This window comes from Arachis stenosperma, chromosome 4, assembly GCF_014773155.1.
Source record: "Arachis stenosperma cultivar V10309 chromosome 4, arast.V10309.gnm1.PFL2, whole genome shotgun sequence".
Taxonomy (NCBI): domain Eukaryota; kingdom Viridiplantae; phylum Streptophyta; class Magnoliopsida; order Fabales; family Fabaceae; genus Arachis; species Arachis stenosperma.
In genome coordinates this window covers 20,434,383-20,578,561 of record NC_080380.1, presented here as the reverse complement: position 1 = coordinate 20,578,561, position 144,179 = coordinate 20,434,383, and the positions used below count along the sequence as shown (strand labels likewise).

Below are 144,179 nucleotides of genomic sequence, written 5' to 3'. Positions count from 1 at the left end.
GATTATTTTAAATAATAATAAGAAATGAACATTAAAGTTGGACCAAAATGAGCAACAGCTAAAAGTAACAATAATAGTAACAATAATATGAGCTATAGTAATAACTCATAACACACATGTTCAAATGCAGATTGGGAACGGCATGACATTCGAATAAAAATGATTGTGATGAAAGGAAATGAGAAATACCCTATAAAAGGTGGCATAACCCCCTTTTGTTTTGAGAATGTTGGATGCGATCTGCGCACCTGATCCTTGACCTAGTTGCATCCTCACCTACACCATAATAAGAGGATCATACATTAAATCAACCCAAAAAAAAAGAAGAAAGGCAAAAGAAATTTAGATTAGAACCTTGATCATATCCATTGGTTGAAGGAGGAAAACGCAGAGCAAGTTGAGGGCGATTTTAACAGGGTCCATATAATTTATCTTCGTCTCAATCTCCATTGATGGGCGAGGTAGTACTGAGAGAGTTCAGACTTCAGAGGAGTAACAGATCAATGGAAAAAAAGTACAACTACTACTCACTGAACTAAATTGAACCCAAAAACATTCACAGCCATAACCTGAATTCAATACTCCAATTGAAACACTAAAACATCATCAAACTTAATCCAAATTTCACAATCTCAAACCAAGCTTATTTCTATCAATTAGTCTCTCATAACAACAAAATCAATTACATTCACAGCAACAATCCAAACTCAATTCATCAATTATCCATACGAGAGCTTTTCAATAATTAACTCGGCATATTTCAATTTAATAAATTAAACAAAATCATTGTTCACAACAGCATCTAAATTCAATCAAAGCTCAGAATAATCACAACAACTAACTAATTTCAAATGCATTTCAAGTCATTCATGTCAATTAAGAAATTCTTAACCATTGTTAACCATTTGCACTTATCCAAATAACTTTGTGGACATTCTAAATTAAAAATGTTTAACTTTAAAAATAAATTTCCTACCTCGATGTCTCAATCCGAGGAAATCAAACGCCGCAAACCTCTTTTTATTTTTAGCTCGCATCAACAACAGTAGCTTCAATATCCATCGGCGTTGATAGCAGCAGCGGCACCAACCAAACAACAGCTCTGATGGTGGCAAAGGCTCCGGCAACTCACAGAACCCAGAGGCAGAACAGAGTATAAAGATGAGCTCTGATGGCGGCAAAGGCTCCAGCAAGCTACAACAACCTTCCTGGCCACAGCTACGGTGGCGCGGTGGTTCGGCGACGGCCAAGCCTCCTTCCCAGCGGTGGCGTTCGGGCTCCCTTCATCAGCGACGGCTCTGATGGCGATAGCAAGGCACAGCGGCGGCGGTAAACCCTAGTGGCAGCAGCGATGGTCAGCAGTGGTGGCAGGACACCGCGGCGGTGAAACCCTTTTCCCATCCCTTCGTCGATCGCGTCTTCCCTCTCTCACGCGCCTCTGGTTCTCGCGGCTGAGCCTTTCTCAGCTTCTCCCTCTCACCCACACGACGGCAGCGGCGGTGGCTGAACGAAACGGACACGGTCTGGGCGGCGATGGCGCAGCGCAGGATGCGACGGAACTGGCAGCGGCCGAGCGCGACGGCTCCTCTCCTTCCTCGCGATGTCCCTGGCTCGCAGCACTCTCTCCTCTCCGATCGCAACCTTCTTTCTCTCGTCTCCCTTAATCCCCGTTTTCTTTTCTTTCCTTTTTGGTTTGCTGAGGTCGTGTTGTGTGTATATGGGGAGAGGGGCTGGCAGTGGGTGAATGAGTAAGAGGGCTAGGGTTAGATGAGTGGGGTTAGGGTTTAATTTGGTTAAATTTAAGGTTTGTATTTAATTTGAAAATTAGAGTTTAATTTGGGAGAAAACATAAAATTAAGAATTTTGGATAAATTGAGTTTTAAGATTTATCTGAAAACTAATTAAATTTCTAAAATTATTCTAAAATATTATTTATTATATTAAAATATTAATTGATTTGAAATCAAATACTCTAATTGAAATTATAAGATAATATAATTAATTTTCTTTATTTATAAAAATATTAGTATTAAATTTTGAAATCTCGATTATTTAAATCGAATCGTATAAAATTCTTATTATTTTACATTTATTAAATTTTATAATTTAAATATAGAAAATAATTCAATAATTATAAAATCAGATAAAATTTTAAATGATTTTAAACTCAATTAATCAAAATTTGATTTAATCATCTTTAATAAAATAATTTCAGGGATTAAAATACTTAATGATAAATAAATCTAAATGAGCTCTTAATAAGATCTTCTAAAATTTCTAGATCTTACACAAAGTCTTACATTTAGTATGTTGAAACAAAATTTTTTATTAGTTACAAAAAATCTTTGAATTTTGTGACAAATAAATAACTTGTTACAAAAATATTATATTTTGTGACAAATTAATTTGTTGTTACAAAATATTTAGAGCTTTTGAAACAAATAGATATTTTGTTACAAAATATTTTGAATTTTTGCAACAATATAATTTTTTGTTACAAAACATTATAATATTTTGTAACAAAACAACAATTCGATACGAAAGCCAACATAATTTGTAACAAAATAAATCAAGTTGTTACAAAATATTGAAATGTTTTGTAACAAATTTTTTTATTGTTACAAAATATTCTTATTTTGTAACAATAAGTAATTATTGTTACAAAAAAACTATAATTTGTAACAATTTTAAATTTGATACAAATTTTTTGTTACAAATGTTCCATTTTCTTGTAGTGCATAGATAAACACAATATTAAAAAAAAAAACAAAAAACAGAAAAAAATAAAGAACAAGGAATGAATCCACCTCTAGTGGCGTCTTCTTCTTGAAGGACCAATGGTGTTCTTTAGCTCTTCTATGTCCCTTCCTTGCCTTTGTTGCTCCTCCCTCATTGCTCTTTGATCTTCTCTTATTTCTTGGAGAATGATGGAGTGCTCATGATGTTCCACCCTTCGTTGTTCCACATTGTGGCTCAAACCTTCTAAGGAAGTGTTGAGTTGCTCCCAATAGTTGGTTGGAGGAAAGTGCATCCCTTGAGGCATCTCAGGGATTTCTTGATGGTGAGCTTCCTCATGCACCTCTTGAGAACCGTGAGGGGCTTCTCTTGCTTGCTCCATCCTCTTCTTGGTGATGGGCTTATCCTCCTCAATGGAGATGTCTCCTTCTATGATAACTCCAGCTGAGTAACATAGATGGCAAATAAGGTGAGGAAAAGCTAGCCGTGCCATAGGTGAAGGCTTGTCGGCTATTTTGTAGATTTCATTGGAGATGACCTCATGAACTTCTACTTCCTCTCCAATCATGATGCCATGAATCATGATGGCCCGATCCACAGTAACTTCAGATCGGTTGCTAGTAGGAATGATAGAGCGTTGAATGAACTCCAACCATCCTCTAGCTATAGGCTTGAGGTCCAGTCTTCTTAGTTGGACTGGCTTGCCTTTGGAGTCTCTCTTCCATTGAGCTCCTTCCACACAAATGTCCATAAGGACTTGGTCCAACCTTTGATCAAAGTTGACCCTTCTAGTGTAGGGGCGTTCATTACCTTGCATCATGGGCAAGTGGAATGCCAACCTTACATTTTCCGGACTGAAATCCAAGTATTTCCCCCGAACCATTGTGAGATAATTCTTTGGACTCGGGTTCATACCTTGATCATGGTTCCTAGCAATCCATGCATTGGCATAGAACTCTTGAACCATTAAGATTCCGACTTGTTGCATGGGGTTGGTTAAGACTTCCCAACCTCTTCTTCGGACTTCATGTCGGATCTCCGGATACTCATTTTTCTTGAGCTTGAAAGGGACCTCAGGGATCACTTTCTTCTTTGCCACAACATCATAGAAGTGGTCTTGATGGCTCTTGGAGATGAATCTTTCCGTCTCCCATGACTCGGAGGTGGAAGCTTTTGTCTTCCCTTTTCCTTTTCTAGAGGATACTCCGGCCTTAGGTGCCATTGGTAATGGAAAAACAAAAAAAAGCTTATGCTTTTACCACACCAAACTTAAAATATTGCTCGCCCTCGAGCAATAAAAGAAAGAAGAGAAGAAGAAGAAGAAGAAAATATGGTAGAGAGGGAAAGGGGTAGGTTCGGCTTAGGTGAAGAAGAAGGGGTTTGTATTGTGTGAAAATGAAGTAGAAGGGAAGGGTATTTATAGGGAGAGGGAGGAGGTATGTTCGGCCATTTGGGTGGGAATGGGAGGGAAATTGGTTTGAATTTTTGAAGGTAGGTGGGGTTTATGGGGAAGAGTGGATGGATGTGAGTGGTGAATGGGGTAATTGGGAAGAGGAATTGAGGTGATTGGTGAAAGGTGTTGGGAAGTGTGACATGGGGAAGAGTGAATTTGGATTAGGAGAGTGTGATTAGGATTAAAAGGTAAGGTGGGAATATGTTAGGTGGGGATCTTGTGGGGTCCACAGATCCTGAGGTGATCCTGTGGGGTCCACAGATCCTGAGGTGTCAAGGAATTCCATCCCTGCACCAAATAGGCATGTAAAACGCCTTCGTGCATCATTCTGGCGTTTAAACGCCCATTGGTGCACGTTCTGGGCGTTCAACGCCCATGTAAAGCATGTTTCTGGCGTTGAACGCCAGTTTCATGCTTGTTACTGGCGTTCAGCGCCAGTTTTTCCTCTCTGGGCACATTCCAGGCGTTCAGCGCCAGAATGTTGCTTGTTTCTGGCGTTCAGCGCCAGAATGGTGCTCTGTTCTGGCGTTGAACGCCAGCCAGATGCACCTTACTGGCGTTGAACGCCAGCCAGATGCACCTTACTGGCGTTGAACGCCAGCCTGTGCGTCCTCCAGGGTGAAAATTTTTTTCTTCTGCTGTTTTTGATTCTGTTTTTAATTTTTATGATTTTTTCGTGACTCCTCATGATCATGTACCTAATAAAACACAAAATAACAATAAAATAGTATAAAATAGAAATTAGATAAATAAAATTGGGTTGCCTCCCAACAAGCGCTTCTTTAATGTCAATAGCTTGACAGTGGCTCTCATGGAGCCACAAGGTGATCAGGTCAATGTTGTATAGTTGTCCACACCAAACTTAGAGTTTGGATATGGGATCTTAACACCAAACTTAGAGTTTGGTTGTGGCCTCACAACACCAAACTTAGAGTTTGAATGTGAAGGCTCTTCTTGACCCTGAAATGAGAGAAGCTCTTCATGCTTACTCTCTTCTGTCACAGAGGGATGGCCATGTGCCTTAAACACAAGGTATTCCCCATTCAATTAAAGGACTAATTCGCCTCTGTTGACATCTATCACAGCTCCTGCGGTGGCTTGGAAAGGTCTTCCAAGGATGATGCAATCATCCCCTTCCTTCCTAGTGTCTAAGATTATGAAATCAGCAGGGATGTAAAGGCCTTCAACCTTTACTAACACATCCTCTACTATTCCATAAGCTTGTCTCAATGACTTGTCTGCCAGTTGTAATGAGAACAAGGCAGGTTGTACCTCTATGATCCCCAGCTTCTCCATTACAGAGAGTGGCATTAGATTTATCCCTGACCCTAGATCACACAGAGCCTTTTCAAAGATCATGGTGCTTATGGTACAGGGTATTAAGAACTTGCCAGGATCTTGTTTCTTTTGAGGTAGAATTTTCTGAATCCAAGTATCCAGTTCATTAATGAGCAAGGGAGGTTCACTTTCCCAAGTCTCATTACCAAATAACTTGGCATTCAGCTTCATGATAGCTCCTATGTATTGAGCAACTTGCTCTCCAGTCACATCTTCATCCTCATCAGAGGATGAATAGTCTTCAGAGCTCATGAATGGCAGAAGGAGATTCAATGGAATCTCTATGGTCTCTGTATGAGCCTCAGATTCCTTTGGATCCTTAATAGGAAACTCCTTCTTGCTTGAGGGACGTTCTAGGAGGTCTTCCTCACTAGGATTTTCGTCCTCCTCCTCCCTTGTGCATTCGGCCATATTGACTATGTCAATGGCTTTGCACTCTCCTTTTGGATTCTCTTCTGTATTGCTTGGGAGAATACTGGGAGGAGTTTCAATGACTTTCTTACTCAGCTGGCCCACTTGTGCCTCCAGATTTCTGATGGAGGATCTTGTTTCACTCATGAAACTGAAAGTGGCTTTTGACAGATCAGAGACTACATTGGCTAAATTAGAAGTGTTTTGTTCAGAATTCTCTGTCTGTTGCTGAGAAGATGATGGATATGGCTTGCTATTGCCCAGCCTGTTGCGTCCACCATTGTTAAAGCCTTGTTGAGGCTTTTGTTGATCCTTCCATGAGAAATTTGGATGATTTCTCCATGATGAGTTATAGGTGTTTCCATAAGGTTCACCCATGTAATTAACCTCTGCCATGGCAGGGTTCTCAGGATCATAAGCTTCTTCAGAAGCCGCCTCTCTAGTACTGTTGGATGCATGTTGCCATCCATTCAGATTTTGAGAGATCATGTTGACTTGTTGAGTCAACACCTTGTTCTGAGCCAATATGGCATTCAGAGTATCAATTTCAAGAACTTCTTTCTTTTGAGGTATCCCATTATTCATAGAATTCCTCTCAGAAGTGTACATGAACTGGTTATTTGCAACCATGTCAATGAGTTCTTGAGCCTCTTCAGGCGTTTTCTTCAGGTGAATAGATCCACCTGCAGAATGGTCCAATGACATTTTCGAAAATTCAGAGAGACCGTAATAGAATATATCTAATATGGTCCATTCTGAAAACATGTTAGATGGACATCTTTTGGTTAGCTGCTTGTATCTTTCCCAAGCTTCATAGAGTGATTCACCATCTTTTTGTTTGAAGGTTTGAACATCCACTCTCAGCTTGCTCAGCTTTTGAGGAGGAAAGAATTTATCCAAGAAGGCAGTGACCAGCTTATTCCATGAGTCCAGGCTATCCTTGGGTTGTGAATCCAACCATATTCTAGCTCTGTCTCTTATAGCAAAAGGGAAAAGCATGAGTCTGTAGACTTCAGGATCAACTCCATTCGTCTTTACAGTCTCACAGATCTGCAAGAACTCAGTTAAAAACTGATAAGGATCTTCAGATGGAAGTCCATAAAACTTACAGTTTTGTTGCATTAAAGCAACTAGTTGAGGCTTAAGCTCAAAGTTATTGGCTCCAATGGCAGGAATGGAGATGCTTCTTCCATCAAACTTGGACGTTGGCTTTGTGAAGTCACCAAGCATTCTCCTTGCATTATTATTATTTTCGGCTGCCATCTTCTTCTCTTGTTCTAATGTTTCTGAAAGGTTACCTTTAGAATAATTTAATTTAGCTTCTCTTAATTTTCTCTTAAGAGTCTTTTCAGGTTCTGGATCAATTTCAACAAGAGTGCCTTTATCCTTGTTCCTGCTCATATGAAAGAGAAGAAAACAAGAAAAGAAAAAGGAATCTTCTATGTCACTGTATAGAGATTCCTTTATGTTAGTAGAAGAAGAAGGGGATAGAAGAATGAAGAAGGATGGACTCGGATTTTTGAATGAAGAGAGGTGAAGAGAAGTGTTAGTAATTAAATAATTAAATAGAAGAAGAAAAGAGGAGAGAGATTTCGAAAATAATTTTTGAAAAAGGGTTAGTGATTTTCGAAAATTAGAGATAAAATGTAATTAAAATTAAAACATGAAACAATTAATTAATTAAAAAGAATGTTTGAAAAAGGGGTGAGATATTTTCGAAAATTAGAGAGGGAAAAGTAGTTAGGTGGTTTTGAAAAAGATAAGAAACAAACAAAAAGTTAGTTAGTTGATTGAAAAAGATTTGAAATCAAAATTGAAAAAGATATGAAGATAGTGAGTTAGATAAGATATTTTTGAAATCAAATTTTGAAAAAGATAAAATTTTTGAAAAAGATCAAATAAAAGATAAAAAGATTTAATTCAAAATTTTTTTGAAATTATTTACTTCACTAACAAGAAACTACAAGATAAGATTCTAGAACTTAAAGATTGAACCTTTCTTAACAAGAAAGTAACAAACTTCAAATTTTTGAACCAATCACATTAATTATTAGTGAATTTTCGAAAATTATGATGTAAAGATAAGGAAAAGATTTTGAAAATAATTTAAAAAATGTTTTTGAAATTTTTTTGAAAGATAGAAAAATGAAAAAGATATGATTTTTGAAAAAGATTTAAAAAAGATAAGATTTTTAAAATTGAAATTTTGACTTTGACTTGTAAGAAACAACTAATTTTTAAAAATTTTTTGACCAAGTCAACCCAAAATTTCGAAAATTTGGAGGGAAATAAGGAAAAGATATTTTTTTGAATTTTTTGAATTTTTAATGATGAGAGAGAAAAACATAAAAATGACCCAAAACATGAAAATTTTGGATCAAAACACATGATGCATGCAAGAATAATATGAATGTCAAGATGAACACCAAGAACACTTTGAAGATCATGATGAACATCAAGAATATATTTTTGAAAAATTTTTGATGCAAAGAAAACATGCAAGATGATGAGCGGATAATTTATACGCTTTTTGGCATTGTTTTTAGGTAGTTTTTAATAAGATCAAGCTACTTTTAGGGATGTTTTCATTAGTTTTTATGTTAAATTCACATTTCTGGACTTTACTATGAGTTTGTGTGTTTTTCTGTGATTTTAGGTAAATTCTGACTGAAATTGAGGGATTTGAGCAAAACTCTGAAAAAGGCTGACAAAAGGACTGCTGATGCTGTTGGAATCTGACCTCCCTGCACTCAAAATGGATTTTCTGGAGCTACAGAACTCCAATTGGCGCGCTCTCAACGGCGTTGGAAAGTAGACATCCAGGGCTTTCCAGCAATATATAATAGTCCATACTTTATTCGGAAATTGACGACGTAACTTGGCGTTGAACGCCAAGTTCATGCTGTTGTCTGGAGTTAAACGCCAGAAAAACGTCATGATCCGGAGTTGAACGCCCAAAACACGTCATAACTCGGAGTTCAACTCCAAGAGAAGCCTCAACTCGTGGATTGATCAAGCTCAGCCCAATCATACACCAAGTGGGCCCCGGAAGTGGATTTATGCATCAATTACTTACTCATGTAAACCCTAGGAGCTAGTTTATTATAAATAGGATGATTTACTACTGTATTAGACATCTTTGGTCTCAGTTTTGTTTTATTCTTCATCCTAAGAGGCTATTGATCACGTTTTAGGGGGGCTGGCCATTCGGCCATGCCTGAACCTTTTTCTTATGTATTTTCAACGGTGGAGTTTCTGCACACCATAGATTAAGGGTGTGGAGCTCTGCTGTACCTCAAGTTTCAATGCAATTCTATTTTCTTTTATTCAAATCTCTCTTATTCCTATTCCAAGATATTCATTCGCACCCAAGAACATGATGAATGTGATGATTAGATAACCCTCATTATCATTCTCACGTATGAACGCACGTGATTGACAACCACTTCCGTTCTACATGCAATCGAGCTTGAATGTGTATCTCTTAGATTCCCCAACAGAATCTTCGTGGTATAAGCTAGATAGATGGCGGCATTTATGAGGATCCGAAAAGTCTCACCTTGTCTGTGGTATTCCGAGTAGGATCCTGGGAGTCCGGAAAGTCTAACCTTGTCTGTGGTATTCCGAGTAGGATTCCGGTAATGAATGACTGTGACGTGCTTCAGACTTGCAAGTGCTGGGCGTGATGACAAACGCAAAAGAATCAAGGGATTCTATTCCAGTAGGCGCGGGAACCAACCAGTGATTAGCCGTGCTGTGACAGAGCGCGTGAGCGTAGTTTTCACTGCGAGGATGGGATGTAGCCTTCGGCCAGGTGATGCCTCCAGACGATTAGCCATGCGAGTGACAGCCGCAGAGGACCATTTTCCCGAGAGGATTAAAAGTAGCCATCGTCGAACGGTGAACCCCTATACACAGCTTGCCATGGAAAGGAGTAAGAAGGATTGAGTTGAAGCAATAGGAGAGCAAGCGTCCTTGGGCCATACAGCATCTCCATGCGCTTATCTGAAATTCCCACCAATGAATCTGCATAAGTATTCTATCCCTTTTATTATATATCATCTATTTTCTTATTATTAATTTCCAAAACCATAAACCAATTTATATCTGCCTAACTGAGATTTACAAGGTGACCATAGCTTGCTTCATACCAACAATCTCTGTGGGATCGACCCTTACTCACGTAAGGTTTATTACTTGGACGACTGACGAATGGATTTTTGACGGTTTAGAATTTCACAAATGAATTCTCGTTGCAAGTATAGTTTCTAAACCAATCACTAATCCTTTCATACAAAAATTTGTTTGTCACAAGTACAAACCCCTAAAATTTATAAACCAAAGTATTGGACCTCGGGTCGTTCTCCCTAGGATTTACAATAAAGTGTCTTGTTATTGGTTGTGAGTTATTTTGGGGTTTTTGAGATTATAGACAAGAATTATAAATGGCAAAGGAAATAAACTAGCAACTAACAAAGCTCTTGGCAAGATATGAGAACTAGAAGTCCTATCCTGGTTATCCTTCTCAATTGTGATGAGAATTGTGTATTGCTCCCACTTAGTTAACCTCTAACCATGGAGGAAAATCAAGTGGATGAATCAATTTGATTCCTCAAGTCCTAATCAACTCCTAAAGGAAAGACTAGCTTTAGAGGCATTCAAATCAATTAGCAACTTCTAATTATCAACCAACAAAAGAATTAGATAACTCAAGAGTCACTAATTACTCTACCTAGGCCAAGAGGAACAAAACCTATACTAAAATCCAACCAAGCATTTCATCAAACACTTGGAAGGCACAAAAGGAAAGCAAAGCAAATTGACAACAAGAAGAGAATCTAACAACAATTATTGAAAGAAAATAACAACAACAATCAAAAGAAACACAATTATTATGAATTACCTTGAATTGAATTGAAAGAAAGTAGAAGGAACAATACTAGATCTACAACAAAATATAAGAACAACATAAAAGAGATTACACCAAAAGAATAGGAGAAGAATGAATGTAACTACAAGGAATTGAGAAGATAGAAGTAGAAGAAGATGAATCTAAATCTAGATCTAAGAACTAAACCTAATCCTAATCCTAATCCTAGAGAGAAGTGAGAGCTTCTCTCTCTAGAAACTACTTCTAACTACTAAACTAAACTAATGGTAACTAACATGTGTTTCCCTCTTCACTCTTTGGGTTAAATAGCATCAGAAATGAGTTGGATTGGGCCCACAAGGCTTCTAAAATCACTGGCCACGTGTTGCATTAAGTGGGTCATGTGCCACCATCGGCGCGTCCGCGTACCGTGCGCGTGCGCGCCCCTATGCGCGATGCAACTATGGAAAATCTTATATCGTTTCGAAGCCCCGGATGTTAGCTTTCTAACCCAACTGGAACCGCATCATTTGGACCTCTGTAGCTCAAGTTATGGTCGTTTAAGTGCGAAGAGGTCGGCTTGACAGCTTTCCGGTTCTTTCATTTCTTCATGAGTTCTCCAACTTTTCATGCTTCTTTCTTCATTCCCTTGATCCAATCTTTGCCTCCTAAACCTTAAATCACTTAACAAACATATCAAGGCATCTAATGGAATCAAGGAGAATTAGATTTAGCTATTTTAAGACCTAAAAAGCATGTTTTCACTCTTAAGCACAATTAAAGGAGAAGTTATAAAACCATGCTATTTCAATGGATAAATGTGGGTAAAAGGTTATAAAATCCCCTAAAATCAATACAAGATAAACCGTCAAAACGGGGTTTGTCAACGACCCAGTACACTTGCTGGTTAGTTGAACGGAGTTGTGAATTCAACCAGTGCCATAAGAAGCCTTCATCTCAAAATAGTTAGAACATGGATCAAAATTTCGTCCACCACAAGACACCAAACTTAGAAATCTTTAATGCATGGACTCTAACAAACGAAAAATGCATATGAAAAACAACAAACAACACAAAATAAGAAAACATCAAGATCAAACAAGAAGACTTATTAAGAACAACTTGAAGATCATGAAGAACACTATGAATGCATGGAATTTTCGAAAAATGCAAGAAAAATTTTTAAAGCATGCAATTGACACCAAACTTAAAAATTGACTCAAGACTCAAACAAGAAACACAAAATATTTTTGGTTTTTTATGATTTTATGATTTTTTTTGTATTTTTTTATTTTTTTTTCGAAAATTATATTAAAAAAACGAAAATAATAAAAAAAATATTTTTGAAAGATTTTAGAAAACTTTTTGAAAAGAAAATTACCTAATCTGAGCAACAAGATGAACCGTCAGTTGTCCATACTCGAACAATCCCCGGCAACGGCGCCAAAAACTTGGTGGACGAAATTGTGATCCATGTTCTAACTATTTGTATGAAATCATTATTATGGCACTGGTTGAATTCACAACTCCGTTCAACTAACCAGCAAGTGTACTGGGTCGTCCAAGTAATAAACCTTACGCGAGTAAGGGTCGATCCCACAGAGATTGTTGGTATGAAGCAAGCTATGGCCACCTTGTAAATCTTAGTCAGGCAGATTAAATTTATTTATGGTTTCGAAAATTAATAATAAGAAGAAATAATAAAAGGGATAGAATACTTATGCAGATTCATTGGTGGGAATTTCAGATAAGCATATGGAGATACTGTATGGCCCAAGGACGCCTGCTCTCCTACTGCTTCAACTCAATCCTTCTTACTCCTTTCCATGGCAAGCTGTGTATAGGGGTTCACCGTTCGACGATGGCTACTTTCAATCCTCTCGGGAAAATGGTCCTCTGCGGCTGTCACTCGCATGGCTAATCGTCTGGAGGCATCACCTGGCCGAAGGCTACATCCCATCCTCGCAGTGAAAACTACGCTCACGCGCTCTGTCACAGCACGGCTAATCACTGGTTGGTTCCCGCGCCTACTGGAATAGAATCCTTGATTCTTTTGCGTTTGTCATCACGCCCAGCACTTGCAAGTCTGAAGCACGTCACAGTCATTCATTACCGGAATCCTACTCGGAATACCACAGACAAGGTTAGACTTTCCGGATTCCCAGGATCCTACTCGGAATACCACAGACAAGGTGAGACTTTCCGGATCCTCATAAATGCCGCCATCTATCTAGCTTATACCACGAAGATTCTGTTGGGGAATCTAAGAGATACACATTCAAGCTCGGTTGCATGTAGAACGAAGGTGGTTGTCAATCACGCGCGTTCATAAGTGAGAATGATAATGAGGGTCATATAATCATCACATTCATCATGTTCTTGGGTGCGAATGAATATCTTGGAATAAGAATAAGAGAGATTTGAATAAAAGAAAATAGAATTGCATTAATACTTGAGGTACAGCAGAGCTCCACACCCTTAATCTATGGTGTGCAGAAACTCCACCGTTGAAAATACATAAGTGAAAGGTTCAGGCATGGCCAAATGGCCAGCCCCCTAAAACGTGATCAATAGCCTCTTAGGATGAAGAATAAAACAAAACTGAGACCAAAGATATCTAATACATTAGTAATTCATCCTATTTATAATAAACTAACTCCTAGGGTTTACATGAGTAAGTAATTGATGCATAAATCCACTTCCGGGGCCCACTTGGTGTATGCTTGGGCTGAGCTTGATCAATCCACGAGCTGAGGCTCCTCTTGGAGTTGAACTCCGAGTTATGACGTGTTTTGGGCGTTCAACTCCGGATCATGACGTTTTTCTGGCGTTTAACTCGAGACAGCAGCATGAACTTGGCGTTCAACGCCAAGTTACGTCATCAAATTCCGAATAAAGTATAAACTATTATATATTGCTGGAAAGCCCTGGATGTCTACTTTCCAACGCCGTTGAGAGCGCGCCAATTGGAGTTCTGTAGCTCCAGAAAATCCATTTCGAGTGCAGGGAGGTCAGATTCCAACAACATCAGCAGTCCTTTTGTCAGCCTTTTTCAGAGTTTTGCTCAAATCCCTCAATTTCAGCCAGAATTTACCTGAAATCACAGAAAAACACACAAACTCATAGTAAAGTCCAGAAATGTGAATTTAACATAAAAACTAATGAAAACATCCCTAAAAGTAGCTTAAACTTACTAAAAACTACCTAAAAACAATGCCAAAAAGCGTATAAATTATCCGCTCATCACCCTGGACCAAGTTATAAGGGTCCGGGCTGCACGAAGACAAAAGACTGACCTCTTTAAAGGTTGGCCCAGTCCAACAAACTTTTCACAAAGAGCTCGGAATATCACCACAGAGGCCCAACAAGGCCCAGAATGAAAGAACCACCGCCTATTGAAAGGATAGTTGGCCCAAGATACAATCTCACCCACAAAAGATAAGATAAGATAAACAAACTTTTCTCAAGGGAGGTCGTTCAACACTACTATAAAAACGCTTGAGCACCCAGGTATAACTCATACTCCAATTCTATAAAAACCTGCTTAAAGCCCGTACTGACTTAAGCATCGGAGTCTCTTGCAGGTACCACCACCACCCGGTGAATCGAGAACCAGCAGCACATTCTGCTCCAACAAGTCAGACGCGGCAGCCTTCATCAAACCAGAAGATCTCATTCGAGATTGACCTCCCAGTTTCAGGTATCCCTTGGAATATTGGCGTCGTTGCCGGGAAACCTGGAAGTCATCCCATCATCATGGTAAACAACTCTCCTCACAACGACCACACCTCTGGACTAGAAGACGGTACACCGACAAAAAACACGGATGCCACCCCCACCGTCTCCAAAGGAGGCAAACCACTCCAAGGGAGACAAGCAACCCCAGAGCGCAGAAATTTTAGATGCCATCCGTGAACAACAGGATCGCCTCAAACAGCTCGAACAAGAAGTCGAACAAGACAGCGTCGGGAACTCGAAGAAAAACTCCTCAAACTCGAAGCCGACCTGAAAGCTAAAACCACTTGATCCAACCACGAAACTAGCCCCCACAAGGACCAAGACCCGTTCACGTAGGAAATCATGAAAGTTAAAGTCCCAAAAGACTTTAAAGCTCCCGACATGACCCCATATGATGGCACGTCCGACCCAAGTCATCACCTCACAGATGCCTCGGACGCAACTCGTTGCAAGGCCTTCCCGACCACCCTAACCAAAACGGCAATAAAGTGGTTTGATAGCTTGCCCCCGAGATCAATCACAAGCTTCGACGACCTCGCCAAAATATTCCTAGCCAGATTCTCCATACAAAAGGACAAAGCCAAACATGCTCCCAGCCTGCTAGGGATCAAACAGGGAGACCGGAAAAACTGCCGCAGCTACATGGAAAGATTCAATAAAGCATGTCTCGACATACAAAATCTCCCCACAGAAGCAGTCATCATGGGACTCATCAACGGTCTACGTAAGGGGCCCTTCAGCCACTCCATATCTAAGAAACACCCCACATTCCTGAATGAAGTGCAAGAACGGGCTGAGAAATACATCAACATGGAGAAAAACTCCCGATTAGGAGAAACCTCCAAAGCCGGGTTCTCCTACCCATCTCGGGACAAAAATAAGCATTCAAAGAAAAAGGAAGACCAATCCACAGAGAAGCCCAGGAAATAGCATAACTATACCCCTCTTCGGGTATCCTTAATGGACGTCTACCGGGAAATATGCAACACAGAAAAGATCCCACCTCCTCGCCCAATTAAACACAAAAGGAGAGGAAGTCAGACCGAGTATTGCGAATACCACAGGATCTATGGACACCCCACTAATGAGTGCTACGACTTGAAGAATGTCACAGAAAAACTGGCCAGAAAAGGAAGACTAGAAAGATTCCTAGCCAACAGGACGGATGAGCCAAAAAAGAGAAGAAGGGACGAAGAGGGCGGACGAGCCAAACGTCCCCTCACACCCCGGAAAAGCACGTTCATATGATCAACGAAGGATTCGCAGGAGGGAGAATCTGTAAATCATTTCGCAAAAGACAACTTAAAGAAGTGTACCATGTTGGAGAAGGGGATAAGTCACCCGACCTCCCCACTATCGCCTTCACCAAAGAAGACGCCGCGGACATCATCCCGGGGCACGATGACCCTGTGGTCATCACCATCATACTGGCTAATGCCAACCTCCACGGAACACTAGTTGATCAGGGAAGCTCCGCGGACATCCTATTCAAATCTGCCTTCGACAAGCTTGGATTACAAGAAAAGGAACTCAGAGCATATCCCAACAGCCTGTTCAGGCTAGGAGACGCTCTAATCTAGCCCCTCGGGTACATCCCACTGCACACAACCTTCGGAAAAGGAACCCGGTCCAGAACACTGAGCATAGATTACATCGTCGTTGACGTGAACTCCGCGTACAACGCCCTTATAAGCTGGACGACCTTAAACTGGCTCCCCGCAGTAGTCTCCACTCCCCATCTATGCATGAAGTTCCCAACCCTAGAAGGCATAGCCACCATAAAAGGAAACCAAAAGCTCACGCGACGCTATTATAACGAAAGCCTGAACCTAAAGGGCGACCCCAGAGGAAAGGAAGCCAACGCCATTGAACTCGGGGGAGCTCGGTCTCACGAAGAATTTTGTCCTCAACCAGAAGGCAAAACTGAAAAAGTCCAAATCGGAGATACCAGAGATAAAACAATGAACATAGGTGCAAACCTAAAAGAAGACCTAAAACAACGTCGATTTTATTAAATTATTATCGACGGCCATGAAAGCCGTCGATTTTATTAGCATTTTGAAAAATCGCCAAGCTTTATAGCGACCAACTGCACCGTCTATTTTGCCGTCGAATTTCAATATTATCGACGGCTTAGCCGTCGATTTGGCCGTCGATTTTAACGACGTTTCTTGTAGTGATTTATTAACTGCTTCGACCACAAACAATTTTAATTATTGATCACTACTTATTTATTATTACTAAAGATTTACTAAATTATAACAATTAAATACTATTTAATTTAAATTGATATGAACAATTCTAAATATAAATAGTTAAAGCATCATAATTAATAATCATAAATGTATTTAAATTCCAAATATCAGTCTTTTTAATTTTTCAACTAATTTTATTTTAAAAAATTCATTAAATTTAAATGATTGAATAAAAAAATTTAGAATTTAGATTACTCATTATTAGTTGTAACTATTAATACAATAAAAACTTTTAAATTTTATAAAAATATTTATAATAATGATAAATACACAACAAAATCTTGATTATCAATAAAATTAAAATAATAATTACAACTGAATATTTATTAATTTGTTTATAAAGTTAAAAAAATTTTCTTGTACTCTTTAATTATTTTCAATCTTAATTGTTATTTTAGTTGTATCCATTGTAAAATATAACAAATGTAATACAAAATTTCAAACTTTATACAAATAAGTACAATAGTTAGGGAAAAAAAATCTTATAGCAAAAAATTTTAAATTTTATAAAAATATTTATGGTGATCGTTCTTTACAATTTTTTAACTCGTGTTAACTTAAACAAAGTTTTATTCATCTATGATATTAAATTAGGCTAAATCTAATACCACCTATTTGAAATTTATCATACATATAGGGCCAAATTTTTAATTACTATAATTATGGTATGGACTCATATAAGCCACTAATATAGAATTTGAAACGTTAGTTTATAAATGCTACTTTTTCTACCAAAGACAAAACTAATTTTAAAATTATTACATGAAGAATATTTTTGTATTTTTATGTTTAATATGAAAAAATATTTACTTTTTAAAAATAAATATGGAGTTTCAATATTTTAAAATTAAAAATTAAATTTTAATTTGTAATACAATTAAACAATTTTATAGGTAAAAGGGTATTTTTTAATTTTTTATATTTTATAATATTAAATATTATTTATTTATGATTAACAAATTAAATTACTAACTATTTAACTTATTTAAGTTACAAAAAAAATTACTAACTTGATGGCACTAAGTATTTATATGTAAAAAAGAAATTTTAAATTTAAATCTTTATTTTTCATCATATGTATATGTATTTTTACGAAAATACAAATTTTATATTAAGAGTGTAGATTTTGTTAATATATTACTTTTTTATTAATTTTAAAAGAATTAAAATTAGACAAAATCAATATATGTGTAACTTCTTTGTCTTTAATTATTATATTAATTTAAAATTAAAGAAAGATTAAAATTTTTTCATTTTAAATATATAAAAAATAATTAAAAGATTGACTATATTTACTTAATTAATAGAATTATATGAAGAATAAATTAAATAATATCATCGTATTATTAATAATTGTATTATTCATAACGTATGTAGTTACCAATAGTTATCTACTAATCATTTTGAATATATTATATAGTTTGTAAATAACAATTTTAAATTTAATATTTACTTTTGGTGATAATTTTGTTAAAAGATATAAATTAATTATATATTTTTTGGTAACAACAAAACAAAGTAAACAAACTTAATACCATTTTCTTTTCTTTTTATCAATATAAAAAATAAAGAGATAACTAATATGTTTAGTTAGAATTGATATTTACTTATATATATATATATATATATATATATATATATATGTTACGGCCTGGCCCAGGTCATTTGCGGGTCAATCCGACCCACTGATGACCCGACTCGAATGGTTGGGTACGTGCAACTCACTACGCAACCCGGACACGCATCCTTGACAGTTCTCCACTGCAGCTGTGAGGAAGCTTCGAGGAAGGTGGGCCTGTCCTTGCAGGGCCCACCTCTGACACGGTATAAATGGGGAAGGACCTGCCCTTCCCCCAAGGTACGTCACACACTGTCTTACCCCTTTTTTTGCCTGCACATTCGACTGACTTGAGCGTCGGAGTGTCATTGCAGGTGGCACCCCCCTCCTCAAGAGCTCGGAACGTCGGCTCCCCGTCTCGCCCATACGACCCACTCCAGATCACGCACCATCTATCCACACGAGGACCACCCCGAACCGTCCGGTACCCGACCTACTAAACATTGGCGCCGTCTATGGAGAATTCTCGTGAATGGATATCGTACCGGGTCCAGGGAATTACGGTCGCGCAGCGGCCCCCGAGGGGGGGGACCTCCGTTGCCTCCCCCCGCGAACGTTTAAGGTCCCCTCCATGACGAACCGAGCTACATTCGAGAGCTCAAGAGAGGCGCCTGACGTTGGGATTTTTGCTAGTAAAGAATTTTATAAAAATAGTCGCGTTGTAGATATAGATTCTAAACTAACAGAAATCCCTTCGTGCAAACGTTTTGGTTGTCACAAGTAACAAACCCCTTTAAAATTGATAACCGAGTATTTAAACCTTGAGTCGTCTTCTCAAGGAATTGCAGGGAGGTATGTTCTTATTATTGGTTATGAAGATTGTAAATCGGGGTTTTGAAGTTTGAGCAATGGGCACAGGTATATTTAAATGACAAGTAAAATAAATTAACAATAATAAAATCTCTTGGCAAGGTATAAGAACTGGAAATTCTATCCTAGTTATCATTATCAATTGTGATGAGAATTAGATTTTTCTCCCACTTTGTTAACCTCTAACTATGAAGGTAAGTTAAGTGGATGAATTAATTTGAATCCTCAAGTCCCAGTCTTTCCTTGGGAAAAGTTAGAGTTATTGGATCTCGAATCAATTCTTGAAGAATTCCAATTTTCAATCAACAATGAGTTTGATAACTCAAGAGTCACCAATTAATCAACCAAAGCCAAAAGGAAAAATATCTAAATTAAATTAAAAGCATTCATGTAAATAAAGCAATCAAACTACGTCTAAATATAAATTCAAGTCATAACATGGAAATGTTCATAAGCCAATTGGGCAACATAAATCAAATACAAATAAAAGTATTAGAGTAAATAAAAGTAAAAAATAAATATTGAAGGAATATAGAACCTGGAATGAAGATGAATTGAACTAAACTAATAGAAATCCTAAAATCATAAATCTTAAGAGAGAGGAGAGAACCTCTCTCTCTAAAAACTACATCTAATCCTAAAATCGTGAATTATGAGAGCATGATCATGAATGGATGCATTCCCCCACTTTATAGCCTCTAATCTGTGTTTTCCGGGTCGAAAATTAGGTCAAAAATAGTCCAGAAATCGCCCCCTGCGTATTCTGGTACGTTCAGGTCGTGGGCAAGTGACGTGGAGGCGTCGCCCATGCGGCCGCGCGGATTGAAGTTCGCAGATGCGACGCGTCCGCGTAGATCACGCGTTCGCATCGCCTAGCTTCAGAGCAACTTTGGCATATTATATATGAAATCGAAGCCCCGAACGTTAGCTTTCCAACGCAACTAAAACCGCGTCGTTTGGATTTCTGTAGCTAAAGTTATAGCCATTTGAGTGCGAAGAGGTTAGGCTGGACAGCTTAGCAGTTTCTCCAACTTCTTGTATTCCTTCCATTTTTGCATTCTTCCTTTCCATCCTCTGAGCCATTCCTGCCCTATAATATCTGAAAACACTTAACACACATATCAAGGCATCTAATGGTAATAAGAGAGGATTAAACATAGGGAACTTAAGGCCAAAGAAGCATGTTTTCAATCAAAGCACATAATTAGGAAGGCAAATGTAAAACCATGCAAATAGTATGAATAAGTGGGTAAAGAGTTGATAAAATCCACTCAATTAAGCACAAGATAAACCATAAAATATTGGTTTATCAACCTCCCCACACTTAAACAATAGTATGTCTTCATGCTAAGCTCAAGAGAAACTATAAAGATGAAGAGGAATGGTAGGATGTATGAAATGCAACCTATCTATATGAATGTAACTACATGCAAAAATGTTTCTACCTACTTGGTTAAAAATAAATAAGTTCTCCAAGACAAACATAAATCAGATTTCACTAATTCAAATCATATAAAATAAAGACAAGTAAACTTGTAAGAAGATAGCTCATGAAAGCGGAGAACATAGAATTAAGCACTGAACTCTCACTGGTAGTGTATATCACTCTAATCTCTCTAGTGTATAGGGTAATCACTCTACTCTTCTCTAGTCATGCTTTCTAAAACTTTGTTCTTCATCTAATCAATCAACAAATATTTAGCATACCAATACAAACATCATGAGGTCTTTTCAGGATTGTAATGGGGCTGAGGTAAAGGTAAGGGTATATATAAGGCTAAGTGAGCTAGTAAAGTGAATCCTTGAGTAGTCTAAGATCTCACCTAACATATATATACTCTATAAAAATTTTAAAATTATACTTAGCTTCCCATAATTTTCCCACTTTTTATCACATACTCATGTACCAATTTTATTTTGATTTTACTTCCATGTGCATTGATTTCTCTACTAAACTTATTATTGGGGTAATTTTGTCCCCTTATTCATAAATTTTTTTTTGAATCATAAAAGCAAACATAACTTATCAATGCACATGGATTTTCCATTATTTTTTCTATTTTAGTTTTTTCATGAGTAGGTTCCCAAATTCCCAATATTCAAATAAATTAGAAACATGATACATTCCCTTATTAACCCATGTTTCCACAGTTTCTCCACACTTAAATTATACACAATATCTATCTTAAGCTAACCAAGGATTCAACTTGGGATTTTTATTTTGTTTTTCTGCTTAAGGCTAGTAATGTGGTTATGAAATAGAAGGGGGTTAAAAAGTTCAAAGTGGCTAACAAGGGTGATGTAAAAGGTAGGCTTATTTGGGATAAGTGAGCTAATAACAAATAATAGCCTCAATCATATGCAAGCATGTAAATACACTAAATAATGGACATATAGAATGGAACAAAGCAGAGATTGCAATTATAGAGAAAGAAACACACAAGAATAAAAATTTATGGTTAAATAATGTAACCATATAAATAAGCTCAAAATCTCACAGGTTGTGTTCTTTGGCTCAAAAACCATGTTCCAAATACAACTTCAAACAAGTGTAACAAAAAATTTTATTCAAATTAGTGAAATGTTATAAAAAGTTTCTTGCAAAAGAAATTATTACTTTAACCAAGTGGTAAAATATACAAAAATCAAATAAATATGCAAATACAACAATGAACTATCAAATAAAATAAAATATTGGTGTTGAAATAGGAAATAACTAACCCATGGAGATTGGTATCGACCTCCCCACACTTAAAGATTGCACCGTCCTCGGTGCATGCTAAGATGTGCAGGTGGACGGGTTGTTCCAACTGATGCTTTTTTCCAAATATTGTGCAGATGGACTTGTCTTCTCTCCCCATGTAAACGTCTTCCGCTTCCCTTCCGGGTTGCCATCCTGAAAGAAAATAGGGAAGAAAAGTAACCCAGAAATAAAGATAAGAAAATAAATGAAGTATAGTTGGGTTAATGCAAAATGATAAGGGTCTCATTTACATGGAAGCTTCAACATGTACGTGAGAAAACAATAGAAGCCATGGCATGCCAGTGGTACAAAATGTACAACAATGAGGAAGAGAGTGGGTAATGAAAGATAATGTAAGTTCATGCCAATGCAAAAGGAATACAGGTATAAAAGATTGATATTGACAGAAAATTAACATTACCCAACATTGTAAAACAAGTCACTAAGCATCAAAATGACACCAGAAAAGATACAACAGTTAAATAAGAAAATCAACACCAAAGGAAAAATAATAAATTTAGAAAAGAAAAGAAAAATATGCACGAAATTAAAATGCAATGAATGAAATATGCAAATAAATTAAGTAAAATAAAATGAAAGATAAGAAGAATGAGAAGGGAAAGAAGTGAGTAAGAAAGGAGGGAGGGAAAAATTAGGATTGGGGAAGAAAAGATAAGATATTTGGCAAATTAGGATAAGTTGTGCGGTGCAAGCGACCCGGACGCGTGGGGCACACGGTCGCGTGACTTGCGCTTTAAGTTAATCGACGCGGTCGCGTGAAACATGTTATGCTTCTGGCGCGAGTGCAGCCTCGCGCCTGCACAACTCTCTGTTCGAATTATTTTATTTGCCAAATTTGGGGTGACGCGATCGCGTGGGGCATGCGATCGCGTGAGTGGGCTTTAGAAGGGAATGACACGGACGCGTGAGCCATGCGTCCGCGTGGGTAGAATTGTGCGTTCAGCACCAATTCAGCACCACTCTCGCACAATAATTCGTTGTGCACCCTTTTACGTCGAAAATCAAGGCATGCGGCCGCGTGGGTCACGCGGTCGCGTGGGAGGCCATTATTCTCATGTGACGCGGACGCGTCGGCAACGCGGTCGCGTGGGTCGATTTGTGCCACTGGCACGCCTTCAGCCACGCTCCAGCGTGACTCTCTGTTCATTTTTATTTTCTCCCCTCTCCTTGCGACGCGGATGCGTCGCTGATGCGGTCGCGTCGCGTGGCATTTTTTTTAATTAAAAGTATGCAAATGCAGATGCACGAAATGTGCTGATAAAGAGAAGAGTTATTGAATAGAAAAACTAAAAATAAAGAAAAGAACGACCATACCATGGTGGGTCGTCTCCCACCTAGCACTTTTAGTTAAAGTCCTTAAGTTGGACATTTGGTCAGCTCCTTGTTATGGTGGCTTGTGTTTGAACTCATCCAGGAATCTCCACCAGTGTTTGTATCTCCAGTAACCTCCGGGGTCCCAAACTAAGCATGTAAAGCCCTTAAGAAGCTTCAAACAGATTCTTAGGCTCCCAGATTAACAAGTGTCAGAGCAGATTCCAGGATCCCAAATCTTGCTTTTACACCCATCTTTGTCGGGATCTGTATTTTTCCAACTGGGTGATAAGTAATTTGAATTCTCACTGCAGCTACCAAACAGCTTCCTAGACCCATTCAATTGAGCTTTACACCAACCTTTGCGTTTAAACTTAAAGCTTCCAACCATGATGAACCTTGCAGGACAATTCTTACCACTGGCCATCTTCCTTTTACTCTTAATGTTACAAAGAGCTCTAAGTTGACCATCCGTCTCCAGTAGCCCATATTCAAGTGGAATTAGAAAGCTAGGGGATATGAATTTTACCCACTTGAATGTTGTGAAAGATGATGGCAACTTAGGGGGAGGTATTTTTAATGAAATTGCAAGCTCCACTCCCTTGTGCTCTTCTCTGATAATTACCACCTCTTTGCAAGCTTCTTCAATTTCAACCTCTTCCTCTTGGTAACTTTCTTCCAATTCAATCTCCTCCTCATTGCTTTCCAAGGGCATGGGAGGTTGTGCTTCTTCTTCTTGAATCTCCATCTCTTGATCGACCTCTTCCAAGTCTTCAACTGTGATATGCCTTGGAGGTTGTACACCCTCCTCAGCATCAATTTCGAACGTCTTGGAAGGGGGTTCTATGACTGGACTTTCCCATGGAGGTTCTGCATCTCCTAAGTCTTCAACCACTTCTTCTTCTTCAATAATTCCGGCTTCCTCCACTTGTTCCAGAATAAAGTCATGCTCCGTACTGTTCATTGGAGTTTCTAGTATCTCCTTCATACTACGTTCTTCATTAGATTGTCCACATGAAGCCATGGGGGTTCCTTGAGTGTTCGAACGTCGGGAAGCTAATTGATTTATCGCTTGCTCCAATTGATGAAGGGTTGCCTGAAATCGATCCACTGTTTCCTTGAAATGATCCTTTGTCTCTTGATGCGCTCGGCTGTCATAAATAGGATCATAGTGCTCTTAGATTGATGGATATGGAGATGGTGAATATTGAAGTGGTGGTTCTTGTGAGTAATTGGGTTGGAATTGGGGTGGTTCTATATATGGTTCATATAGCTCATAAGGTGGTTGGTATGGTGGTTGAGGGTTAGGGTCATATAGAGGTGAATGGCGGAAAGGGGCTTGTGAGTATGGTGGTCCAAAGTCATGTTGAGGAGAGGGTTCATAGGCATATGGTGGTGGTTGTTGATAGTCCATTGGAGGTGGTTGTTGCCATGAGGGTTGATCAAATCCTTGTGGCTCTTCCCATCTTTGATTGTTCCAACCTTGATGCCTGTTCTCATTGTAATTTCTTCTTCCTGCAACTTTATTATAACCAGACTCATAGCCAAAGGGGTGAGAGTTCATAGTAGTGAGAGAAAATAAAAACAAAAAGTAACAAAAAGAAAATATTTTGAAAAAGAGATGATTTTAAAAAAAAAAATTGAATTTTGAAAAATAAGATAAGATAAGATAAAAATTTTAAAATAAAAATCTGAATTTTTTTTTAAATATTTACAATAACCAATAATAAGGCACACGTTTGCAATTCCCCGGCAACGACGCCATTTTGACGTTGGGATTTTTGCTAGTAAAGAATTTTATAAAAATAGTCGCGTTGTAGATATAGATTCTAAACCAACAAAAATCCCTTCGTGCAAACGTTTTGGTTGTCACAAGTAACAAACCCCTTTAAAATTGATAACCGAGTATTTAAACCTCCGGTCGTCTTCTCAAGGAATTGCAGGGAGGTATGTTCTTATTATTGGTTATGAAGATTGTAAATCGGGGTTTTGAAGTTTGGGCAATGGGCACAGGTATATTTAAATGACAAGTAAAATAAATTAACAATAATAAAATCTCTTGGCAAGGTATAAGAACTGGAAGTCCTATCCTAGTTATCCTTATCAATTGTGATGAGAATTGGATTTTTCTCCCACTTTATTAACCTCTAACTATGAAGGTAAGTTAAGTGGATGAATTAATTCGAATCCTCAAGTCCCAGTCTCTCCTTGGAAAAAGTTAGAGTTATTGGATCTCGAATCAACTCTTGAAGAATTCCAATTTTCAGTCAACAATGAGTTTGATAACTCAAGAGTCACCAATTAATCAACCAAAGCCAAAAGGGAAAATATCTAAATTAAATTAAAAGCATTCATGTAAATAAAGCAATCAAACTACATCTAAATATAAATTCAAGTCATAATATGGAAAGGTTCATAAGCCAATTGGGCAACATAAATCAAATACAAATAAAAGTATTAGAGTAAATAAAAGTAGAAAATAAATATTGAAGGAATATAGAACCTGGAATGAAGATGAATTGAACTAAACTAATAGAAATCCTAAACTCCAAAATCCTAAGAGAGAGGAGAGAACCTCTCTCTAAAAACTACATCTAATCCTAAAATCGTGAATTATGAGAGCATGATCATGAATGGATGCATTCCCCCACTTTATAGCCTCTAATCTGTAATTTTTGGGCCAAAAATTGGGTCAAAAATACCCAGAAATCGCCCCCTGCGTATTCTGGTACGTTCAGGTCGCGGGCAAGTGACGCGGAGGCGTCGCCCACGCGGCTGCGCGGATTGAAGTTCGCAGATGCGACGCGTCCGCGTGGATCATGCGTTCGCGTCACCTAGCGTCAGAACAACTATGACATATTATATATCAAATCGAAGCCCCGGACGTTAGCTTTCCAACGCAACTGAAACCGTGTTGTTTGGACTTCTGTAGCTAAAGTTATAGGCGTTTGAGTGCGAAGAGGTCAGGCTAGACAGCTTAGCAGTTTCTCCAACTTCTTGTATTCCTTCCATTTTTGCATTCTTCCTTTCCATCCTCTGAGCCCATTCCTGCCCTATAATATCTGAAAACACTTAACACACATATCAAGGCATCTAATGGTAATAAGAGAGGATTAAACATAGGGAACTTAAGGCCAAAGAAGCATGTTTTCAATCAAAGCACATAATTAGGAAGGCAAATGTAAAACCATGCAAATAGTATGAATAAGTGGGTAAAGAGTTGATAAAATCCACTCAATTAAGCACAAAATAACCCATAAAATAGTGGTTTATCAATGCCCCTTCAGAGGAACTGGTAGCGACATCGCTAGGATAATGCAGGAACTACGCCATAGGGTGCAGAACCTGGAGCGACAACTAGCGGATCAGGATCACCACAAACGAAATATCAACCCCACCTACTCCCCGTCTCCCAAAAGTCGAGAGAGAGCCTCCCACCAAAGTCATTCCCGGCACACCTCCGCCTCCCAAACGGAAGCAGAAAGTAGTTGAGAAGACACGCCTATCTCGAGAAGACGAAATGACACAGTTATCTAAGCCCGAGGTAAGGAAACGTGTACCGCGGGGTGAGATCGGGAAGGCGCAGAAGGGAGGTCCGAGAGGACATGACGGCCTGTGATAATGGGCACCACCCCATTCCATCTATCCATCCTCGAAGTCCGGTTGCCGAAACACTTCGACATACCAACGGACATGAGGTACGATGGAACCCAGGACCCACTGGAACACCTCACGGCCTTTGAGGCCAGGATGAATATGGAGGGAGTAGGAGACGAAGTAAGGTGCCGCGCCTTCCCGGTCACCCTGGCAGGACCTGCGATACGGTGGTTTAATAGCCTCCCGCAGGGCTCGGTGACCGGCTTCTCCGACATCAACCGCACCTTCCTAGCACAATTCACCACCAGAATTGTGAAGGCAAAACACCCAATCAATCTCCTCAGCGTGACTCAACGCACCGGGGAGACGACCAGGAAGTATCTAGACCGGTTCAACGACGAATGCTTGGAAATTGAAGGATTAACTGATTCGGTGGCCAGCCTTTGTCTGATGAACGGCCTCCTAAATGAGGACTTCCGAAAACACCTCACCACAAAGCCGATCTGTACAATGCACGAGATCCAAACCGTAGCCAAGGAGTACATAAATAATGAGGAAGTTAGCCAAGTTGTGGCTGCCAACAAACGGCAGCCCTCCTACAATCAACCCAGGCAACACGGTAATGGAGAAAGGGAGAAGGAGCAAGCCAGAGATGGGGGGCAAAGCAAGGAACCCAAATCATTTCCCCGGGTCAGAAAATTCACCAACTACACCCCACTCACCCTCCCCATCATGGAAGTTTACCAGCAAATTGTCGAAAAGGGAATATTGACGAAACCCCGACCTCTGAAAGACCGTACAGGGGGAACAAGAGCCTCTACTGTGATTACCATAAAGGCTATGGGCACCAAACATAGGACTGCTTCGACCTGAAAGATGCGCTAGAACAAGCGATCAGGGACGGTAAACTGACCAAATTCTCCCACCTTATCAGGGAACCGAGGAGACGACATTACGATCACGATGAAGATGGCAAGACCCGATCGGAGAAACGACGATAAGAGCCAGAGGACAGTGACCGCGGCCTTACCATAATAAATGTGGTGATCGCCAAAAACACAGCGCCAAAGTCGAGATCAGCGCACAGGAAAGACGCCAGAGTCCTGGCAGTCGCCTCCTCGTCGGCGCGAAATTCCAAGAGGCCGTCAGTCATCTCTTTCGGCCCGGAAGATCAATGGTTCGACGAGGTCCCTGAGTGCCCACCCATGGTCATCACGGCCAGGGTGGGAACCGGCCTGGTCAAACGAATCCTTGTGGATACTGGGGCAGACTCGAACATTATGTTCTACAACGTGTTTGATGCACTGGGATTACGGGACGCCGACCTAATGACTCACCAGCACGGTGTCATAGGACTAGGTGACCACTTCATCAAGCCAGACGGGATAATATCTCTGCCGGTCTCCCTGGGGCAGGGCCAAGGGCGAAGGTCAATAATGGCCGAGTTCGTGGTTCTACGGGACTCCACTGCCTATAACATCATCTTGGGGAGAAAAACGATTAACGACGTTGAGGCGGTAATCAACACGAGGTTGCTGGTAATGAAGTTCGTTGCTGATGACGGATCCGTAGGATCCATAAGAGGAGATTTAGAAACTGCAGTTGCTTGCGATAACGCCAGCCTCTCTGTGAGGAAGAAATCTAAGGAAGCCTCTAGAGTGTTCCTTGCCGACCTAGATGCCAGAGTTGACAAAAAGCTGAGACCAGAACTAGAAGGGGACCTGGAAAAGTTTAGGGTAGGCGACACAGAGGAAAAATTCATGTTCGTTAATAGAAACCTCCCACATGAATTGAAGGAGCCTCTAGTAGAAATGATCAGAACTAATGGAGATCTATTCGCTTGGACACCGGCCGACATGCCCAAGTCATGTCGCATCACTTGGTTGTCAAGCCGGATACCCGTCCAGTGGCCCAAAGAAGAAGAAAGATGTCGCAAGAAAGAGCAGAGGAGGTGGCCAGGCAGACGGCCAGCCTCCTAGAAACAGGTTTCATACGGGAACTAGACTACTCGACCTAGCTGTCAAACGTAGTTCTCGTGAAAAAGCACAGTGGTAAATGGAGAATGTGTGTGGACTATTCCGACCTCAACAAGGTGTGTCCTAAGGACTATTCCCGCCTTCCCAACATAGATGCACTCGTCGATGCGGCGGCAGGGTATCGATATCTGAGTTTCATGGATGCCTATTCCGGCTACAATCAGATACCGATGCATCGACCCAACGAGAAAAAGACAGCTTTCATAACACCAAGAGGAACCTATTGCTACAAAGTAATGCCATTCGGCCTAAAAAACGCGGGGGCAACATATCAGAGGCTGATGAACAAAATATTTGGCAACCTCGTAGGCAAGACGGTGGAAGTCTACGTCGACGACATCCTTACAAAGACTACACAGCCTGACGACCTCCTAGGCGACCTAGAAAGCGTGTTCACATCCCTCCGACAACACGGCATCAGGCTCAACCCTCTCAAGTGCGCCTTTGCCATGGAGGCCGGAAAGTTCTTAGGATTCATGATAACCCAAAGGGGAGTAGAAGCCAACCCCGAGAAATGCCAAGAAATACTCCAAATGAAGAGCTCCGGCTGCGTCAAAGATGTCCAGAGACTGGCAGGTCGACTCACCTCGTTGTCCCGCTTCCTCGGAGCATCAGCAGCAAAGGCCTTGCCCTTCTTCAATCTAATGAGGAAAGGAATAGTATTTGAATAGACTCCCGCATGCGAGGAAGTGTTCAACCACTTCAAGGAAATTCTAGCAACACCCCCTGTGCTCGGAAAGCCCAAGACCGGAGAGCCGCTATACCTATACCTAGCCATAACGGGGGAAGCCCTTGCAGCGGTCCTGGTACGAGAAGAGGCAAAGGCTCAACAACCAGTCTACTTCGTGAGTAGAGCAATAAAATGGGCAGAACTGAGGTACAACAAATTGGAGAAGTTAGCTCTGGCGCTCCTGACCTCTTCTCGAAGATTAAGGCAGTACTTCCAATGCCACCAGATTGTCGTGAAAACGGACCAAGGAATCCGACAAGTGCTCCAAAAACCCGATTTAGCGGGAAGAATGATGACTTGGTCCATTGAACTTTTCCAGTATGATATACGATACGAACCCCGGCATGCGATCAAGGCGCAAGCAATGGCAGATTTCCTGGTAGAAGTGACAGGGGACCCAACCAAAGAGACGGGCACACGATGGATGCTCCATGTTGACGGGGCCTCCAACCAAACGTTTGGGGGTGCCGGGATCATCCTAGAGAGCCCAGCTGGGGTCGTGTATGAGGAGTCGATCAAATTCGAGTTCCCCATTTCAAACAACCAAGCGGAGTACGAAGCCCTCCTAGGAGGCTTAGCCCTGGCAAAGGAAGTCGGGGCGACGAGGCTAGAAGTGTGCAGCGATTCACAGGTCGTTACCTCGCAAGTAAATGGAAGCTACCAAGCCAGAGACTCGCTATTACAAAAGTACTTAGAGAAAGTCAAGGAATCGAGCAAGCCATTCGAGGAGGTCACGATCCAACACGTTCCGAGGGAAAAGAACACACGGGCAGACCTCCTATCCAAGTTGGCCAGCACAAAACCAGGAGAAGGGAACCGATCTCTCATTTAGGGTATGATAAAGGAGCTAGCAGTTACCCTACACCTGTCGAGACTGAGCCCCTCTTGGATGGATCCCATCTCTAGCTTCCTGGAAAGCGGCAAACTCCCCGACGACGAAAAAGATGCTAAGGTGCTGAGAAGGGAGGCAGCCAAGTACGCGATCATTCAAGGACAATTGTTTAAAAAGGGGCTCAGCCAGCCCTTACTGAAGTGCCTACATCCCGACCAGACGGACTACGTGCTCAGGGAAGTCCACGAAGGGTGTTGCGGCCATCATATAGGGGGCAAAGCCCTAGCAAGGAAATTAATCCGAGCAGGATATTACTGGCCATCGATGATGGCAGACTCCAAAGAATTCGTGAGAAAATGCGTCAAATGTCAAGAGAACGCCAACTTCCACAAAGCACCAGCCTCCGAACTAAGCCTGCTAATGTCCTCCCGACCATTCTCACAATGGGGAGTCGATCTCTTGGGACCCTTCCCGGTTGGCCCAGGGCAAGTCAAGTACCTCATAGTCGCCATCGACTACTACACCAAATGGATAGAGGCCGAACCACTGGCCAGCATATCCTCGTCTAATTGCAGAAAGTTCATGTGGAGACAAGTGATAACCCGGTTCGGCATCCCGGAAGCTGTCATCTCAGACAACGGGACACAGTTTACAAATAAAAAGTTTACAGAGTTCCTCGCAGGCCTGGGGATAAAATAAAAATTCTCCTCGGTAGAACATCCTTAGACAAACGGCCAGGTCGAGTCTGCAAACAAGGTCATCCTGCTAGGACTCAAGAAGCGGCTGGATAATAAAAAAGGTGCTTGGGCCGATGAACTCGCCTCGGTCCTTTGGTCCTACCGAACAACTAAGCAGTCATCCACGGGAGAAACCCTTCCGACTAACATACGGGCTAGACGCCGTAATACCCGTGGAAATAGGCGAACCGAGCCCACGACTACTCCTGAAGGGGGTAGAGAAAGCTATAGAAAATGACCTCATGGATGAGGCCAGGGAGATGACCCACTTGTCAGAAACGGCACTCAAGCAAAGAATGGCCCTACGCTACAACGCCAAAGTGCTCAAAAGAGAATTTGAACAAAACGACCTCGTCCTAAGACGCAACGACATCGGTTTACCGACCCCAGGGGAAGGAAAACTGGCGACAAACTAGGAAGGTCCCTACAGAGTTAAAGAGGTGATTGGCAAGGGCGCCTACAAGTTAGAAAAGCTCAATGGCAAGGAGATCCTGAGAACTTGGAATGCGGGTAACTTGAGAAGATTCTACTCCTAGCCCATACATGACGACCAAACAAGCTAAGTGGTTTATTTTGTAATAGTACCTTTGCCGTGGATATAGACTTGTTTAATTACCGGTTGAATAGTACTTGTCAAAATCTTATTTTGCTTTTAGTTACCTTTCTTAACCCACTCCTCGTGCGAACGAATTCCTTGCAAGGCACGTCAAATGAACAGTACGCGGCCCCGGGACTGATCACCCCGGGAGCCCCTTAAGCTAAGGCCATAACAAACGGCCACAACAAAGAAGTCGGCTATGACGAAATACCAACATAACGGTAAAACAAGTAAACGAGCAAACGGACAAATGAAAGCAACATAATAAGCAAAAAAATGTATCCACAAACTGACCAAACGGCTAACAAAGTCAAGTGCGACAAAGTTTCAAAGTTTCAAAAAGTTCTACAGCAAACCCACAAAAACACAAGGTACAGGAAATCACTTCTTCGGAATATCGACAACCTTGCCGTCCTTGATAGTCATGAAAACGCCAATTGCCGACATGTCAAAATCAGGAGCAATAATCTTCACCTGAGCCTTGAGAGCATCTTCGGTCATGAAGATCGCGTTCTTTCCTTGCTCTCTCACCTCCTTATGCTTCTTCTTGAACTCCTCTGCCTCTTCCCGAGCAGTCTTAGCAGCTGCAGTGGCGGTATCCCGTTCCTTCTCTAAGGCGACCACTCGACCTTGCGCGGCATTCAACTGGCTTTCCAGAGTCATCTCCCGCTCGATCAAACGAGAAACGGAGGCGTCAGCAGTCTTTAACTTTTCCTCAGCAGACGCGGCCTTCTCCTCGGCAGTCTTGAGCTTCTCCTTCGCCTCGGACAGCTGTCCTTGAAGTGTTTGAACTTGAACCTTAAAATTATTGTTAGCTGTGACGGCAGACTCGAGCTTCCGGCGCAACGAGGCCATACCCGACAACTTGAACTCTGCCTTCCGAGCTATAGCTGCGCTGCGGAGGAGAGTGCGATACATCCAGTGTGCCTGCCCCGAAAGGTCGGTGCCATGGAAATGTTCCTCCGTACGAGGAAGAAATTGGGTATCTATAAATGACCCGGTATCGAAGTTCCTTTCCATCACGGTAAGGTCACCCTCGAGGCTAGATTGCGACCTTTGCATTTTAGGAGTTGGAATGACCCTCAACTCCTCATCCTCAGCCTGACGAACGGAAGACGAGTGCCTGGTACCCACTGATGAGTGGATAATTTATACGCTTTTTGGCATTGTTTTTAGGTAGTTTTTAGTAAATTCAAGCTACTTTTAGGGATGTTTTCATTAGTTTTTATGTTAAATTCACATTTCTGGACTTTACTATGAGTTTGTGTGTTTTTCTGTGATTTCAGGTAATTTCTGGCTGAAATTGAGGGACTTGAGCAAAACTCTGAAAAAGGCTGACAAAAGGACTGCTGATGCTGTTGGAATCTGACCTCCCTACACTCAAAATGGATTTTCTGGAGCTACAAAACTCCAAATGGCACGCTCTCAACGGCGTTAGAAAGTGGACATCCAGAGCTTTCCAGCAATATATAATAATCCATACTTTATACGGAAATTGATGACGTAACTTGGCATTGAACGCCAAGTACATGTTGCTGTCTGGAGTTAAACGCCAGAAAAACGTCATGATCCGGAGTTGAACGCCCAAAACACGTCATAACTCGGAGTTCAACTCCAAGAGAAGCCTCAGCTCGTGGATTGATCAAGCTCAGCCCAAGCATACACCAAGTGGGCCCCGGAAGTGGATTTATGCATCAATTACTTACTCATGTAAACCCTAGGAGCTAGTTTATTATAAATAGAACATTTAACTATTGTATTAGACATCTTTTGACAGTTTAATCTCTTGACTGTTTAGCCTTTGATTATTCGGTCTCTTGATCACTCAGGGGGCTGGCCATTCGGCCATGCCTGAACCTTTTACTTATGTATTTTCAACGGTGGAGTTTCTGCACACCATAGATTAAGGGTGTGGAGCTCTGCTGTACCTCAAGTTTTAATACAATTACTATTACTTTTTATTCAATTCTCTCTTATTCTTATTCCAAGATATACGTTGCACAACACTTTGATGAATGTGATTATCCGTGACACTCATCATCATTCTCACTTATGAACGCGCATGATTGACAACCACTTCCGTTCTACCTTAGGCCGGGTGCATATCTCTTAGATTCCCCAACAGAATCTTCGTGGTATAAGCTAGATAGATGGCGGCATTCATGAGGATCCGGAAAGTCTAACCTTGTCTGTGGTATTCCGAGTAGGATCCTGGGAATCCGGAAAGTCTAACCTTGTCTGTGGTATTCCGAGTAGGATTCCGGTATTGAATGACTGTGACGAGCTTCAAACTCCTGAAGGCTGGACGTTAGTGACAAACGCAAAAGAATCAATGGATTCTATTCCAACCTGATTGAGAACCGACAGATGATTAGCCGTGATGTGACAGAGCATTTGGACCATTTTCACTGAGAGGATGGGATGTAGCTATCAACCAAGGGTGATGCCTCCAGACGATTAGCCGTGCAGTGACAGCGCATACGACCATTTTTCCGAGAGGATCAAAAGTAGCCATTGATGATAGTGATGCCCTACATACAGCTTGCCATGGAAAGGAGTAAGAAGAATTGAAGGAAGAGCGAGTAGTGAAGTAGAGTTTCAAGAGGAACACAGCATCTCCATACACCTATCTGAAAATTCCCACTATTGATTTACATAAGTATTTCTATCCCTTTTATTTTATTTTTATTATTAATTTTCGAATCCATAAACCAATTTAATCTGCCTAACTGAGATTTACAAGGTGACTATAGCTTGCTTCATACCAACAATCTTTGTGGGATCGACCCTTACTCACGTAAGGTTTATTACTTGGACGACCCAGTACACTTGCTGGTTAGTTGAACGGGAGTTGTGAATTCAACCGGTGCCATAATAATGATTTCATACAAGTACAAAAGAATATGGATCATAATTTCGTCCACCAAGTTTTTGGCGCCGTTGCCGGGGATTGTTCGAGTATGGATAACTGACGGTTCATCTTGTTGCTCAGATTAGGTAATTTTCTTTTCAAAAATCTTTTTCAAAATCTTTCTTTTCTTTTTTGTTTTTCTAAAATATATTTTCGAAAAAAAATTAATAAAAATTCAAAAAAATTCATAAAATCATAAAAATAAAAAAAATATTTTGTGTTTCTTGTTTGAGTCTTGAGTCAATTTTTAAGTTTGGTGTCAATTGCATGCTTTAAAAATTTTTCTTGCATTTTTTCGAAAATTTCATGCATTCATAGTGTTCTTCATGATCTTCAAGTTGTTCTTGATAAGTCCTCTTGTTTGATCTTGATGTTTTCTTGTTTTGTGTTGTTTGTTGTTTTTCATATGCAATTTTTGTTTGTTAGAGTCCATGCATTAAAAATTTCTAAGTTTGGTGTCATGCATGTTTTCTTTGCATCAAAAATTTTTCAAAATTATGTTCTTGATGTTCATCATGATCTTCAAAGTGTTCTTGGTGTTCATTTTGACATTCATAGCATTCTTGCATGCATTCATTGTTTTGATCTAAAAATTTCATGCATTGAGTATTTTTGTTGTTTTTCTCTCTCATAATAAAAAAATTCAAAAATAAAAAAAATATCTTTTCCTTATTTCCCTCCAAATTTTCGAAATTTTGGGTTGACTTGGTCAAAAATTTTTAAAATTAGTTGTTTCTTACAAGTCAAGTCAAAATTTCAATTTTAAAAATCTTATCTTTTCAAAATCTTTTTCAAAAATTATATCTTTTTCATTTTTTTTCTATTTTTCGAAAATTTCAAAAATCTTTTTCAAAATATTTTCAAAATCTTTTTCTTATCTTTATATCAAAATTTTCGAAAATTAGCTAACAATCAATGTGATTGGTTCAAAAATTTGAAGTTTGTTACTTTCTTGTTAAGAAAGGTTCAATCTTTAAATTCTAGAATCTTATCTTGTAGTTTCTTGTTAGTTAAGTCATTTTAAAAATTAAATCTTTTTCAAAATATCTTTTTCTTAAAACTTTTATCTTATCTTTTTATCTTATCCCTTCCAAAATTTTATATTTTTCAAAATTTGATTTCAAAATATTTTATCTAACTTCTTATCTTCTTATCTTTTTAAAATTTGATTTCAAATCTTTTTCAATCAACTAACTAACTTTTTGTTTGTTTCTTATCTTTTTCAAAACCACCTAACTACTTTTCCCTCTTCAATTTTCGAAAATATCTCTCTCTCTTTTCAAAAATTCTTTTTAATTAACTAATTGTTTCATGTTTTAATTTTAATTACATCTTATCTCTAAATTTTCGAAAATTACTAACCCTTTTTCAAAATTATTTTCGAAATTCTCTTTCTCTTTTCTTATTCTATTTAATTATTTATTTACTAACACTTCTCTTCACCTCTCTTCATCTAAAAATCCGAATTCTTCTTCATTCTTCTACTCCCTTCTTTTTCTACTAACATAAAGGAATCTCTATACTGTGACATAGAGGATTCCTCTTTCTTTTCTTGTTTTCTTCTCTTTCATATGAGCAGGAACAGGGATAAGGGCACTCTTGTTGAAATTGATCCAGAACCTAAAAGGACTTTGAAGAGAAAATTAAGATAAGCTAAATTACAACAATCCAGAAACAACCTTTCAGAAATTTTTGAACAAGAGAAGGAGATGGCAGCCGAAAATAATAATAATGCAAGGAGAATGCTTGGTGACTTCACAAAGCCAACGTCCAAGTTTGATGGAAGAAGCATCTCCATTCCTGCCATTGGAGCCAACAACTTTGAGCTGAAACCTCAGCTAGTTGGCTTAATGCAACAAAACTGCAAGTTTTATGGACTTCCATCTGAAGATCTTTAATAGTTTTTAACTGAGTTCTTGCAGATCTGTGAGACTGTAAAGACGAATGGAGTTGATCCTGAAGTCTACAGACTCATGCTTTTCCCTTTTGCTGTAAGAGACAGAGCTAGAATATGGTTGAATTCACAACCCAAGGATAGCCTGGACTCATGGGATAAGCTGGTCACTGCCTTCTTGGATAAATTCTTTCCTCCTCAAAAGCTGAGCAAGCTGAGAGTGGATGTTCAAACCTTCAAACAAAAAGATGGTGAATCCCTCTATGAAGCTTGGGAAAGATATAAGCAGCTGACCAAAAGATGTCCATCTGACTTGTTTTCAGAATGGACCATATTAGATATATTCTATTATGGTCTATCTGAATTTTCGAAAATGTCATTGGACCATTCTGCAGGTGGATCTATTCACCTGAAGAAAACGCCTGAAGAGGCTCAAGAACTCATTGATATGGTTGCAAACAACCAATTCATGTACACTTCTGAGAGGAATTCCGTGAATAATGGGATGCCTCAGAAGAAAGGAGTTCTTGAAATTGATACTCTAAATGCCATACTGGCTCAGAACAAAGTGTTGACTCAACAAGTCAACATGATCTCTCAAAATCTGAATGGATGGCAACATGCATCCAGCAGCACTAGAGAGGCAGCTTCTGAAGAAGCTTATGATCCTGAGAACCCTGCCATGGCAGAGGTTAATTACATGGGTGAACCTTATAGAAACACCTATAACCCATCATGGAGAAATCACCCAAATTTCTCATGGAAGGATCAACAAAAGCCTCAACAAGGCTTAAACAATGGTGGACGTAATAGGCTGGGCAATAGCAAGCCATATCCATCATCTTCTCAGCAACAGACAGAGAATTCTGAACAAAACACTTCTAATTTAGCCAATGTAGTCTCTGATCTGTCAAAGGCCACTTTCAGTTTCATGAGTGAAACAAGATCCTCCATTAGAAATCTGGAGGCCCAAGTGGGCCAGCTGAGTAAGAAAGTCATTGAAACTCCTCCCAGTATTCTCCCAAGCAATACAGAAGAGAATCCAAAAGGAGAGTGCAAGGCCATTGATTTAGTCAATATGGCCGAATGCACAAGGGAGGAGGAGGACGACAATCCTAGTGAGAAAGACCTCCTGGGACGTCCCTCAAGCAAGAAGGAGTTTTCTATTAAGGATCCAAAGGAATCTGAGGCTCATACAGAGACCATAGAGATTCCATTAAATCTCCTTCTGCCATTCATGAGCTCTGAAGACTATTCATCCTCTGAAGAGGATGAAGATGTGATTGGAGAGCAAGTTGCTCAATATTTAGGAGCTATCATGAAGCTGAATGCCAAGTTATTTGGTAATGAGACTTGGGAAAGTGAACCTCCCTTGCTCATTAATGAACTGGATACCTGGATTCAGAAAATTCTACCTCAAAAGAAACAAGATCCTGGCAGGTTCTTAATACCTTGTACCATAGGCACCATGACCTTTGCAAAAGCTCTGTGTGATCTGGGGTCAGGGATAAATCTTATGCCACTCTCTGTAATGGAGAAGTTAGGGATCATTGAGGTACAACCTGCCTTGTTCTCATTACAACTGGCAGACAAGTCATTGAGACAAGCTTATGGAATAGTAGAGGACGTGTTAGTAAAGATTGAAGGCCTTTACATCCCTACTGATTTCATAATCTTAGACACTAGGAAGGAAGAGGATGATTGCATCATCCTTGGAAGACCTTTCCTAGCCACAGCAGGAGCTGTGATAGATGTCAACAGAGGTGAATTAGTCCTTCAATTGAATGGGGACTACCTTGTGTTTAAGGCACATGGCTATCCCTCTGTGACAGAAGAGAGTAAGCATGAAGAGCTTCTCTCAGTTCAGAGTCAACAAGAGCCCCCACAGTCAAACTCTAAGTTTGGTGTTGGGAGGCCACAACCAAACTCTAAGTTTGATATTAAGACCCCATATCCAAACTCTAAATTTGGTGTTGGCAATTATACAACATTGACCTGATCACCTTGTGGCTCCATGAGAGCCACTGTCAAGCTATTGACATTAAAGAAGCGCTTGTTGGGATGCAACCCAATTTTATTTATCTAATTTTTATTTTATTTTATTTTATTGTTATTTTGTGTTTTATTAGGTACATGATCATGAGGAGTCACGAAAAAATCATAAAAATTAAAAACAGAGTAAAAAACAGCAGAAGAAAAAATTTACACCCTGGAGGACGCACAGACTGGCGTTCAACGCCAGTAAGATGCATCTGGCTGGCGTTCAACGTCAGAACAGAGCATCATTCTAGCACTGAACGCCAGAAACAAGCAACATTCTGCCGCTGAACGCCAGGAATGTGCCCAGAGAGGAAAAACTGGCGCTGAACGCCAGTAACAAGCATGAAACTGGCGTTCAACGCCAGAAACATGCTTTACATGGGCGTTGAACGCCCAGAATGTGCACCAATGGGCGTTTAAATGCCAGAATGGTGCACGAAGGCATTTTACATGCCTATTTGGTGCAGGGATGGAATTCCTTGACACCTCAGGATCTGTGGACCCCACAGGATCCCCACCTACCATATTCCCACCTTACCTCCTAATCCTAGTTTTTGTGATTACTCTTCCCCATGTCACACTTCCCAACAACTTTCACCAATCACCTCAATTCCTCTTCCCAATCAACCCATTCACTACTCACATCTATCCATTCTTCCCCATAAGCCCCACCTACCTTCAAAAATTCAAAACCAATTTCTCACCCATTCCCACCCAAAATGGCCGAACATAGACCCCCCTCTCCCTATAAATACCCTTCCATTCTCCTTCATTTTCACACAACACAAACCCCTCTTCTCCCACTTAGCCGAACCTACCTCTCTCCCTCTCTAACATATTTTCTTCTTCTTCTTCTTCTCTTCGTTCTTCTCTTGCTCGAGGGCGAGCAATATTTTAAGTTTGGTGTGGTAAAAGCATAAGCTTTTTGTTTTTCCATTACCATCAATGGCACCTAAGGCCGGAGTATCCTCTAGAAAAGGAAAAGGGAAGACAAAAGCTTCCACCTCCGAGTCATGGGAGATGGAAAGATTCATCTCCAAGAGCCATCAAGACCACTTCTATGATGTTGTGGCAAAGAAGAAGGTGATCCCTGAGGTCCCTTTCAAGCTCAAGAAAAATGAGTATCCGGAGATCCGACATGAAGTCCGAAGAAGAGGTTGGGAAGTTCTAACCAACCCCATGCAACAAGTCGGAATCTTAATGGTTCAAGAGTTATATGCCAATGCATGGATCACTAGGAACCATGATCAAAGTATGAACCCGAGTCCAAAGAACTATCTTACAATGGTTCGGGGGAAATACTTAGATTTTAGTCCGGAAAATGTGAGGTTGGCATTCCACTTGCCCATGATGCAAGGAGATGAACGCCCCTACACTAGAAGGGTCAACTTTGATCAAAGGTTGGACCAAGTCCTTATGGACATTTGTGTGGAAGGAGCTCAATGGAAGAGAGACTCCAAAGGCAAGCCAGTCCAACTAAGAAGACTGGACCTCAAGCCTATAGCTAGAGGATGGTTGGAGTTCATTCAACGCTCCATCATTCCTACTAGCAACCGATCTGAAGTTACTGTGGATCGGGCCATCATGATTCATGGCATCATGATTGGAGAAAAAGTAGAAGTTCATGAGGTCATCTCTAATGAAATCTACAAAATAGCCGACAAGCCTTCACCCATGGCACGGCTAGCTTTCCCTCACCTTATTTGCCATCTATGTTACTCAGATGGAGTTATCATAGAAGGAGACATCCTCATTGAAGAGGATAAGCCCATCACCAAGAAGAGAATGGAGCAAGCAAGAGAGACCCCTCACGGTTCTCAAGAGATGCATGAGGAAGCTCATCATCAAGAAATCCCTGAGATGCCTCAAGGGATGCACTTTCCTCCCAACAACTATTGGGAACAACTCAACACTTCCTTAGAAGATTTGAGCCATAATGTGGAACAATTAAGGGTGGAACATCATGAGCACTCCATCATTCTCCAAGAAATAAGAGAAGATCAAAGAGCAATGAGGGAGGAGCAACAAAGGCAAGGAAGGGACATAGAAGAGCTAAGGAACATCATTGGTCCTTCAAGAAGAAGACGCCACTAAAGGTGGATTCATTCCTTGTTCTTTATTTCTTTCTATTTTCGGTTTTTAATGTTGTGTTTATATATGTTTTGTGTCTTTACTTCATGATCATTAGTATGTAACCATGCCTTAAAGCTATGAATAAAAATCCATTAATCCTTCACCTCTCTTAAATGAAAAATGTTTTAATTCAAAAGAACAAGAAGTACATGAATTTCGAATTTATCCTTGAATTTAGTTTAATTATATTGATGTGGTGACAATACTTTTGTTTTCTGAATGAATGATTGAACAGTGCATAATTTTGATCTTGTTGTTCATGAATGTTAAAATTGTTGGCTCTTGAAAGAATGATGAACAAAGAGAAATGTTATTGATGATCTGAAAAATTATGAAATTGATTCTTGAAGCAAGAAAAAGCAGTGAAAAAAGAAAGCTTGCGAAAAAAAATGGCGAAAAAAATTAGAAAGAAAAAGAAAAAGCAAGCAGAAAAAGCCAATAGCCCTTAAAACCGAAAGGCAAGGGTAAAAAGGATCCAAGGCTTTGAGCATCAATGGATAGGAGGGCCCAAGGAAACAAAATCCAGGCCTAAGCGGCTAAATCAAGCTATCCCTAACCATGTGCTTGTGTCATGAAGGTCCAAGTAAAAAGCTTGAGACTAAGTGGTTAAAGTCGTGATCCAAAGCAAAAAGAGTGTGCTTAAGAGCTCTGGACACCTCTAACTGGGGACTCTAGCAAAGCTGAGTCACAATCTGAAAAGGTTCACCCAGTTATGTGTCCGTGGCATTTATGTATCCGGTGGTAATACTGGAAAACAAAGTGCTTAGGGCCACGGCCAAGACTCATTAGTAGCTGTGTTCAAGAATCAACATGCTTAACTAGGAAAGTCAATAACACTATCCAAAATTCTAAGTTCCTAGAGAAGCCAATCATTCTAAACTTCAAAGGAAAAAGTGAGATGCCAAAACTGTTCAGAAGCAAAAAGCTACAAGTCCCGCTCACTTAATTAAAATTATATTCATTGATATTCTGAATTTATAGTATATTCTCTTCTTTTTATCCTATTTGATCTTCAGTTGCTTGGGGACAAGCAACAATTTAAGTTTGGTGTTGTGATGAGCGGATAATTTATACGCCTTTTGGCATTGTTTTTAGGTAGTTTTTAGTAAATTCAAGCTACTTTTAGGGATGTTTTCATTAGTTTTTATGTTAAATTCACATTTCTGGACTTTACTATGAGTTTGTGTGTTTTTCTGTGATTTCAGGTAATTTCTGGCTGAAATTGAGGGACTTGAGCAAAACTCTGAAAAAGGCTGACAAAAGGACTGCTGATGCTGTTGGAATCTGACCTCCCTGCACTCAAAATGGATTTTCTGGAGCTACAAAACTCCAAATGGCGCGCTCTTAACGGCGTTGGAAAGTGGACATCCAGAGCTTTCCAGCAATATATAATATTCCATACTTTATTCGGAAATTGATGACGTAACTTGGCATTGAACGCCAAGTACATGTTGCTATCTGGAGTTAAACGCCAGAAAAATGTCATGATCCGGAGTTGAACGCCCAAAACACGTCATAACTCGGAGTTCAACTCCAAGAGAAGCCTCAGCTCGTGGATTGATCAAGCTCAGCCCAAGCATACACCAAGTGGGCCCCGGAAGTGGATTTATGCATCAATTACTTACTCATGTAAACCCTAGGAGCTAGTTTATTATAAATAGAACATTTAACTATTGTATTAGACATCTTTTGACAGTTTAATCTCTTGACTGTTTAGCCTTTGATTATTCGGTCTCTTGATCACTCAGGGGGCTGGCCATTCGGCCATGCCTGAACCTTTTACTTATGTATTTTCAACGGTGGAGTTTCTGCACACCATAGATTAAGGGTGTGGAGCTCTGCTGTACCTCAAGTTTCAATACAATTACTATTACTTTTTATTCAATTCTCTCTTATTCTTATTCCAAGATATACGTTGCACAACACTTTGATGAATGTGATGATCCGTGACACTCATCATCATTCTCACTTATGAACGCGCGTGATTGACAACCACTTCCGTTCTACCTTAGGCCGGGTGCATATCTCTTAGATTCTCCAACAGAATCTTCGTGGTATAAGCTAGATAGATGGCGGCATTCATGAGGATCCGGAAAGTCTAACCTTGTCTGTGGTATTCCGAGTAGGATCCTGGGAATCCGGAAAGTCTAACCTTGTCTGTGGTATTCCGAGTAGGATCCTGGGAATCCGGAAAGTCTAACCTTGTCTGTGGTATTCCGAGTAGGATTCCGGTATTGAATGACTGTGACGAGCTTCAAACTCCTGAAGGCTGGGCGTTAGTGACAAACGCAAAAGAATCAATGGATTCTATTCCAACCTGATTGAGAACCGACAGATGATTAGCCGTGCTGTGACAGAGCATTTGGACCATTTTCACTGAGAGGATGGGATGTAGCTATCAACCAAGGGTGATGCCTCCAGACGATTAGCCGTGCAGTGACAGCGCATACGACCATTTTCCCGAGAGGATCAAAAGTAGCCATTGATGATAGTGATGCCCTACATACAGCTTGCCATGGAAAGGAGTAAGAAGAATTGAAGGAAGAGCGAGTAGTGAAGTAGAGTTTCAAGAGGAACACAGCATCTCCATACACCTATCTGAAATTCCCACTATTGATTTACATAAGTATTTCTATCCCTTTTATTTTCTTTTTATTATTAATTTTCGAACCCATAAACCAATTTAATCTGCCTAACTGAGATTTACAAGGTGACTATAGCTTGCTTCATACCAACAATCTCTGTGGGATCGACCCTTACTCACGTAAGGTTTATTACTTGGACGACCCAGTACACTTGCTGGTTAGTTGAACGGAGTTGTGAATTCAACCGGTGCCATAATAATGATTTCATACAAGTACAAAAGAATATGGATCACAATTTCGTCCACCACCCACCACTTCCTCGAGAATGGGAGAATCACGTGCCGCACTGACAAGTGTATCCGACATAACGATGTCGGGAGGTGTGGGTGCCGTTTGTCCCCCATCATTCTCGGGAGGCGCCACCGATTGCTCCCCAGCCTTCTCGCCATCATCCTCCTCCAGGAAAGTCTTATACAAGTTCGCAAAGCCGGTCACTTCGGCAGACATCCCCACTGCAAACAAGAAATGAACAAATTAGTAGTCGGCATATCAAGGCAAAACAAGCAACTATGCAAATAATAATAACACGACGTAGACGACTCACGAATATAATCCCGGGCGACTTCCCGGCTACCCATAAGAAGGTGGAGATTCACATGATTTTTCCCAAAAATAGCCCATAATACGTCGGCTATCTTTCGATCCACAGCCGACATCCCCTTGTAAGTAACCTTGATAAAAGTATTGGACCCCACCCCGAAACTCCAATACGTCGGGATGAGGCGTGCTCCCTCCAACGATAACCAAAAAGGGTGACGACCCTTAACCGGACGAACCTTAAAATACTTGTCCTTGAACCCATGGTAAGAGTCCTCGAACAAACAAAATATCCTCCGACCCTGGGCAGATCGGAAGGACATGAACCATTTCCTTGTTTTCCCCTCCTTAGAAGGATTTGTAAGATTGAAGAAAAAGAGAAAGACATCAACAGACACCGGCAGTTCGAGATATTCACACACCATCTCAAAACAGCGGATAGAAGCCCAACTGTTCGGATGCAGCTGCGACGATGACACAGATATCCGACCAAGAAGCGCTATCTGGAAGGCAGAAAACGAGATGCGAACACCCACCTGAGTAAACATGGCCTTATAGAACCAGATCCAATCAGGAACTCGGGGGGAACGAAAATTAATTTCATACAGTCGTTCGTTGGGGGCGGGGACGAAGATGTCGTAGTTAGCTTCCTCGTCTGTCCCTCCACACAAGTATTCGGCTTGTCGAAACTCCGTCAACTCCCCCTCGTCCATCAAATTCGGCGAATCCTTCACATCGGAAGTCACCCAGGAGTAGGGGTCGTAATTCGAAGTGGACGGAAAAGCCCGAGAAACGACGCGAGGCATACCTACAGTGGGGGTACCACTCCGTTAGTCTATGGGGTCGGGAGTCCGGGAAAAACCCAGAAAGTATATTTGTCCTACCCACCAAATAAGATCAAGCACGGCTAAAAGATAAACCCCAAATAGCCTATCCTGGAATGGTAACCCCCCTAACACGCCCTACTTGACATTAAAAAAGTATCTATCCTACGAAAATCAAACAAAAAGCAGCAATCACATACAGTAGACATGCAAGAAAGCATTGAAGCAGAAGAGAGAAGGGGTCGATGATTACCTGGATTGATTGCGAAAAACTTGAAAAAGAAAGGGACGCGCAGGAATGCTGGAATAAGTCTCTGGATAATAGAGAATGCAGAAGGAGGAGATTGGAGAAGCAAGAGTTGGAAAAGGAAAACTAATGCAAAACTGTTTAAAACTGCCGTAAAGGGAGCGCGAAAGGCTTGGGGGCAAAATGGTCTTTGCGTACAGGATTTTCCAACCCATTATGAGCATTTAATGCTCTGCGCGAGGAACGAGGCGACGGATGATCGTCCCAACAACGAACGAGCACGCACACAAGAGGCGCGTTCCCTCCACGGACCACCGACCTGGCGACAATGAACGAGTAGATAACACGCCACCAACAGCCTGTGTGGCTAATTGCTGGCGCGTTGGGGGCACTGTTACGGCCTGGCCCAGGCCACTTGCGGGTCAACCCGACCCACTGATGACCCGAACCGAACGGTCGGGCACGTGCAACTCACTACGCAACCCGAACACGCGTCCTTAACAGCTCTCCACTGCAGCTGTGATGAAGCTTCGAGGAAGGTGGGCCTGTCCTTGCAGGGCCCACATCTGACACGGTATAAATGGGGAAGGAACTGCCCTTCCCCCAAGATACGTCACACACTGCCTTACCCCTTTTTTTGCCTGCACATTCGACTAACTTGAGCGTCAGAATGTCATTGCAAGTGGCACCCCCTCCTCAAGAGCTCGGAACGTCGGCTCCCCGTCTCGCCCATACGACCCACTCCAGATCACGCACCATCTATCCACACGAAGACCATCCCGAACCGTCCAGTACGCGACCTACCGAACAATATATATATATATATATATATATATATATATATATATATATATATATATATATATATATATAATAAATTAATTTTATTAAATACGTATTTATCACAAACAAATTCATATTTTTCACTAAATTTATATTTACAATTATTAGCATAATTGAACTATTCCAAATCACTCATTATAATTTTATTAATTTAGAAGTCATCTACATAATATTAAAAATTACTATAAAAAAATCATTATAACTACAAAAATAATATATTTGTTTTGATCTTCAAAAAACCAATTTATAGTTTTTCACTATATTCAGATCCTTAAAAAAAACAAAAAGTAGGTTTTAACCTTTTTCCTTTAATGACCGAAAGAAAAAAATAATAATAATAAAAAAATAAAAATATTATTCGTACATTAAAATCAATCACTAAATTTAATTATCAATATATTTATATATAAATATATACGTAATTTAATTTATTTTTAGTATATATTTATATTTTAAAATATTTTTTAAATTAATGATTAATTTTAGTATATACATGCTATATTACATATAAAAAAAAAAAAGAGAAAGTCACTGTTCATTTTATCCTGATTTTTCCAACCATTTTCTTTTTCTTTCTATTTTACGACCCTCTCTCGTCATCTCTGAAGTTTCATTCACACACGAACGAAAGAAAAAACGATGAATGTCCTTTGAATTTCGATCTGTATCTCCTTTTTCTTCATACCACAAAATCATGGACCCTAGTGGATCGTACCCGGTCTCAGGAGGAGGAGCAACCCAAATGAAAATGACGATTCGGCCCTCCCACTCGCACCACCACTCTGAGAGCAGCAACAGCGACCGCGCACTCGACTGCAACCTCACCTCCCTCTGCGATCACATCCAATCCGAAGGCTTCAACTCCGGCGCCTTCTCCGACATCCTCCTCCACGCCCTCGGCTCCACCTTCCGCCTCCACCGCCTCCTCCTCTCCCGAAGCTCCTATTTTCGGTAACCAACTCACTCGCTCTTACTCATTCACTCATCAATTGGAACCGTTAGGGTTTGTTAATTGATTGCAAATGTTATTTATTTGTTGATTAATTAGGAACATGCTTCATGGACCTTGGAAGGAAGCATCTGCACCGGTTGTGACTTTGCACGTGGACGATAAAAACGTTAACGAAGAGGCCATTACTATGGCATTGGCTTATCTCTATGGCCACCACCCTAAGCTTAACGACAACAATGCTTTTCGTGTTCTCGCTGCTGCTTCCTTCCTAGACCTTCAGGTACCAATCAATTCTGGGTTAATAGTTGTGCGTCAATTTGGTACTGGTTCTCGAGAGGTTAGACGCCTCTGATTGATCAATTGATCAATGAAAGATACAACCACGAATCAAAGTGGTTCTTCTGACACGTTGAAGGTGGCATAGATCAATTTTGTGACGTGTCATGAACTTACGGAAATGACCAATTCTATTCACTGTTAGTTGTATACTTGTATCTTTCAGGACGAATTTGAGGTGTCCGATTTTTTTGACCATCAAGTTGACGCTTTGAAGAATCATTTTGACCTTTAGTCCAATCAATTTCATGCATTTTAAATTTTAAATTTTGTTTAAAAAAAATTCTGTGCAGGATTTGTGTGCAATATGTACGGACTTCATTATATCAGAGCTTTGGACTTCTAATTTCTTGGCTTACCAGGTTAAACATGCATAATGCTACCCTCATTGTGAATTGCAAGTAATACATCTTTCAGATTTTTACTATCACTGGGATAGTTATTCATGTGGGGTATGATTGGAATCTAGGTGTTTGCCGAGAACCAGGACTATGGCATCCATGGGGAGCGTGTAAGAAATGCTTGTTGGGGCTACCTTTGTCAAAGTGGGGGCATGGAATTAAAAGAGGTAATTTGGGTAGGAAGATAAAATCACATTCTTCTAAATATCGCTTACCGTTCTTTAGTTGTGGTTCTTGGTTATGTATATTTGTTTTGAATATGAGGAGTACGTTAGATTAGTTGACATTTGGTTGTTTGTTGCAGGTGCTTCCTAAACTTTCATCTCAAACATTGCATGCATTACTGACCAGTGATGAACTATGGATACCAAGTGAAGAGAAGAGGTAGGTGGTTTTTATGAGCTTCTATTTGTTTTTCTTTTACTTTTTTTCCTTTTCTTCCGTTAACAGCTTGAGTTTCGTTGTTTGTGTAACACTTGTCTCAAATTTCATTATAAGGTTTGAGTTGGCTTTGTATGTGTTCCTTGCAAAGAGTGCTCAGTGGAAGGCCAAACATCCTGAACATGGAAGTTCCAGTTCTGAGTCTGGAACTGATATCCATTCTGATTCTGATCACTCTAAGGGGAAGAGTGTATCTGACGGCTGCACTGATAAGAGGTTGGAAACTGATCTAGAGCAAATGAGTCTTAAAAGTGGTATAAAGGATCCTAATGCCCGTAATCTTCTAGTTGAGCTTCCAGACTTCAACAATGCAGCTTCTAACTCCAATCAACAAAGTGAAGAAGCTTCATATACAAGCTCATCAAACCTGAAACCAACATACTCTTGCAACATGGAAGGGCCTTCATCAATGGGTGATTCATTATCTGATACAGATGGCATCAGAACATCATGTTCCTATGTTGAGATGCCTGTTGTTGCTGGAGCAAATGGTGTGGCTATGGAAGGGCCATCTGAGGAAGGATCTTGCTTCCATTTGGATAACAATAGTTGGATTGTTAGGGATCAATCTAGAAACCGTTTTTCATCAAATTCTTCTTCTAGCGGGGTCTCATCCAATGATTGGGGAAGATATGGAGCACCATTTTTTTCATGGGGTGGAAGAGTTGTTGGCAAAAGACGTCTTGAAGCTCACTCCAAAAGAAACTATGCAGATCATGGGGATGAATATGATGCATTTCTTAACATATTTGAAGGGGGCTCTCTCTTATACTGCAACATGTCTTTTGAGGCTCTTTTGAATGTCAGAAAGCAACTTGAAGAGTTGGGTTTCCCTTGCAAAGCTGTGAATGATGGTCTTTGGCTTCAGGTATTTCTTTGTTGCCATTTACATTGCACCTCTTAAACAAACACTGCCTATGACTTCACCAATGACCCAACATATGTTGCAGAATATATTTGAAATTTAATTTTATTGGTTTTTATTAGATGCTTCTTAGTCAGAGGGTGCAAGAAATTGCTGCTGATACCTGCAAAAGTTGCTCCCTTATGAGTATGGCTTGCACCTGCCGGCAACCATTTACATTTTCACATGGAGCTAATTCCACTGGATTTTACATTCAAGAACATAACCAGAATAATATGCATGCGAACATGGGCAATATATATGTTTCCGAGCCTTCTCCAGGTGAAGGAAATGGCATCTTTAGACCTGTACGAGTACATGTTAGAGGGGCTATAGATGGGCTTGCAGGTATTGGTCGTGGAACTACATTTGTTCCAGCAGCTGCTTCTGCTCCTACACGATTTGTCTTTTCTCGTGTACCATTTGGTGTTGGGAACAGAAACTACCAGCAATCTGCAGCCAATGATGATTCAGAGATGCGAACTGATCACAACGGCGACCTGTCTGGAGATGGATTGACAGCTTTGGTTGGATTAAGTCAAGGTGGGGTTAATGGAATAAATGTACATGGAGAACTTTCTCAAAGGGGATATGAAATGGACATGCAAGGCAGAATGTCTGGAACTGCAGGAGGCCCAAGTACTGGTGGTATTCCTATGCAGATGTTAGAGACACCAGAACATAACGGTGGAATAGAATGGGAGAATTCAAATAATTCATCTATATCATTGGATTTGAAAACGCCTTTAAGCCATTTCCCCCCTTTTCGCTTTGGGTGAGTCAACCTCTCTACAACTTTCCAGAGTTGTTAAAGTAAATTTTGCTATTACTGGTTTGTGCGTTTTATGCCCTTAGCTCTCACAGTTGGTGACACCTCTCTGTTACTGCCAATATACTTCACAATATTAATAATTTAGTGTGGTTAATATTCACACACAATCACATTGGCTACACTATGTTTCATTGAACTTTCAATCTTCCTCCTGTGCATGAGATTTTATATCTATTTCCTGCTTGTGAAGGTTCCTCCTCTGTTCCTCTCCTTTGTGTTTCCCTTAAGTTGTGTTGTTTTAGGTGTTTTAGTTTAATGTAGGTTATGTATAATGCATACTGTAACATGCTAATGGTGTATATCCAATGTTGTTTCTTGTATCACAGAAGCTGTCTTGCAGTTAGAGTGAGATAGTAGGGGTCTTTTTGTTTTGATTAGTAGTTTGGTTAAAATGCAAATTGTCCTTCCTGTTTTTACCCTTTCAAAATTGTGCCCTTGTCTCAATTTTGACAGTTATCTTGCTTAAACTTTCTCTACAATTGGTTTTAATTTGAACATTGAAAGTTGAAACTAAATACTTATTTGCCACTTAGTGAAATTTGAGGCTGTTAAATTGTCAAAATTGAAATCACATTAGGGCTATTTGGCAAAGGTTCATAGTCAGTGTAGGTGTTTTCATTTTAATAAATAATTTGTATACATTTAATGTTTCTTTTGCTGTGGTTTACAGGGTCCAATTTGAGGATGTGCACAGACTCGGTGATGGTCAGGTTAAGCATTCTCCAGAAATGTTCTATGCTGGTTCTTTATGGAAGGTTGGCAAAAAATAATCACTATATTATCTTGCTTGAGTTTACGTGTTCTGATATGAACAGAGTTTCTGTTTGAATCTTTAGGTCAGTGTACAGGCTTTTAATGATGAGGACCCTCAGGGAAGGCGTACACTGGGTAATGTCTCACTGCATTGAATGTTCACCTTTGGACTGTGAATTAAGTATGTAAATTCTTATTCTATCTGGGAGCTTATGTTTAGTGTTGGTGCAGGTTTGTTTCTTCATCGTCGGAAGGCAGAGATAACTGATATACATAGAAAGGTAAGAAGGACTGATTTTCAGCATTTAAAAGATAGTTTTGGACTTTGGAAATCATACTCTGTTTCTGAAAATGAATTGCTTTATTTCAATAATATAGAGTAACGTCTGTCCATCAGGTACATTTAAACTCAAATTGGGTGCTGATTGCCAGTAGTTGGAGTTCTAGTATCAGCATGCCACATTCTTAGTTGTTTTAAATGTGTATACCATATATAACGTGTCGTTGATTATAAATCTTCTGGAATTCTATCTAACCTAACGTATTTCTATGAAATGTGTTTTCAGGTGCACATGTATGTTGACTCTCGTGAAAAGGTGACTGCTCGCTACCAGGTAATGCTGGGGTACTGAACCTATGCTTTTATCATGTGGTGGTTTGTGATTTTCTATTATTTTAGTCGTTCCTGATACTGTTATCATTCTGGTTAATGGTTTTGTTTTCCATCTGCCTGGTCCATTCAGTTGATTTGTCCATCCAAGAGGGAGGTAATGGTGTTTGGAAGCTTTAAACAAACAGGCACTCTTCTACCTAAAGCTCCTAAAGGATGGGGTTGGCGAACTGCTCTATTATTTGATGAGCTTGCTGATCTTCTCCAAAATGGAGCCCTAAGGGTCATTGCTGTGGTGCAGCTTGTTTGAGTTAAACAGGTAAAGTTTCTTTGCATATACCAAAAAGTTGAAAATTCTAATGGTTTGTGAAAGCCAAATTGCTTGTAACTACTCTTTTCTAAAATATATAATTTGATCGGTTTCTTTCTTTTGTCCAATCTTACAGGAGATGAAGTGATGAACCATGGTCAAAGTCTTCATTGTACATGAATAAAATAGGAAAGTTCAGGAGTTGCATGCGCTATATCGATGAATAGCACGAGTAAATGCCATTTTTGTTTGCATCTGCCTTAATATTTGGATGAGCAACAAAGCATCGTCTTCACATATATAAGAGGGCTTTTTTTATGCTTTCTTATTTTCTTCAGGCAACTAAAGCACAACAATATTAACATTGTTGTATGAGATAGAAATAATTAAAAATAATGTAAAATTATAATTCGGCAGTGTCTCCATCAGGTGCTCTTAATCAACATGACATACCTATCTTGGATTCAGTCTCCAAAACATGGGTGACCTACACCTGAAATGAATGAATTTTAACCTGTTTATATTGGAAAGCTGAATGAGAACTACAATTCATAATTATAGATTGATCTTGATCTTGGTCTTGATAATGTGGGATGTGGACTGTGAATTTTTGAGATAATATACTTATTACTGTACTTCCTTAGCTTTTAATTTTTGAAGTCTTCCAACATTTTTACCAAGTAATGCCATCAAATTTTGCATCGTCTTCATTCTTTTTCGTCTTAGGCTCAAGTTCTCAAAGTTGCAGTGCACGCTTTTTGGCCGAAGGAGAGCTATATTGTCACCGTTTGCGCTTTTTCTCATCATTTTCTGTAATTTTCTCTTTACTAATGGACAAGAAGAAACGGTACCCTGGTGAAGTTTTGGAACACAGTAATGCTACATCTTCAAGGTAAAAAGATGCTAACTAGAACTTCAACAGAAATTATGTGAGTAATTGAATCATGGACGATGAGAAATGGTGGAGCCGACTTGCCATAATTCATATTCTTCAATAAATGAATGTAATTTTTTTATTAGTCAAAGAGTAATTACCCAAATCAGTTCCTAAGGATTTTAAAAGCGGATATTTTAGTCCTCAAGAAAAATTAATATACAGATTAATCTGAAAGTTTTACTTCGAGAGACAAATAAGTCCCCATTTCATTTTCCGGCAGTTATTACCCAAATCAGTCCCCAAAAATTTTAAAAACGGACATTTTAGTTCCTAAAAAAATTAATATATAAATCAATTCTCAACGTTTTTCTAAATTATTATTATTATTATTATTATTATTATTATTATTAATTACATAATAATACTATATCATGATTTTTTTGTATTTTTTGGACAAAAATAATAATAAATTTATTTATTAAATTTTTATGTATGTATTTCTAATATAAAGAAGAATATATATATAGTCACTCAATAATAATAATAATTTTTTTTATGGAGGACTGTTGTTTGATGGAGGAAAACGTTAGGGATTGATTTGTATATTAATTTTTTTTAGGGACTAAAATGTCCATTTTTAAAATCCTTGAGGACTGATCTGAGTAATTACATTGCCGGAAAATGAACTGGGGACTGATTTGTCTGCCGGAGTAAAACCTTAGGAATTAATTTCTGTGTATTAATTTTTCGAGAAATGCTATTTGTACACCAAAATTAGCTACTAAAACCAGCCACTAATATATTTGTGTATAAATACATGTGTAGTTTAATTTATTTTCAATGTATATTTATATTCCAGCATGTATTTTATATTGGTGGCGGACTTTGATGGCTAATCTTGGTGTACACGTAGCATAACCCTAATTTTTCTTAAGGACTAAAATATCTGATTTTAAAATCCTTGGAGACGGGTAATTACTCTTAGTCAAATATCGACGGATTTATTCTTTCATATAATAAAAAGAAAGAGTACAAGAAACTAATTTTAGTCAGCTAATATTAGCCAACTTTAGAATTTAAGTCTATAATTTAGGATTTAGAATTTAAAATAAACAAAACAATCTTAAAAAAGTTAACTATGCTGAAAAAAAAAAAGTTATCTAAAATTACTCATTAAAATTAGAACCATTGAATTATTTTTTCCTTTCTACCATAGTTACCTTTCTTTTGTAACTTCAATGATTCAATCATATAGATATTAAATTAATGTGAATGTAAGTGAAAGTGTGAAACCATATTTCTAATCCAATTGAGCGTGGTATATATGTGGGGTACAAATGGTGTGCATACAAAAGGGGACGGATAGTGACTCGAGAGTGTGCTATCAATATCATCAATATTAGTCAATGACATTATTAGTACTATTGGGACGCTGCAAAATGTTGTTGGCAGAATAACAATAATGTATGAAGTTTAGTTGGGATTGGAGGCTCAAGCTCAGCCACATTTGAATATATTTATTGTTATAGAACTTATTAGGATATCTGAAAATTAATTAATTTAGTCTCCAAATTAAATTTCAAACATCTTTAAAGAGTTTAGGATCAAATTGATTATTTCTTCAAAATTCAGGATCAGATTGAACATTCTCTCGTGTCGAAGTTATTAGTTTTGTTTCTTTTTATTTGTTTGATGTAGATAATGAGATTCGGCACCGTAAAACAAAATGGAAGAGAATAGTACTATAGTAGTAGTAACTAATATGGCACCGGCACCGGCACCATATGCAGAACGTGACACTCTTCTTATAGCATAAAATATGCTGCACGTGGTGCTCGCTTTCGAGTTTCGAGTCTAGCTACTTGGTTTTCTTTATTTATTCCTAGTACGTTTAAAAATTAGCTATGATATATGTACACTGACACGGATACGGGACACTATACAGGACACGTCGAGACGCGAATTTTAAAATTTTACATGATATGGAGATACGCATACATATAAAATTTAAAGTATTTTTTAAATAAATTGTAATGATAATTTGATATTTATTGATATTAAAATATAAATTAATTTTTTTAATATCTTATTTTAATTATATTAAGTATTTAAAATATTTTTTGTTTTAATAATTAATAATATATATTATATTTAAATTTATTTTAAGAATATATGTTAAAAATAAGACTGGACAGCTGATACCTGATGGTATTTAGGTGTGTCTAGACGTGTTCGGAGAAAAATTTTTTATTTTTTATTAAGAGATGGTTGGATACAACAGTGTTGGACGAGTGTCGATAAATGTCGTGTCCAAAATGAAACCAACACGCAAACACAGTAACTCAGCAAGGTGTCGTGCTTCCTAAAAAATTAGTAATGGATTCTATCACAAGGTAGCTGAAAAATGTTTATGTTCTAATGAAATGAGTGCGATATCACATAGTTGATAGTTTGCTCCAACATGCAATAAATATTTGTAGTATGTATTATTATGTGGTTACGACGTCAAGTCAATACTTAGTGCAACGGTTATATATATATATATATATATATATATATATTTTATGAAGTCAAACTTTGTTTAATTGTTTGAGCTTTTGATTTTTTTTTTTAAAAAAGCACAATAATGGCGGCAACTTTATTTGGGAAAAAGTTTAAATGCTCACAGAACAAGATCTACACATAACACATTAGTGAATTACTATGGTGGCTGTCTTTATTTCTTTATTCCATGCTTTCTCAAAGTTGCCGACTACAAAATAATAGATAATGAATCGGAATAAACTATTTAGCTTACTTTAAAAATTCTGTCTTTAATACAGCATGAAGCTATATGTAGTATAAAATCAAAGGCATATTATATTGAAAATTTAATGTTATTGAAAACGCTGACAAGAGGATTAATTACAGTTCTGCCAAAGAAAAAACCTTACATAAGTCTAAAAATATGGGAATTAAATTCAAGATTTTAAATTTTCAGCATGTGCCAAAATTCTTTAGAAACATGCTCCAATTCTTTTTTTTTTTATTTTCCAATGGAAATATATCTTTTTTTTTCCAATGTGAACGGGGTGTTTGAGTGTGAATAAATCTACTAGGAAGCTTTGTGTCTAAGAAAATAAGAAGATAGCATAGAGTCCATAGTGAAAATTTTAACTGATCGGAGATACTTACAAGAGGATAGGACGATAATAACATTATACATGCACTAACCAATTATCTTGGAATTTAGGGTGTCCAAATTCATCCTCTTATACCAAAAATTCACCTAATTCGTTTGCTTTAATCCATTGTTCCAAAATGATACTCCTATTTGTTATTTAGAAACTAATAATGGAGTACACGATTCAACCAATCAAGCGAATGTCACATACGTAATGTAAACATAATCTCGTATTTTTCCTTTTTCACACCATTAGTATTTGAAGTGTCTTAATATACGGCTTTATTTCTATTACAATTATTCATAGAATATATATGTGATAGAATAATAGAACACTTGCATCCTCGCACTATATATCTTCGGTTCCTAGTGCACTATATATCTACTATCTAAGTCAACTAATGCGAAAAGACTACTTAGCTAATTATAACCATTTAGCTTAAAGAAGAACAAGTTGAAAGTGCCCTTAGAAAAAATGCTTTTTACTTTTGAAATGATTTTGAGCAATATATTTATTAGAAAAACGGTGTAAATACGTGAATTAAGGAAAAGACATCACAAAGAGTTACAGCAATTGGATTGGAACAAATTTAGAGTCGTTGCAAAAAAAAAAAAAAAAAAATTCAAGTTCTACAATTTTGATGATGAAGATTTTCTCAAATTTTTTATGATTCAGGATATAATTTATAACCAAAAAATTAGTGCCAAGATTGCTCCGGATGCTATCAATTCTAATCTTTTTGTACCAATTTAATGATAACTTGAGTTATAGAAATCTAAATGAGATAGTTTTAGTGATATTAGAAAGTTAATATTCAGCACTTAGAAACGATATGTATATGTCTACAATATACAGTAAATTTGAGCCGTACACGCCATCAGTTTTTGCACCGTAAATTAAGCTCACATGACATCATTAAAGATGCAGGTGGCACACACTTTAGGCCTCCAAAATATCCCAAATTTCGGATTTCTTTCGGTATTTAAATAAAAATTATGAAGGAAGAAAAGGAAGAGATTTTAGGAATTAGTTTAGTATGATATTATTAGATTTTTAGGGAAAGAAGCTCTCATCTCTCTAGAATTAAAGTAGATTTAGTTAATTTTTTGTCAATTTTTCTTTAGTTTTAATTTCTAATCTTGTTTTAATTTAGTTTTATTTACATTTTCTTATTCTTCTATTTTAGTTCATTAACTTTTTCTTATTAGTTTTTATTCATATTATTTTAGCTTATGAACTCTTGTTAAATTTATAATTTTTTTAATGAATTTGATGTTTTATATTTTCTTGTTGCTTATTGGAGTTATTATTATTACTTTCTTGAATTGGGTAGTTATAAATTTTACAAATTATTGTAATTTATGACGTTCTATGTTTATACACTTGTTAGGTGTTTGATAAAATGTTTGAATTAGTTATAGAATAATTTTTTTTCTTGGCTTGGAGTAGGTTGAGAAATTAGGTGATCTTGAGTAATTGATGTCCAATATTGATTGTTAATTTAAAGTTGTTAATTAATTTTGTTTTCATTGACGCTAATCTTTTACTAATTCAATTAGTAAGTTGGTTAGGACTTATGGATTAAGATTAATTATGTATATTTGATTTTTCTCAATGTATAGAGGTTAGCAAAATGAGATTAACTCTTCGTAATTATCATATTTATGGTCAATGATAAGGTAGTGATCTTTAACCCTCAACCCCTTTCATGATCTTTTTAACATTTGAATTTACTTTCTCTTCTTTAGTTAATTAGCTTAATTACTCCTAATTTAATTTCTTATTATTTACATTTTTTGTTTATTGCGCTCAAAATTTCGATTTCTCCCATAGCTAATGATTGAGCACCCGATTGCAATTCCTAGGGAGAACGACTAAGGATTAAACTCCCGATTATTTATTTTAAAATTTGTGACATCTTTTTACTAAACTTTGAAGAGAGTTGAATTTCAGTTTAGAACTACGACAAATCTTGTGCTTTAACTTGTGAAAATTTCTAAGCCGGTGTTTAGCGCTTCATCAAGTTGCCTGATGTATTTTCTAATACAAAAAGGATAATTAAATCATATACACTAGCTGAAAATGCTCTAATTCGAATTGATGTTCCAGTTGGACAAATGGTCACGAAAACAAATACACGCCAAAAGCGTGGTAGACCTATCGGTTCCAAAGACAAAATCTTCAAAAAAGAAAAGATGTCAATACTATTTCTGTTAAAAATAATAAAGATACAGTAAAGACACCTATGGTTGTCCAAAACTCTAATGTAATTTTAAAACCTATTAGATACATATGGGTATTTGTGAGAAAATAAAATGAAAAAAATAAAATTATACGCTACAAAGCTAGACTTGTCGCGCATGAGTTTTAACAAAGACCTGGAATCGATTATGAAGAAACATACTCCCCTGTGGTGGATGCAATTACATTGCGTTATCTATTCAGTTTATCTACATACTATAAGTTTGATATACATCTAATGGATGTGGTGACAGCTTATTTATATAGATCATTAGATCGTGATATCTATATGAAAGTCTCTAAATGACTTAAAACATCTAAACCATCTAATGAATACTCATAGCGATTATATTCAGTCAAATTGAAAAGGTTTTTATATAGTCTAAAGCAATCTGGACAAATATGGTATAATCGTCTTATTGAGTATCTGACACAAAAGTAATTCAAGAATAATGATATATGTCTATATGTTTTCATAAAAAAATTGTATTTGGATTCATTATAATTGCTGTGTATGTTGATGATTTAAATATCAATGGAACTCCTAAAGATATTCTAACAATTATAAAAACTCTAAGAGAAGAGTTTGAGATGAAAGATCTTGGAAAGACTAAATTTTGTCTAGACTTGCAGATCAAACATACAAATAAAGGGATCTTTACTCATCAAACAACTTATACAAAAAGATTCTTAAAGAGATTCTATATGGATAAGACACATTCATTAAGTACTCCAATGATCATATGATCTTTGGATATGAAAAATGATTATTTCTGTCCTAAAGAAGAAAACAAAAAGGTTCTTGGTCTTGAACTACTATACCTCAGTGCCATTGAAGTACTAATATATCTTGCTAATAATACACGACCTGATATATCATTCGTTGTAAATTTATTAGTAAGATATAGTTCCTCTCCAACCAAAAGACATTGGAATGGTATTAAACAAAATTTTTTATATCTTTACGAAATAATTGATATGGGACTATTTTATCCATGTGAATCCAAGTCACAATTAGTTGGTTATGCATATGTAGAATATTTATCTAATCCACGCAAAGGCAAATCTCAAATTGGATATCCATTCACATATGGTCATACAGTTATATCATGGAGATCCACAAAATAGACTATAGCAGCAATATCCTCTAATCATGCTAAAATACTTGCGATATATGAAGCAAGTCATGAATATTTCTAGTTTAGAGGTTTGACTCAATACATTGAATCGCCATGTGGATTATTTAATCAAAAAATAGCTCCAACTATTTTGTATGAAGATAATGCAGCATGCATTGCTCAACTTAAAGGTGAATACATCAAAGGTGATAGAACAAAACATATTTGTCCTAGATTTTTCTTCACTCGTGACCTTCAAAATCAAGGAACAATCAGTATTTAACAGATTCGTTTAAGTGATAATTTGGCATATTTATTCACAATTCTATTTCCAACATTCTTTTTTAAAAGATTGGTGCACCAGATCGAAATGCGTCAATTTCGAAATCTTAAGTGATGTTACTAACAGGGGGAGATACTATATTCTTTTTTTAATTAGATTTTTATCTTTATTGATTTTTTTATAAAACTTTTAATGAGATAGTTCTTATCACAAAAAGATATTGTATTTTTTTCATTAAAAAATTTTTTATTAAATTTTTTTTGGTAAAATTTTAATAAAACATATCTAAATAGACATCTAAACAGGAGTATTATAATATTATTATATTATATATGATGTGAATGTCAAGTTTGGTGATACCTCAGGCATCAAACTAAACAAATTTAATATCAAATATGACAACTCAAATTGATAGCATTTTGCATTCCTGAAGCCTAATATCAATGGACAATAATACCATTTAAACTTAAAATAGCCCCATCTCTTTTTCAAAAAGCCATGACCAAAATCTTTGACCTCATACTGCACTCCACACTTATTTATATTGATGATATCTTATTGTTCTCAAAGGACAGTGAAGCCTATAAGACACTCCTAGCCCAATTCACTCAAATTGTCAAAAAATAGGGAATCATGCTATCATAAAAAAAGAACTCTCTTGCTAAAACAAAAATTGAATTTCTCAGGATAGTCTTCGAAGATAGATTTTTTCAACCAGAAAATCATATTGCCAAAGAATTAATCTATTTTCCTGATGAAAACATGACGATCAAACAAATCCAACAATTTTTTAGAATTGTAAACTACATCAGAGACTTTATTCCAGATGTGACTAGACACACCAGCCAGCTGTCAAAACTCCTAAAAAAGAAGTCCCACCATGGGGACTTGAGCAAACCACAGCTGTCAAAATCCTGAAGAAGATAGCACAAGACCCCTCCTTTAAAGATTCTCAGCACGGGAAAAAGAATATTGCAGACAGATGCTAGTGATGAATTCTGGAGAGCTGTGCTACTTGAAGAAATTGATGGGACAAGACACTATTGTGCTCATGCTAGTAGACAATTCAAAGAATCTGAAAAACATTACCATGCCACTTACAAAGAGATTCTCGCTGTTAAACGAGGGATAGAAAAATTCAATTTTCACCTCAATTCTTATCATTTCACTGTGAAAATGGATAATACCTCTTTTCCATCAATACTTGAAATAAAAAAAAAAAGATCCTGCCAGACTCTCAACTCTTGCGGTGAAAAGACTAGTTTTTTCGCTATAAATTTGAAGTAAGACACATAAAGGGACTCCAAAACACACTTGTTAATTTTCTATCCAGACCTACCAAAAAATCGATCCCAAAACCAATCCATTACATTTACACTATGAGTACACACAATTCTTCATACACCATTCCATTTCCTAATTGTCCGCTCCACAGAAGTTCATACAGAAGAAAGATTGGTCCTTTTTTCCTCAAAGCAAGATCTCAGACAGAATTTTAAATAAATTGTCTAGCCAGACAAACCTTGTTTTACTGACTACACTAGCTCCTTATCATTAGCCAAATCCATCCGAACCCAAGGTATTTCAATATGGATACCCCTTTCTGCACTATACCAATAATCCAAGGACCTATACCAGAGGAAATGATGTGATATATTTGGGCTCTGTCTTCTATGTATACATGTGCCATCATAGTACCAATCTTCCCTATATACCATATCATGTGTAATCACTGTCAAACACAATCCCATCTAGTCAGGTTATTCTCTATGTATGCCCCACTTGATGCATGGAGAGGAATGTTATATACATGCTCGACAGACACCAACTGTGGGATAAACTTTTTCAGGCAAAACAAAAATTTTATTGTTTTGTCACCTTATAGAGAAATTATTTTATTGCAAGAGACCCACACACCATGAACAAGGTCGATATTGTTGGATACTTTACCATATGGCCCACGGATGAAAAGACAGTTCTAAATGCTTTGGCCAAATACCTTTGTCAACTTTGGTAACCTGGACTATATGGAAAAAGAGATGCAGTTGAAGGACTCCCATTTCAAATAGATGTTCCACCAATAGCTCTCCAAGAGTTCCAGTCCAGATTCATAACTTTAGGAATAATTAATCAATTTGGACAATACTCTTTTTATGCTTCAAGAGACCAGCCTAGCACGTCTAGACATATCTCAAACAGAAATTCTGAGAAAGATCTGAATTCTGAAGATCTAAATGGAAGAGTATATGCCTTACCACCAAGCCCAACCAGAAATGATGTAAAGATAACTAATGACGTTAAAAGCCCATACTCAGACCCATATAACTCGTATCTGCAAGATGCCCAATATCCTAATAAAGAAAACACTGAAGACTCGTTTACCTATATCTACAAGACCCAGATATGGATCTTAGAGCTGTCAATTTGGCTTCTGATGAGACATCATCCTTCTGAAGGATGGTCCTCGCAGTGAGGTTTGCTTGATTATTCCAGGTCTCTAAAAAACAGTAGTCACCGTTCCATCACTATTATGGGTAATAGTTGGAGGTGTTGTAGTATGAATATCAACCTGTTTTTTTGGAAAAGTTTTCTCATAATCAGTAATCCATTCCAATGGAATGATAAAAGAAAGTTTATCAGTAGTGATTATTTTTGGAATGTTTATGATTGCTGGCCCTCTAGCATTATTTGTGAACATGAATAATGCTTTTTCTATAGTTTTTACAATTAATTTAACGAGTGAAATTAAAGAGTTCAAACAAAATTTAATATTATAACATTGAGTTTCTTTTTCATTATAAAAATTTTATGTGAATTCTATTCATACTATTTTTTGATGAACAGAATTCTCTACAGAAATAAGCTCAAAGCATACTTTATGGTACTCGATTGAGGAAGAAAGAAATATTTTATGGCAAGCTTAGTATTACAACAATATACACGCAATTACGGAAGACCCATAAATTGCTCAAAAACAAGTGAATGTAAAGTTGAAGTAAACTTGGTGGAAATTGACGACATAACACATGACCCATGACGTGTGTTTATGCAAATTTGGCTATTTGTCTTCTTAATTAGGGTTCACACATATTGACATTATCGTCGGATGCACAAATTGATAAGGATATATCCATCTTTAATGCAAAAAAAAAAATTGTTAATTAAAAGATCAATTTAATTATTAAAATTTTTTTATATTATAATTTTAAATAATTCATTTGATTTTAAAAATTTATTCTGAATTAGATGCTTTTACAATTCAAAGCATATTAGGAATGCCCATCAATAAAACTTTAAAAGGTTGATCAAATTTTTATTCTAATCTCTAACAGTGCATCAAAATTTCTGATTAACATTTTAATCTCCCCTGCTTTGCAGGTTTATTTTTCCAAAACATTTCTAATTCAAAGGTTTCACCACCGTGGTTGTAGCTTCAGACCTTCGTATATAAATCTTTTCCCTGAGTATAATTCTTATCATAATTCTAAATTTTAAAATTATTTTATATAATTATCATTGTAAATTATTATTACATCAATAAAAATATTTCTATTATCTCAAATCTCACATATACTATACAATACTATGCACTATTATATATTTGCAACAAGGTGCTTATTATTATATGCCCAGCTCCTGATTACAATATTGATTAATATAATTGCATAATAATCATATAAAATATTTTTATATAACTACATGATGATGATTAGTATTAGTATTAGTATTAGTATTTTCACTATATTGTACTTCTAGATGCGTGACTCGCATGGAGTTTATTTTATTCAACTAAATGATCCCACCCTTCAAGCAAGCCGCATTGAAAATCAATTCATTTTCACACACATAGCTTAATACATCGACATTCCCCACAAACACAAACACAGTTTCATACTCCTCCAACCTTGTTCCACACCTCTTAACTTGTTCATCAATCATAACAGCAATCCTTTTTCATCATCATGATGTATGAAAAAACTAAAAAGTTATGTCCAACTCTTCATAACCAACCTTGAGTTATATTTATATATGTAATTCTTCATATTGAAGCATAAGATACCAACCCCATATTTGGAACATGTCTTCTAGTTCTTCTTCTTGGCTTACTTCATCTTCTTGTTCACCTCTATCAGTGGATTCATCTTCTCCTACTTCACAACTTGTAGCTCAATGGTTGAGGTTCATATTCCTATCACCATGTCCTCAGAGACTTCTTCTTTCTGCCATTGATCTCATCTTCTTGATCACCCTCTTAGCCTTTGCAGCTCAAAAGATCTATTCTAGATTCATTTCTAATGCCAACTCTGGCTCCACAATCACCAAGCCTCTTTTGCAGGACAAAGATTCAGATTACAAGGTTACCTTGTGGTTCAAACTACCCCTTTTGGTGTCATCACTCTTGGCTCTGACTTACACTGTTCTAAGCATCTTGGCCTTCACTCAAAGCAATCTTGCCTCATGGAGACAGATAGAGGCCCTCTTTCGCCTCGCGCAAGCGATAACCAACATAGTGATAGTGATTCTGATGGTACATGAGAAGAAGTTCAAAGCTTCAAAGCACCCTTTGTCACTAAGATTCTATTGGATTGCAAACTTTGTTGCTGCTTTCCTTTTTGCCACTTCGGCCATTATTCGATTAGTAAGTGTTGAGGAATCGAGTTTGGAGGCTAATTTGAGAGTGGATGATGTGTTTTCTTTCATCAATCTTGCAGTTTCTTTGTTCCTTTTGGTAATAGCAATCAAAGGGTCATCAGGGATTGATGCTATAAGAATTTCTGATGTGATTGAAAGTTCAAGAACATGGCTTTCCAATGACAGGACTACGAGTCTTTATGGCAATGCTTCTTTGTTCTCCAAAACAGTGTGGCTTTGGATGAATCCTTTGCTCAACAAAGGGTACACAACACCACTCAAACTCCAAGATGTTCCAACGCTTCCTCTCGAGTTTCGGGCCGAAAGGATGTCAGAGCTTTTCCAAGAATATTGGCCAAAGCCAGAGGAAAACTCCAAGCACCCTGTTGGATTCACCCTGCTAAGATGCTTCTGGAAACACATAGCATTCACCGGCTTCCTCGCAGTTGTTCGGCTCACGGTTATGTACATCGGTCCAATGCTTATTCAGAGCTTTGTAGATTTCACATCAAAGGCTAATCCTTCTCCCTATGAAGGACTTGTCCTGATTTCAATCCTGCTTGTGGCAAAATCAATTGAAGTCCTCAGTGTTCATCAATTCAACTTCCACTCTCAGAAACTCGGCATGCTTATTCGTTCCAGCATCATTACTTCAGTTTACAAGAAGGGTCTAAGATTATCTAGCACTGCAAGGCAGGCTCATGGAACTGGCCAGATTGTGAATCATATGGCTGTTGATGCTCAACAGCTATCTGATTTGATGCTTCAGCTTCATCCTATTTGGTTAATGCCATTGCAAGTTGCAGCGGCGTTGGCCTTAATTTACACCTATGTTGGCTTGTCTGCAGTTGCAGCCCTGCTTGGAACTGCTGTGGTGTTTGTTTTCACTCTGATTCGGACGAAGAAAAGCAACAGTTTCCAGTTCAGGATCATGATGAGCCGTGACTTGAGGATGAAGGCAATTAATGAGCTTCTCAACAACATGCGTGTCATCAAGTTTCAAGCATGGGAGGATTACTTCGGCAACAAGATTCGCCAATTTCGCCAAGCTGAGCACGGTTGGATTGGCAAGTTCTTGTATTATTTTGCTGTCAACATGGCAATTCTCTCCACTGCTCCTCTCTTGGTCACGGTTCTTACCTTTGGAACCGCCACGTTTCTTGGGATTCCTCTTAATGCTGGAACTGTTTTCACCATAACTTCAGTGATCAAGATTCTGCAGGAGCCAGTTAGGACTTTCCCTCAGGCTCTTATGTTGATTTCTCAGGCTATGGTTTCTCTAGGGAGGTTGGATGAGTTCATGATGAGTAAGGAAAGGGATGAGAATGCAGTACAAAGAGATGATAAATGCGAAAGCGACATAGCCGTGGAGATGAAAGATGCGAAATTCTCTTGGGATGATGAGGAAGGGAATGAGGCTCTGAAGGTTGAAGAGCTGGAGATTAGGAGAGGGGACCATGCTGCAGTTGTTGGAACTGTTGGCTCAGGAAAATCTTCATTGTTGGCTTCTGTGTTGGGGGAAATGTACAAAATTTCAGGAAAGGTATAATAATTTCTTTATGGAATCATAAGTTATTGGTTTCTTCATTTCTTGTTCATTTCTAGAAAACAGTTTGATATTTCAAATTTATACTAATTTATGCGGCCAAAAATTGGTTTAAGCATTCATCTGTACTAGAATTAGAATAATCTTTATTGGTTCTTAATGGATATACGATTTTCTCATCCAAATTTTAGGTCAGAGTTTGTGGGACAGTTGCATATGTAGCACAAACATCATGGATTCAGAATGCAACCATCCAGGAAAACATATTGTTTGGACTACCAATGAACCAGAAGAAATACAAAGAAGCCATAAGAGTGTGCTGCCTAGACAAGGATCTAGAAATGATGGAGCATGGAGACCAGACTGAGATAGGAGAAAGGGGTATTAACCTCAGCGGCGGCCAGAAGCAACGAGTGCAACTCGCCAGAGCTGTGTACCAAGATTGTGACATCTATCTCCTTGATGATATATTCAGTGCTGTTGATGCCCAAACAGGATCATTCATTTTCAAGGTATGTACTAAGTTACACAAAATGCTAAATAAATAAATAACTGTATTGTGTTTGAGAGAACAAATTTTATTTAGCGTGTGTTTGGATTGGCGTTTATGGCACACTAATTTAGCTGTGACAGCAGGTAGCATAGGCGCATGTACACACATACAGAAAAAATCACATATAACTAGTTCAGAACCATGAAGTAGTTTTCCATGATGAAGGTGCTTATCTTTTTTCTCTAATTTGTTGCAGGAATGTGTTATGGGAGCTCTTAGACATAAGACCATTTTACTAGTAACTCACCAAGTTGATTTCCTGCATAATGTTGACTCTATAATGGTAAGTATATGTACTCAAAAATTTTCGTAGACTTGTGTGTGTGTTTTCCTGTTAATTTCTCAATTCAATTACACCTGAATTAGTCCTTTCAACTAAGAATTTTTCTTGTCTGATTCCAATATCAAGGTGATGCGAGACGGGAGAATTGTGCAAAGTGGAAAGTATGATGAACTTCTCAAAGCTGGCCTGGATTTTGGTGCACTTGTGGCTGCTCATGAAAGTGCTATGGAGATTACAGAAACTGGTGATGGGTCTAGCCAGTCTCCAAAGTTGGCTCGCATTCCTTCGAAGGAAAAGGAAAACACAGGCGAAAAGCAATCTCAAGAGCAATCTAAGTCTGATAAGGGTTCATCAAAGCTCATTGAAGAGGAGGAGAGGGAAACTGGCCAAGTCAATCTCCGAGTATACAAACATTATTTTACTGAAGCATTTGGATGGTGGGGAGTAGCACTCATGCTGGCAATGTCTTTAGCATGGATCATAGCCTTCTTGGCTGGTGACTACTGGCTAGCATTTGCAACTTCAGAAGCTTATACTGTTCCTTCTTTCATTTTCATTATTGTGTATGCTGCCATAGCAGCAGTTTCATGCATAGTAGTGATGATCAGGTCATTCTTATTTACATATTGGGGTCTAAAGACATCTCAAAGCTTCTTCATTGGTATGCTTGATAGCATTCTGCATGCACCAATGTCATTCTTTGACACCACTCCTTCTGGCAGAATCTTAAGTCGTGTAAGTCTCACTATGCGTTTGTTTCGATTTTAAAATAAGCTTTTAAGATAATAATATTTGGACTAACTTTTTTTGTTTACCTTCTGCTTCTGTTGAATTATTTAGGTATCTACTGATCTACTTTGGGTTGATATATCAATTCCATTGTTAGTAAGCTTTGTGATGGTGTCATACTTCTCATTAATCAGCATCATCATTGTCACATGCCAAAATGCTTGGGAGACTGTCTTCCTCTTAATTCCATTGTTTTGGCTGAATAATTGGTACCGGGTATGTATATGATGCTATGTGCCTACTCATGCTTAAATTGTAGCCTCTACAATATTATGATCCCTACCCTCTGCATTGTTCCAAATAACATTGGATATTCAAGAATATTAATTGATTCAACCATTAATATGAGATCTTTATGCACACTTGGAGCACAGGCCTATGGCATTTGAAATTACAAGTAAAAAGGAAAAATAGGTGGTGCATTTTTAACTGTCTTTTTGTACTGGTATGCAGAAATATTACATTGCATCTTCTCGGGAACTGACTCGCCTTGATTCTATCACGAAAGCTCCGGTTATCCATCACTTCTCAGAGACCATTTCCGGTGTTATGACGATCCGGGGCTTCAGGAAGCAGGGAGCATTCTGTCAGGAAAATCTTGACAGGGTGAATGCAAGTCTCAGAATGGATTTCCACAACAATGGAGCAAATGAATGGCTCGGTTTTCGCTTGGACTTTACAGGAGTGGTTTTCCTTTGCATTGCCACTGTTTTCATGATCTTTCTGCCAAGTGCTATTATTAGGCCAGGTACACTACTTTTCATGAAACTTTTTTGCTAAGCATCATAATTGGTCCCTATTCCAGACAAATACAGGAAATGAACAATGGCTTTTCTAGATTTAAGAGATCTTATGCATATATTTGGATAAAAAGTTACCTTCAGAGTAGTGATCAAGAATTGTTTCAAAACTGATGATGTTATCTTGCTGTTGCAGAATATGTTGGTTTATCTCTATCCTATGGCTTGGCCCTCAGTAGTCTCTTATCATTCACCATAAGCATGACTTGTTCTGTTGAGAATAAAATGGTTTCAGTTGAGAGGATAAAGCAGTTTACCAACCTTCCATCAGAAGCTCCATGGACAATCCCTGAGACGACTCCTCCTCAGGATTGGCCTAGTCATGGCAACATTGAGTTAGATAACTTGCAGGTAATTATAGTCACAAAAAAATAAGTACATATTGCTTGCTTATGTAACATCAGAATCTAACCAATCAAAGTTGAGGATACTAAGCAGCATGATTGTTTAATGTGCATGTAATCTTCCTTATTATTGAATTGTTTAAACAGGTTAGGTATAGGTCAAATACTCCTCTAGTTCTCAAGGGAGTATCACTCACTATTCAAGGAGGAGAGAAGATTGGTGTTGTTGGCCGTACAGGGAGTGGGAAATCAACCCTCATCCAGGTGCTATTTAGGCTGATTGAGCCTTCAGCTGGAAAAATAATCATTGATGGAATCAACATTTGCAATGTGGGGCTTCATGATCTGAGGTCTAGATTCGGAATCATTCCCCAAGAGCCAATTCTGTTTCAAGGAACTGTAAGAAGCAACATTGATCCCCTTGGATTGTATTCAGATGAAGAAATTTGGAAGGTAACTTTTTGAGTTAATATCCAATATATGGCAATGTGCATCATAAAAGAGAAAACTATAGGAATGAGTTTAATTACTATGCACTTTACACTATCATCTAATTAGATGACTATGTTCTTAAGGCTTTTGAGACACAGGATCATTTAATCCAACTAATAACTTGTTGCTGTAGAGTCTCGAGCGCTGCCAATTGAAAGATGCAGTGACTGCAAAGCCTGAAAAACTTGAGGCTTCAGGTATGAACTCCTCTCTCCAGAGTCCCTTTCAATAGTTTAATTCATTGTGACTGAAAACTATTGTAGTTTTACCAATTTTGAGCTTATTTCACTTTTTCTTCACTATTTCATAGTGGTTGATGGAGGAGACAATTGGAGTGTGGGGCAAAGGCAGTTACTTTGCTTGGGCAGGATCATGCTCAAACACAGCAGGATACTATTCATGGATGAGGCAACGGCATCTGTTGATTCACAAACTGATGCTGTGATACAGAAGATCATCCGTGAGGACTTCGCGGATCGAACAATTATCAGTATTGCTCACAGAATACCAACAGTCATGGATTGTGACAGGGTTTTAGTCATAGATGCAGGTATGAGTAAGGACTTATATCTTTTATGCTTTGTGCATAAGTAACTAAATAACAAAAGCAGACATAAGAGCATGCATTGTTTCCTGATTTCATTTTCTGTTTCCAGCTTATTTGGAAACCTTTTACCTTGTTTTCTGGATTTTTTTTGAAGAAGAATGTCAAAAGAAAATATGGGTCTAAATCTGATTCCTTCTTTAAATACGGAAAACAAGAAACAACATGAAAATCTTAAGGTAGCATTTTCTAGAAACCAAACAAGTCATAGTGTGTTGTTTTCAACAATATTTTTGTATACATAGAAAAAACTAGCAACAAGATGCTGTAGAGTGTAGAATACAATTTTTGCTCGTTCTTATAAATACTTAAGCCTTGTACAAGGTAATCAAATTCAAAACTTATTTTTGACAGGTTATGCAAAGGAATTTGACAAACCATCACGTTTGCTAGAAAGGCCAACAGTTTTTGGAGCATTGGTAAAGGAATATTCCAATAGAGCTTCAGAAGTATAATAGTCTATAGCTATCTGCAGCAGCTGCTTGAACCTTTGCTGCTACAGCTTTTGATTCTAACTCTGAACAAACGTCGAACGTCATTCGGGCAATAAAACTGCCACCAAGCTGCACCAACTTCAAAGACATCAATCTGCAGCACAAATTCATTAAGTGGTAGATCAGATATTCTTTTGGAGGTTTTTATGTCACTTATGTTTTTGTAGTTGCAACAAGAATAATTTTTGTAACATAAACTTTTCTATTATTGAGTTACTTGAGAGTAAATGATAAACTTAGTCCCTAAAGATCACTCGTTATTTAAATTGATCATCAAAAATTTTTTTAATCAAATTCATTTTTCAAAGATTTTCAGTTAGTTATGTTAGTCTTTCTATCACTTCCATTGTTAATGGCATTAGAGTTTGTCAATATGACACGTTAAGTGACATCACAACACACACCCGGTAGTCTAAATTGATGGCTAATATAATAAATTTATGAAATTAAATCGAATAAATCCCAACTTGAGAAATTTCAATGTCTTAAGGTCCCCTTCATTTAGGTTTTGATTTGATCTAATTTTATAAACTTATAATGTTAGCAGCTAACTAAGACTCTTAGGTGTGTGTTGTGATATCATTTAACATGTAATATCAACAAATGTTGACGCTATCAACAAAGAAAGTGACAGAAGGATCAACGTGATTAACGTAAAATCTTTCAAGAACGAATTTGATTAAAAAAATTGTCAGAGACCAATTTAAAAAACAAGTGATATTTTAGGAACGAACTTGACTATTTACTCTATTGAATGGCGGAAGTTTATGGCTATGACATATGAAGAATAAAGAGTATATAAGTTGTTTACAAGGACGGGACACTGAGACAGGAACACAGAGATGCAAAATCGTGTTTGACAGATAAGACATGTATTCAGAGACACTGAATTGGTGTATTTTGTGTTCATCAGGATAAGAAAGATACAAAGATACTAACAAGAGACAACTTATTTTTCATTTTTTCTTTCATTATTCTTGTTAATTTTTCATAATTATATTTTTTATTATTATATATTTCTTCTCAAATTTTTTAATAAAAAAATAATTTAGATTTTTATAATTTATTCTAATTTATCACCAAACAGAAAATAAAAACACTAAATTTTGTGTCTCTGTCCTTTAGACAGCGTTTGTTTTATTAATAAGTTGAAACATAGACACAGAAATATAGACATTAAAGACATAGACATAAATTATCAATGTCAATGTATTGTGTGAACTTTTTAATTTTAATATGGAGAGAGGGTTGGTGTATAGCAGGGTTATGGAGGTATATGGTGTTTCACCAGGATATGAGAACTGTGCAAGATAAATCGGACCGTCCGATTGGAGGTACTGTAATCGGACGGATCGAGTACAGAAAACCCTGGGTTCGATTTGTGTATTGGCTCCACGTGACAGACGGTATAGAAAAATCCTGGGTCCGATTTCAATACTCCACACAAATCGGACGGTCCGATTTGTGTCCCTCTCTCTCTACAATGAAATCAGACGGTCCGATTTCTTCCTATTAAAACAAAAAATTGAACGCCGTCACAATAGTGTATATTCCCTCAATACTCCATAACTCACATGTCAACCTCATATAAAAAAAATTAGCCATATTGTGTTTAGTAAAAATTATACAAGACATAAAAATTATAAAAAGTCTATATTAACCCCACAATAAATTTTTTCAAAAAAAAATTATTCACCACCACTATCAATAACCACTCTCTCTACCACCATGCATGGATTCATCATAACATACACCACCAAAAATCAATTAACAAAAATTATCTTTTTTTTTAAATAAACAAATAGAAAAACAAAAGGGGACAGATCAATGGTGAAACAAAAATTAAGATGGAACAAATTCCGGTTGCATAGTGCAGAATGACAAAAGAGGAAAGAAGGCAACAGAGGAAGAAGGTGACACAATTGAAACTCGAAGCCAACGGCAGAGGCGTAGAGAATCGACGCGAGAAGAAAATCAACAAAAGAAATGGAGGAGAAGGTAGAGGCGACAATAGTAGCACATCATGGCAAGCAAAGAAGATGAATATAGTAGTACTCACAGTTGCGTCAATAATGACAACAAACAAGATAAACTCAGATCTAAGAACAAATGGAGGAGAAGAAGAAAGACATAAAAAATGGCGGCCGAAAAAAAAGAGGGAAGAGAGAACAACACAAAGAGATAGAGGAAAAAGAAAGAAGGAGGGTATATCATACATGGAGGGAGGGAGTAAGGTAAGAAAGAAGGAAGAAAGGTCTGAGTCTCTGATTAACAAGGGATAAAAATAAAAATAATTTGTGTCTCATGTATTGTATTTTCGTGTTTCACCTTTAAGTTGGTACACAAAATTTGTATATTTGTATATACTCGTGTCCTAAAATATTTTGTGTTTTAACTAACCAAATAATATATATGTGCTATCATGTTTGTGTCTTGGCTAGACACGGATATTAACTAAACGTTACCTTATGTCTTGTTATCACTGTCTTATCTTATCATATTCTCAAAAATAAATATAGTCATAATGAATGTAGGGTTAGTTTTTTTAAGTTAGTATATATATTATATATATTTTTTAATATAATAATAAACTAATTGAATATCGAACAGATTTCACTCTCCTAAATTCAATATCTAAATTGATTAAAAACAGAACTAATTACTCATCAAATACAATATACTTGTTTAGGAGTCATTAACTTGATAAAAATAAAAATAAAAATAAAAACATTAGAAACTCAAAAAAGATATTTTTAAAAAAATTTACATAATAAATAAATAAATGATATTTTTATATTATTGTATCTAGGGGTGGCAAATGGGGAAGTCCGCCCCGCCCCGCCAGAAGCTCGTCCTTTGGCGGGCTGGCGGGCTAAGCCCGCCAAAACTTTTTTTTTTTACTATTAACTACTAAATAATATATATAATTGCCAAAGCTCCTCTTTTTTTTTTACTATTAACTACTAAATAATATATATAATTTCACAATCATATTAATAAATTTATAATTTCTAAAGGCATAAAAAATTATATTTTTTATATTCATAAATATTATAATCTTTGTAATTATAAATATCTAATAAACATAATTATAAACCAAGTTTTCATCCAAAACATAAGTATAAATATTCTCTCCAAAGCAAAATAAACATAATTTAAAACATAATTATAAATATTGTCTCCAAAGTAACATAAACATAATTCAAACCACTCAATTTTTATCTTCATACTCTTGTAAGTTAGGTTGGGGGAAGTTAGGTTTTGGCCAAAAAATTGTAAAAATACCCTCTCACTAAAAAAACATTAAGCCCGGCGGGGAAGTCTGTCCCGCCCCGCAAAAGCCCGTGGTTTAAGCGGTGCGGGTTAGGCGGGCTTTTCCTATTTGGCGGTCCCAATTTTTCAGTCCAGCCCGCCTTTTTTGGCGGGTTACGCGGACCGACCCGGTCGGTTTAGGCCCGTTTGCCACCCCTATTTTATCTAAACACAATTGATTAATAAAAAGATCTTTTTACACAAAATATCTAAACATAAAATTATTTTATTTTTTAAAAAAATTAACAAATTTTTTTTAAAAAACTCACCCAATCAAATTCAATACCCAATATATTCGGATCTATATGAGTAATGGAGTTATCCATACCCATTTACAGCTCTGTGCCTCTCTCCCAAGGCTAAGGTGGAATCCTCCCTTGCTGAATATTAAAAGAAGTACAATCAAACGTTGAAAGATAAATAACAATCTACCTATTATAAATATATGGGAGATGCTAGGTAGAAAATGACTTTGTTGAATAATATGAACAACGGGCCATAAAAACTAGCCCAATTAGCTTACTAACACTGTTTATGTTATACACCCCCTTCCCAAAATCCTAATTTTAATCCTCTTAATTATTAACATCGTAATCATCCCACATTCCCACCCACTCCCCCCTCTTTTTGACCAGCCGGTAAAAACTTTTCCCCTTCCCCTCAATTCAAACTCCATTCACGAACTAGTACCCTTTCCCTATCCCATTTGAAATGGCATTGAGAATCTCGGACCAACCCATATCTGGTGCTTCTTCTCTGCTCCTTCTCGTCGTACATTCTACCCATCGCCGAACCGACCATCCCACGGGAGGCCTCCATTGTGAAGAAGAGCAGCAGCAGGCGAATCCCCGAGTCGGCGTCGCGTTGAAGTCGGCCAGCCGCCACCCACGTTGTCAGTTAACGGCCATCGCCGGAGGCTGAAATCACTGCATGTTCGTGCCGCTTGGAGTCTTCCTCGGGCAACACCAAAGCAACCGTAGGGTGTGTTTGCATGCCGCTATTGAAGGTCAGTTCCCGATAGTCGTTCCTTCATGTTATGGGTTGCATAGATGTTTACAGTATTGTTCATGTTATGGGTTGCGTAGAAGGGTTTTGCTGCTAGTGGGACTTGGTGGGCCTGTTTGAGTTTTTCAAGTGTTTGTTAAGATAAGAAAACTGGGAAAAATACTGACCCGTGCATGTTGCTCAGAACCGTGTTCTTCGCAACTTGTTTTTTAATGGTTGACTATGTTTGGGGTTGTTTTGTCTCCAGGTATGAATTAGTCACAATTGGTGTGAAGCACGTGCTTAAAATTAGTTGCTTTCTGAGTTGTTTAGTCACTTTTAGTCAGATGGTCATGTCTTTACATAAATAGATGGTTATTTTTTTTTGGCACAACTGTTTGAAATTTGGTTTAGGATGTAGACATTTTTTCCTTCGAATACCTAACCTAAAAGGTGGCACGTTTGAATAATTATTCAATTGTCTGATTATGTATGTTTGTTTTTGAAGAGATAGGTTTGAATCGGTATCCTGTTTGTTTATTTAAAGAAAAAATTGTAATTATAATTTGGAATAAGTTTACACCTTTTTAGTTTTAGTTGAAACTATATTTTACTTTTTTCTCACATGTCTACTTGTATTTGATGCATTTGATTGGAATGGATCTAAATGAAAGTAGTTTTGGCATTGAGTTTGACCATGTGAAGACTCTATTTACATCTTAATCAGGATATTTGACTACCATCGCAATTAATATTTCGGAACATTTTAAATATACTAGCTTTAAACTTTAAAAACAGTGACTAAGTCAATATAAATAGTGCGTTGTCTTGAATTTGCAAGTTAGTTTGTTCTTTTCATTTAATTAATACTTGGGCAGCAAAAAAATATACTAGATGAATGTTTAAAGTTGGGCATTATGACATGATAAAAAGCATTTAGGAAGCAATTTATATTGATACTAATATCTAGAGCCTATAAAGCGGATTATATTATGACTTGTGTTGGTAACTTTCTTAATCAGAAGTTCAATTTTGACTGCCACGCTTCCAAAGACCTTGTGTTACTTGTTTTTTTTGTTATCTGCCTGTGTTCTCATCATGCGCACTACTGTTGGGGTTTTGCCGGTGATATTCATAATTTTTTTGAAATTACAGCAAAGATAGTAAAATCACATGGTTAATGGATGGCTGGACTAAAGCGAATTAGATGAAATTTGATGGAGTTTGGGCTTGATATTTTAGAACTATTTTCTTTATGTGTTTTTGGTTCATGTGATTGAGTTTTATATTCAAAGAATTAGGGATGTTCAATTTTGCAAGAAACAATTGATGAAGAAAAGAGGTGGCTTTTAGTGGTGCCTTAACTAGATATGAGTTAAATTGGTTGTCAATGCTATACTTGCATAATGTTTGACGTCTACATGTTTATGACTTTTTTATTTTCAATCATGCATGTTGTAAAGACGCATGCTAAAATTTTTAAAATAAGTCATAGTTATATAGAATATGAATAGTCCTTCTGACACACTAGATCAAAATAAATATTTCGTTGCCTTGACTTTTTAAGTTAATTGGTCCTTTTGATTTTATTAATACTTGCAGCGGAAAAAATTATAGTAGATGAATGTTTAAAGTTTAGACTTGTGACATGATATAAAACATTTTGGAAGCAATTTCTATTGTTACTAATATCTGGAGTCAATCAAGCTGATTATATTATGACTTGTGTTGGTGACGTTCGTAATCAGAAGTTCAATTTTGACTGCCACGCTTCCAAGAACCTTGTTTTACTTGATATTTTGTTATTTGCCTGTGTACTCATAATGCATACCGCTGTTGTGTTCTGCCGGTGAATTTCATATTTTTTTTGAAATTACAACAAAGATAGTAATATCAAATGGTTAATGGATGCTTGGACTAAAGCGAACTGTATGAAATTTGATGGAGTTTGGGCTTGATATTTTCTGTCAATGAGACGTGAGCTGATGTTAAATATTGTCATGGGAGTACACAATGAATCTATTCAGCCGGTGCGATCTTTGTTGGATCAAAATGACGGACGTGTTCGCCGCAACCGTCAAAGAAACAAGAAAAAGGTGGTTAAGTCACCCTTCACAGCACCAAGCACAAGGACATTGATGAAAGAGTGGGAGAATTACGAGTGAGCAAGTCCTGAAAAAGGAAAATACAATAGTTGTACTTAGTTTTCAAACCATACACTCAATTCTTCTTAACTTCTTTTTGTGTCTATGAGTTGGATTTATGTTACAACAAAGTTGCTAAATTATCTTGGAAAAATACATTTATATGGTTTATTCCTTTTGCAAATCGTTTGATTTTTTCGCATGTAGTTAAGGCTGCCTAAAAGCTAATAGTAATTTTTGTGTCTCTGAGTTGGATTTTTGTTACAACGGAGTTGCTAAATTACCTTGGAAAAATCTATTTATATGGTTTATTCCTTTTGCAAATTGTTTGATTTTCTTGCATGTAGTTAAGCCTGCCTAAAAGCTAGTAGTAAGGAACACAAGTATTAAGAGTATCAATCCACACACTTGTTGAATCACAAGATATAATAGAAAATAACCATCCACTCAACTAACAAATCGAGCATCCACCTTGTACTAAATGAACCTAATAAAACACAATTCCTTAGTTTATAGAAATGACCATTTGGTTATAATAGAAATAACCATCCACTAACCTACTGAATCGAACATCCACTCGCCTAACAAATCGAACATCCACCTTGTACTAAATGAACCTAATAACACTATTCGTTTATAGAAATGACCATCTGATTATAATAGAAATAACCATCCACTAACCTACTGAATCGAACATCCACATTATAATTCTCGTTACTAATAAGACACCATTCCTAAACAACACTCAAAATAACCAGACGGACTTAATAGAAATAATCATCCAATAATCTACTGAAGCGAACATCGGCATTATAATTCATGTTTAATCCACCCCAAAAAATAACCATCCGGGCACAAAGAGAAATAACCATCCACTAACCTACGGAAGCGAGCATCCATATTATACTACATTTAAATAATGACACACACCATGCTAAGTCTATAAGAAGTTACCATCCCAACACAAGAAAAATAACCATCTGTGAACATAGTAAATCGAACATCCAGGCCATACTAATGTAATTAACCACACATAAAATCCCAATCATATTACAAGAAAAATACAGATTATACGGCATATATTTATCCAGACATTATTCTACAACCAGTCAAACCACATCCACAAAAATATAAACACGCCGACCATGTGAGTAGCATGAAGATAAGGCCATGGAAATACCAGTTTCATAATTTTATAACCATAGTCAACCCAAACAGAGAAAATAACCATGAAACATACATATTGAGTTGTAAGGCCCAACAAAAGGGACCTCTAATATAACATAATGGATACTGTATTGTAAACACTGTAGGTATTGTCGAAAAAGTTTAACAGCGACATGAATCCACCAACTCCTTGCTTAACAATCTGCTGAGCGGAAGCCTCTGAATCTTGATTTGCAGTAGATTCTACCCGATTATCCTAAAATAAACAAACTCAATCAAAACCAAGTCACTATCGACATAATAAAAAACCGTAGTAAAAGTGAAGTCTAAATTTAATTCCTATACATAGCTTGCCTAAACTCTTCCGCTTTCTCTGCATGGATTTTCTGATTGATTTATCCAACTCATATCCTAGCCTTTTTCCTTTTGGACGACCCTTTGTGGTTACTTTTGATGGGGCCTGAATGTCCTCTGTACCCAATACAGTTGATGTTTCTGGGGCGATGTTATTGTGTGTATTAGCGACGATCTTATTTCGCATCCTGTCAAAATTTGTGGCCCGTATCTTACTTATGAAACCAACTTTCTTTACGTAGGTCGCATAAAAATCCTAGGCCAGCTTCAAATGCTTAAACCGCATCCCAACTCTTGTATTTCATCTTCAGCAAGGCAACTATGATCCGGTAACTGTGAATCAATTCAAAATAGACATCATTTGATGAACAAGACAATTAATGGTCAACTCAAAGATGCGGTGAACGTAAAAACAACAATAAACTAGAGTCCAAACTTCATCAATAGGTTCCGTGTCATCACATCCCAACTCAGTAATTTCTGTACATTCCATGGCCTACAATCAAACATACACACCATAAATAGATACTATAATAAAATTAAGGAAAAGTATCGACTAAATAGATTTTATTAATACTATATCCAAAAATATGATCTTAAAATTTATTTATATACATGAATTAAAGGAAATCAGAACAAAGAGACTATACTCATACAAAGTGGCACCTAACCAGTTAGTTTTATATTAATTATTTGTATAAAGAATGCATAAATCCACAACATATAAAATATCACTACACAAACTAAAAGAGAGTCTTCTACTATGATGTGAAATATCTCGTTATTAGCTCTTATAATTTTCTTACATATTTATCCACATTTGTTAGTGCATGCATGGTATGATAGCATACAGATGGGGATCTTTACTATTTTAGTAGCAACCATGGACAAAATTTTCTCATTTAACACTATACATATATTCAAAACATCTCAGGGTAACCTATTAAAAAGGTAATGTAACAATTTATAATCTCCAGTAAATAAATATCCATCTTAATCTTCTTTAGAACTTGAACCATGTTTCATTGTAATTAGTTAGGAAAACTTAACAAGAACCCAATCTGTAGCTAGTAAATAGTAACAACTAACTAGTACATTGTATTATGACATTCCACTATTTTAAAAATGTAATTCTTTTTTCTTTTTAACTAGAAAAAATTAAAACTAATTTTTTTACGGGATCACCCACTTATATGTTACAGTTTAACTAATTATTACATGGACGAACAAGAACACCATCAAAATTGTTCCTTTTGAAACAAAATATCATCATGGATTAAGAATGTTGATCTTTTAATAACCATCTAATTTATATGAAAATAAACATACGTCTAAAAGAAACAAGATACATTGTTTACCTTGTCCAACTGTTCACTTTTCCCGTCGAACGAATTGATCAGGTTGTCGCCCAAATGCGTGGTAGTGTCACCGGTGAAAGAATCTAGCGCGAGACAACTCGGTTCAACGAAATTGTGCTCCATTAAAATGGCTGTGATAGGTCACGTAGGTATACAACAGGAGCCGCAACTCTCCCGTGAGATACACCGGATTAGTCGGTGACGACGAGACTGCAATGGTGGAGGCCTTGGGCTGCAGGTGCTGCACAGGGCGTGATCGCGGTGACCTACGCCGGACTGCACGGTGCACGGGTTGACGGAGGTGGTGAAAAAAAAAATTTCTTCGCTTGGGGCTGGCCAGACGTTGGCATAGGGGGGCAGCGTGGGTCGTGAGTGGACTGGGAAGGGAGCCTTCGTTATTGGGAAGGACCACCGCAAGAGAGAGAAGATATGATATGAGGATATGAAACGTGTTACAGTTTCCTATTTCAAAAATATAATATTTTAAATTTTGAAAAATAGTTATTATTATAATTAAATTAATTACATCATTAATTAAATTTATGAGTAATTTACATTTGTAATCCCATTGTTTATATTGTTCACTAGGATTATTGTTCACATAGACTTTTCCTAAATATATTTATTATAGATGTCCTAGACTGTAATCATAATTTAAATTTCAAATAGATAGAATTAGTTATAGATGTAACCTAATTGAGTCATCTAAAAATTGGGTCCTTGGCTATAAATAGTCCCTTATGATGTTCTGTGTACAACATCAATCATTAAATAAAGTCATCTCTTATTCTCCCTATTCTCTTTCATCTTTCTTTCATTTTCAAACCCTAATCTTTATTTTCATAACATGTTATCAGCACAAATTTTACTTTAAGACTAGGGCTAAGTAATTATCTTCTCTTTCTATCCACTTTATTTTTCTCCCTTTTTTCTACATTACAATGATCCTCACAACACACATTCTTCTTCTTTTTTTTTAAACATCATTGCTAAATTTTTTAATAAGGATCGTATTCAAATATTTTATCCATTACTTAACTATAAATTTATTATCCTCCAAGATAAGTGAATCTTTCATATATATTCTTTTTCTTTTTAACTTATATGCTAATATATGCATGTCATATATGTGATGTTTTTCTTTTTGTGGCTTTTTTTTAAGAAACTTGTACGCCATTTTTTTTCTTGATGGTTTCATAATTTTTTAAAATTTGTTGTTTCTCTTTTCTTCTTATTTTATCTCTTATTTATTACACTATTATTGTTATTTGGTTTATTTATATTATTTATCTTTTATGTATGACATTTTATTTAATATTAATATTTCAAAATAAATGATAATTAATCATATAGATAATTATTCTCCTTATGATCATAATTATTTCTTGAAATAAATGATAGTTAATCATATATATAATCATTCCCTAAAGTGAATGATAAATAATTTTTTTAAGGAAACATATATTAAAAATATTATTCTTTTAAGTGAAGATATAGCACCCATAATGCTAATATCATAATTTTATTTACATTCTTATCAATGAATGTATAATTTTAATAATTTATTTTTATTATCTTAAAAAATATATTTTATCAATTTTCTGAAGTAAATTGATTTATTTTTCTTCTTTTATTTATCTTTTTTTCTTTCATATGAATTATTAATATTATTATTCTTAGCTATTTACTTATTTTTATTTATTTTTGTTAATAGATTTATCATGTTAAATATGCATAAGCTTGAAATTGTCATTCTTGATTTAACAGAAAAAAATTATTTAGAATGGGCACTTGATGCTGAAACCCATTTGATATCCAAAAAGGTTGGAGATATCATAAAGAAAAAAATAGAATCCTCAAGCGAAGATAAGACTAAGGCACTTATTTTTCTACGTCATCACGTTTATGAAGAATTGAAAGTAGAATACTTGACTGTTAAAGATTCACAAGAATTATGGACAAATTTAAAAGAAATGTACGAACACCAAAAGACTGTATTATTGCCTAAAGCTCATTATGAGTGGATACATTTAAGATTGCAAGATTTTAAAACAGTCTGTGAATACAATTCTGTACTTTTCAAAATAATTTCTTAACTAAAATTGTGTGGTCTAAAAGTCACCAATGAGGACTTAATGGAAAAAACTTTTTCCATATTCCATGCTTTTAACGTGTTGTTACAACAATAGTATCATGAAAAGAATTTCAAAAGGTATTCTGACCTAATAGGTTGACTCCTATTGGCAAAACAAAATAATAAATTGTTAATGAAAAATAATAAAATTCGTCCAATTGGCTCAACCATTTTTTCTGAAGTGGATGCGGCATCTCGTGAACATAAAAGAAACTATGGTAAGAATAACAATCGAAATCATGGTCATGGCCGTGAATGTGGATGTGGCAAATGGAACAATAGGGTTCCTACTCATAGGTAAAAGTGGAATAAATATGAGAAGCATGCTCCAAACCATAATATGAAAATTTTGTGCTATCGATATGGATTAAAAGGTCATTGGACGCGTATATGCCGTACCCTTAAACACTTTGTCAAGCTATATCAAGAATCTATTAAAAAGAAAGGACAAAAACAAGAGGCCAATTTAACTATACAAAGAGATGAAGTTGAAGCTAATGGTGTTGAAGCGGAACTGAAATCTACCGATGATATCTTTGCAGACTTTGATGACATCCTTGACATTAACAACTCATGCAAGTTTAAACTAACTCATTTTGGTGACTCAAGTGATGTTACTCATTTAGATGAATCAAAATTTTTTTTAGAAGAACATTAATTATAAATCTATCATTTTTTTAGATATTTTTCTTTTTTCATAGTTTTTTTTCTTTTGGTTGTAGTTTTTATTTGTTTTTGAAACTTTTGTATTTTCAATTCATTAATGGTAATTTATTTTTATTTTTCGTAATGAAGATATTGATATTTTTTACGCTTCAATCAAATTTAACAATAAAGTATGTCTCACTGACAGTGTTTCAACACATACAATACTTAGAGATAAAAGATATTTTGTCTCTCTTATTACAAAAAAAAAAACAAATATAAATATGATTGGTGGTAGTGCAAAAATAATTGAAGGCTCTGGAAGAACTACTATAGTATTACCTAAAGGAATCAATGCAAGTTCTTTATAAATAATTCATTACTATCAAGTAAGTCTCAGAAACTACTTATATTTTAAAGATATCCGACAAAATAGATACTATGTAGAAATCACAAGAGAAGAAAATAATAGATATCTCTATATTACAACTAAGATATTAGGAGAAAAATGTGCATTAGAAAAACTACCCACTATCTCTTTTAGTTTATACTACACCATTATTAACAATGTGGAATCACATGCCATAGTAAACCAGAAGTTTACAAATATAAATATATTTATAATTTGGCATGATCCGTTAGGACATCTAGATTCAATCATGATGAGAAGAATCATCGAGAATTCATTTGGTCATTCTCTAAAGGAACATAAAATTCTTTAATTTAATGAATTCTCGTGTGCTGCTTGTTCTCAAGAAAAATTAATTACAAGACCATCACAATAAAAATTGGGATTGAATCGTTATCTTTTCTGGAACGTATTCAGGGTGATATACGTGGGTCCATTCACTCCCATGTGAACTATTTAAATATTTCATAGTTTTAATAGATGCATCTTCACGATGGTCTCATGCTTGTTTTCTATCAACTCACAACATGGCGCTTGTGAGATTGCTAGCTCAAATAATTAAATTAAAAACTCATTTTTCAAACTATGTTATAATAACAATACGTCTTGATAATGCTGGTGAATTTAGGTACCAAGCATTTAATAACTATTGTGTGTCAACTAAAATTACGATAGAAAAACCTGTTGTTCATGTGCATATTCAAAATGGTCTAGTAAAATCATTAATTAAATGCCTCCAGTTAATAGCTAGATCATTACTTATGAGAACTAAATTGCCTGTTTCAGCGTGGGATATGCTATTTTGCATGTTACAGCACTTATACACATCAGACTAACAAGTTATTTGAAAATTTTTTCCATTGCAATTGGTTTGCAATCAGGAGCTAAATATTTCTCATCTTAAGATATTTGGATGTGCGATTTATGTCTCAATTGTTCCACCATAACACACAAAGATGGGACTCCAAAGAAGATTGGGAATATATGTTGATTATTAATTCCCGTCAATTATAAAATACCTTGAACCCATGATGGGTGATTTATTCAAGACAAAATTTTCTAATTGTCACTTTGATGAAATATTAAAATTAGGGAGAGAAAATAAGCAGTTGAAAAAAGAGATTAATTAGAATACATTACTGTTGAACTAGTAAAGCAAGATGAGGATTACGAACCAAAATCTGCCAAAGAATGCATACAGAGAGATGATTGACCAAAATAAAAAAATGCAATTCAAGTTGAATTAATTTCTCTTAGAAAACGTGAAGTTTTTAGTCCAATAGTGAAAACACCTGGAGATATAATGGGATACAAGTGAATTTTCGTGCGCAAACGCAATGAGAAAAATGAAATAGAAAGATATAAAGTACGACTAGTAGCACAAGGATTCTCACAAAAACCTGATATTGACTATACGAAAACATATTCTCCTGTGGTAGATTCAATTACATTAAGAAATCTTATTAGTTTGGCAGTGCATAAAAAATTTGACATACGCCTAATGGATGTTGTTACAACTTATTTATACGACTCAATTGATAAATAAATTTATATAAAAATTTTTGAAGGATTCAAAGTGCCTGAAACATATAATAATTTTTCAAAAATTTGTTCAGTAAGACTTTAAAAATTCTTGTATGGATTAAAATAATATGGACTTATGTGGTATAAACATCTCAGTGGATACTTATTGAAAGATGGATACAAAAATGACTGTATATGTCCATGTGTGTTCATAAAAAGGTTTGAATGTATATTTGTTATTATTGCAGTATACATTGATAATTTAAATGTCATTGGATCACCTAAAGAAATTTCAAAAACTGTAGATTATTTGAAAAGAGAATTTGAAATGAAAGATCTTGACAAGACAAAATTTTGCCTTGGTTTACAAATTGAATATTTGAAGGATGGTATGTTCATCCATTAGTCAACTTACACTGAAAAATTTTTGAAAAAAATTTTACATGGACAAGACACGCCCATTGAGTACTCTAATGATAGTGAGTAGGGCTGGAAGTGAGTCAAGCCAGCTCATGAGCTAACTCGAGCTTGACTCGTTAATAGCTCGATAAGCTAAGCTCGTGAGCTAGTGATCCAAATTTGAGCTTGAAATTGAACTCATAAATTTAATTAGCCGAACTTGAACTTGGATAAGCTTAGCTCATTAGCTCGTGAGCTGACTCAATTATATATATAATTATTAATACACATATCCTATATGCATTTAATCTATATTTTTAATATTATATATATACATATAAAATAATACTATATAATTATATATATTAATGTTCTTAATTATTTAAAATTTTATATTTATTTTTTACATATAATTTTGATGTAGGACATAAATAAAAAAAATATATAATTTATTGATAGATAACAATATATAAAATTGATCTTTTTAAATATTTTTTACAATATAAAAGTGATAATTTATTGATATAGAATTACAGATCATGTATTTATGTTTCTATTATTTGAGCCAACTCATGAGCTTTCGGTGAGTCGAGTTTGAGTTTAAGAAATAAGCTCGATTGTTAATGAGTCGAGCCGTGAGCTAAACTCAATTTTTGTGAGCTGAGCTTGAACTTGGTCTAACTCGGCTCAACTCGACTCACTTTCAGCCCTAGTAGTGAGATCACTAGATGTGGATAAAGATCCATTTCGACCTTGTGAAAGTAATAAAGAACTTTTTGGGCCTGAAATACTTTACCTTAGTTCTATTGGTACACTAATGTATTTTGCTAATAATAAAAGACCAAATATAGCATTTTCAGTAAATTTGTTATTGAAATTTAGTTCTTATCCAACTAAAAAACACTGGAATTGTGTTAAACATATATTAAGATATTTTCAAGAGTCTATTGATAAGGGTTTATTTTACTCTAATGAAACAACATTTCAATTAGTTGGATATGCAGATGCAGACTTTCATTCTGATCCACATAAAGGTGGTCACAAACAGGTTATCTATTCACGAGTGAAGGAACAGTTATATCTTGGTGCTCAACAAAGCAAACCATAGCTGCAGCCTCCTCAAATCATGCATGCAGAAATATTGGCAATTTATGAAACAACTCAAGAATGTGTTTGACTTAGGTCAATCACCCAACATGTTCAAGATATGTGTGGTTTACCTTTGAAGAAAATACCAACAGTCATATATTAAGACAACTCTGCTTGCATACATCTACTAAAAGAGGGATACATCAAAGGAGATAGAACAAAGCATATTTTACCAAAATTCTTCTACTCTCATAATCTTCAACAAAATGGTGATATAGATGTTTCACAAATTCGTTCCAATGATAATTTAGCAGATTTGTTCACTAAAACACTACCTACTTCAACATTTGAGAAGTTAGTATATAAGATTGGGATGCGCCGACTAAGAGATATCAAATGATGTAATTACCAGGAGGAGTAATACAGGTCATACTCTTTTCTTTAACTATAGTTTTTATCCCACTTTAGATTTTTCTTAGTAAAATTTTTAACGAGGCAACGTATTATACTAAGGATATCTAAGAAAAAGTGTTATAAATACATTTATTATGGATGTCCTAGATTGTAACCATATTTTATATTTTAAGTAGATAAAATCGGTTATAGATGTAACCTAGCTGAGTTATCTAGAAGTTGAATTCTTAGCTATAAATAGCCCCTCGTAATATTTTGTATACAACATCAATAATTAATCTCTTACTTTTCTTATTCTTTTTCATCTTCTTTTCCTTATCTAACCCTAATCTTTACTTTCATAACACTACTGTCATTATTAGTTTTCTCCAAAAAGAAAAGAGAAAAAATTCTAAATGGCTCCTGACAATTATCTCGAAAGACAATGACGCCTTTAACAAAAAAATATCCCTTTCGATCTCTGATCTTTACTTTTATTAGACTAATTTGCCCCTCTATCAATATTTTCTATTGATATTAATGAAATAAGCCTATATGACAGGTTAAACTGTTGATTTATCTATTAAAAATTAATTAGAATTAACAAATTCTTTTTTGTTAAAAATTTTATTGCCTTTTAAGAATAATTATCAACGCTATTTAGTTTTTATTTTTATTTTTTTATTATCTTTTTTAAATATATTAACTAAATTTATTGTATAAAATTAAAAAATATTAGTAATTTTTAAATTTTTTTAATTATAAAAATTAAATAAAAAATATATTAATAATTAATGTATCACATAAATACTAACCATTTTTACAAAATTAAATATAAAAAATCGAGAAAAATATATTTTTTTTTATTTAATGAAGATATGTTTTGGATATTCATTTCACAAAAGATATGTTTTGGATATTCACAAAAGAAAAAATTGAGTACGAAACACACACATGACATGAGACTCGAGAGCCGAGACACTCCGTGCTCGTAGCACAGTCGCGAGTCAACCTACGAACTATGGTATAGGGTTTTTCTTTACCCCCCAACCCTCCAAATAGGGAAAAAGAAAAAAAGGAAAACCCTGATTCCCAAAATTGCACAACAGGACATGCTGCTTGTTCAACTTATTCATCCTATTCTTCTTCTTCTTCTTCTTCAGTCGTTCCTTGTCATCGATCAATGGGTATCATGACCACCACTCACCGCAAGCGCACCCAAGAATGCATGAACTTCCCCCATTTTCAATCCCACCAGATTCCCCAATCTCCCATTCCCTCTATTTCTCATACTAAGCGACCTAAATTATCACCTTCTATTATACCCACACCTACACCCGCCACCCGACCCCTTTCCACCGCCACCACCGCCACTGGTAACCGGATCTCCCGGTACCCTGAGCCCAAGGGGCCCTTCCGCAGGGAGGTTCACGCTCCTTGCAGGCCCAATAAATTCGTTTTTTCGGGCTCCAGGGTTGCTAGGGTTACCGCATATTCGCAGCGGAACGACGAGCACATTGGTGGCGACGGCATGGGAAGCTTTTTGGCGCGAAGCTACGGGATTGTGAAGCAAGCGGTGTACGATTTCACTGGGAAGGGGAAGAAGGAGGTGGTGGAATTGGACGCTGATGAGCGCGGGCAGGACGAGGCTTCGGAGGATTTGAGCGTTCGAGAGGTTGAGAATGTCGAAATTGGGGGGGACGGGAGGTCGCTGGTGGCGGACAAGAGGTGGATTAGGAGTGATGCAGTTGTGGTTGAGGTGCCGGAGGTGGAATTCGTAGATGCTAGGGTTGGGGACGGGGGGAAGTCAACGTCGACGGTGGTGGATTCGGAGTTGACTAATAGTGGTTTGAAGATGGTGGCGAATGATGCTGCAGGGATGGGTTTGGCTGCTCTGATCCGTGAGCATGAGCAGAACCCTGAAAATGTTCATCTTTATAAGAAGTTGCTTCTGGCAGCTGGCAGAAGAGACGACAAACTCGGGTGGCTGAGCTTTGAAATTGAGCTGAACGAGAAAAAGATAGCTGGATTCGAATTGTTGCGGCCGAAGAAGGCAGAACCAGTTGAGGTGATGAACATATTGATAAAACTGATCCATTTTGTCGTTGATGCCTTTGTTTCTTACAGACTGAGAGTCTCTGAAATGGGAGTGAAATTTGGGGAGAATTTTTCATGGACTGTTTCATGTGTGAATTTACACATGAATTTAGTTCATGAAGAATTCTTCCTCATTCTTTATCCCATACCAAACTCACCATGAGTAGTAGTGTTTTGTTGTTTTTGTACTTATGTTGTCAATTTTTAGTAGAATTGTGTTTCAGTCTATGGTCTAGGTAACCTTTATAATTTCGTAGTTTGACATCCTTGGGCGAGCAAGCTTTTGTGATGGAGCTAGGCCCTTAATTCTAGTGAAATGCTTATGGGCGCTTAGCGTTTGTGTTGGTTAAGGGATGAGAGATTCTCTAAATGTTAATGTAATTTACACTATTGTTTGCATGGCTTTCAGGAAGTACCACGTGAACCATTTCTCGCACTTACAGAGGAAGAGGAAGATGAGGTTGCAAGTGCCTTTTCAGCCAACCGGTATGCTTCGATGATTATGCTATGTGTTGTCATGAAAAAGCTTAATCTGTACTCTTAGCTTGTTGTGGGCTTGTATCTGCAGAAGGAAGATCTTGGTTACACACGATGAATCCAACATTGAGATAAGTGGAGAAAAGTTTCAGTGCCTTAGGCCAGGTGCATGGTTGAACGATGAGGTGATCTTGTTTGCTTATTACTTGTTTTTCTTTTGTTGAGAGGAAAGAGACTAATTTTATACCTAACTGTAGCATGATTTGATATTTTTGTGATATGAAATTTTATAGGAGTACCTTAATGTTGCAGGTGATAAATTTGTACCTTGAGTTGCTGAAAGAGAGGGAGAAAAGAGACCCACAGAGGTTTCTTAAATGCCATTTTTTCAATACATTTTTCTACAAAAAGGTATAATACATTCTAGTACAAAATAAATTTCAATCTTTAATTGACTACTGTGGACTACATTCTCTATAAGATGAGGCCATTTTATCCTCTTCGTGCATTTGTTTCTGTTGACCAAGGATTATTGTTGTCTAACTCCTGTTTCAACCCGAATTCATCTTATTCCTATATAGTTTATTGATTTATGCCAAAACCTTGATAGTTTTACACGAATATAGGTCTCTGTCATCTTTGTGTTTTTAGTGTTTGTGCATGCCGTGATACTAGGGATGATAACCTCGAAACTTTCGGGCTGAGATTATATTTGCCTTATTCACAATTGGACAGAGGTAGTCTATTTATATTGTTGGACCCAATAGTGAATTAGTGATGAATATTTTAGTCAGTTCCTGGAAATAGCATCTCCGTTGCATACATCTAGTGTCCCAAAACATATGCACTGCTAATTATCGAGCACCTGAACAAAGACTTCAAATTTGACTTCTCATTAAAATTATTCAAATATGCATCACCATTTCCAGCATTTCCCCAAGGAAGAACAAATGGTTATTTGTTAATAGTTTCCTGACATTGAGACCATGGAACCCTTTGGGTGTAGCTCTTCCTTGAATCCTGTGTAAAACATGATGCTTGTGAACTGGACTGCCTTTTTTTATTGAGGCCTGGTATTGTGATCCTTTGGGCCACTATATGCAGTGTCGTTACTGCAAAATCTGGCACTGAACTGGTTTGCATATGATATCCAGTTTATCTATGTTTATAATTTGTCATTTATTATGGTCAGATATTGATGCTTTTGATTTTCAATGTTAATTGCAGCTAATAAGTGGCAGGAGTGGTTATGATTTCAAATCTGTCAGAAGATGGACCAGCCAAAGGAAATTAGGATATGGTCTAATTGAATGTGATAAAGTAATTATGTTGAAAAACTAAATTTTCAGTTTCTCTATCTTACTGCAGGTTGATTTGATTTTCATGCTGGTCTCTAATCTAATTTGTTGTTACCAGATTTTTGTGCCTATACATAAAGAGATCCACTGGTGCTTGGCTATTATCAATAAGAAAGATCAGAAATTCCAGTATCTTGACTCATTGAAAGGAATGGACAACCAAGTGCTGAAAGTACTGGTAAAGTTTCAGTTTGCTCTGTGTAATTTAACTGTAAATTTCATATTCCAAGCTGCATACTGCTAATAAAAGGTATCAAATGTGAATGTAATCCAGACATGTTCATTGATTTTTTTTTTTTTTTGTGATGATTTCAACTGGTAATTTTGAACTTCTGGTTCTGCTTAAGTTTGGGTTCTGCCTTCTAGTTCTCTGTTTGTTGGAAATCTTGAGCCATCTTTATTATTCAGTACATGCATATTAGAATCTGAGTGAAAGTGACATATGTTATCTTGCTCATCAAAACAAGCCTAATGTGAAGCTGATTGTTGATGCAAACATAAATATGTTGCCTAAGATGCAGTTGGATGTGTGTAACAACGTGTTTATCTACTAGGTGTGCTTGTGAGGTCAGAGATCAAATTCGTATGCAGTGCCTTAGTCAAGTAACTAACAATAAAATCAGGTGGATTGGGAGGAAATGTAAACAATTAAGCTTTGTAATTAGTTTAAATGATAAAAATGATAAATAGAATGTAGGAAAGAGATTGAGAGATAACCAAGAAAAGTAAAGAAATGGATAGCTTATAAGTTAGAAGGTCATTACAATAGAGGTCTTGCATCATTCAAGACGGGAGAGGCAATGTTTTTTTCGTGTCTATCAGCCAAATAAGAAACTTACAAAAGATGTACATGTCCCAGGCTAGATATTATGTGGACGAGGTGAAGGACAAGACTGGTAAAGACCTAGATGTGAGTTCTTGGGAAAAAGAATTCGTTGAAGACCTTCCTGAGCAGGAGAATGGGTTTGTATTCTAATCTTCTGTGAACAGAGCATATTGACATCACTGTTTTATTTTGGTGTATTATTCTCTAAGCAGAAGTTTCTATTTTGAATAGGTATGATTGTGGGGTGTTTATGATCAAATATGCCGACTTCTATAGTAGAGGCCTGGGGCTGTGTTTTAACCAGGTAGGATGTGGCGTTCCATTTGTAGGGGTAAAACTATTTGTCTCGGTTTTGACTGGTTTCTATTTCTTTTTTCTCTTAAGTCAATAAATAACAAACCATTTGTTTATGTTCAATAAGGACAGAAATTTAATTGCTTAAGATCTTCCAAAATTAATTGTTCAGTAGTTCTTTCTTTATCGTCTAGTTGGTGTGCTCTGTAAATTGTCCATGGTTTGACAAAGTTGATCAAATACCAGTGTTTTCTGCACTGGAACCTACTTAAGACTTTTAATGAATGCTCATTTTGAACCTCAAGAGATTGGCAGAGGATGCTTTTCTATATTTTAGAATTTCTTTCATATTATTTCAGAATTGAATTTCTCTTTCCATTTGTAGGAACATATGCCCTACTTCCGCCAGAGGACAGCTAAGGAGATCTTGAGATTGAGAGCTGAATAAGCAAAGGAGACAGTGACTTCTCATAAGTAATCAGATGCGCTATTGCCCCCACCAAAGCTGGATTTTGAGATTCAGAAGGCCAGTAATATCTATTTTTGCAGCACATGTTGATGAAGGATTCTTCAAATTTTCCTGTGTTAATGATAGCCATTCTAGAGTTGGAGCATTTCATAGCTTGCTGACCATAAATATGGTACAAGTATCCGGGTAGAGCCTGTCTACTAGTGTAGAATGCAGTAGGATGTATATGCTATTTATACAAGTGTGAATCATTTAGTTGAAGATGAGGCATTATTTTTAAGGCTTAGGTGTTAGTCGTGTAATGGTAAATATGCTTCCCAATTTTGGATGTGGTTTTGATACTGAAGATCATCGACTTATTTGCTTCTATCCTGTCTTGCACCTTTTTTTGAAAAAAGAAATGATATGGCTTTTTTGTTCCTTTTCATATGTGAAGCGAATTCATAGGAAGAAAAGTAATCATTGTTGCGTTGGTTTTGATTATGAAAGGCTATGTGGTGCACCATTTTTAATGAGATTAGAAAACTAAGGATTGGTGTTTTAGATTTGAAGAGGTTTTGTAGACTATTTCTTGTTTTTGATTATCTTGAGCCTCAGCTTATAGTATGTTAACAATCATATCTATATTTTATGAAAATTGATACCAAGGAAATTTTATATTCAAATTCAAATAATAACATATAGATTGCTTATAATTTTATGTAAGAATATTATAGTAGATATCATTCTATTTTAAAAATAAGCATATATATCTTCCTTTCAACTTGAATATTAATTATTGTAATAGTTTTCACAATAATTAGTAAGGTGGTCTATGGCTCTATGCTACTATAATTATTCAACTCATTTTATAATAGTTCTCACAATAATTAACAAGGTGGTCTCTATAACTAAAATCTCTAAGTAGTCTTAATTGTCTTCTACATTATTCAATTCATATTTTTTAAAACATATAATTCACATGCATATACACACATTAGAGGCAATATTTGAAGTTATAATGATACTGACAAATGTTAAAGAATATTAGAGTTTCTTAAAAAAGTGGTGGTAAAGAGGATGAGTTATAAAATGAAAAAATGTTATATAAAATTAATATCAAAGATGCTTAAAAAATTATTTCACATTTAAAAAATTATCAGAAGTAATAATTACTAGCTTAAACTGACTTTGAACGGATTCAAGTAGTCAATTAATGTTATTTTATTGTATTTTAATATTTATATTTTCATTTTATCTAATGAAAATACAATTTATTTATACTTATCAAAATAATTGATAATATAGATCTATGAAGTTTTAATTTTTGAAATATAAATTAATAAAGATACTATATTATGTACACACAAAAAGCATTCACTTGCATAAAATATATACTAAAATATAAAATACATATTAAGAATAAAACAACACGAGTATTTATATGTAAATATATAGTAATTAATTTTTTTATGTATATATAGCATTTGTAGTAAAGATAATCTTTGACATTATAATATTATATAAATAACTACGAATCTTAAAATGTTCATCGAATTATAATGTATATTTTCATGTGATTAAACTTTTATTATTTAAAAAAATATTTTTTTCATTCATATTCATAGTTATGTATTTAAAATTATTTTATAATATTTATTAATCACTGCTATCATCAATTTGAATTCGCGCACAAAGCGCACGTCTTATTCTAGTTAGAATAATGTTAGGCGTGGTTTTATGCTTAAGAAATATGATTTGCATTTTTATACGAACAAAAAACACAGCTTCGGTATTACAACTTAGCTAAAAAAAATTTGAATATTATCAGAAAGTTTACATAAAAAATTATGAAGTTAGAATTTTCAATGCACCTTTTATGTATTACTAAAATAAAAAATAAAGTGACAAATAAATTCTTAAAGATTTATATTTTAGATATTTTAGTTTTTTTTTTAAAAATATCAATAAAATCTTTCAAAATAACAAGTTAGTTCAAATTAAGACCTTCTACGTTTAGGACTAATTTAAAAATATTCTTGAAGATTTTATTGGTACTTTTTTTAAGGATTAATTTGTCCGAAGATTAAAATCCTCAGGAATTTATTTATCACTTTACTCAAGATAAAAGATCTAAAACTTTCTATTAACAACAAATTTAACAAGTGTATTATTTGTAAAATCCAAAATGAAAAAAAAGGCAGTTGTTAATTCGACTTTGTTGTATTAAAGTTTTCTTTTTCACCAAAAAATTGTGTTAAAGAAACATTAGATGTAGTAATCTTTGCAGAAATGAATAGACTCTACAAAAATTTGACTTGTCTATACAGCAATTGAATGTCAAAATTTATTTCTTTATAATTTTTTTTGACCTAATCACCACTGATGCCAACCCTAATTATGTTACCCCAAATCCCCTTGTGAACGCCAATTGAGAAGCTAGGGTAATGTGGACTCATCAAGGAAAAACGAACGAATCAAAGAATCTGTCGTTAGTAGAAGACGAAGGTGTTGTTCTTTAATATTCTAATAGCATGATAGGAATTTAGAATTTTAGGTAAACTATAGAATATAGATTTTGTCTTTGTTTTTGAAAATTTTCAAAAACAGTGATAAAAATAAACATCAGTTTGAATAATACGTTAAAATAGAGGCAATAGGGCCTTTGAATAGTTCGTAAAAACCTAAAAGCAAAACCACTTTATATGAAGCAATTCAATAAGGTAAATGACCGGGCTAGCCCGCCCCTCCGGCCAAAAGCTCACCTTGCTTTACTTAGAGAGGCAGTTCCAAATTTCTACTCCGTCTCGCTTAATGGCAGATTGGCGGGTTGACAGGCCAACCCCACCAATTTTTTTTTTAAACTATAAAATATTAAAAAAATATATAATTTCACAAATATTTCAATAAAATTTATAATTTTTAAAGACAAAAATAATTATAATTTCTAAATTTACAAATACTAAAATCTTTATAATTCTAAATATCTAAAAAACATAATCATTAACTAAGTTTTTTGAAACAAAATCATAGAATGGTAGGCCTGGCAAGTAAGTTCGCCCTGCCTTGCCGAAACCCGTTAAAACCCGCGGGTTAGGCGGTGCGAGTTAAGCGGGCTTTTTTATGATAGTGGTCTCAAATTTTTTGCCCGACCCGCCTTTTTTTGGCGAGTTACGCAGTCGAACCAACGGGTTCCAGCCCATTTGCCATCCCTAGGTGAAACTGGTCTAATTGTGCATCCCCTTTCGCATTTGATGTATTCTGTCAAGAAAGAAAAATTAAAGAAAATAGTAAAGGGGGTCCAACCATCCTGCTACATTTGGTTTGAATTCAACATACTCTTCCTCAGATCAGAAAAAAAATTCATAACCAAGCTTTGTGAAGCATCAATATCAAAGATCGCTAGGTTCTTTTGTACAAGTAACTTGATAAAGGGAACTTAAGGCTCCTTGCAACCTGCTTGAACATTGAACAACAATGAAAATATTGTTCTTTATTTCAAATCTCACATAACAAAGAATTCTGTTGGAGCATTAAAAATGAAAGTGAGGTTTACCTTCAAAGCCAAGTCTTCTGATATACTTGACCGATACCGAGTTGAGCCTTCAATTGGACAGCTTCTTCCTTTAAATATAAATTTAGCATTGCAGAGGCTGGATAGCTGCAAGAGAACATCAGACATCAGATCGCCACAGGCACCTTCAACTCCTAGTCCGAAACCATTTTGTTCTTCCTCATCGGATGGATCATCTGCCACCGATACGATACACTGAAAGATGGCTAGCAACCTCTCCAATGGGAAACTTCCAGGTCCTTTCATTAGTAGCTCCTCTTCTAGACTTTCCTTCTTTTCTGGCACCTTCTCAGAGGGCCTGGTCGCAAAAAAGAACAGAGACTACGAAGTTAAACATGCATTACTCGAAAAAGAGACAGAACAAAAGCAGAGTCGTACTACGGATTGAGACCTAATTTTTTTAAATTAGGCATCAAATAACAATTCCAATCAAATACAAAATAGAGTCTTTTATAAATCCTTCATAGAAAGAGAATAATAGAACAGAAAATAAGTAAACAGAAAAATACTAAGAATGGGCTTCATTCAAGGTGATAAAAATATATATACTGAAGGTTGTAACCAGAGTACTAGTCTCAGAAAATTGTGTTCATACTATTTGTTACCAGCAGGCATAATTTCGGGGATTAAATCACCATACTTACTTCCTCTTTCGCTTTCGGTTATCAGAACCTCCTTTGGAATCGAAAAGTGAAGCATCAAGAGTAGCTGGGTTTCTAGAAGCAAGAAATGCTGAAATAAGGAGATATTTTGCACTAGTAGACATGTGAAAATCTAGCTTGGCAACTTCTTCACAGTGCTCCAATTTCCTTGGAGTCCCCTTCTGTGTTGTCTCTTTAGAGCTCTCGACTTTGGACAAAGGTAGAGATGAAACCTTAAATATCTCATTTAGAGAGGAGGAGACATGAAGCATTATATGACTGAATAGCCTTCTCTTCATGTCTTCATTAGGAACGATGCTTTTATCGCTTAAAGGTTCACAATATTTTTCATATAGTGGCTTGAAGGCAGTGGACAATTCATTGATCTGCCTAGTAATTCTAAAGAAAGGCCTTAGAGATACACTACAAAAGAAACAAAAGTTCACTATGAGATCATGTAAAGCTGAAAATGAAAAGTGATGTAGTTTTACAATGTCTTACTCCAGAAATGAGGAATATAGCTTTGGGTTCGCTTGGTTTCTCAACAATATTTTACGAATATCAGCTTCTACATAATCAGGAAAATATACCGGGATAGGCTCCACATATCCCATGTTAGAGTAAAAGGTATCTGGAGAAGAATTGCTGATAAAAATCAGACCCACCTCAGGCATCTTTAGCATATCATAAAGATTAAACAGCAAGGGCAATATAGTAGAGCTCTTATCCCACTCCCTAACAAGCTGAAAATTGTCGAATACCAGGTAGATCATGTTTCCGATTCCACCTCGTATCGTCTTGCTTGACATCAACTTCTCAGACTTCTCCTTTAGATTGTTTATGGCATTTGTCAATGCCTCTCGAAGAAAATTAACAAAATCCGATGGTCTCTCACAGCGCTTTGCATTTGAATAGCCATTGGCAGCACTTCTTCTATGGAGATGTAGTTGATTTAGAATAGATTCAAATAAGATACGCGGATTATAACATGTCCTGCAGCTAGAATAAACAAGTGGCCTGTTGAGATGCCTGAATAGTTGAAGAATGATACTGGTTTTTCCAGTGGAAGCACCTCCATACACAAACAAAGGAAGCGTAGGAGTGTTCAATGGTCCCAAAAGGTGCACAATCTCACGAATCTGGCTATTTCTACCGGGAAAATTAGAAAGCAAGTCATCCAGGCTAACAGGTTCCCCTCCAACTAAAAGATCATTGATTGTTTGCGGTTCAAGGCTATTCACTTTAACAGAAGATACATCATTTGAAGTTGATGCCCAAGATGAAGTTGAAGACCTTCTTGTTCTTCTGGGAATTTGTGGTGCTTCTTCCTCTTTATCCATGTACTTAAGGTGCTAAATACCATTAACCTGTGGTCAATGATGGAAATCATGGAATCATCAATTAGAAATTAAATTAAAAACTAAAAAACAAAAGTACATTGTATCCAAGTCAATGCAAACATATCTCATCAACAAAACCCTAATCACTACACTAATCAGACACACAGAAGTATTATCAGGTGACAAGCAAATAAGGACAAAAAGAATTACTTTGAGTGATTTTGTTTCATTTTAGGGTGTTGGGTTCAGTTTTTAAGTTTTAACAAACTCATTGGTCTCTCTCTCTCTATGCAGTTCAAAGCTCAGCATTTGTTTAATTTGAAGAAAACAAGGTGTGGTGACAACAATGAGCAAAAATACAAGTACAAATTGAAGAGACCAAAGATGCAAAGCAACAGTTATAAAATCAGAGAGCGATAAAAATAAAATCAAACAAATGAAGCATCTTCTAAACATCACTTACCAGTAACAAGAAGCAACCCTCTTTCACTTGAACCGAAACGAGAAACGCTGCCGCCAAAGAAGGAACTAAAACGGACCACAATGGTAAGAGGTGGTGACCGGTGACCGGTCATGGAAGGTGCAGGCAGCACAGCCAAAATGTTGTTGGCTTGTTGCTCCCTGTGTGCCCTGTGTCCTGTGTGAGCTGTGGCATTAGTGGAGTGTTTTATGCAATGTAAAGCACTAAAGACTAACAGCTTGTTTGAAAGCATTTAGTGCTAATTTGGATTGAATTTTTTTTTTAATTTTAAACATATACTTTTTTTTGTGTGTGTGATAAATACATTCTTGACTTTTTGATTCCGGTACATTTATATTTTTAAGAATTTGAAAATAGTTAAATACATCTAAATTTACGATTTTTTAAAAATTTAAATATATCGATTTTTGTGTTTAATTTATTTCATTTTAAAAATTCTTTCACATGTGTCTCTATATATTGATCAGACCAATATAACAAAAATTATATTTGATTTTTTCGTTAGTTTACCAGATTCAAGTAAACATAAAAGTTGATGTGTCTAAATTTCAAAAACATAAAAAATTTAAATATATTTTTAAATTTTTAGAAATTTAAATATTTACGAATCAAAAAATAAAAATTTATTTATTTTTTTTAATTTAAATAAACAACATTTATAATATTCATATATTACATTTTATAACTCAAATATATAATAAACTTCTCATGATAAGTGCTGCTTAAATTTTTTTCATCAAAATTTTAGTTCCCTTCAAATATTTTAATAGATCTTACTTTCCCTCCTAAACAAAAAAACAGGAAAGGAAACGCGAGCAATAATTGATTCATCACCTTCCTCACTACTATTAGCCTAGTACTTAGAAACAGAACTCAATTCCTACCATTTTAGAATGAAAATCCTAACCCCAACCCTAGCTCAATTCCCCCAATTTCACGACATTGACTCGCGTTCTGCGTTCTTCTCTCTCGCCGTCGTGGTGTTCTTCACTGCTCTGCTCTGCTCTGCTCGTGTCATGTGCTTCTTCTCGCATCGTGCTCTGCTCCGCCATGTTCGATCTTCAGCTCGCGCCATTCTGAAACATTCGCTTTGCTCCGCCGTGGTGTCGTTCACATCTTCCTCTCAAGTCTCTCAGGTATGACAAAAATTTCTCTCAAATTTTACTTACTAGTGGTTTAATTTGGTTGAATTGTTGAAATTACAAAACTACTCCAACCGCGTTCAATTAGAAACCCTAACCCCAACCACTTTGAATTTTGATTGATGTGCGATTTACTCTTTTCTCTTCGCGTTCCTTGTCACTGCTCGCGATATACTCTTCTCTATTCGATTTCCTCGTCATTGCCTGTGTTCCTCATTGCTGGCGTCGCTGTTGACGTCTCCGTCGTGTTCGTCGCTGCTCGCCTCGCCGTTTAAATATGGTAATTAACAAATTATCCACTATTAATTATGTAATCGCATAAGTTGTATCCACTCTTGAGAGGCCAAACAATGGTAGAATTTAATTGAAGATTCAACTGATGAAGGATAGGATCAGGTAGTGTAGGTATTGGTACAAATCAGAATGTTCCGTGCCTGCATTTGTTTTTGGCTCTTCCTGAGATTGCACATGCATAGTCGCATAGATAGATACTCCTTTAATTTAAGCCATTAGTAATTGTCATTATTTAATTTAAAACATTAATTTGCGGGCATGTGATTCATCTACTACTAAATAATATGTATGGACAGATTGGAACGAGAAGTAAGCCATGTATGTTAATGGAAATTAGCCTGAAAGTGGTTCATAAAGCTAAGCTACACATTGCACGTGAGCCTCCACAACTTTGATGAACTATACACAATACAGACATGCACTGCATAACTTTGTATTTATGTTCATTATATATTATATGTGTGTTTGTGCCTTATTCATTTAGTTTAAGGGGGGAAGTCCATTTGAATTAAGTGTAATCCTGGGTACCACATCACTGCATTGTAATCTCCCCATTTAGTTAGAGGTCAGTATTTGTTTAGATATAAAAGCACATGCATTTCTAAGTTTAAATTTTCATATAGAAATCAGTGTTTTTGAGTCTTTGCTAGTTGCTACTTAGTAATAAATTTCATTGTTTTTCATGGTATCTCCAAGCACTAGTCATTTCAGTTAATTGGATGTCCTTTTGACATTAGAATTTTACTGCATGCAGATCTATGATTTGGACAGCACAGGCTTTGCAATTCTCTTGCAGTTTCATTTAAGCTCTATGATTTGGACAGCACAGGCTTTATGAATGCCAAGAGGTAGCTATTCTTTTTATTTGATGCTTTAGGATGTAAGTAAGCTATTTTTTTATGGAGGAGGAAGAGGTTGATAGATTCAGCAAAGTTCAAGAGAGTTTCTTGCCAAGTTCTTCAACTCTCAGTATACTTGAATTCATGTTATGGTCAAAACATAAATGTGGAGCCAATTGAATTGCTGCAATTGTGAAAAATGTGATGCTGTAGTGATTTTTTATTTGAATTTTGGCAGATTGTTGATATTGGCAAAACTCTGCCGTTGTTCATGGAGCTTCAAACCTTAGGTTACAGGACGTGAAGAAGCTGGCATTTGATCACATAATTCACAGTATTAAGTGAACCAGAAGCATAAGAAAAAAGCGAAGAACCATGCTCTGAAAGTGTCTTGTTTTCAATGCTATAGGTCTCATTTAATTTGAGTTGAACCTTTTGGTTATGTTGGCTGTGTGATTTCCTCAGATGGCTCTGCTAATTGAACAATTTGAATGAATGTTTGTGTGTGTGTTTGTTCTTTGTCTGTTTTCAAAAGGAAAAGGATGAAGCATGAGTTAAGAAAGCGCTTGTGACACTATGTGAACTTCACAGAAGAAAAAATTGGTTTGACAAGAGAACAACTAATACAATGTTCACTGTTTGTTTCCATCCAGCACCAAGGTTTTTATTTTCTCCTTTATATTTTGTGATTGTGCGACTGTTTTGAAATTCTGATATTAGGCATAAAGATAGTTTTTGGTGTTATCGGGATCATGAAAGCATCTTTATCGTCTCAATATGAACAAGACTAAGCAGCAAAGGTAGAATTTGATTCACAGAGAGGCGATGTGTGTGATTCTCAACTGTCAGATCATTAGTGATTTGATTTTCTAATGTAACAGTATAGCTTTAAGATAATTCTATTATGGTGAAGAGATTTTATGCATCTCAATAATAAAAACTAAGCTTCATTGATATATGTGCAGGTTACTTGTGGTAGTAGCTGAGGTAATCAGTGGATACGTTGTCTTTTGCCTTCCCTTCTTATATGTTTGCATTGTTCGACCATATGCTTTGGAACCAAGGCTTTCTACTTATGATCCTTGATATAGTAAGATACCAACTAAATTCTTTTTAATCTTGAATTTGCAGATGTTGTGCTAGATATTTGCAGAGTTACCAGCATGGCCAGGGAGACAGAAGGGAGAAGAAGAAAGAAGAAACAAGAACTCACAATGCTCAGCTGCATGCTACCATCTCAGGGGCTGCAGTGGCTTCTGCTGTGGCAGCCATCGCGGCTGCAATGGCTGCTTCATCTGTACCAAGCAAGGATGAGAGGATGGCCAAGACTGACATGGCTATGGCCTCTGCAGCCACATTGGTGGCCGCGCAGTGTGTCGAGGCTGCTGAGGCAATGGGGGCCGGGAGAGATCACCTACCTTCTGTGGTTAGCTCAGCTGTCAATATCCGCTCTCATGATATCACTACTCTTACCACTGCAACTGCAACAAGTAGCACTCCTTGATGACGTTGTCAAGAATCAACAAGAGTATAGTTGCATTGTCAATTAGCCCCTCATAGGACAAAATGTGTAGTGTGAACTAAGAGATAGTATCTTATTAATGTGTACAGATTTATTTAATGATTAAATGATTATACATGTTTCTTAACTTTTGTATTTTCAATGCAAAAACAATCCTTATTTTTAGCCAAAAAGACAATCCTTCAGTGGTGGCATATCTAGTTTAAAGGCAACACTTATACAGGTTACATATTTAGAAGAATAGGCAATACTTTCACAAGTTGCATATCAAATTGATAGACAACACTTTTAACAGGTTGCAAATTCAGATAAATAAGCAATCTTTTTAACGTGTTGCATATTCTAAATAATAGGCAACACTTTCAACGTGTTGCAAACTCAGAAGAAGAGGCAACACTTTTTGCTAGTGGGTGCAACGCTTTTCGCTAGTGGGTGAAGCATGACCGCTAAAGAAATAGATGTAAAGTGTTGCCTAAAATACATTTAAGAAGCATTGCTTGTGAACAAAAAAAGCGTTGCTTTGACCTAAAGCAACGGCCGCATCTGCAAGCCCCCAAAAAACATTGCCTCAAGTCCCAATTAACCAGTTTAATCAATGACTTAACGGTTGAACCATTGATCGAAAAACTCTATATCTTAAACGAGTCAATTATCGATTCGGTTATAATAATTATGACTTTTAGTGTATAAGTAGCATTTTTGTATTTCAATATATAACATAAAGAAGTGACTAATTACAATTATTAATAATCTAAATGCTGCAAATCTTTCTAAATAAAAAATTAATTTAATTAAAATGAAAAAGAAAATTAATTAAAAAATAACTGTTATTTTTTATGTATTTCTATAACACAATAATCGTCTTTAAAAAAAATGATAAATTTTCGAGTAATTATACTTTCTTTTTTAATAAACCAAATTAGGATTAGCCAAGCATACCAGGAGGGAAAGAAAAAAGAAAAAAGTATGTTTTAATTTACTTTTAAGAAAAGGTTTTCAAAACTAAAATAACGGCAACATGTTTAGTGATGGCGCAACAACGCCTCATTGTTTACACGAACCAGTTAAGCTCAATAGAATTTCTTTTGAAGCTTAGAATTTGTTTGATATGAAGTACTACTTCAAATTCGAGTTACAGTAGAAGTAAAGAACAATAATTTTATAAATCAAATAAGATAATTTTATAAACCAAATAAGATATTCACAAAGGAATTGATGTTCAAACAATCTTGCTCATCACAATTATCAGCAGTAAAATAAAGATCCCTAAGTTTGAAAAAAGTCTGAATAGTCAACAAACTATCTGAACCGGCTTGATGACTATTCCCAGCAACACGATCAACCTTCAAACTCTTCGCCAATTTCTCTAACCCACCGACATTGATTCCTCTGCAAAACTTAATCATGTGCTTCATATCATAAACACTAGACCCGAATAATTCGGAGACAACAACCTTGAAAAGATCAAGATCATTGGGCAATTTCCTTCCGGTGAGAACCTTAACCATGTACCCAAAATCATAGGTACTATGGAAAGTGACCCAAGTCAGATTCAGCCTACTAAACATGAATCTTGATCTCAGAAACAATCTTCTAAAGGCACCAATTGGGATCCCCTCTTCCTTAATCTTGGCAAAATCGATTCCTTGTTCTGCGAGTAACTGGATTGCGTCCGGGTTATGATGGTCGCGATCGACGTCGAAACCTTTGAAATTGAATTCCCAGACATAGTAAGAATCGGTGCCAAGGTCGGGTAAGTGGCCGGCATAATTGGAGAGGGCGAGACCCAACTGAATGAGTTTCAGGGAATCGACATTGGCCTTGACGAGTTTGTAAGTGTAGGAAGGTGGAAGCTTTGAGTAGTGGCAGTTCTTCTCCGATACATGGACGAATCCTGGGAACTCTGTGTCAAAGGCAACATGGCAGTAACAGGGAAGAATCTGTTCAAGGAGAGCGAACTCAGATTCAAGATTTGATGCCCAAACTTGACGAACCACCACGGGTTTGGTGCTACTATCCATTGATCAAGAAAAAGGAGCTTTCTTTGTGGTGGTGATTTTAATGAAGTTTAGGTATTTACCTCTGACACCAGTTTGGGTATTGCTGTCAGATCTTTTGATGCTGTTCACTTTTATCCTATGAAGTTTCCTATATTATTTAGTGACATTTATAAGGTGAATTTTAGGATTAGCCTACGCCCGTTCGAAAGGGGTTTGTGGGACGCCTCGTACGGACTGACAGAGTCTGATGTCGGTGCAATGGTGTATCATAGCATTAAGTTGGAGCCATCATAGTTTTACACTTTAAAAAAAGAACTTTATCACATTTCGAAAAGTGACCATAAGCTGCAATAAATTATTGGGCTATACTTCATAGAAATTGTGGCCCAAAGTATGAAACTCTTTGAATTTGAATTCATTGTTTGGAGGGTCCAATTCGTAGTTAACAAAAGTGTTTGTTAAATTCGAACCCCGCCTTGTGCATGCAGCAATCTATTGGCCAGCGGCAGACCCTTAAATAGAGCTCAGATTCGCGACGGATTAGTCTTTAACCTGTCGGGTTGGAGAATACCGTTTGGGTAAACCAAAAAAAAAGTGTTTGTTAAATTCCTTTTTATTGTTGACCAACTTATGATAGAAAAAAATTGGTAAAAATTTAAAACAAAAAATGATTAAGGGTTTTGTAAGATCATAGTCCGTTACATAGAAAAATAGACTTCCCCTTCCCATTTTCTGAAAGAAATTCCTTCACCCTCAACAATAGGGTTTTATAATACGATTTAGATTAGTTTTGAGTCAAAACTTTTGCAGTGTAATTTAGATTAGATGAATGTTTTTAAACAATCATATTCGATCCAATCCAATTTCAAACGGTTTAAATTAGATTGGATTTGCGATTTTAAAAATTAAAAAAATTAAATATATCTAACAAATTTTAACATCAAATTTAGATAACTAACAAGTCTCAACAATATCTTAAAAAACTAACAATAATATAATAATAGAAATAAAAATATAGATTAGTTAAAATAAATAAATAAATATCATTTTAAACATAAAATATTTATTAAATAATAATATATAAATAATATAAAAATATATAACAAAATTGAACATATTATAAGAAAAATATAAATATAATAATAAAATAATAATATTATAGCACATTATGCTGTTTGGATTGAATTATATCAGTTTTGAAAAGTACAACCGAAATTTGATCCGATCTATGCAGTTTGCAAAAATAGAATCCAATCAAATCTAAATTAATGCGATTTTAAATCGATTTTCAATTTGGATTGGATTGAATGAGCGATTTAATTTGAATTGGTTTATATTTAAACACCCTTACCCATCAATGTCTCTATTTGGGAGGCTGGGTCTTCTTTATAAAGACATGGCTCTTTCGGGTTGCCCTGAGCCCAAAAGATAAACACTTTATAAAATAACTTATTTTATAATTATCGAATAATGTTATTATTCATACCCTATCCCAAATTATAAAACCAAATCTAATAAGGATAAAAGGAAGTCGGTCACCGATAAAGGAGTCCGACTCTACTTGTCCATGCAAGTAACTATCTCCTGAAATCTTTTCTATTATCTCTATCTTCTCCCAAAAATAGATTCTAACAAAACTCTCAAGATAAAGGGAACGATTATCCATCGATAAAGAGGGAATTATTTTAACAAATGTGGTCATCAACTCTATTATAAATACAATAACACCTCCCAGGTATAATTCACGTTATAATCTACTAAAAACCTGCCTAAAGTCCTTGCTAACTTAAGTATCGAAATCTCTTGCAGATACCACACCCACCTCCTCACGAAGAACTCAAACAGGCGACACCTCGACATCAACAAATCAAACGCTGTCATACAAAGTGATCTAAATCTCACGTTCAGACCCATTCAGATAACCTTTGGAATAGTTATATATCCAAATATTTTTTGTTATTCAAATCCAATCAAATTCATGTAACATAATAAAAATTAATTATGAGTAACATTATTCCAAATTTTATTATTTAACTTGATTGAACTTGATTTATAAAAAGACTTAAAAATGTAGCATTGTTATAAAAAATAACACCTTTAATTTATAAATTTACTATTTGTATAATTATTTTTAAATAAATTTTTAAATCATTTTAAATCAAAACTTAACATATATAACTAGACATATATTATTAGTTATATATTACATAATAAATAAAAATTAGTTATATATATTTAAAATTTGAAAAATAAATTAAATGACAAAATTAATGGCAAATTTTTAGAAAATCAATTGCAAAATAACAGAAATAAATTAATAGCAAATTTTTTAGAAATTAATTACAAATCAACTACAAAATGATGTTCTCAATGTGAATTAAAAGTATATATATTGAGAGTAATAGATTATTGTAATTTTTTATTTATTGTTTATTTTTTAAGTACATTTTTTGCCAAAAAAAACAACATTTAATTTATTTGCCTAACATCAAATTTTTTTTCATTGCAATGTTATATCCTATGAATCATGGACACTTTGCTGAATTGTCGTGTTCACGTGTCAGACACATTTTAGACGCGATACTCGTTCGACATGCGTATCTACTGTGTCCAACCGTATCTTAATAAAAAAATAAAAAATTCTTCTTCAAATACTTGGACACACTTAAATACCATCACGTATCAGCGTGTCCAGTTTTATTTTTAATATATATTTTTAAAATAAATTTAAATATAGTATATATTATTATTTATTAAAATAAAAAATATTTTAAATACTTAATATAATTAAAATAAGACATTAAAATAATTTAAAAAATTAATTTATATTTTAATATCAATAAAATATCAAAATATCATTACGATTTATCTAAAATATATTTTATATTTTATATATATACGTGTTCTCATGTCTTATAAAATTTTAAAATTCATGTGTCGACGTATTCTATCCGTGTCAATGTCTATATATCATACATTATATCTCTGCTCTCTAGTAATGAAAAACATTTAACAACTAACTGATAACAAAAATTAAAATTTTCAAAAGCAGATTGAACAGCACATCTTAACGGCCCACTTTATAACATACGTGCATTTAAAAAGTTGGCATGCTTGACCAAAAAAAAAAATGGAATGTAATACGTACATATTCATATATTAACTCCAATAATATCACGTCATTCTGATACAATTTTAGTGAATCTTACCATGTTTAAAAAGTGGTGTCTGTTTGCTGGGTTAAAAATTAATATTTAATTTAAAAGAGATAAAAATAAATTATTTTAAAAAAATTTAAAATTTACTAAAAAAATAAGTTAAATAAAAATTAAACAACAATTAATAAATACTATAAAATTGACCTACAGTTTTACACGTAATTTACACTCAAGTTGACAGCATCGCAAAAAGTACGAGGCATGCAAGACGTCTGATTTAGATAGAGTCATGCTAAAATTCACTCATTTATAATATTTAATATTTACGTGATAGTCCAGTTTTAGACAGATGGGCCTCTACTTTAGTATTGATTTTAATGGGTTCGCAAATATGAAAAACTTGCGAAATAAAAATTAGAAAGATTGAAAACATTAAAACCAATCCACAACCATCACGGACTGATCCAAATCTGCTACGGCAAAGTGTTGAAGACAAGTGTGAAAAATTTTGCATCTGCAAAATAGTATAGTACATCCAAATTATAGAATAGTATGTTTTGTAAATATAAGAAGGCTAATTTAGTTATTTGTTATATTCTTATATTTTTAACGTATTACATCTAAAATTTATTTTATAATTGAATCATTGTCACTTTCTATAAAAATAAACTTATAAAATGAAATATTTTTTGAGCAAATAGATAATGCTTATTTTAAATTCGCAAATTAATTTTGCTATGACTGCACACTGACGGTAAATTTTAAAGTAGTGTTGGAGTGTATTTAAGATCGTGACAACATACGGTGAAATGTAACCATGTGATGGCAGAATGAGATATTTTTCGGTATAAAGGAGAGAAGAATTTAAACCTTCTGATTTTTTTAAAATTATAAAACTGTCATCTATCAACAAATTGAACTATTCGATCTGTTTCTTTAAAAATTAAATAAATTTTAATTGGACCATTCAATTTGTGTTTATGAAAATATAAAAATTTTTACATCAAAATTAGATCTTCTAATTTCTTTTTCAAAAATAAAAAAATTAAAAATATAAATTGGACCTTCTATTTTGTATTTTGTTTTTTTAAATAAATCGGACCATTTAATTTAATTAATAATAATTAAAAAAATAATTTTATATAAGAAAAATCTAAACTTTTAATAATAACGTATTACATATATTTAGTCAATATAAAAAATTAATCTTTTAAATTTAGTTTAATATTAGATATATTTAATATTTAAAAAGTGAGATAATATTAACCTTTTTCCATGAGAATGCGCAGTATCTTCCTCCTCATTCTGCTCAAGTTGATGAGCTACTGTCCTTTCTGGCGCTTCTGACTCTTACTCCAGGAGAATCAAGTCAGATTGGGGATTTTTTTTACATGATAACTAGTAAGGGTTAGATAAACCTGACTCAAACTCACAAGGATCTAGTAACAAACAAATCATGAGACCAATCTTTCCATCACTTTTCTCATCTAACTCAATTAAAATAAGACAAAGTCTTCGGTATAGACAGCAAAATAGTATCTACATGTGTAGATAATGGGTGGCAAGCTGTGGCTATGACATGTGGTATAAAGAGGGGACAAATTGATCAGACTTTCACAGAGATTGCAGGAAAAGTTGATGGAAGCACGTGAGGAAAGGCATAATTAGGTTGAGTAATTAGGTGTTATAATTAGTAATCAGTTTTGGCTGATTAGAGGCCCAAGCCTTGTGGCCCGTTTTTCATTGTTGGACAAAAATGTTTTGATGCTGTTTTTTAATCTGTTAACAAAAAAAAAGGACCCAGGTCATTCCCAAACCTCCCTCGTGACCCAACCCCCTTCCCCTGTTCCCTGAAACATTCATTCATACACGTACAGGAGAAAGCAGATTCAAAGAAACCCTCACGGCCTTGACCTCCGCCTAGCCCTGCATGGTCGCCGACTAACAAAAGTCCTCAGCGCCGACGCCGTCCCAGGTCCTCAGCACCGCAGCTTCTTCCTCCATCCTCGCCGCCTAACTCAGATCCTCCGTCGTCACCGCCTGACCTAGTAACTCGGCAGGTCCTCATCGGGTCTTCATCTTTGCTGGCTTCTCGGTACGGACCCAGGTTAGTGGCTTGTCGTCCTCATCTTCACTGAGGGTGTGGTCTTCTTCTTGATTTTTTTTCTTTTTTCTTCAAGTCTTCTTCGGTCTTGCCTTGCATTTTTGTTCTGAAGTTCGGTTCTTGGATTCTTCTTCTTCTATCTTCGGTCTTGGTTTGAAGTTTGATTCCGTCTTGTATTTGCAACATTAGTACTGTGGAAATTTGTATATATGGTTGCTAATGGTGGAAACTCACTCTGTTAGGCGGAATTTACACGGTATGGTTGCTAACGGCAGAAGCTTACTCTTATGCTAATGGTGGAAATTTGTATACTGTTGAATGCTATAAGCCGAATTTGAATGTCTCTGAAGTACTTGGATTATTGGATTTGAATGTCTCTGAAGGCTGAAGTAGTGATTTGTGATTTTGAATATCTCTGATTCATTGAGTATTGATTTGTGTTTTTGATATGAAATTTGTGATAAATGATAACTGACTTCTCGTACTTATGAAATTTGTGTTTTTTCTCGAGTTAATTTTGGTTAATGTGATTTAATTGGTGTTTAGGGCAGAAACTGAAGAGGTTTTTTTAATTGGATTTGCAAGGTGAAATTTGGTTGGCTTTTGATTTAATTTGGTAACAGTGTTTATGATTGGGTTTATCTGGTTTTCATTCTTTTTGAATTTGGTAATAGTGTGATTTCCTTTTGCTGTTTTGTAGTGTTTATTGCTGAATGATGGTTGTTCTCTCTTGCCTCTGTTTAGTAATCTTTATTGAAATTATGTACATTTTCAATGCATATTTGTACATTTTCATTGATATTATACCTTCTGAATAAGTATCTGGTTAATTATTATTCCAATGTTGTGGTTAAAATTTTTATCTAGTTGATGATTTTTGTACCGATTTCCTTTACTTGAATTTGTAAAGTTGACTGTGTGTTAAATTGGTTTGCTGCTGCCCTTTTTAAGTTGCAAAATTCTTTAGGGTTTTGCAATTTCAATTGGCGGATTATCTATTTAGGTGTTGTGGTTGTCTGTTTGTTAAATTGTTGTTGTGTAGAGGTTAAGGCTGTGAATGAATATAGCAACTTGCCATTTTCTTCTCAAATTAGTCGAATGTTGTGTTTTGAATTTTCGAATGAATGATGATTTGGTTATTGATTTCCTTGTCTTGAATTTGTTAACTTGATAGTTTCTTAATTTGTGTTGGAAGAGCATTTCAGTTGCAGGATATTGTTGTATGAGGTTAGCGAATCGGTTTCGTTAAAGTCTGTAGCAGGATCCGACTTGGAAATTCCCTCTTTCAAGTTGCCAAGAGGAGAGAACACGATGACATGTTCGATGAAATGTACTATTTAATTTTAGTAGAGTTAAAAAATTTTAAAAAATTAAATAAAAAATGTGTTTTAAATAGTAATTATAAATGTTTGAGTATTTTTTTATTTTTTATCTATATATCAACGGGTGAACTCGTTCAATCACTGACTTGTGGTTGGACTAGAGACTTAGTAGTCTAGTAACCTAAGTAGTTCGAACAACAGTTCACTTCTAAAACCATGGTTATTATTAAATTATTAAAAAATATAAACTTGATGTTATGACATTGAATAATAAATTTTCTTATATGGAGTACTAAACAAAATACTATTAAAAAATTCAAAAGAAAAGGGTATAACAAAGAATAAATAAATTAATCATAACCTGACATTATTATTTAATAACATTTTTTAATGAGTTATCCATAAGGAGGTGAAGATATTAAACATTTCATATTTTTATTACAAATTTTAAAAAACATAAAATCGAAATAAATTATATAAAACGATTTTATCATAAAAATGATATAAAATAAATAGTATTTTATAAAAAATGGAATGAATTAGAATAATAAAGTGTATAGTTTATGGTGAAATTGTTAGCATGTCAATTGTTTATTATTTTAATTTCGATGTTATTATTATTATTATTATTATTATTATTATTATTATTATTATTATTATTATTATTATTATTTGCGGGAGGATTTGGGTTGTTATAATGATGCATCTAGCATATACTGTGAGTTCAAATAGATGAGATTAGGTCTCAAATTAAGGATTTGGATCCTCTAAAGTTTGAATTTCACTTTAGAGAGTAAAGTGTGATCTCTCACCATTAATTTCATAGGTGGGACCAAAAATAAATATGAAAGAGAAACTATTCAAGGGTAGAAGATCACACTTTACTCTCTAAAGTGAAATTTACAACTTTAGAGGATCCAAATCCAAAAAAATAAGGAGATTAGGATGGGTTATCAAAATAGTCAAAGAAGAGGACATCAGAAGCCATTCAATTGCACGAATCACGATAAAAGTATAGAGTGGACAGGTTTGGGGTGAACATCATGTATTTTTATTGAGATTGACATGTGTTGAAAATGTAATCTACTACATATAATGATTACCCACCTAATGAATAAAGTAGAGGATTCTTAATTTTTTTTTTGTTACTGTTTCAAGAAAGTAATATGTTATCATGGCCTTTGATACAGTTCTTAATTCATTTATATTGGTTTTTTATAAAGAAAAAAGAAACCAATTTGGTGGAAATGAAAGCAAATATCTTATTTTCCTATTCAATTGAGTAGTAGTTGTATCATGTATCTAAATTACTTTAAGAATTGGTTAAAATTACATGAGGTACTCACTGTCTAGTATTTTTTGTATGATTTTATATCATAAAATAATAACCAAACGATTAAGGTGTGATTGGTTGACAATTCTAGAGACAAGTATAATTTTCTTGAACACAGAAAAGGCCAAAAAATGAATGCAAAGTTATATATTACTTTTAAAAAACGAGTCGCGATTTTAATGAAATTAAATGCAAGTGAATATAAAGAGTTTCACATATATGTACGTGTTTGAATGAATGATTCAGGGAACAGTGGCAGGGGATTGGGTCACGAGGGAGGGTTGGAAATGACTTGGGTCCCTTTCTTTTTTTTTGTTAACAGATTAAAAAACAGCATCAAAATATTTTTGTCCAACAACGAAAAACGGGCCACAAGGCTTGGGCCCCTAATCAGCCAAAACTGATTACTAATTATAACACCTAATTACCCAACCTAATTATGCCTTTCTTCACGTGTTTTCATCAACTTTTTCTGCAACTTCTGTAAAAGTCTGATCAATTTGTCCCCTCCTTGTACCACATGTCATAGCCACCGCTTGCCACCCATTGTCTACACATGTAGATACTATCTTGCTGTCTATACCGAAGACTTTGCCTTAAAATAAACAGCAGCACTTCAGTTCCTCTACTGCACCATGAAAATGTAAACCAAGCGCCTCAACAGTGCACCATAAAAATGTACACAAGTTATCTACTAGGTCAATAGTATAAATATTTTATTTTTCCGTTTTATTAAGAAGTTTTAAGTATAAGTATTGTTGAAATAAATACAAAAATACTTGTATTTAGGAAAGAAAATTAAAAATAGAAAGTTATTAATAATTTTTTTAAAACGTTCAATCTTTAAAATATTGATATAATTTTATTTATTATGAATCTATAATAATAATTACAAATATGGAAAATCAACGGATTAAATGATGCAAATTTATTGATAATAAATAAAATTACGTTATAGTTTATAAGTTAGTAATAACGCTTGTATCCACTTCCTGAAGTTTGAATATAAGAAAATAGTTGTATTTACTTGTTTCATTTTATTTTGGGGGTCAGAGATCCCACAAAGAAGAGAACCTAATTGCTAAATAGAGCTTCTCACTCCCACGGAAAAAATTTTGCAAAGGGGAAGACGATGCCCAAGATAGATGATGTGAGAACAGAAGGGAAAATGGGAAGCAGCGCAACAATGGAGAAGGCCGGTGTGGGCGATAGCAACGACGATGCAGCAACTCATCATCGATGTGGTGCATACAACTTCTCATTTCCTTTAATCACGCATTCACATTCTTCTTTGATTGATTGATTACCTTAATTAGAGAAGATTTTGAAAAATAAATAAGAAAGAGAATCTGCATTAAAGAAATCAAATCAATTTCTATTAATGGACTGATTATGTCATATCTCTACTGATATTGAAAAAAAATCAGAGAGATGATATCGATGGATTAAAGGAGTGTATGTGACGGAATCTTGCAAGAAAAGAATCTGTTCAAAAGAAAAAACTTAGAGGAAGAATTGCTCTGATCAATGGCCACCAATAATAGCCATGGGTAAAGGCTACACTCAATTCATTACGTTCATTGTTATTTTTGCTACTACTATTGGTTGAATTATATCTTATTATTATCATTATTGGTTCAGTTTATCCGACTCATGTGCACCACCAAGTGTTCTGATGAACTCCTTTGAGAGAAGAGTTATGGCTGATTTAGAGGTATGTAAGACCAACAAATATTTGTGTCCTATTTTTAAGTTTCAATGCTGTTATGTTTTAAATTATCTATGTTGTATCTGTTATCTGCAGGACATCAAAAGAGCTAACAATAGTATTCGAGAGGAACAAATTCTATTGAAGTCCATAATTGAACACATAAATTCTATTTATGTCAAGCCTGAGTTGAAAGAGAATGAAAGACTTCTGAAAAACAGCAAGACCAATCCTATCACCACCCCTCATAAGACAAGCAAAATTACGAAAAATATCAAAAAGAGTGACAACAAGTCAATATTTAATATGGATATAGACCCAAATATATGTCTTGATGTGTCAGATGATGAGGATGATGTCATGGAACTAGATCGAACAACCATAACCCGCCAAGATCCACGCAAAGTTGCTGTCCAACAGAGCATTCCCTCTATCAAACGCCAGAAACTTTCACCCCAGCCAAATGGAAAAGGGAAGGCAAAACCACTATCAAAGCCATGGTTCCCTGGACCTGGTGAAAGGAGAACCAGGTTCCAAAATACGATTGAGGTAAAATCTTTGCACATCCATATGCATTTATATGTTATTATAAAAGGGATAGGTTTATAATGCTCAAATTTCGTACGTAGGCGTTCAGAGGTGTACAACGACCGCATCGTATATCAACTTTTGAAATGGATGCACAAGTATTCCGTGGAGAAGCAGTATGAGCATCAAGCACGCTAGTTGCTGCACGTGTACGCACAGAATCGAAACCGCTATCTATTTTTAGACAACAAAATTTGGTAGTGCAGAAGAAACCAAAGGTCAAATGTTCTTTTTTCTTCTACTTTTTGTTTTGTCCTAACTATTGTGGTTAATAAATTAGAATTTTCAACTTTGAATGATGCAGAAATAATGCTTTAACAAAAATTGTTTGAACTCGAACAGGGAATAACAACTTATTTTAAAATGGGTGGCGAGATTAACTTGAGTAAGGGACAAGTAGAGATGTTTGCATATATTTTTGATCCGGATTTATTACCAAGGTATATATTTTTTCATGTTTAAGCTCAATATTCATGCATGGCTGATTTTCGCATTGAGTCTATGTTCACTTGTTATCAGTGAGCACATTGTAAAGATAGGAGGTTCGTCTGCAACACGTCAAGAACTTTTTTGCTTGAGCAAAGATCATATAATTACTGTCAAGGTAAAAGTGATTATCTATCAATCTAACGTAGTCATCTATATGCTCAAAAACTGGATAAATGCCTAACCATATCTATGCTTGAATTAGATCATGGAGCTTTGGGCTAGGAAATGTACTTGGGAGCAAAGAAGCATTACTCTGAAGACAACTTGGTGCCTTCCTCCCTCTTTTTCAGTACGTTTTGGTATGGTTATCAAATAAGAAAGCTTGGATTGTTATTTTTTATTCTATACTTTTTATCAGAATAATTTAGGTACAATTTATAATCGAATAAGCATAAATTAGGTACAATTTATAATCAAATAAGCAAAACTTACCAATAACCATTGAATTTTCAAAAAGAATCACAATACTAATTTTTGAATTTACAAACACACTAAAAATCAAACAACAATAATAAATAAAGTTTTTTCAAACGCTGTATATACATAAGAGTGTCACATATCTTAGATTTAAAAACACTAGTTTGGGCATTTACTCTACTATGATTATTAGTTTAATAAGCTTAGACATACTAAAATAAGACTTATTTTAATGATTATTAGTTTTTTTCATTTTATCTATTTACCAACAAGAAAAACAGTTGTTGATTGAATATGCAATCATATCTCCTTTTCAAATTCCAACGGGCAAAGGATTTTTGTATACAGAGAAAATATATATAAAAAAAAACTATTGATGATATGCATCAGCTGTAATTTCAATCCCCAATCATACCTCCACATTCTTTTTCCTGCCACAATAAACCCCTTTCTATAGGAATTTAATTTCTATAGAAAGAAGACATAAAAATATATATTGGAAACAATATATCATGGATACCAAAAATTTCTTAGCAAAACTATTTTGATCAAATAACATAATGAAACTCAAAGAAGAAAAGAACTGGCCTCAAATTAGATTTTTAAACTAAACAGATATACCTCAGCCACCAATAAGGTTTCATCAACCCCCAAAGAACATGCAATGCCTAAAGCTCTAGTCAGATCTTGAAGTTTTCCATTTTTCGGGACGGAAATAGTATACGGTGATAATTGAGTAATTTCATTAATGCTATTATTCACAACAGTTGAAGTCATTGTTCTCATTGTTCTCAAAATTTTTTAACCCTAACTCAGAAATTTTAAACAACCAAGTAAATCGAACAAAATCACTAATTGAATAAAATAATAAGAACAAAACTCAATTAAATGACTTCAACAAGACAGATTTATGCAGCAGAACATAAAGGGATAACAAAAAATGAGCTAAATGAACCAAGTTCATACCTGAGGCTGAGATTCCATTGAAACTCTTGAAGTGTAGCAATGAAAGGAGAGACGGCGCTGAGAACGACGGGAAGACGTGGTGCACGATGAAGGCAGAAAGAACGACAGCACTCTGAAGCTGAAAAGGGAATTCTCAAATAAATTGGCAGTAGACGTGGGTTATGTGAAAAGGGAAGAGAAAGAGAGGCTGATGGCAGTGGGTAGGGATTATTGTTGATAGCAGTGGATTCTGTGAAAAGAAAAGAGAAAGAGAAACGGATGGCAGTGGATAGGATTATTGTTGTGGGTGATGGCTGATGGTAGGGAAGAGATCGAGAGCAGAGAGTGTGTTTGAGGGTGAAGGTAGTAAATTTAGGGTTAGCAAAATGGATTTAAAAAATATTTGTGGTAGAAGTAAAAATTTAATAATTATTATTTAACCCCATTTGGGTTATGTTTATAAATTATTGGTTGTGTTTATCACAACAACTCAAAATACTTGAGCTCACTAAAGACAGACCCGTGAAAATAGAAAACAAATATAAAATGTGTGTGATATATATTGTTGCTATTTTTTATTTCTGGTACTCTTACTAGAACTCTCTCCTCCTTTATTCTGGTCGAAAACTTGCTGTAACAACTATAAAAAAAATAACAAGCTATATAAAAGCAAAACTACAAGTAAAAAATAGAATTGAAACTAAGATTCCATACAACACAATGTTAAATATAAATTTAATATTAAAAATAGAGTGGTAAAATGATAAGAAAAATACATGAAAAAAATATATACAGTTCAGACGAAACATTGTGTGAAAAGAATGGTGGAAGGACAGTATTTTCAGCAAATGAAATATTTTTCACATAGTTAAGAGTGAAAATAGCACAATGATCTTGTTTATTTTAAAGCCAAAAAGTTATGTGATAAAATAACTCACCGAAAAAATGAGCTTTCTTTGTGGTAGTGATTTTTTTTTGTTGGTCAGGTATTGTTAGGTGAATTTTAACCTGTGCCTTCTTTTGCCTGAAACTCAAATCTCTAAATTGAGAAAGTAATGGTATCCTATCTGAAAGTGGCTTATCTTCTCTGAAAATGTACGATGACGATTCGATGTATGCAGCATTTCAGTAAGAAGGGGTCAATGAAGGGGTGTTTGAGGAAAATGAAGTGAGTGACGGAGATTATTTCGAATGAGTTAGGGGACATTCAGCTGAGTTCGGTGAGAAAGGCGTTGACGATGATGTATACGACAATAGCTTTTATGACAACTGAAAAGAAAGGGAAATTAATCGTCTAGCCGATATTGGGTGTATCAATTTAAAGGAGATAATGGTTGATCAAATTAAAATAATTAATAAATAAAGCGAGAGAAAGACACCTTATATTGGTATAATAATTAATAAATTTTATATTTTAAATAAGTGTTTAATTTTAATGCATTCACGGTGTAGAACATATTTCGTAAAAATCTGAAAAAATATTATTGCTAATATTTTGTAATTAAATAAAAATTTTTAAATTCTATAAAGTGAATTTTTTTTATAATTGTCTTTCTTGATTCGTTTGGCATTAATTCTTTCTATTTTAACTGCTACAATTTTTCAGCTACGAATATTGTGAAGAATAACTCAAAAATAAAATAAAAAATAAATTTCTTACTAACTATCTTTTACTTACATTGAGAAGAAAATTGCTCAAATTCTATTATGGATAAATTTTATGATACGAAAAATCGACCATTTCGTTAGTAAAAAGTACATATATATTTTTTATACTTTAAAATATATTCTTTATCAATATATTTTTGTAATACATCTTACATTATATAATATTTTTATATATTTTTTTAAATATTATATACATTATTGACCCTTCCATTATAATATTTTTGAATCCGTCACAGAAATATTTTTTACACATCGTATCATCACAACTACTTTTTTTGATGATCATTCACGTGATCAATGTAAAATGTAGTTATTTTTGCTAATGTAACATTATGGTGATTAGATGAACATATAAAACAGTTTTATACTTTATAATGCATCAAAATTAAATTCTTTAAATAATGACATTTTAAATTTAGCATTTTGAATTATAAGTATATATCTATCATATAAGTTATTTGTGCAATTTTTTAAATTAAAAATGTAATTGACTAATTTATTTTAAATTGAATTAATGTGAAATTTTATGTTTATAATTTAGAAGATATGAGTTTCATACTTAAAAACAAACCATTTTTTATTAGAATAGGATACTCAATAATTTTTTTTTCCATTTTTCTTACATTTGCTTAGGGCTGGAAGTGAGTCGAGGTGAGTCGAGCTAGACCAAGCTCAAGCTCGACTCACAAAAATTGAGCTTGGCTCACGTCTCGACTCATTAACAATCGAGCCTATTTCTTAAGCTCAAGCTCAGCTCATCGAAAGCTCACGAGCTGACTCAAATAATAGAAACATAAATACATAATCTATAATTCTATATCAATAAATTATAACTTATATATTTTAAAAAATATTTAAAAAGATCAATTTTATATATTGTTATCTATCAATAAATTATAAATTTTTATTTATGTCTTACATCAAAATTATATGTAAAAAATAAATATAATTTTAAATAATTAAGTCATTAATATATATATATATATATATATATATATATATATATATATATACTATTTCATATGTATGTATATAATATTAAAAGTATAAATTAAATGCATATAGGATATGTGTTTTAATATATAATCGAGTCAGCTCACGAGCTAATGAGCTGAGCTTATCAAAGCTCAAGCTCGACTCATTTAATTTATGAGCTCAATTCCAAGCTCAAGCTTGGCTCACTAGCTCACGAGCTTAGCTTATCGAGCTATTAACGAATCGAGCTCGAGCTAGCTCATGAGCTGGCTTGACTCACTTTCAGCCGTACATTTGCTAATCCTAGACAATTCTCTTTGCCTTTAACTAAAAATGTTGGTCATTTAATATTTTTCTCAAAAATATTTTTTACTATAATTTAAGATAAATTGTATTTGGAAAAAAATATTTTACAAATTGAACTAATTAAAAATGAATTGAAAATAAATTATTATATTTAAGATAGTTATATAAAATATAATAACATTGTCCTCCATGTTTCAAAAGTTCTGCTTCAATAGAGATAAGCCAGATCCTTTATATTGGGTCTATTTCTTAGGCGGAGGATATTGGCCACAAACTGCTCTACAGCCACAAAATAGTATTTAACTATTTATAAAAAAAATAGTTACTTTGATTAAACTATCTTAAATTTGTGAAATCTTAAATTTGTGAAATCTTTCATATAGTTTGTACAACTACATAATCTCTTTTGTAATGTTAGAATAAATAATATTAACTTGACCTACTCTAAAGATAAATTTTCTTTTGTTTTAAACTTTTAATCATTTTTTAATTAACTCTTATTAATAACTAAATAAAATTAAAATAGATTTTATAGTGTTTTTTTTGGTCAAGAGTAAACTATTATTTATTTCACACTCAGTTCGGATCAATTCCAATAGAAATTTTTATTTTAAAGTCCAATTCCAGCTATAAACAAAAAAAGGAAAATCTGCCACCTCCACTACTAAAATGTCCAAGTCAAAACTACTCAAAGGCCAATTCACAAAAAAACAAATATTTATAAATTTTTACCTATACATATAACTATTATATTTTCACCCAAAATATTCAGGCAGAATTGTAATTACAATAAAATTGGTTCTACTTGTCTCCAGGTCAGAAATAACACCTCTTTCATGCATCCTGGTAACAAACAAATCATGAAACCAATCTTCCCATCACTCTTCTCACCTAACTCAATTAAAATAAACAACAGCACTTCTTTTTTCTGCTGCAACTCAATTGTATTTGAATTTTTAGTCAAAAAAATATTTGTTTTAAAATTGTAATATTTAGATAAATTATTAAAAAAATATAATTTTTTATACAAAACAATGAATATTAAAATAACGCTAATAATAAATATCTTTTAATAAAATTTTAATTCATAATAATTTTAATAACAATACTAAAAAAATATATTGTGTAGTTAGTGTTTAGTATTTTATTATGTATGATATAGTAGGTGAAAATAGAAAACAAATATAAAATGTGTATTATGTATATTATTATTGTTTTTTATTTTTGCTACTTTTACTAGAACTCTCTCCTCTTTTATTTGGATCGAGAACTTATTGTAACAACTATAAAAAAATAGCGAACTATATAAAAAGAAAACCACAAGTAAAAAAATATAATTGAAACTGACATTTCATACTATATAATATTAAATATAAATTTAATAAAAAAATTAGAGTAGTAAAATAATAAAAAAATATATAAAAAAAATATATACATCAGATAATTCAAATAAAATATTATGTAAAAATAGTAGTAAAATGTCAGTATTTTCAGCAAATAAAATATTTTTCACAAAATTAAAAATAAAAGTAATACAATGATCTTATTTATTTTGAAGTCAACATTTTAAAAAAAAAAAAATTGTGTGTCAAGACAACATGACAATAACAGAAAAAAATCTATTCAATGAAAAACAAACTCATATTCAAGGTTTGATGTCCAGACTTACGAACCACTCCGAATTTGATGCTAAAATCTATTGATCAAGAAAACAACGAACAAATCTCTCTCTTATATTGTGGTTATGGTTTTCTTTAAGCATTCGCCAAAATCAAATCCTTACAAATAAATGGAATTTGAAAAATATGCAGATAAAAAAAAATCTTATGATAGATCTTATTTATTTCTTTTTATTTTATTACACTTTTTTATTTGTTTTTTATTTTCTTCAAAATAATAATTCATACCTTACTGCCTATGTTAATATGTATTTGAATTTCTATTTTAAAGTTCAGATAATTATCGAATAAAACTTTTTTTATTCTTCATAATTTTTTTTATTTAAAATGTCCTAGAGAATTACTATAAACAATACTAAACTATCTTAGTAATATTAACATATTAAAATTGAGATCAGATGAACTCGGAGTTGTTACTGCAATCAATGATATTAGGATTAGTGTTTATGATGTACACCTTAAAATTTAACTGAAATGGTTTAATTAATTTGAAAAATTAGAGCTCGTAATAAATTAAATTTAAGAATGATTAAATTTATGATTTTATAATAAGTTGTGTAAGATAAAATATCTTTTAATTTACTAACTAAATAGTATGTTTTTCCAATAGAGAAGTTATATCTCTTATATTTTAGAGTTATTCTCCACGTATAAGTATTTTTTTTATACAAATCAATGAAATAGTTTAAATGGCATAGTTTTTTCATATTCAATTAAGAAGTTGTGGGTTCAAGTCTCCTATCTTTGGTAAAAAAAAAATATTTTTTTATACAAGTCATATAAGTCATTTATATTCACGCGCTTTTACGTTTTTTTTCCGTGCCTCTTCTTTTTCTTCTTCTTTCTTCGTGCTTCTTCTTCTTCGTAATTTTTCTCTCTTGTTATCGTCGTTATCAACACCACCTCTTCCTCCTCCTCCTCTTCCTCCTTTTTTCATTGAAATTTCTTCTCCTCTTTTCTTTAGGGGTGAACGCGGATCGGATCGGATCGGATATGACCAAAATTTCGATCCAATCCGCACTAAAATCATCGGATCAGATCCAATATCCATAGTTTTTAAGGTTGGATCTGATGTGCGGATCAGATCGGATATCGGATATCGGATATCGGATATATCCGCAAAACACAAAAATATTTTTAAAAGCTTATTTATATTAAAAAATATCAATAAAATTCATTTTTTCTATTCTTTTAAATATGTTTACTCTTAAAATAATATTAAACATATTTTTTTTAAATAATAAATTAAAATAATATAACATATATGATAATTATTAGTTGAAATAAAACATAAAAAGAATATTTAGTTATTTATTTCTTTATTTTTGCGGATACGCGGATATGCGGATAGCAACACAAAATCCGCAATCCGATTCAGTTAGTGTGTGGATCTGATCTGATTCGATCTGAAAGCCTTGCAGATCGGATCCATATCCGCAATTTTTGGATCGGATTCGGATAAACACCGCGGATATGCGGATCGGATCCGATCCATGAACACCCCTACTTTTCTTTTTCTCTTTTTTCTTCATCATCAGTTATTTCATTGTTGAAGATAATAAATCATTCACGTTCAGATTCTCAATTGAAGCAGAACGAAATTGATTATTATTTTGAATCCAATCAAATGGCTAAGGTGTGGTTCAATTTAGAAGAAAAAATTATAGCATTAGAGGAAATATTTTTCTGCAGCAAATTTAGGGTAGCACGAAAATATTTGGGTGTAACACGAAGATATTTGGGTGAATTTTAAGAATTTTTCGGTGTATTTTTATTCTGATAAGTTTTGCATAATTCAAAACTCTTCTCTTTCCTCCTTCTCATCTTCTACTATTTCTTTTTTTTATCATCATCACCATCATCTTCTTTTTTTTTCTTATTCATCTTTTTTTTTATTTTACCTTCTCAAAATTTTTCTTGTTTTACTCTCTTAACAAGAATAAAAACAAAAAATCAAACAAAGAAGAAGAAGAAACACATAATGCTACAAAATTACTTGGAAGAGGATGAACTTACATTCATTTAACTAAAATAAAGAAAGTGTAAAATCCCTAATTTTGAAAAGTTATTAATTAATTATTTATGATATATTATATTTATTTAAGATTATATTTTTAGAAATTTTTATACATAAATTGAGTAAATTCTTATTTACTATTTAGAGTTGTTATAATTGAAAAAAATAGCGAATATTTTATAAGCTTTAATTTTAAATATTTAGATTTCTAACCTTACTTTATAAATAAAGGAGAATTAATTTACTTATCTCCAATTTTTGTTAAATTAGTATTTGTATAAAAATAATTTAAAAATTGTATTTAGAAGGTATTTTTGAGATGAATACTCTATATTTAATTTGATTTTTAATTATTATTCTATTTTTATTTATTTTATAAAATTACATTATTATCTTTATTTTTATTTAAATTTTATAATCTACCACACACCACCCCAAACCTTAACATTACACTCACTTCACCCTACTCACCCCACACCCACGGCACACACACACACAACTCACCCACACTTACAGTAAAGAACGGAAAGAAGAAAAAAGAAAGGGGAGTGAGGGTTGCGAGAGAAGAGGGTGGACCCGAGAGAGGGAGAGCGCCGGGAAAGAGAGGGCCGCACTGCTATCGCCGCCAGAACCGTGAGGAGAGGGAGTCACGCCGTCAGCCGCGCCACCACCACCCAGCCCGTCACGCCACTACCACAGTGCCGTCGTGGTTGCCGAGAAGAGAAGAGACGGAGAAGAGGAACGCGAGCCAGTAGCCAGGGGGAGGAGCCTCGTGCATCACCATCATCGTTGCTCGCCGTCACCCTCACCGCGTATCGCCGCCGTTGAGTTGCTGCGCGCAGCCAGGAGTAGTCGTCGTCGCCGTCTTGGAGCCATCAACATCGCCGAGCCGCATATCATCACCGCCGCAATCCGCGAACAGAGGAGAGGGACAGAGACGCTTTCGCGAGGGAGCTGCCACTGTTGAGGAGCTGTCACCGCCAAATCTGCCACTGCCGAAGCTCTACGCCGCCTATGCCACCGAAAACCGCTACTGAAGTCCTTTTTCCCTGGGTAAGCCTTATCGTCTCTGAAACCCTTGAAATCAGTTTTCCATAATAGCCTATTAGAGTAACTGAGATGATGGTAATGTAGGGCTGAGTTGTGGTTCTTGCATGCTGAGTGCAGTACCCGTGCATGCGACATCAAGTTACTGCGTCGTCAACGGAGTCGTCGTCATTCTTTTTTTTTTGGATGCTCGTAGGTTCAACAAGCCTTTTTCGTTCTGATTTCTTTTAGTCACTATTATGTGATAAATTTTTAAGGTCCTTGCAACGTTAATGCTTTAGGTTGAGTTCAGTTCTTACGTGCCGTGGTTAAAGTTGCTGTGCTTGCTATGAAAGAAATCAGGGCTGAGGCCTAAGTTGCCGTTGATTTCGGGCTGAGCAAAAAGAGTTCAGTTGACACGTGTGGGTTATGGTTTTGCTTATCAAGGTAGGGGTGACGAATGGATTTTTTGACGGTTTAGAATTTCATAAATGAATTCTCGTTGCAAGTATAGTCTCTAAACCAATCGCTAATCCTTTCATACAAAAAGTTGTTTGTCACTAAAACAAACCCCTAAATTTATAAACCGAAGTATTTAAACCTCGGGTCGTTCTTCCTAGGATTTACAATAAAGTGTCTTGTTATTGGTTGTGAGTTATTTTGGGGTTTTTGAGATTATAGACAAGAATTATAAATGGCAAAGGAAATAAACTAGCAACTAACAAAGCTCTTGGCAAGATATGAGAACTAGAAGTCCTATCCTAGTTATCCTTCTCAATTGTGATGAGAATTGTGTATTGCTCCCACTTAGTTAACCTCTAACCATGGAGGAAAGTCAAGTGGATGAATCAATTTGATTCCTCAAGTCCTAATCAACTCCTAAAGGAAAGACTAGCTTTAGAGGCATTCAAATCAATTAGCAACTTCTAATTATCAACCAACAAAAGAATTAGATAACTCAAGAGTCACTAATTACTCTACCTAGGCCAAGAGGAACAAAACCTATACTAAAATCCAACCAAGCATTTCATCAAACACTTGGAAGGCACAAAAGAAAAGCAAAGCAAAATGACAACAAGAATAGAATCTAACAACATTTATTGAAAGGAATTAACAACAACAATTAAAAGAGACACATTTATTATGAATTACCTTTATTGAATTGAAAGAGAGTAGAAGGAACAATACTAGATCTACAACAAAATATAAGAACAACATAAAAGAGATTACACCAAAAGAATAGGAGAAGAATGAATGTAACTACAAGGAATTGAGAAGATAGAAGTAGAAGAAGATGAATCTAAATCTAGATCTAAGAACTAAACCTAATCCTAATCCTAATTCTAGAGAGAAGTGAGAGCTTCTCTCTCTAGAAACTACTTCTAACTACTAAACTAAACTAATGATCAAAAGTATCTAAAGTATGTTGATTCCCCTTCAATACTTGACTTAATTAGCATTAGAAATGAGTTGGATTGGGCCCACAAGGCTCCTAAAACCGCTGGGGACGATTTCATTAAAGTGGGCCACAGACAGAATCGGCGCGCGCGCGCAAAGTGCGCGTGCGCGCCCCTGAACGCGAAGCAACATATGGCAAAATTTATATCATTTCGAAGCCCTGGATGTTAGCTTTCCAACCCAACTGGAACCGCATCATTTGGACCTTTGTAGCTCAAGTTATGGTCGTTTAAGTGCAAAGAGGTCGGCTTGACAGCTTTCCGGTTCTTTCATTTCTTCATGAGTTCTCCAACTTTACATGCTTTTTCTTCATTCCTTTAATCCAATCTTTGCCTCCTAAATCTGAAATCACTTAACAAACATATCAAGGCATCTAATGGAATCAAGGTAAATTATATTTATCTATTTTAAGACCTAAAAAGCATGTTTTCACTCTTAAGCACAATTAAAGGAGAATATACAAAACCATGCTATTTCATTGAATAAATGTGGGTAAAAGGTGATAAAATCCCCTAAATTCAATACAAGATAAACCGTCAAATTGGGGTTTGTCAACCTCCCCACACTTAAACCAAGCATGTCCTCATGCTTAAGCCAAGAGAAAGCAAAGGGCATCAACATTTATTCTATGTAAATGAGCTATATGCAACCTAAACTATATGCAACTAAATGCAAAATGGTTTTACCTACTTGGTTAAAAATAAATCAATCCTCCAAGTGCATGTATAAACGGGTAGGGCTAAGGTCATATGACGATTCATGAATCCTACCAATTCAAGTGTGGAAATGAAGTTCAAATAGACTTGCGAGAAGAACGCTCATGAAAGCCGGGAATCAAGGAATTGAGCATCGAACCCTCACCGGGAGTGTTTGCACCCTAGTCACTCGGTGTTTGGGGTTGATTCTCTCAATTCTCCCCTAATCATGCTTTCCAAGATTTGTTTTTCTTCTAACAATCAACAATTATTCAATGCATGCATACATGTATCATGAGGTCTTTTCTTTAGGTTGTAATGGGGCTAGGGTCAAGGTAGGATCATATATGGCTAGTGGACTTAGGATTTGAATCTTTGATTAACTTAAACTTTCCCACCTAACCTATGACATCCTATACAATTGAGTTCTAACCTAACTATCCATTTCTCACTTTTTCACATACTCATGTATCCCTTTTCATTTCACAACACTTGTGCATTGATCTTTATTGGACTTTACTTTGGGGCATTTTGTCCCCTTTTATTTCTTTCTTTTTCTTCTTTTTTTTATATTTTTTTTTCTTTTTCATATTGTTTTTTTTCTTTTTCTTTTCTTTTTTTTTTCTTATTTTTTTTATATACAAGAGCATCAATGCATAAGGTTTTACATTTGATCAATACATGAGTATGTACCCAATTCCCAATATTTACACTAATAATATAAAACTACCCTTTTATTCACCCAATGTCCTAAGGTTCCCACACTTGAATGATACTCACACACACTAGCCTAAGCCAATCAAAGATCCAAATTAAGGACATTTATTGTTTTTCGCTTTAAGGCTTGTAATGTGCTAGAATAAGAACAAGTGGGTTAAGCGTAGGCTCAAATTTGGCTAACAAAGGAAGATAAAAGGTAAGGCCATTTGGGTAAGTGAGCTAATGAAATGATGGCCTCAATCATATAAATGCATGAATACAGAAAATAATGGACATAAAGAATCAAACAAATCAAAGATTACAATCATAGGAAGAGAATAATGCACACAAGAAGGAAAAAAATAAGTGGTTATAAGATGTAACCACACTATTAGGCTCAAATCTCACTTGCTTGTGTTCTTAGCTTAAAAACCATGTTCCAAAATAAATTCATTCAAGCAAGTTCAACAAAATTTTTCTTTTTCAAATTGGTAGGGTGCCCTAAAACAGTTTCTTGGAAAGGAAATAATCACCCTAACCAAGTAGTCCTAATAAGAAAGAAGTGGTAAAAATATGTATAAATTCTAACTAACATGCAACCTATCATGCAATGCAATAGCTAGCTAACATTGATGTTGAAAAAGGAAATTGTTACCCATGGAGATCGGTCGGACGACCTCCCCACACTTGAATATTGCACCGTCCTCGGTGCATACAAAGGAGAGCAAGGTGGATGGGTTGCTACAATTGATGAGCTCCTTCAAAAGGTTGTGCGGATGACTTGTTTGTTGCCCCGTTTGAAAGCTTTTCCTTTCTCCCTCCTTGGTGGCCAACCTAAAAGGATAGAAAAGGAAAGGAATATTAGGCCTATAACAAAGATATCAAAGCAAATAGAACATAGGCGGGGGCTAATGCCAAATAAAGGTATGGTTCTCTACTACATGGTAGCTACAACATGTGAGTAAGAAAACAATTTAAGCAAAGGGCATATCAACTAATACTTGATGCAAGAGTAAAGTTAAAGCATGAAAAACATATTGAGCATCAAGATCAAATAAGGATTGACACAAACAAGATTAGTGATACGCATGAAAGCATTTGATTCTATCCTAATTCAATGGTGAAGCGGTACAAGAAAAAAAACAAAGGGTAATGAATTAGGAAGGACTAAAGCACTATTCTTGTGTGTTGACAAATATTACAATTAATGTAACAAGTCATGAAGCACCAAAACAAATGCAAGAAATTCTCAACAATTGAGTGAGAGAATTCAACACCATTATTAAAATGACTAAAAAAAACGAAAACATGCTACAAAAACTAAATGAAAATGGGAAGAGTAGAAGTATGCGAATGTGATAAGCAAAAGAAAATGGAAGGGAAGAAAAAAACTCTTTTTTTTTTTTTTTTTTTTTTTTTTTTTTTTTTTTTTTACCGACGCGTGCGCGTCATGCATGCTTACGCGTCGATGTGCATATTGGTTGAAGGACGCATACGCGCCAGGTGCGCGCACGCGTGCATCGAGTTAGGCCGGAGGCATAATGTCGGCCCAAGTCTGGCACAACTCTCGGGTAAAAGTACCGAGAGTGCAGATTGTGCAATCGACGCGCGCGCGCACAGTGTGCGTGCGCGTGCATTGCCAATTTAAGATCATGTGCGCGTACGCGCCATGTGCGCGCACGCGTGCATAGACTTATGCCTTAGGCCCAATGTTCGCACAGTGTAGGTCTAACTCTCGGGTTTTTGGCTGGAGTCGAATTTTTTTGCATCCACGCGTACGCGTACAGTGCGCGTCCGCGTGCGTGGTCGAAAAATGCTCAGGTGCGCGTACGCGTTAGGTGCGCGCACGCGTGGATGGTGTTCTGTTTTTCAAAAATATTTTTCTAAGTTCTTACACCAATCCAAGCCTTTCAATCCTCCAAACAGCTACCAAAACACCCTAAAACCTTATTTATCATATTATACTTCTAACTAAACTTAACAAACCAATAAAAACATGAACTTAAACTAATTCTACCAATATGTACAAAGAAAGAAAATGAAAAGATGTTACCATGGTGGGGTGTCTCCCACCTAGCACTTTTGTTTATTGTCCTTAAGTTGGACTTATGGGGAGCTCCTCTCAAGGGGGCTTGTGCTTGTACTTATCTTGGAACTTCCACCAATGCTTGAATCTCCAATAAGATTCATTCTTCAATTTCAATATCTTCAAGATTTGATGGAGTTCTCCACAAACCATGAGCTCCCAAATTTGATTTTCATTGTGCAATCCGGGATCCCACACTTTGTTTTGACACCCGTCCTTAAATTGATCGTCATTATTCCATCCGGGTGGTACGGCCTTTGAATTCTCAAAGAAGCTTCCAAACAACTTCCTAGACCCATGCCATTTGGTTTCACACCAACCATTGCTCTTGAATATTGAGCTTACAACCGTCATGAGCTTAGAATGATGTTTCCAACCACTACACAACTCTTTCCTACTCTTAACTCCACAAAGAGCTCTAAGTTGACCATCATTTTCAATTAAACCATATTCAAGTGAGAAAGTAAAGCTTAGGGATAAGAATTTTACCCACTTGAATGTTGTGTTGGATGGTGACTTGGGGAGGGAGACCTCCCCACACTTAGACAATGCAAGGTCTACTTTTTTAGGCTCTTCTTTAGTTATTTCCACCTCTTCACAAGCTTCTTCGATTTCAACCTTTTCCCCTTTTTCACTTGGCTTGGTGTTGTCTTTAAGAACTTCATCTTGCCCAATGGGAGGTGAGTCAATTTTGGATAGGAATTCATTGATAAATGAATCCATCTCTTGATCAACCTCTTCATATTCTTCAATTTCAATATACACCATGCCAACTTTTTCCTCTTGGTAGCTCTCTTTTGATTCACTCTCTTCTTCATTGTTCACCAAGGGTATGGGAGGTTGTGCACACTCTTCTATAATTTCAACTTCATGTCCAATGGGGGAGGATTCCACTATGGAGAGAAATTCATCCATGATTGAATCCATCTCTTGATAAGCCTCTTCTAAGTCTCCAACGATGATACGTCTTGGAGGTTGCGCACCCTCTCCAACATCAATTTCAAGCTTCTTGGAAGAGTGCTCCATGATGCTACATTCCCATGGACTTTCAACATCTCCTAAATCTTTAACCACCTCTTCCTTTTCTTCAATGATCATAGGCTCCTCCAATTGTTCCAATACAAAATTTGACTCCTCCTTCCTCACCGCATTTTCCAATTTCTCCTTCATGCTTTGCTCTTCTTTTGACTTTGCACATGGGGTCACGGAAGTACCTTGAGTGTTCAAGCATTGGTAGGCTAAGGTGGACACTACCTTGGTCAAGTTGGTTACAAACTCAAGTGTATCCCGCTTCATAGCTTCTTGTCCTTGAAGTAAAAAGTGAGAGGATCGTCTATTGGAGTTTAGGGTGAGTAAGAAGGTTCATTATTTTGGAGAGAGGGTTCATGGTAGGAAGGTGGTTCTTCTTGGTAAAATTGTGGAGGTGGTGTGCATTGAGGTGGCTCTTGATAGTAATCTTGATAGAGTTGTGGTGGTTCTAAAGGTTCTTGCTCATAATGGTCATAAGAGTATGGTATGGGGGTTTGGTCATATGATGGATATGGATCATAGGGGATTTTATAAAACTAATTTATCTTAAAGTGGAATTGTTATAAATTGATATGATGAGCAAAATGCTTTCTTGGTGATTATGTAAGTCTTATGTATTGTTTGATTTATTTTAGATAAATATGGTTGTCTGCTTGACTGAGATAATATTTAATTTTGTTAAAATTGAGATTTCTGATTGGTTTGGCTTGAAATAATTTTTTTGATATTTAAAGTTTAAATTTGGTTCTATTGAAATCTGATTTGGTCTTGAACCCTTTGGAATGGAGTAGAGGATTGGTTTGGTTAGGACCCGAAAGGGTGGTAAAGTCCAAGTTTTAGGGGAGATGCTGCCGAATTTTCACAAAAAATTTAGTTTCTGTTTTAAAATGTGATTTAGAAAAGGATTGGGATTTGAGAGGTTCTACAAAATTGTTCTTAATTTATTAAGAAATTGGTGTTTCGAGTTTAAGATGTTTAATAAAAATTTATATTTCCCGATTGAATTAAATAGAAGGGGCCTATGTTTTGAAATTTGATTAAAGAAGTACTTTTGAAAGAGATTTAGTGAATTTTTTAAAAGAAGTTGAACTTTGATTAATTAGGTTTGTTTTGCTTTTGAAGTATTCTTTAAATTTTGACTTAACAAGACTAAACAACTCCGAGCTTTGGAAAGGTTTCCGATTTACAAACGAAATGAAATTGGCTTTGAAGCATAAATAAGTTGGTTTTGAAAGTGGCTCAAAACTTTTGGCCTAAATGCCTTGATTTTGGTTTTAAGTCTCCATTTTAAATAATTTCAATCTGAGTAATTATGATTCCGAGGATTTCCAAAGAGTTTGAGAAGTGAGGCAGGTTATTCTTCCCTAAAGTCTTGTGTCTTCTCAAAGAAAGTTTCGTTTTAAGGTGATGATTGAAAGTCTCTTGGAAGTTTTGTAAAATGTTATATTAAGCGACTAAGATTTGAAAAGGAATTGATTTTGAGGAAAGTTGAATTCTGAGTTTGAAGAGATTTGAGAAATAAAAAGTGACTTATGGCTTGAATAATGATTGGTTTGATATGAATTGTTAATGAAATGAAGAAATAATGATGGATGAATGATTATGAATAAACATATGTGGCTTCCGCACGTTTATCTGAGATACGAGTTTCCTGGGTAAAGAACCGTGGCTTGCCACCACATGTTCCATGTTGGATCTCGATACTCTGTTGACCCTACGTCGTAAGGGTGACCGGGCACATATAAATTCCCGGGTATGGATAGCCCCCAGTGAGTGATTTGAATGATGTATGAATGTAAAATCTATGCATAGACTCATGTGGATGCGCGACGGGGGACAGTCTAAGGATAATTCAGACTTGTCGGGTTGGCTGGATAATCGACAGATGAGCCTCATCAGCCACAGGACAGGCATGCATCATATGCATTTATATGACATTATTTGGGTGTGCATATTGTAATTGGTTTGCCTATGTGAATAGTTATGTGTAATTGCTAATTGCTCTACTTGATATAACTGCTTGATTGTGTTTGAACCTTCTTACTTGTGTTTGTGACTGAAAATTGGTTGGATTATGATGAATTGGGTGTTGATTGAGTTGCTTAGGCCTAGAGCCGTGGTTGATTATGAGATGAGCTGAAAACTGTGTTAGATTTGTGCTTGTGATTTAGAAAAGTATAAAAAACTAAACTGGTTCAGCATAGACTTATTGAACCTATGCTTGGAACAGTTTGGTCATTCAAGCTGTCTAGGAAAAACTTCTAAAAGGGTTTTTAGATTTATGAGAAATTAACAGCTTTCCCTTTTAGAAATGATTTCAGATTTTGAATGTTAAATCTTTGGTTTTGAAAGGAAGCATAAGGCAGTTATTAATCACTGTACTTTAAAAATGGTTTTATTTTCATATCTTAGTATAGCAATTCTGTAACCCTACCGTGGAAACCCTTTCGAGGACGATGTTCTCACTCCCCTACAGGTTTTTCTCATTCAGGTTATGGACGACGAGTTTGGAAGAGCTTATCTCTTTTTGTTTAAACGATACTTTTGTATTGAATTTAGTATTTATGTTTCTCTCACCTTTAATTTTACAAGATTTTACAAGAGGGATAGGATTCTGATTATGCAATGCTTGTAATATTAATACTATGTAGATATATGTATATGTATCTTTTGTAAGTATTGTGGTTTGTTTTGTAAATGTGGTTGTATGTTATTAGATAAGAAGTCTCTTGAGCGGTTAAACGGTTTAAATTTTAAATAGGCTCATATTTTAGTATTTAATATTTTAAAAATCGTCGTAATACCCGAGCTATCATAGTGGCACAACCGGAAGCGTGACATTTTGATAGTTAGGGTGTTACATTATGGTATCAGAGCGGTCCTTCCTGTAGAGCTTGAAGAATGGATCGTTTATACTTCAATTGCATACTCTGAGCATTTGTCATGTAGTAGGTCTCGTTCAGATAACGAGAATTAGAGCTTTATGCACATGACAGTCTATTGGTTAACGCCATTAGTCTTACATTGCATAATTCCTGATATTAAATTTGGGCGGCTTAACACTAGTGGATTATGTACATGGAAACACCAATGGGTTAACATAGACAATATGTGAGTCATAGATAACGTGAGTCGCGGATTTTGGAAACGTTAGAAACTATTTCTCGAAGTTATTCGCTTCGGTGTCTTGAACTCTGTGTATGTCATGTGACTTATTCTCCCATAAGTTTACCTTGGAATCCGCAATTGCTATTTCTTTTGGGAAGTAAATTGATGTTTCCTCAATCCTATTCTTCTGTTCATATGCTGCCTCGTTTGATTTTAATAGCATATGTCTTCTTAACGTCTTTGGGGTGTTTGTCTTTCTTTGTTCGAACTCTTTTCTTGATCCATGTATCATTTGGTACAACTTTGAACTTATTTTAATTCAATGTATTCCTTTAAGCTCATATTTTAAATTTTATTATTATTATTTTAAAGGCGTGATTTAATTTTTCTTACTTGACTATTCTTGAAACCTTTATTAAATTGTTTTTGATTTGATATGACCTTCTCCATATAAAGCTTTTAAAAAAAACTTTTATGCCGTTTAAAAAAAAACTATTTACCCCCAATAACTCACCAGTTCTTTTACTGGTTTATAAAAATATACTTATTTTAAAATATATGTATGCAACTTGATTTTTTTTAACAACTATATTACAATTTTTATAAATATTTTTGCTTGATTATGTATTTAGATACTTTTTAAAGGAAGATTTTTGTCTCTTTCTAGTTTATTTTCATTTAATAAACTTCACCTGATCTATTTTTAATTTGAATTTGGTTTAGCATAACACATTAATTAAACATTCTTTGCTCTTTTGAAAATGTTGGGTTCATATCTTCCCTTTCAAGAACGGACCAATTCTTTTGTGAGTCTTTCACTTCTATGGATGTCATATTTGACTCTGTATTTAATTACTCTCTTATTTTTGTGAATGCACCGTTAGTCTTAATTTTTCTTCTCTTATGAATCTCACACTCTTTCGACTCGGCTTGACTTTGTTTCTATCTAATGCACCGTTTACCCTCTTAATTGTCTTTCTTTAGTCAAAGGTTCTTTCTTGAGAATTTTCTATTGATTGAATTGTCTTTCCTTGCGCGTTTTGTATTCCTTTGGATCAATTGAAAACTTGTTTGATATTCCAAGCCTAATGAAATTTTGTTTGAATTCCCTTGATTTAAAGATCCTTTCTTCCATGGGATGATTACCTTTTAAGCGCATCATAATCTTCTTAAATGATTTTTGTGCGGTGGTTATTCCAGGTATACTTTCAACATTTTATTTTCAACCATTTTGAAAAAGTTTTGAATTCTTTTGAAAAAAGAAAAAAAAAGTTTTGAATCAACTTTTTAAGTTGCTGAGTTCCTTCTTAAGCTTTTCGTTTCTATAAGTGACATGCTTTATGAATCCTGATTGAAATCCTTTGATTTAAGTTCCTTTCTTGAAATGAGTTGGTTTTCTTTTTAGCGCATCTTAATATTATTGAACATCTTTATAAAGCTGTGATTTCAAGTATATTATTGGAGTTTTGTTTTAAACCTTTTAAAACAAGTTTTAATATATTCTTATGCAAAGTTGTTCTTGACTTTGCATTCCTTTACTTGAGCAGTGCCTCTGTTTGATGTGATTTGAACTTGTTTTGGAGCGATATAACCGTCTATTGAAGTTTTAATAAAATTGCTTTCAATTCAGCCTACACTCCTTTACCTTATACTCTGAAAATTTTTGTATGTGATTTAAACCTGTTTAATAGTAATGTATCTTCTTTTCTTTTATGAGTAAAACTTTATCTCATGTTTCCTTCCAACAAGATTGTAGTTTTCATATATGCTTGAAAAAGAAGAGAAAATACAATTTTGCTCTTAGCCAAATTAATCTTTCCATTTACAAAGTTTGTGTAATCTATTTCCACTTGAATTTATATTGAGATAATGCCACATTTATGCTTTTATTAGTCTTTTGAAGGATGTTTGTTACCCATTTTCTCTTTCAAAGTATAAAATAATTTTCCCTTAAGTTTTTTATTCTTTACGAACAATGTATTCGAAAGTATTTTTAAACCATACTCTTGAGTTCTATAAGCTTTATCTTTGGTTTTAAACACTCATCTTTTGTAAACCTCATATTCCGAGACTCGACTTGATTTTATTTCAAACTACTGCACTACTTTTTTTTATTATTCCTATCAGATTTCATTGATTCGAGAGTCATTCTTGAGATTGCCGAACTAATCTTCTTTCTGGCACTCTTCATTCCTTGTGCATACCTGCTTATTTGTGATCTCAACAATTCTTTCAAGCTCTTGCGAATTTTGTCCTTGTCGCTTGTCCTTTTCTAAGATGTTATATCCTTCGAATAAACTCGGGGATAGCTTTAGAGTCACGTATGACCTTTAGGCATAATAAGCAAAGTGTTAGTCTCTTTAGAATGCAGTTCGTAAACGTGAAAAGGGAAAGCGGTAAGTATGCAATGTTATGAGGAGTGTGGTAGTTTTGTTCCTCGTAAAAGTTTGCCGATGATTATGCTTGTGGCTGTTAAGGGGTTGTGAAGTGACTGACAGAATTGAGAAGTTGAAATTTTGAAGTTGGTACGAAATATATGCGCAGACGTTATCCTGTTTGTCCACGTTAACCTGTTTTCAAACTTTTGCCACCTAGTTACCCCCTTTGTTTTTGCAAATACCTAACTTGAACACTTACACCTTCTTGTGTTCCAAGTTTTGGTAAAATAGTAGCCCCTATAATATTTTTGCTATGAACCATCTTTTTACTTTAGACCATACTTTTCTCTTACACCTAAGTTTTATGAATTATTCGGTATTTGGAAAACTATATACCTATATCTTCCAAGACCTCTATTTTTCTAAAGTATACCAAAGTAAAGTATTCAAAACTATTTTAGTATTTTGTGTATTAACTTAATTTTCGAGGACAAAAATTTTTATAAGTGGGGTAGGATGTAAAATCCCTAATTTTGAAAAGTTATTAATTAATTATTTATGATCTATTATATTTATTTAAGATTATATTTTTAGAAATTTTTATACATAAATTGAGTAAATTCTTATTTACTATTTAGAGTCCTTATAATTGAAAAAAAATAGCGAATATTTTATATGCTTTAATTTTAAATATTTAGATTTCTAACCTTACTTTATAAATAAAGGAGAATTAATTTTCTTATCTCCTGTTTTTGTTAAATTAGCATTTGAATAAAAATAATTTAAAAATTGTATTTAGAAGGTATTTTTGAGATGGATACTTGATGAGCGGATAATTTATACGCTTTTTGGCATTGTTTTTAGTATGTTTTTAGTATGTTTTAGTTAGTTTTTATTATATTTTTATTAGTTTTTAGTTAAAATTCACTTTTTTGGACTTTACTATAAGTTTGTGTGTTTTTTTGTGATTTTAGGTATTTTCTGGCTGAAATTGAGGGACCTGAGCAAAAATCTGATTCAGAGGCTGAAAAGGACTGCAGATGCTGTTGGATTCTGACCTCCCTACACTCGAAGTGGATTTTCTGGAGCTATAGAAACCCAATTGGCGCGCTCTCAATTGTGTTGAAAAGTAGACATCCTGGACTTTCCAGCAATATATAATAGTCCACACTTTGCCCGAGATTTGATGGCCCAAACTGGCATTCCAAATCAGCTCAAGACTGCCCAGCGTTAAACGCCGGAAGTGGCACAGAAGTGGGAGTTAAACGCCCAAACTGGCACAAAAGCTGGCATTTAACTCCAAGAAAAGTCTCTACACATGAAAGCTTCAATGCTCAGCCCAAGCACACACCAAGTGGGCCCGGAAGTGGATTTTTATGTCATTTACTCATTTTTGTAAACCCTAAGCTACTAGTTCTCTATAAATAGGACCTTTTGCTATTGTATTTTCATCTTGGTTCTTCTGGTTCCCTCTCTGGGGCCAATGCCAATGATCACCATTATCACTTATGTATTTTCAACGGTGGAGTTTCTACACACCATAGATTAAGGTGTGGAGCTCTACTGTACCTCGAGTATTAATGCAATTACTATTGTTCTTTTATTCAATTCAGCTTATTCTTGTTCTAAGATATTCATTTGCACCCAAGAACATGATGAATGTGATGATTATGTGACGTTCATCATCATTCTCACTTATGAACGCGTGCCTGACAACCACTTCCGTTCTACATGCAAACAAGGCTTGAATGTTTATCTCTTGGATTCCTTAATCAGAATCTTCGTGGTATAAGCTAGAATTGATGGCGGCATTCTTGAGAATCCGGAAAGTCTAAACCTTGTCTGTGGTATTTCGAGTAGGATTCAAGGATTGAATGACTGTGACGAGCTTCAAACTCGCGATTGTGGGACATTAGTGACAGACGCAAAAGAATCACTGGATTCTATTCCGACATGATCGAGAACCGACAGATGAATAGCCGTGCTGTGACAGAGCGTGTTGAACATTTTCACTGAGAGGACGGAACTGTAGCCACTGACAACGGTGATGCCCAACATACAGCTTGCCATGGAAAGGAGTAAGAAGGATTGGATGAAGACAGTAGGAAAGCAGAGAGACGGAAAGGACAAAGCATCTCCATACGCTTATCTGAAATTCTCATCAATGAATTGCATAAGTATCTCTATCTTTATTTTATGTTTTATTCATCTTTTAATTATCAATCCTCCATAACCATTTGAATCCGCCTGACTGAGATTTACAAAATGACCATAGCTTGCTTCATACCAACAATCTCCGTGGGATCGACCCTTACTCGTGTAAGGTTTATTACTTGGACGACCCAGTGCACTTGCTGGTTAGTTGTGCGAAGTTGTGATAAAGAGTTGAGATTGCAATTGAGCGTACCATGTTGATGGCACCATTGATGATCACAATTTCGTGCACCAAGTTTTTGGCGCCGTTGCCGTGGATTGTTCGAGTTTGGACAACTGACAGTTCATCTTGTTGCTTAGATTAGGTATTTTTCTTCAGAATTTTTAAGAATGAATTCTAGAGTTTCAAGGTGATGTTTTCATCATCACCAAAGCTGATTGATTCTCATCAATTTAGCTCTTGAATGTAATGTCCTGCTGAAGCTTGGCTAGCCATGTCTAATCTTTTTAGACTAAAGCTTTAGACTAACATTGCATGATTCCTAGAATTCTTATCAAAAATTTTGAATCTCTTTATTTTCTTTTCCATATAATTTTCGAAAAATCCAAAAAAATTTATAAAATCTTAAAATCAAAAATATTTTTATGTTTCTTGTTTGAGTCTAGTATCTAATTTTAAATTTGGTGTCAATTGCATGTCTTTATTCTTCTAATTTTCGAAAATTACATGCATTATGTTCTTCATTGATCTTCAAGTTGTTCTTGATGATTTCCTTGATCTGATCTTTAAATTCTCTTGTCTTGAGTGTTTTGTTATTTCTCATATGCATTCTCAATTTGTTAGTAGTATACAAACTTCTAAGTTTGGTTTCTTGCATGCGTTGTTTATTTGATTTTAGTTGTATTTTGATTATTCCTCATCATTAAAAATTCAAAAAAAAAAATTTTCTTTGTGTCTTTTTAAGTCAATAATACAGAGAATTGAAGATTCAGAACATACAGCAGAGGAATTACACAGAAAAAGCTGGGCGTTCAAAACGCCCAGTGAAGAAGGAAAACTGGCGTTTAAACGCCAGCCAGGGTGCCTGGCTGGGCGTTTAACGCCCAAAAAGGTAGAGTCTTGGGCGTTAAATGCCAGAATGGATACCATTCTGGGTGTTTAACGCCAGGATGGCACAAGAGGGAAGATTTTGTTTTTAATTCAAATTTTTTTCAAGTTTTCATAATTTTTCAAAATCAAATCTTTTTCAAATCATATCTTTTCAATCATATATTTTCAAAAACAATTTCTTTCCATTTTCAAAAATACTTGCTAACAATTAATGATTTGATCCAACATTTCAAGTATGTTGCCTTTTCTGTTGAGAAAGGTTTAATGTCTGAATCATATCTTTTAAATTTCTTGTTAGCCAAGTCATTAATTTTCAAAATCAAATCTTTTTAAATTGTTTTTCAAATCGTATCTTCTCAATCATATCTTTTTAAAACTATATCTTTTCAATCATATCTTTTATCACATTTTTTTAAAATTAATTTTTCAATCATATCTTTTTGATTTCTAATTTCAAAATCTTTTTCAATTTCACTTAATTTCTTTCCCAATCTCAGTTTTCGAAAATCAATTACCATTTTTCAAAATTTCTTTTAATTAATTCACTTTAATTTTCGAAAATTTCTTCCCCTCTTCTCACATCCTTCTATTTATGGACTAACACTCCTCCTCAATGCACAATTCGAACTCTATCTCTCTTGATAAGTTCGAATTCTTCTACCCCCTCCTTCTATTCTTCTTTTCCTCTGACACCTCAAGGAATCTCTATACTGTGACATAGAGGATTCCATATTTTCTTGTTCTCTTCTCTTTCATATGAGCAGGAGCAAGGACAAAACCATTCTTGTTGAGGCTGACCCTGAACCTGAAAGGACCTTGAAGCGAAAGCTAAGAGAAGCTAAAGCACAACTCTCTGTAGAGAACCTAACAGAAATCTTCAAACAAGAAGAAGACATGGCAACCGAAAACAACAATAATGCCAACAATGCAAGGAAGGTGCTTGGTGACTTTACTGCACCTACTCCCGACTTCTATAGGAGGAGCATCTCTATCCCTGCCATTGGAGCAAACAACTTTGAGCTTAATCCTCAATTAGTTTCTCTAATGCAACAGAATTGCAAGTTCCATGGACTTCCATTGGAAGATCCTCATCAGTTTTTAGCTGAATTCTTGCAAATCTGTGACACTGTCAAGACTAATGGGGTTGACCCTGAGGTCTACAGACTTATGCTATTCCCTTTTGCTGTAAGAGACAGAGCTAGGATATGGTTGGACTCACAACCTAAAGAAAGCCTGAACTCTTGGGAAAAGCTAGTCAATGTCTTCTTGGCAAAGTTCTTTCCACCTCAAAAATTGAGTAAGCTTAGAGTGGAAGTCCAAACCTTCAGACAGAAGGAAGGTGAATCCCTCTATGAAGCTTGGTAAAGATACAAACAATTAATCAGAAAGTGTCCTTCTGACATGCTTTTTGAATGGAGCATCATAGGTATCTTCTATGATGGTCTGTCTGAACTGTCCAAGATGTCATTGGATAGCTCTGCTGGAGGATCTCTTCATCTGAAGAAGACGCCTGCAGAAGCTCAAGAACTCATTGAAATGGTTGCAAATAACCAATTCATGTACACTTTTGAAAGGAATCCTGTGAACAATGGGACGAATCAGAAGAAAGGAGTTCTTGAGATTGATACTCTGAATGCCATATTGGCTCAGAACAAAATATTGACTCAGCAAGTCAATATGATTTCTCAAAGTCTGACTGGAATGCAAGCTGCACCAGGCAGTACTAAGGACGCTTCATCTGAAGAAGAAGCTTATGATCCTGAGAACCCATCAATGGAAGAGGTGAATTACATGGGAGAACCCTATGGAAACACCTATAATCCTTCATGGAGAAATCATCCAAATCTCTCATGAAAGGATCAACAGAGACCTCAACAAGGTTTCAACAATAATAATGGTGGAAGAAACAGGTTTAGCAATGGCAAGCCTTTTCCATCATCTTCTCAACAACAGACAGAGAATTCTAAGCAGAGCCACTCTGACTTAGCAACCATGGTCTCTGATCTAATCAAAACCACTCAAAGTTTCATGACTGAAACAAGATCCTCCATTAGAAACTTGGAGGCACAAGTGGGTCAGCTGAGTAAGAAAGTTACTGAACTCCCTCCTAGTACTCTTCCAAGCAATACAAAAGAGAATCCAAAAGGAGAGTGTAAGGCCATCAACATGGCCGAATTTGGAGAGGAGAAAGAGGTAATGAGCGCCACTAAGGAAGACTGGTGCACGAAATTGCAATAACACTTTTGCAATCCCGCACAACTAACCAGCAAGTGCACTGGGTCGTCCAAGTAATACCTTGCGTGAGCAAGGGTCGATCCCACGGAGATTGTCGGCTTGAAGCAAGCTATGGTTATCTTGTAAATCTTAGTCAGGATATCAGAAATTATCAGGATTGATTGTAAGAAGCAAAAGAACATGTAATGGTTACTTGTTCTGCAGTAATGGAGAATGGGTTGAGGTTTGGAGATGCTCCATCTTCCGAATCTCTGCTTTCCTACTATCTTCTTCATCAAACACGCATGTCCCCTTCCATGGCAAGCTCGTGTAGGGTCTCACTGTTGTCAGCAGCTACCTCCCATCCGCGCAGTGAAAGCTAATGCACACACTCTGTCACAGTGCTGCCAATCACCGGTTTGGTTCCCTCCCCTACCGGAATAGAATAACTCTTTTGCGTCTGTCACTAATGCCCAGTAGGTTACAGGTTTGAAGCACGTCACAGTCATTCAATCATTGAATCCTACTCAGAATACCACAGACAAGGTTTAGACCTTCCGGATTCTCTTGAATGCTGCCATCAGGTCCTGCCTATACCACGAAGATTCCGATGAAAGAACCCAAGAGATAACTACTCAATCTAAGATAGAACAGAGGTGGTTGTCAGGCACGTGTTCATGGTTGAGAATGATGATGATTGTCACGGATCATCACATTCATCCGGATTAAGAACAAGTGTTATCTTAGAATGGAAGCAAGCATGATTGAATAAGAAACATTAGTAATTGCATTAATCCATCAAGACACAGCAGAGCTCCTCACCCCCAACCATGGGGTTTAGAGGCTCATACTGTGGAAAGAACGTGTACAAAATGTTATGGGGTCATAAGGTTCGGATTACAATGTAAAAAGGTCCTATAAGTAGTAAACTAGTATCCTAAGGTTTACAGAAATGAGTAAATGACAGAAAAATCCACTTCCTGGCCCACTTGGTGTGTGCTTGGGCTGAGCAATGAAGAAAATTCGTGTAGAGACCTTTTCTGGAGTTAAACGCCAGTTCTCATACCAGTTTGGGCGTTTAACTCCAACTTTTATTCCAGTTCCGGCGTTTAACGCTGGAATTTCTGAGGCCGGATTGCTACGCGGGTTTGGGCCATCAAATCTTGGACAAAGTATGGACTATTATATATTGCTGGAAAGCCCAGGATGTCTACTTTCCAATGCCGTTGAGAGCGCGCCAATTGGGCTTCTGTAGCTCCAGAAAATCCACTTTGAGTGCAGGGAGGTCAGAATCCAACAGCATCTGCAGTCCTTTTCAGTCTCTGGATCAGATTTTTGCTCAGGACCCTCAATTTCAGTCAGAAAATACCTGAAATCACAGAAAAACACACAAACCCATAGTAAAGTCCAGAAAAGTGAATTTTAATTAAAAACTAATAAAAATATACTAAAAACTAACTAAAAGATACTAAAAACATACTAAAAACAATGCCAAAAAGCATACAAATTATCCGCTCATCACAACACCAAACTTAAATTGTTGCTTGTCCCCAAGCAACTGAAAATCAAAATAGGATAAAAAGAAGAGAATATACTATAGATCCCAAAATATCAAAGAAACATAGTTCCAATTAGATGAGCGGGACTGGTAGCTTTTTGCCTCCGAACAGTTTTGGCATCTCACTCTATCCTTTGAAGTTCAGAATGATTGGCATCTATAAGAACTTAGAACTCAGATAGTGTTATTGATTCTCCTAGTTAAGTATATTGATTCTTGAACATAGCCAGTGTATGAGTCTTGGCTGTGGCCCAAAGCACTCTGTCTTCCAGTATTACCACCGGATACATACATGCCACAGACACATAATTGGGTGAACCTTTTTAGATTGTGACTCAGCTTTGCTAAAGTCCCCAATTAGAGGTGTCCAGGGTTCTTAAGCACACTCTTGTTGCCTTGGATCACAACTTTATTTCCTTCTCTTTTTTTTTTTTTTTCGAAATTTTTTTTTCTTTTTTGAATATTGCTTTTTCTTGCTTCAAGAATCAATTTGATGATTTTTCAGATCCTCAATAACAGTTCTCTTTCTCCTCATTCTTTCAAGAGCCAACAATTTTAACATTCTCAAAACAACAAATTCAAAAGACATATGCACTGTTCAAGCATTCATTCAGAAAACAAAAAGTATTGTCACCACATCAAGCTAATTCAACTAGTTTCAGAGATAAATTTCGAAACCCTGTACTTCTTGTTCTTTTGTGATTAAAGCATTTTTCTTTTAAGAGAGGTGATGGATTCATAGGACATTCATAGCTTTAAGGCATAAACTTTATTAATTTTATTAATTAAGAACAAGACTCAAATATAGATATAAGATGAGACTAAAAATAAAGGAAAAAAATAATAATAATAAAAAAAAACGAAAAACAGAGGCTCCTAATGATAGAGGTTTCACAGAGTTAGGACTCAACAACCTTGATTTTGAGAAGTGGATGCTCTTTCAGCTTGAGAGGAGAGCTTTTGGTGTTTCAGATCTTGAAGTTCACGCCCCTGCTCCTCTTGCTCCTTCCATTGACTTCTTGGTGATTGGATGTTCAATGGGTATGAACTCATCTACTCCCATCTTTACCCCAGCCTCTTTACAGAGCAAGGAGATCAAGCTTGGGTAGGCCAATTTGGCTTCAGTGGAATTCCTATTTGCAATTGTGTAGATCTCACAAGCAATCACATGATGCACCTCCACTGCTTTTCCAAGCATAATGCAGTGAATCATCACTGCTCTCTTGATGGTGACCTCAGAACGGTTGCTAGTGGGCAATATGGAACGCCCAATAAAGTCTAGCCAACCTCTTGCAATTGGGTTGAGGTCTCCCCTCTTGAGTTGGTTTGGGACACCCTTAGAATTGGTTATCCACTTAGTTCCAGGGAGGCATATGTCCTCTAGAACTTGATCCAACCCCTTATCTACTCTCACCATCCTCCTATTAAAGGAATCAGGATCATCTTGTAGTTGAGGTAGTTTGAAGATTTCTCTTATTTTGTCCAGATGGAAGTACATAACTTTCCCTCTGACCATGGTTCTGTGGGTATGGTAAGCGGTTCCAGTCATTCTTTGCTTATCTGTTAGCCACAGATTTGAATAGAATTCCTGAACCATGTTCCTTCCAACCTTTGTCTCAGGATTGGTCAGAACTTCCCAACCTCTGTTTCGAATTTGCTCTTGGATCTCCGGATATTCATCTTCTTTCAGATCAAATTTAACTTCCGAGATCACTGACCTCAGACCCATTATTTTGTGATAATGGTCTTCATGTTCTTTGGTTAAGAACTTCTCTTCATTCCAAAGATTCTTTGGATTAGTCTCTTTCTTTCCTCTTGAGTTGGGTTGTTTTCCCTTGGGAGCCATGATATTGATGAATCTTGGCTTATTGATCACGGAAAAGCACACCAAACTTAGAGGTTTTGCTTGTCCTCAAGCAAAAAGAAAAGAAGGAAGATAAGAGAGAGAGAGGGGGAGAAAATTCGAATGGTGTGAGGAAGGAGGGGTGAGGAACGGTCATTTATAGAGTGGGGGGGGGGGGAGAATTTCGAAAACAAAAGAGAGATTTGAAAGGAAATTTGAAAAGATATGAAAAATATTTGAGAAAAGGGTGAGTTTTTGAAGAAGATTTGAGATTATTTTGAAATAGAATTGAAGAATGGTTTTGATTTTTGAAGATTTGAAAGTGAATGATGAATGATTGAAGTGTGATTTTGTAGAAAAGTATGGGTGAGAAAAGGAAAGTTTGAGAAAATCTGATTTGAAAACAAAATTGTGGTCCCCCCACCTTTCTGGCGTTAAACGCCCAGAATGGTACCCATTCTGGCGTTTAACGCCCACTTGGCACCCCTTTTGGGCGTTTAACGCCCAGCCAGGTACCCTGGCTGGCGTTAAACGCCAGAAAACCTTCCTCACTGGGCGTTTTTCTGAACGCCCAGTGATGCTGCACACCTGGCGTTAAACGCCCAGAATGGTGCCCATTCTGGCGTTAAACGCCCAGAATGGTGCCCATTCTGGCGTTTAACGCCCAAAATGCCCCTTACTGGCGTTTTTTCGCTAGTAAGCTCATTTTCTCTGCTTTTTGAGCTGAATCCTTCTGTAACTCTGTGAATTCCTTCATTTTTGATACTTGCCTCTGTAAGAACTAATCATACAACTTCCTAATGACTGGGTTGCCTCCCAGTAAGCGCTTCTTTACTGTCTTTAGCTGGACTTCTGCTGAGAATCACTCAAGCCTCAGTTTTGAGCATTCCTGCTCAAAATTTCCTTCAAGATAATGCTTGATTCTCTGTCCATTAACAATGAACTTCATGTCAGAATCAATATCCTGAAGCTCAACATATCCATATGGTGACACTCCTGTAATCACATATGGACCCCTCCAACGGGATTTGAGTTTTCCTGGAAACAGTCTGAGCCTAGAGTTGAAGAGCAGAACTTTTTGTCCTGGCTCAAAGACTCTGGTTGACAATCTCTTGTCATGCCACTTCTTTGCCTTTTCCTTATAGATCTTAGCATTTTCAAAGGCATTGAGTCTGAACTCCTCTAGCTCATTTAGCTGG

At 35.7% G+C, this 144,179-nt stretch overlaps 7 protein-coding genes across 13 annotated transcripts; 5 read left to right on the top strand and 2 right to left on the bottom strand.

Annotated features, from left to right (window-relative positions):
• The first annotated feature begins 26,925 nt into the window (after positions 1-26,925).
• LOC130974752 (uncharacterized) lies at positions 26,926-27,774 on the top strand. The gene has a single exon (XM_057899607.1). The coding sequence runs from the start codon at positions 26,926-26,928 to the stop codon at positions 27,772-27,774; it is 849 nt and encodes a 282-aa protein (XP_057755590.1).
• Positions 27,775-46,496: 18,722 nt separating this feature from the next.
• On the top strand, positions 46,497-52,011 carry LOC130974347 (uncharacterized). Its single transcript, XM_057899194.1, has 13 exons — positions 46,497-46,859; positions 46,957-47,140; positions 47,490-47,558; positions 47,666-47,764; positions 47,902-47,981; positions 48,096-48,906; positions 49,026-49,717; positions 50,445-50,529; positions 50,611-50,662; positions 50,759-50,808; positions 51,094-51,141; positions 51,271-51,456; positions 51,584-52,011. Exons 1-12 carry the CDS (start codon positions 46,552-46,554, stop codon positions 51,445-51,447), a joined length of 2,655 nt encoding a protein of 884 aa, XP_057755177.1. The 5' UTR covers positions 46,497-46,551; the 3' UTR covers positions 51,448-51,456; positions 51,584-52,011.
• Positions 52,012-62,991: 10,980 nt separating this feature from the next.
• Positions 62,992-70,412, top strand: LOC130973487 (ABC transporter C family member 14-like). The gene is made up of 11 exons (XM_057898041.1): positions 62,992-65,305; positions 65,500-65,820; positions 66,058-66,144; positions 66,271-66,879; positions 66,985-67,149; positions 67,387-67,681; positions 67,870-68,084; positions 68,225-68,530; positions 68,703-68,766; positions 68,880-69,119; positions 69,528-70,412. The coding sequence occupies exons 1-11, from the start codon at positions 63,209-63,211 to the stop codon at positions 69,626-69,628; spliced, it is 4,500 nt and encodes a 1,499-aa protein (XP_057754024.1). The 5' UTR covers positions 62,992-63,208; the 3' UTR covers positions 69,629-70,412.
• Positions 70,413-86,559: 16,147 nt separating this feature from the next.
• Positions 86,560-91,467, top strand: LOC130976222 (ubiquitin-like-specific protease ESD4). Of its 2 annotated transcripts, XM_057901019.1 has the most exons (9): positions 86,564-87,647; positions 88,086-88,162; positions 88,245-88,338; positions 88,466-88,564; positions 89,381-89,473; positions 89,570-89,689; positions 90,371-90,474; positions 90,569-90,641; positions 91,017-91,467. In XM_057901019.1, exons 1-9 carry the CDS (start codon positions 86,763-86,765, stop codon positions 91,077-91,079), a joined length of 1,608 nt encoding a protein of 535 aa, XP_057757002.1. In that variant the 5' UTR covers positions 86,564-86,762; the 3' UTR covers positions 91,080-91,467. The 2 variants fall into 2 exon arrangements, with proteins under 2 accessions (XP_057757003.1, XP_057757002.1); XM_057901020.1 differs by lacking the exons at positions 90,371-90,474; positions 90,569-90,641 and having other exon boundaries at positions 86,560-87,647.
• A 2,678-nt stretch (positions 91,468-94,145) lies between these two features.
• On the bottom strand, positions 94,146-97,275 carry LOC130976984 (origin of replication complex subunit 5-like). The gene is made up of 5 exons (XM_057901969.1): positions 97,098-97,275; positions 95,796-96,661; positions 95,298-95,717; positions 94,636-94,951; positions 94,146-94,535 (listed from the first exon to the last, which is right to left on the bottom strand). The coding sequence occupies exons 2-5, from the start codon at positions 96,632-96,634 to the stop codon at positions 94,482-94,484; spliced, it is 1,629 nt and encodes a 542-aa protein (XP_057757952.1). The 5' UTR covers positions 96,635-96,661; positions 97,098-97,275; the 3' UTR covers positions 94,146-94,481.
• Positions 97,276-97,926: 651 nt separating this feature from the next.
• Positions 97,927-101,071, top strand: LOC130976461 (VAN3-binding protein-like). Of its 6 annotated transcripts, none has more exons than XR_009084684.1 (5): positions 97,927-98,251; positions 99,306-99,399; positions 99,629-100,050; positions 100,356-100,377; positions 100,522-101,071. XR_009084684.1 is itself a non-coding variant. In XM_057901334.1 (5 exons), the coding sequence occupies exons 4-5, from the start codon at positions 100,019-100,021 to the stop codon at positions 100,892-100,894; spliced, it is 405 nt and encodes a 134-aa protein (XP_057757317.1). In that variant the 5' UTR covers positions 97,927-98,251; positions 99,306-99,399; positions 99,629-99,799; positions 99,926-100,018; the 3' UTR covers positions 100,895-101,071. The 6 variants fall into 6 exon arrangements, 4 of the variants coding, with proteins under 4 accessions (XP_057757317.1, XP_057757318.1, XP_057757319.1 ...); XM_057901334.1 differs by lacking the exon at positions 100,356-100,377 and having other exon boundaries at positions 99,629-99,799; positions 99,926-100,050; XM_057901335.1 differs by lacking the exon at positions 100,356-100,377 and adding an exon at positions 98,848-98,926.
• Positions 101,072-102,093: 1,022 nt separating this feature from the next.
• Positions 102,094-103,178, bottom strand: LOC130974750 (probable CCR4-associated factor 1 homolog 11). The gene has a single exon (XM_057899606.1). The coding sequence runs from the start codon at positions 102,931-102,933 to the stop codon at positions 102,094-102,096; it is 840 nt and encodes a 279-aa protein (XP_057755589.1). The 5' UTR covers positions 102,934-103,178.
• Positions 103,179-144,179: the final 41,001 nt, after the last annotated feature.

Coding starts and splice junctions, on each gene's coding strand:
- LOC130974752 (XM_057899607.1), top strand. CDS start 26,926: ATGGGCACCACCCCATTCCATCTATCCATCCTCGAAGTCCGGTTGCCG.
- LOC130974347 (XM_057899194.1), top strand. CDS start 46,552: ATGTCCTTTGAATTTCGATCTGTATCTCCTTTTTCTTCATACCACAAA. Junction 47,141..47,489: donor CTTCCTTCCTAGACCTTCAG/GTACCAATCAAT, acceptor AATTCTGTGCAG/GATTTGTGTGCAATATGTAC. Junction 47,765..47,901: donor GGGGCATGGAATTAAAAGAG/GTAATTTGGGTA, acceptor TGTTTGTTGCAG/GTGCTTCCTAAACTTTCATC.
- LOC130973487 (XM_057898041.1), top strand. CDS start 63,209: ATGTCTTCTAGTTCTTCTTCTTGGCTTACTTCATCTTCTTGTTCACCT. Junction 66,880..66,984: donor CTGGCAGAATCTTAAGTCGT/GTAAGTCTCACT, acceptor TGAATTATTTAG/GTATCTACTGATCTACTTTG. Junction 67,150..67,386: donor GGCTGAATAATTGGTACCGG/GTATGTATATGA, acceptor ACTGGTATGCAG/AAATATTACATTGCATCTTC.
- LOC130976222 (XM_057901019.1), top strand. CDS start 86,763: ATGGGTATCATGACCACCACTCACCGCAAGCGCACCCAAGAATGCATG. Junction 88,339..88,465: donor GTGCATGGTTGAACGATGAG/GTGATCTTGTTT, acceptor TTAATGTTGCAG/GTGATAAATTTGTACCTTGA. Junction 90,642..91,016: donor TGGGGCTGTGTTTTAACCAG/GTAGGATGTGGC, acceptor TTCCATTTGTAG/GAACATATGCCCTACTTCCG.
- LOC130976984 (XM_057901969.1), bottom strand. CDS start 96,634: ATGGATAAAGAGGAAGAAGCACCACAAATTCCCAGAAGAACAAGAAGG. Junction 94,952..95,297: donor AACCGAAAGCGAAAGAGGAA/GTAAGTATGGTG, acceptor TTTTGCGACCAG/GCCCTCTGAGAAGGTGCCAG. Junction 94,536..94,635: donor CAGAAGACTTGGCTTTGAAG/GTAAACCTCACT, acceptor ATGTTCAAGCAG/GTTGCAAGGAGCCTTAAGTT.
- LOC130976461 (XM_057901336.1), top strand. CDS start 100,019: ATGTTCACTGTTTGTTTCCATCCAGCACCAAG. Junction 100,051..100,521: donor TGTTTCCATCCAGCACCAAG/GTTTTTATTTTC, acceptor TTGAATTTGCAG/ATGTTGTGCTAGATATTTGC.
- LOC130974750 (XM_057899606.1), bottom strand. CDS start 102,933: ATGGATAGTAGCACCAAACCCGTGGTGGTTCGTCAAGTTTGGGCATCA.